The 144,179-nt window shown below is 33.3% G+C and overlaps 2 protein-coding genes across 4 annotated transcripts; both read left to right on the forward strand.

Annotated features, from left to right (window-relative positions):
• Window positions 1-6,226: 6,226 nt before the first annotated feature.
• Window positions 6,227-15,784, forward strand: Tbcb (tubulin-binding cofactor B). Of its 3 annotated transcripts, none has more exons than XM_076504107.1 (2): window positions 6,227-6,359; window positions 13,782-15,784. In XM_076504107.1, the coding sequence occupies exon 2, from the start codon at window positions 13,803-13,805 to the stop codon at window positions 14,535-14,537; it is 735 nt and encodes a 244-aa protein (XP_076360222.1). In that variant the 5' UTR covers window positions 6,227-6,359; window positions 13,782-13,802; the 3' UTR covers window positions 14,538-15,784. The 3 variants fall into 3 exon arrangements, with proteins under 3 accessions (XP_076360222.1, XP_076360220.1, XP_076360223.1); XM_076504105.1 differs by having other exon boundaries at window positions 6,282-6,432; XM_076504108.1 differs by lacking the exon at window positions 6,227-6,359 and adding an exon at window positions 6,472-6,607.
• An 8,678-nt stretch (window positions 15,785-24,462) lies between these two features.
• On the forward strand, window positions 24,463-93,099 carry LOC143252253 (uncharacterized). Its single transcript, XM_076504109.1, has 20 exons — window positions 24,463-25,292; window positions 28,806-29,084; window positions 31,547-31,778; window positions 35,359-35,792; window positions 38,664-38,822; window positions 42,245-42,358; window positions 43,768-44,141; window positions 51,599-51,694; window positions 58,447-58,655; window positions 59,613-59,729; window positions 60,364-60,628; window positions 64,955-65,177; window positions 67,181-67,300; window positions 69,206-69,382; window positions 69,843-69,929; window positions 70,068-70,151; window positions 70,809-70,904; window positions 76,289-76,340; window positions 89,052-89,161; window positions 92,637-93,099. The coding sequence occupies exons 1-20, from the start codon at window positions 24,915-24,917 to the stop codon at window positions 92,775-92,777; spliced, it is 3,747 nt and encodes a 1,248-aa protein (XP_076360224.1). The 5' UTR covers window positions 24,463-24,914; the 3' UTR covers window positions 92,778-93,099.
• Window positions 93,100-144,179: the final 51,080 nt, after the last annotated feature.

Here is a 144,179-nt window from a genome sequence, read left to right on the forward strand (position 1 = left end):
AATGGGAATAACTACAATGAATCCCCGACATTTCAGATCGTCCATCAAGATTTATAAAATGTGTTTTAAAAACAACTTTGAGCTGCGTATAATGCTAAAACTGGTAAGGTTAATAAAAATAATTATATTTTTCATTTATTTCATAATTACATGACAACTAAATTATTTTTTTAGAAAAATATTTATCCAAAGTTGACTGCACAGATGTTGATTTTTTCTCATTATACAATTTCCTTTACCTAGCGATCGCTTTTTCCAAATTTCTGCAAACTTCCATGCTTCTTTCCATGTTAAAATCGACAATTAAAAAAAAAACTCGGCGGCTTCAACAAGTTTAAATCCTTCTTCAAGTTCTTTTACAGTAATTTCTTTGGCCATAGTTTCAGCTGTTTTACCCTGTTTGTCTTCAGCTTCTTCAAATGCACGTTGCTCATCGAGTTGAAGAAAATCACTGAAGAATACAAAGTGGTATTCGCTTTTGGTTATAAGCTTCAATCCAAAGATGAAGTAGTCGTTCCATTTAGGTCATTAATGGACTTCTGTTTCGAGTAACTTGCATGCTTAGAGAAACTGATGCAACTTTACCTTATTGTTTATATTCATGCCTCTTACTTAAAATTGTGCGTACCGTTAACTGAGTAGCTCAGATCGTGTCCGATTTTCACATTGCTGGAACCGTCTTTATGTTGTTTAATAACTTCAAGTTTTTCTTCTAAAGAAATTGCTTTGCTTTTCCTTTTAATATTACTGTCAGATTCTTTTCCACGTTTTGTTTTATCCATATTTAATAGGAGGTATAATTTTAAATAAAGCAGGCAAGATTATACAGCATGTCAGAAACACATTGATATCACGTTGGAGTCCCAGGGTAACTGAGCACACATTGAGTCTGACTGTCATTTGCGCATATTTTATTTAGGACCGTTCACACAACCTACTTGTAACTCGAGTTTTCTATGCACACACCAAGACAAAAAGCAAAATCGACTAACAAAAGTAAATATATCCTACGAATTAAAAAATCACAAAATCATATACTGCTGCATACCATATATTCCCGACATCAACAGAAAAATAACCAACATTTGGCAAAAACTAGTAACAAAATATAATATTCCAGTTAATACTAAATTTATTCAAACACCAGGCACAAAACTGAGGTCTATACTATGTAAAAAATACACTGACAAACACCACACCAACATTATTTATAAAATACAATGTGATAACTGCCACGACTTCTATATTGGAAAAACAAGTAAAAAAATGAAAACCAGATTCAAAAAACACAAAAAAGTCACTTTCACACGTTTTCGAACACTGCAAGTCAAATAAACACAACATAACCATAGAAAACACTCAAATACTAAATAAAGAAACAAACATGAATGCAAAATTAAAGAAGCCTTACTTATACAACAACTCAAGCCCAAAATAAACCAATACATAGGAACACCTTTATACCTCTATTAATAAATATAATCAAACATCTAAGCGCGCCCTCTACATTCCGACACTCAGTTACACAACCTCCTTTAAACATGTGGTCAGCTGTCGGTCAGTTACCTTTTTCTTTCTTTGTGAACCTGACGATGACCGAAGAAGGTCGAAATGTTCGTTGTTCGCTCCTCTACAAAAAAAATTCTCGATCCAAACCAGCCGTTTTTACATAGATATAGGATTACATTTTCAGAGTTTACCGTAACATGACTTTCTCGTGAAATGTTCTCTTCAAAATTTGACAGACAATACGTAACAAATACGAAATAAGTCTGAATTACCCATTTTTTCTTTCTAGAATGACTGCAGATTATAACTCAAAATTTCCTTTGTTTATTGTGAATAGTTTACGGCTTGTAATATTTTATATCTTTTTGTCACTTAAAGTTATTGTTTTACTAGTCTTTTGAACCGTCGATCACTAAAACACTCGGCGAGTTTTCAGCCCAGTCTACCGTATTTAATTATATAATTCGTGGGCTTGCATTCGTTGGGTGTCAGTCCTTGGAAAAATGTAAGCTTAGAACATTTATAGTCGTGATTTTGATACACTAAACGTTTTTGGACGTACTTTAAAATGTACCAAAGAACACAGTATAATAATAAGTAACAATATCTCATAACTATAATGATTTAACTAGCTTTCTAACTATCGCATAAAATCCATTAGATACTCCCTCTGGCCTCCTGCTAGTACAGTGTTAAGTCTATTGATTTACAACGCTAAAATTAGGGGTTCGATTCCCTTCCGGGGGCTGAGCAGATAGCCAGATGTGGCTTTGCTATATGAAAAATACAAAACACATACTCCGTCTGAACAGTTTCACAGAAAGTTTCAAGCCACAGCAAAAGAAAAATAATTTATACACCATTCTTAGATTAAAACGTTTGTGTTTCTATTGGATATAAATTTGATGACGTAAAACATCAAAATTAATTACTGACTAATCTTGGAGTAGAGTATGTCACAGATAAACGTGACAAATTTATCTTACTTTCTTATTGGTATCAAAGTACGCATAGTAAGAAATATACAGAGATATCGATATACATATATTCATAGCTATACTGTATTGTTTTTTCATTAAACAATTTCAATATATTTTTGCCACAAAAAAGTGAAGGTGCTTGAATCTCAATTGTATTTATTACTGGTATTTGCAAAATTTTATGAATTTAGCGTTTCTAGATATATAAACCTATAATTCAGTTTGTTGCGTTCATATATGTCATGTATTAAAAATATCAAAGATGTTTCTTCTTTTCTTAGCTTTAAATCTCTTTCTAATATCTTGTGCACAGAAAAGGAAATTCAAATGCAGGAAATCATATGCTGTTTGTTGATCTTGGAAAAAAACGAACGACGAGCCCAAAGCTTTCCATTCAGAATCTGATGTCAGTAACTATCATGAAGCAAATGCTGTTATTTCGAATAAATCGACTGAACATGATTAAATGTCAAATAATGCTAATGCGAATGACAATCTCCTAACGTATTCTGTTACAGAAGAGCAAAGTGATATCTTCAGCCAAATGTAAACACTACTAGAGAAACACTTTCCAAAAATGTTCCTGAAAACCACAACAGCTCAGTGGCTTTGATATTGGTACCCTGATGCAGGGGCGTAGATTTTTTACACCCGATGAGGGGGATGATTTTTGCAACCACTTATGTGGACTGTCAATTTGCATATTGGTATTTTATGATTACGTGAACCTGAAAGCTGTAAACATGCAGTCACAAAGTAATCTTGTTCCCACGATACTTGCATATATACTTAGGCCTACTGACTGATACTTACGAACTATCGCTTAGATCGAAAAGCTTAGAAGCACGCCTATATTAAAGATGTACATTTCATATCCACCCCATCCCACCTAGGATCTACGCCCCTGCCCTGATGAGAATGTATCACCTGAATTTTTGAGCTAGCTGTTAAAGCTTGGCGTCTACGACACCCTAAACATTTTCTTTTTCCAAGTTTTCTCCTCAACGGTTTACTGCAAAATGTAACGTAGCTTGCTAGTTTGTAGTAATTTTATGCAAGCTTTGTACTGTTTTTCCATGTCGATTTCTCGCCAAGACTCTAGCTTCTTCACTCTCTACAACTACAACTGCAAAACGCTGATTGCTAACGGCAGGCTGGAAGAAACTTTATATTAAGCTTTCGGTAGAAAAGCACGGAAAGCAGTTTTTTTTCTTAGCTTGATATGTTTTTCTTTCTTTTGATACTCTTGTTTTAATATTACCAAATTTAAGTTTTTATTTTTCTATGTATCTACACATTGATTTTCATACTGGATTGGAATCAGGACTACCATGGAACTTCTTTTGGTACTGCTGTGTTTGTTACTTCCCAGCAAGTCTAGTGAGCTCTGAACTGAGTGAAAGCATTGGAAAAAGCGAATATAATGTGGTTGAAATACTGTTGTTATACATTCTTCTAATTATAGAAAATTTGTAAGGGACTGAGTGTAGAATGTATAGTTACAAATATAAAAGCATAATATTAATGTATGACGACAAATAAGTTAATAAATAATGATCTGGTTGTATTTCATTTGAATTTTAATCAGAGTGAACCACTACTGAAATGTTTGTATGTTTTATAATTTTACGTAAAGCTATGACAAACAGTAATACTGTGTTTTTTCTATTTTTTAGTTAATATATATGTATATATATTAATTTCTTTACGTATTGAGTTTTTTTCATAATATTAACAGTTGATCAATGAAGTCACTAAGTTCCTCTCGTTCTTGTCACTCACAGAACTAGTCAATCAGTTAGGGTATCACATATATTTTTCATGGGCAAACAAATTATTGCTATAGTCGTACGACGGTGCATACTATATAGAAAGTAACAATGATATTTTTCATTGTCAAAACCGTTCGTGTTCCGGAGATACAACTTTCACTCTTTGTGTAATAAAAGTGACTGTCACTCACATGGGTGGATCTTCAACTCCTTACAAGAATTGCATTGTTGTTTTTCTTTTATAATGCCATGTGTTCTCAATATGGAACAAGATTGATAATAATAAGACGATTGAGATAAATCTACTTTGAGATATATTCAAATTAATACATAGATATCTCACAAATGAAAGTGTTAGAACACAATTTTATTTAAAATGTTTGGTTGTAGTTTATAAATGCTTTAACAAAGGGTGTCTTATTGTGTAATATGTTGCGTCCAGTCTCTTTCTTTGTTCCAGACTAAGTCGATGTAAAAAGGATTAAGATTTTTTACTTTGTAAAACATTTTCTAATGAACATCCAGTTACTCTACAGCTCCTATCCAAATAATAACAGGGAAATTAGTTAACCTGAGAATAACACAGAGATATACATAACCATCACATATATTCATCCACCTGATAGATCAGAGAACATATTTTTAATGTGGTATCGTCAGAGTAACCGGGTAAGCTTTGCATAATAAAAGAAGGTTTCAATATAAAATGTGTTATTAGAGTTAATCTGAATCTGCTGACCTCGATGGAGTTTAGAACAAAGGAAGAAACATGACTAATATAAGACACAATGAAATAATCGTTATTCAAAGTCACAAACACACAAACAAAACAAACAATCGCAGTCAAATGACTGTGATGTATTTATAATGCTTTAAGTCGAGAGAGCTCTTAGAAAGGAAGTAATAAGAAAATAGTATTGTTCCAAAATTCATAGAACATCGTATTATCCACTCGAAACAATAATTCTATTCAACTCAGGGTGCATGTGCTATTCATGAAACTGATAATCATTTCCATCAAGACATAAGAGAGATTTAACATGAAGCTATCACCTAACATTCCAGTGCAATAGATAGCTATCCGCTGCAATATATCATGTTCAACTTTAATATTTACTTAAAGAAAGTACCCATTTTAACCTAGACGAATAATTCAGTGTTATAGGTAACCAGGGCAAAAGAAACTTGGCTATCTCCTTAACAGACACTCTCTGTTAAAGCTACACACATTGTATGAACGAAAATTTTTATTTTCTATTTAATAAGAGAGGACAGAAAACACATAGGATACCTGCATACCACTCCATTAAAATTTTGTCTGATCGAATACTGGGGTTTGGCTCAATGATGTGAACAAGAAGATAGTTGAATAAGCTCATTTATTTCTAACAAAGTAACCCTCTGCTTGGACGCTCACACAGCCCGAAAGTGTGGAGCGTAATTGTGTGACGAGCCACAAATCCTCGTATGCCTTGAGCTGGGAGCCTGGCATGGCCGAGCGCGTAAGGCGTGCGACTCGTAATCCGAGGGTCGCGGGTTCGCGCCCGTGTCGCGCTAAACATACTCGCCCTCCCAGCCGTGGGGGCGTTATAATGTGACGGTCAATCCCACTATTCGTTGGTACAAGAGTAGCCCAAGAGTTGGCGGTGGGTGGTGATGAGTAGCTGCCTTCCCTCTAGTCTTACACTGCTAAATTAGGGACGGCTAGCACAGATAGCCCTCGAGTAGCTATGTGCGAAATTCCAAAAAAACAAAAACAAAACAAAACAAAGCCTTGGGCTGGTGTGTTTCACAACAAATTCCCCCCAAGTCATCAGTGTCACAAAATTGTTTGTTCTACTTGTGGTGTTAAAAGCCTTGGTTTATTACATGTAGAATCTCCTAGAATTCGTAATCTTCTAGACCATTGTTTTTTGTAGCCATTTTTAACTTTTGTTTATTTGTTTTTCTCATTATTTATTCACTTCAGTGATTACGTTCGTGATTAATGTATATGTTATTTCATTGTATAATAGATGGCGAACGTGTTCTAGTATGCACATTTCTGTTCCTAAATTCCGTTTTCCTGAGTTCGGGTAGGAGGTGATTGTCATTTGTTGTGAGTGAAATCGTTTAAAGTTTTCTTAGTTTAGCTCTGATAGCTATATACGTGGACTACATTTACTAACAGAGTAAGTTAAAACAACAATATTAAAAACGGTGTTATTTTAAGTTTTGATTCGTTTTCACGAGTTGAAAGGTATGACATTTAAAACTTGAATTCACAACTGAACTGTGCAGTACCGCAGTATATACTGAGTTAGTACAAAGTATCACTGCGTTTCGACTAATCGTTAGTCAGTGGAAGTGAGTGAGAACCTGAGATGTAATATTAAGTAGTTAAATTAAGACGTTTAAGGTGGTTATTCCTAGTAACCAAAATTTTACGCAGGGTAAAACTAAAATTCTGGCTTCTACTTTCAGACTTTGTTACTTTTTGCTTTTATTATGATTGTTATTCATTCGTGATTTGGAATCTGAACTTTGATTTGAGCTAGTTACGTTACTAATTTATATTAATTTAATATAAATTTAACTTTACCTGGTTAAATATTGGAATATTAATTTTATATAATATTGTTGGTTTTGGTTACATGTAGATCATAGATCAAGTCCATAGTTCAGTGATTTAGCTAGCATTAGAAATAATATAATTTGTAAAGTAATTGTAACACATTATTTTCATTACTTTAGTTAGATCAATTTAATATTCTAAATCCAGCTGTGATTAAATATAAATATTTTTTTAAAGTTTTAAAAACAATGTTATTTTTATTAAAATTTAGACCTGTATATGTAACGTTTATCTTAGAAGTTACAGTACTCAATTACCAAGAGTTAAAACAAAAGATTAAAATAATTTGCCATTAGACAGTTTAAACAGTTGGTGGTCTGAGAAATGAAGTTAAAATTTTATTAATGTTATTAAATCTTTCAAAGTCTAGTGTTCAGCAAATTATGTAAAAATAACTGGTATGTCAGAAAGTAAAAAGAATGGAGAAATTAATATTCTGTATTTAAATAGGCAATAAAAATTTAAAATATTAAATAATATATAAATAATATGCTGATAACATGAGAAGGTACTCCATACTTCCTTGCATGGAATCATTGGAAGTGTTGATCAAAAAATTTAAAACAAGTACTTATTAACCTAATTGTTAAAATATTGTTCAGTTGGTTCTGCTTAGTTTATTTTTTCAAATTAAATTTTTTCTTACAAAGCACTAACAAAATTATGTATATATTGTAATGCATTTGGTCAGTTACTTTTTTACTTGTTTTGTAGTGTTGGAAATTTTCCAATACTCTTTTCAATTGAAGATAAGATTTACATATGCATTGTTTGAACTATCTTTTATTATCATGAAGTTAACTGGTATAACATCACTCATTAAATTACATAATGTATAGCATAATTACATTTACCTGATGTTAAATCATAGTTCTTAGAATATTTGTGATATTTATGGTCTGAAGTCTTGAAATTGAATATTTATAGTTTTAATTTATTAGTAATGCGTAATGTTCAGTTGAAATTTTTATGTTACAGAATCCTATGAAATGTAATGAAATTCATTTGTTTTGTAAAGAAGTAAGCTTACAGGTTTGGTAAGCTTTAACATAAAGTTTGTAAATATATTGTGGTTATATATATATATATATATATATAACCACCCCACCTTTTTTAATGTTGTAAGGAAAATTATATTTAACTAGCTGCCTTCTCTCTAGTTTTGTACTACTAAATTGTGGATGGCTAGCACAAACAGCCCTTTTGTAGCTTTGTGCAAAATTCAAAACAAAACAAATCAATCTTGAAAATACTTCTAAAAATTTGCCAACACAATGTCTTAGTTTCTGTCTCTCTGTATTAAATTAACTAAAGCTTTTGGCCTGCATTTCATTCACAACATCTATAAACTGATTAGTAATTTTATGTGGAAAAAAAATAAAGTTGATGTATTTCTAATTGTTAATCAGAAGGTTCAGTGCTTTATTACCCTTAACTGGTTTGCTTAGAAACTTGGTATAATCAGCTTTATAATAAAATTCATTACTTATCACAAGCAGGTTCACGTTTCTACTTAAATGTTTGTTTTGGGTTTAAAACCTTCATGTTCTTTGTCATGGCAAGTTTCAAGTAATCGTACTGTTTTTAGAGCTACCCATTTAGTCTAAAAGTTAATTTGTGGAAAATCAGTTCTATTATTTTGTAAGTAGAAAGATTATTTTTAATTATTCGTGATGCCAGTGCATTAAATCTGTATGTGACATGTTCATTACATCATATCTGCATCCTGAGAATGGAGAAAAAGTTTTCCATGATAGGAAACAGAGGCAAAACAGGAAAATTGTGACCCCTATTACAAATATACATGCACACAGGATAAAAATTTTGCCAAGTTGGGATTACATACTGTGTAATAAAGTATTTCCAGTATCATATAAGGAAGAATTTCATTATAGTATGATGGATAAGAAGAGACTTGTTAGTTTTTAAGGCTGTCACATCTGCTTGAAAAAAATCTCAAATTCTACCTTTATCATTTAAATACTTATCAAGTCTTCCATTATACCCCCTGAAATAGTACTCTATCCACTATTTAAAAAAAAAAAAAACAGAACATTCTAAAGGCCAAATACACCGTTGGAAAAATAATAAAACTTTAACCTGAAGGTGACTCCTACCCTGCCAAGATTTGTGCTTTTGTCTTCTAGACCTGCTTCTCATTATTAAGTGCAGAGAAAAGTGATGCATCAACACTGATTTTCTTAACATTCTTAAAAATTCTATCAAATCATGTCTGACTCTTGATTTCTTAAGAGAGAAAACCTTCAAAACCTCATGTGACAACCTTTCTGTTTCAGTTATCGTAGTAGCTCTACTTTGAAATTTTTTAACAATCTGGTATTCTCCTTCAGATGAGAAGCTCAAGAATAACAATTACTCAAAATTATAGTTTAACCAGTGATATATACAGTGAAATGATAACTTCTGTGATCTTAACTTCAAAGTTTCTGTAAATACAATGAAAAATTCTAATTACCCTAACAGGGCTGCTTATATGGAGTATGAAACATAAATACTGAAATTTTTTATTCCATAATAGTATTAAGATTAAACATTTTAATTAGCAAAACTATATGATAATTACATAATTAAAGCATTTTATCCCCAAGTTCAACTACAAGTGTTAAGATTATTCCAATCAAAATTATAGTATAAATTATGATTACCAAATAATTATATTTATTTAATCAATTCACCAAATAGCATAAAGCTGCAGCATCATAAAAACTACCAGCACCCAAGATCGTAATATTACCAGCAAATTTAAGTAATTTATTGAATATTCCTTTATCTGTTTCACTTGTCTAAATAAAAAAAAAAATGTCTCATCACTGAGCCCTGAGGTACTCCACATGTAACATTAATCTAGTTTGATTGAGGTCTGTTATTTCAAACAACCTTCTACTTTCTACTATCCAGCAGGTTTTGGATCCATACAGATATTTTTTTTAAAATGTATCGAGGCTTTTATGTTTTGTTATCAAATGCTTTCTAAAACTCCAAGTGTATCAGAACTACACCTTTACCTTCACTAACATAAACACTAACCTTTTCAAAGAATGTCAAAGGTTAGTAAGGCAAGATTTTTCCCTTGGTTAAACTGTGTTTGCTATTCACCAGAATATTAAATTCTTAAACAATTTTGCAAAGAATATTTTGTCAGACTTTCAAAACATTTTCCACCACTGATGTAAGACAAATAGTCTTGCACTTTTTATCACCTCCTTTAAAAATAGAAGTATCATTAGCCAACTTTCCAACCTTTGGTACCTGCCCACTACTCAAAGACTTGCAAAACATGTTATCAAATGACATGTAAAATCATTAACATCCTTCAAAACCCTTGGAAAACTATTATCTAGTCAAAGAGCTTTATAATTCCAGCTTTTTCTAAATGTCAGCTCAGAATAAGGAATATTGGTTAAATCTTCATCAGCAAAAACTGAAGGAAAAGTGGAACTTAGTAATGCAGCCATGTCATAACCATCATAAATCCTTCTGTTAGCATCCGTATAAGGCCCTGTTAAAAATGATCTAAATATTTGGCTCACACTTAGTCCTTGTTGTCAGTTTTTTGCATTTTCAGCAAACTTGTCTTTCATATTATTTTATATTGCCATGTTCTTTATTTAACCAACTCTCTTGATCTATAATCTTCTAAGTCTCTTATCATAACAGTAAATTTTAAACTGATAGAAGATGTTTAAAATGTTAACACTTCAAGTAAGCTTTCCTGTTCTTACGTTCAGATTAAAACAGTTGCAGAACTTTATAACCCTCTTTGCACTCTTTCAAGTATATTGCCATATGCCTCACCAGAATCTTTTATAAATTCTAAGTTTTTAAAAATAGAAAACACTTTTGAGTTTTCCTAAACAGTAAAACATGATGCTGAACATTTTAAAGTTTTGTTTCCAGTGTCTGATATAAAAGACAGTTTAGTGTGGGTACTATTATTAATCAATATATTATGTAATTTGTTGATGCCAAGGCTAACAAATATTATGTTTGTAGTCCATTGATGTCAAGACTATGGAGATTTGTAGAAGACCTAAGTAATAGATGAATAAATAGCTATGACCAGAGAAGCAGGAAAAGAGTAAAATTAAAGTCACATGAAAGAGAAGTTTGGTTAGAAGAAAGTAAAAAAATGTAAAGTTAATTCATGTGGGAGTGAATGGTCTAATGTTTGATATGTTAGAGTTAGATTAATAGTTTGAAAGAGGTAAGTAGAACGAGCTGTCTGAACAAAGAATGTTTCAATCTAATAAAACCTGCCTGTGTGGACTTTGACAAGAGGGAGATGATTATTGAAAATACAACAATAAGGCAATTGTTGCAAATTCAGGATACAACTGCAGTAACTCTTGCTACAGTATAGTGAATCACAAATGGAGACTTTTGCAGTGAAAATAGAGAAAAGATAGCTTGGCTTGTCAACTAAATTCTAAACCAAATGAATTGGCTTAAGTGGACTTTTGAGAAGAAAACTATTTAGTGTTTAAAATACAACTGTGATCTTCATAGTATAAATAATTTTTTACATACATTTAACTTGTTTTGAATATATATACACACATGTATAATTTTTAAAAGCAAGTGAAGGTATATTCAGTTCTCAAATTTATTGCCAACACATAAAAGACACCTACCGTAGAAGGATCCTTAGCCCAACACAACCATATATTCACAATGCAACATATACAACTGAAAAGTAGTATACATACTCTAATTATGTACTGTATTTTTCAGACTATATATATTAAGTACATGATTTTACATTATTCAAAACAAAAAGAAAAACTTGTCCTTTACGTTATGGACCATTCTTTAAAACTTAAGAAAAGTATTCTCACTATAATAAGCTTTATCCAGCAATTTCGTATCTGTAAATTTAGAAATATGATTGTACAAGAAACTATTCAAGTCACTTACATAAATAATGAACTTTGGTTTGAGGAACCTCTGTTATCTAGTTCTTCCAGTTAGTAATTTATATATCATCATTAGTTGCTATCTGTCACTAATCTTTCTGTTCACTGCTCTTTGTTTTCACAAATTCCTTAACCATTCAATGTTTCACAACTTAATTTCTTTTGAAAAACTTTCATAGAGTCATGATGCATAGAGAACATGTTCTCTTTCAAAAATATGAAGCCCTATCATAAAATCCATGAAATGTAAGAAACCAACATTAAAAATTATAAAGTAAATGTTGATCCTCTAAACACTTTTATAAATATTCTCTCATCCACCTTCAAATTCACTGTTAAAAGTCGAGCCAATGTGGTTTTTGTTTATTGATTAATCTCTAGAGCATTTGTTGTTTTGTTCTTATAAGAATCATTTAAGCAGTCTTGTAGTCATTAGGAATTTTCCTGATGATAAAGAACTGAGAGATAATGCCTCCTCTAACTATTACTCAAGTCTAAAGGTTTTTAAATAAATCTTGCCAAGGTTAGAACTTGGGAATGCAATTAACTGGAAGTTTATCAAGGCCTATTCAAAACGGTCACTTCTACTTAAAATTTATGAAATAATTCCTCTCATCCAAAGAAATTGCTAGTCTTAGGGACCCTCTTCCTTCTGATCATTACTAATATACTAAATGTACAAGTAGTGACCTTTTTGTGTATTCTAATCTTTCTTTATAAGGCTCCTTTCAAAATATTTTAAAAAGGTAAAAAATCTATAAACTTTTGAAAGTTTTTTAACAGTTAACCTAAGCATGAAATTCCTTCAAGTCAAATTTGATATTCTGAGCCAAGAAATTAATAACCTTAAGTTTTATTGTTATTTAATAACTTTTTGTTTAATAATCCTTGACACCCTTAATTTAATAGCTGGATCTTATTATTAGCAATGTGTTTTTTTTTAACATATTACACATTTTTTCTATTTGGGAAAATGTTTTCATTTGGATCAAATGGTTGGTAGGAACATGTGCATTTTTTATTCCATTAAGAGTTATCTTCCAGTCTCTGTCTCAAGATATTGAGTAGTTTTGGGAAGTCAGCTTTTTTGCAATATGGAATATGTCTCTTATTAACTTTGCACAATTTTCTTAAAAACATCTCATCTCCTCATAATTTTGTGGTTTCTTTCCATTATGTATTATTCTTCCTAATTTATTAAGATTTGTCAGGTTATTGAAATTGTTCTGTGTTCTACTGAAAGATGTGCTTCAGGCATCATCTACTTAAAACATTTCTTCAGATAGTGTTTAAACTTGGTGGTGTTTGCCTGTGACCATTGTGAGTATTTTTAATTAAGTAGCTAAATAAAAAACTGTGTATAAAATGCATAAAATATAATATTCATGTTGTGTTTTTTATACATGAATTTTGGTAAATGATGCATTTTAAAGCATGTAATCATTTTTATTGATGTAGATTCATGTTAAAATATGTAAACATTGTTATTGAATGTAACAGTATTTTTGTTTACTGTTAGCATTCAGAGCCAAGTTTATTGGATTGGTTAATGTTGTATGGTATTAGATTGTACAATAATTATTAGTCACAACATTATGGACATTAGAATAATTTTTTTTACCTTTAGCAATCAGTGAATATAAAAGTAGTAGCATACATAAGAAAACAGTTTTAACAAAATAAATAGCAGTATTATAGAACTAGTTTACCATTCAACATTATGAGTTTCAACAAAATTCTGTAATTTAGTATTTTTTAAAGAAATACACTTGAAATACTGTATGAAGTTGTAATACACTTTTCACTCTTTGTAGAAGTATTCGTTGTATTCCAAGTTTCATGTTGATACTTTTTATACCAAACTTACTGAATACTTGCTTAGTTCTCTGGTACTTTTTCTGGGTCATATGTAAGAAACTTTTTTTTTTTTTTAAATCTGTACTTCAATGTTTATTTTCTCTTTCTCTAATAGGTAAATATAAAGGTTTGGAAAATGGCAAATGAGGGAGACCAAGCTTGGGTTAAAGTTTTTGTGTCCAGTAATGTTAGCTCATTTTTGTCAGAAAGACGTTTTCAGAAAGATCTTTCTATATCAGAAGTAAAAGGAAAGCTCGAGCTTTTAACAGGAGCTTCTGCTGCATCAATGAAGCTAGAACTTTATAACAAGGATAATGAACTTGTTGTTTCTCTTGACAATGATACAGCATCTTTGTCATCCTATCCCATTATTGATGGAATGAGAATTAATGTCATTGACAACTCTAGTACAGCTGGAGAATTTGAAGATACTAGTAAAGTGAAAAAGTTTGAATTGTCAAATGAGGAATATGCCCAACGAGCAGAATCACTTAGGGCTTTTAAGATGCGGAACAAGCTGGGACAATTTAATGAAGAAAATAGTTCTAAACTTCAGGATATAAAAGCTGAGAACGAGAAAAAAATTAAAGAAATGGTAGAAAATATTTCTGTTGGTAACCGGTGTGAAGTTCACCTTAGTGGCTATCCTGTTCGTAGAGGAATGGTGATGTTTGTTGGAGAAACTCATTTTAAACCAGGGTACTGGGTGGGAGTCAAATATGATGAACCCCTGGGAAAAAATGATGGAAGTGTCCAAGGAAAAAGATATTTTGAGTGTCCAGAAAATTATGGGGGATTTGTGCGACCCTTAGATGTTACTGTAGGAAATTTTCCAGAGGAAACATTAAATTTGGAAGATGATGAAATATAAAGACAAGATTTACACAATCATCTTTAATAATATAAATGCTCTGTAGTGTGTGGCTTGTTACAACTTAATAATTGTGAATTGTATTTCAAGATTCATCACAACTGATTGTCAGTTCAAAATAATTTTACAGCTATGCTTGTTTTCTAATGAGAATACACAAACTTTGTGATTTGTAATACCTTTTAAGAGTTTGGTTGCTATACGTATAAAAATATTGTTTTATGTTGATTAATAAGTTACTTATTTACTTTTTCATTTTTGTTTATTTTTTTTATTTAAATCAGTTAGAAACATGAAAACTAAAGATATTGATCCAGTATCATCATTGTTTTTTTTTAGGTTTTGAATTGACTAAAGATTTATTTGATTAGGATTGTTTGTAGCAACTGCAGGGGTTTAAATGTATTCAAATAATATAGTAACCCAGCAAGTATTAGCTTTATGATGTAGATATTCAATCAAAGCCAGCTGAGTAAATAACTAATTCTCTTGGAGTTTGAAGACTGCATTGATGCATTTAATAAAGAAAAATCCAACCCATAAAGTGTGGGTCAATCATTTGGGATCAAGAGTCACCAGCTTAATATTTAAATTCTCAAATAGAATTATGAGCACCCTGTTCACAACATTTATTTCTGACTGCTACTCCATGAGTTGTAATTTACTTGATATTTTTACATAGTACTTACCAGTTAATCTCAATACCTCTAAATATATGGATACATGGAAATGTCTTCATTTATAAGGATATTTAACAAATCTGTGAAAGGTTTTTTTTTTTATCACTGTTGAGTAAATGTTGCACATTGTTCAGTTTTATATTTTTAGGTGTTAAATAGACAACCTACTTTTGTTGGCCATACTAATAAAATATCTTAGATAAATAATTTTTTGTTTTCAAATGAAAATGTAAAACTATCAAATATTTCTTCTTTTTTTTTTTTTAAGTTTGTTATTATAACAAAACAAGATCCATGTAGTCATTATACTGAATAATTTGTATATTGGAGTTTTGTATATGAATATGCAAAATATTTGTCTTGTGTGTAAGCATTTATTTGTAACTATTAACTTTCCAATGGGATTTGCTTAAAATAGTGAATTAGCATGAACTTAAGAAGCTGTTTTACTTATTTTTGTGAGTGTATACAAAAAGTTAAATTACTAAACATTAAAAAAGCTTATTTCACTGTACAGTACTATTCTTGCTTCTAGAGAATAAAATACAGAATTTGTCTATTCCAAAAGTTTGTGTTTTCTTGTAGTGAAAAAAAAAGGTTAAACCAGAGTAATGTTTTATATGTGGCTTTTAATATTACCAGTGCTGGAAACAGGCATAAAATTAACCTAAATCATTCATTTGTTAATCCTTAAAACAGCAAGTTTTCTGTTTTTGGCTTGGCACAGTATGATGGTTAGTGATTGACTCTAGAGCTGGACAGTTAATGGAATTTGATAATCAAATAGTCTTAAGGCTCAGTAACTAATTACATTCAACTAAATTATTATTCTGACATGAAACTTTGGTAGTTGTAAGACTAGAAAATATTAATTTGAAACACAAATTGCAGTAAGTTGGTTATTTTTGTAAGTTGTGATGCTAACTGGTGAAACTGAACAAATTTGAATTAATCAAAACTAATAATTACAAGTCATAATAACAGTATTTTGATTCAATGGATAGTTGGAATAATTGAAAACAGTAATAATGGGGCACTATTTTCATGAAATTAATGAATTTAACAATTTTTGCTAAATCTGTTATTTCACATGATGATAATGGTTGCAACTGATATTCAAATGTAATCAATAGTATTACACTAGTTATCAAGTTTTACTTTTTGCCTATCACTTCAAAGTTAGGGATTGGTAGTGCAGCCTTGAAATAGCTTCATGCAAAGTTCAATAAACAAACTGTTAATCTTTGTTCAATTATTATCCTTTAAAGAGAAAAAAATCACTTAAACTTTGTTATAAATATACTGTTTGGTACAACAAAATCAATAATTTTACTTTTGTTACTAACATGAACTCTTTTTGATAGTTGTAGTTTGACTACATATAAAGTGATCAAAATTTCTAGAGTCCAAAGCATGACACCTAACTGATAAATAAAATAATGGGTTTCATTAACAATTTAAAATTTCTTTTCATAAAAAATGCATACTATATTATTATTATTATACTTTTCATTAGATATTTTGTTCAACAAATTAAAAGTGCATATTGGATACAAGCAACAGAAATTAATGACATTCATAAAAATACTGTCTGATTATATTCTGTAGTTATAATTAACGTAGATATGAGAATTATTCAACAAAACTGTTTAAAAATTTTGTTTAAGATATTGATGTAATTATAGTACATTTAAGTGAAATGTTACAGTAATAACTGTGTATAGATCAATATAAGATACAAAAATTTGAGACGTAACAGATTTGAAAATAAATTGTTAAAGGTGTTTTGGACATTCAGTGCATATCCTGAAGTAAACCAAACTAATTTCACTTTTTTTTTTGTCAATTATAACAATATTATTAAGTACTGAACACTAATATATGGCATTTCACTGATTTCATAGTTCAAAGGTCAATATCTGATGGTGTTTTACAAGACAATAAACAATCTAATTTTATATCATTATGTCAAATCCCTGTCATATAAAACATACTTGCCCTCTCAGCCATGGGGGTCATTATAATGTGATGGTCAATCCTACTATTCCCTGTTAAAAGAGTAGCCCAAGAGTTGGTGGTGGGTGATGATGACTAGCTACCTTCCCTCTAGTCTTAAACTGCTAAGTTAGGGACAGATAGCTCTTGTGTAGCTTTGCACGAAATTCAAAACAAAACAAAACCATATTATTATGTCTTCAATAAGCATGCAATTATGTATGTAGTTGAATGTTAATATGTGAAAATGAAGGATGATATACAAAGACAGGAGACATTTTATTTGTAGTAATAGCATGGTTGTGCTTAATGGTACTAATTATGATAATGCAGGATATTTGAGGTAATTTTATCCCAAAGCAGACCATTTTTGCATCCTTTAATGTTTTTGGAGGACAACAGGGCAGGCAGCTCAAAAACATGACTGTCCTGCTGAAATTGAGATATTTGGTCACTCTAGCCACATTTGAATACAATATCACTGTCTTCTGCCAGTCTAGATGTATTGCATTTGTGGAATAACATTTTAATAATGGTTATTTTATACAAAACATTTAAATTTTATGCTTATCACAATTAGACCAATTACAACAGTCTCAGAGTTACACAGAGTAATACCTTTTATGTTTAACTTCTGACACCAGTTGTTTTCTCACATTTCAATTTTATGATTCTTTTTGGTTCAGCAAAATCTGTACACACTATGTAAGGATAGTTTTGACATTCTAACTATTCTTTTTGTCATTTTATTCAAGTCACACACCTGCCTTACCTGTGGGAGGTGTGGCTGTGATGTTGAATGTTTTGCAACAATGTAGACTAATGTTTTCAGTAGCAGGTCAGGCAGTATCTCAAGGTTACAGCCTCCTGCACACTTGAGTGTAAACGACCACTCTGAATAATGCAATTGCTTTGGGTAAATCTAACATTACCTGTGAAAGAATTTTTCAAATCTAATACAAACAGCAGTCGATAATATAAAGCTGTACATGCACTGTTTTTACGTTATGCCCAAACTTATTTCATTCTAACAAACTCAAGTATTCAGAGAAACACAGCATTGTTTATGAATAATAATTTGGGAAATTTCCTATTTATAGACCAACTCCATCACTAAGGAAATTAGTTTAATCTGAATATACCACAGAGTAGATAAGAAAAACAAAATGTTAGTGCTATAACCAGAATATTACTGTGTAGTTTTTGCTGATGTATATTAACCCATACTCCTACTTCTGCGTTATACAGATTAAAAAAAAGCATTATGTTACCAGAAGTGGCATTTCTCATACGTCAAAGGAGCTATGACTAAGAAAGTCATTTTACGAAGGAAGATGTTTGTATGTGAGGTTTGTGTCTAGGAGAAGTCATCTCTTAGATATTGGATTATGAGATCCATGACTTCTATTGCATTGCAGCTGGCAATTCAAGAAGTAGGTCTGAAAAAGCTGTTTGTACTATTTTCCTGAAGATTAACTTTAGTAAGAGGGAAGCTTAGCAAACCAAAGATTGTCATGGTTGTGTGTGGCTTCTGGTGAGTGTCAGACGAATGTGAAGAGGTATGTGTAAGATTCTCAGACTTTCACAATCAGAGTAACCCAGTTTCACTTCTGGTTGAAGCCAAAAATATTGGAGAGAAATTGGGTGTGCAATTTGTTTGTTTTGAATTTCACACAAAGCTACACAAGGGCTATCTGCACTAGCCGTCCTTATTTAGCAGTGTCAGACTGGAGGGAAGGCAATCATCACTACCCACCACTAACTCTTGGGTTACTCTTTCACCAATAAATAGTGTAATTGGCCATTACATAATAAAACCCCCATGGCAGAAAAGGCAAGCGTGTTTTGTGTGATGGAGATTTGAACCTGCAACCCTCAGGTAAAGAGTCAAGCCCCCTAACCACCTGGTCATGCTGGGCTGTGCAGTTAGTGAATGACCAACAGGAACTATATCATTAGCAAACACCAAATTGTGAAGTAGGGGGATCATAGGTCAATGATTAGCCAGTGAGATTGGGATTATTAATGAACCTAGGGTCATGAGTAGGTTTGCTGGTGACTGCCATTGGTCTGACTCCTGTGGACCAGTGATCAATAACCCATATGAGAGTGGAAATCCCCAAGTATGCCTGTGAAATCAAAGACATCTTGGTCAGGTGATGGATGAGAAGTTATGAGGGAGAGATTTTGGAAATGATTGTGATACTTTGTAAGCAAGGCAAAACAGATAAACTTGCTGACATAAGAAGGTATAGCAAAGGAAGATTTAGTCACTTGAAACATTTCAGATAGGTTATTTAATAAATAAAATGGAAGTAATTGAAACGAGGAGAAAGCAAGTTTATGGTTACCAACTCGTCCACGCATCGTGCAGAAATTCTAGATTCAATACAGTTGCAGCAGATTAGTGTTTTGTTTGTTTGTTTTTGAATTTCTCCCAAAGGTACTCTAGGGCTCTCTGTGCTAGCCGTCCCTAATTTAGCAGTGTAAGACTAGAGGGAAGACAGCTAGTCATCACCACCCACCACCAACTCTTGGGCTACTCTTTTACCAACGAATAGTGGGATTGAACGTTACATTATAACGCCCCCACGGCTGAAAGGGTGAGCATGTTTAGCGTGACGGGGACGCGAACCCGCGACCCTCAGATTACGAGTCGCACGCCTTACCACGCTTGGCCATGCCGGGCCCAAGAGTTTGAACGTGGCAGAATTGTCGAGCTGCAAAAGCAAGGTCTCTCTCAACGTGCCATCGCTGGTGAGAATAGGCGTAGTAAAACTGCTGTTGCAAATTTCTCAAAAGACGCTGAGGGATACAGAACGAGAATTTCAAGTGGTCGGCCCAAAAAAATTTCGCCGGCATTGAGCAGGAGGATCCGACGGGTTGTCCAGCAAGACACCAGCCGATCGTCGAACCAGATTAAGGCCCTTACGGACGCAGAATGCAGCTCAAGAAAATAAGACGGCATCTGCGAGAGAAAGGCTTTAAAAACCGTAATCGTCTTCAATGGACACGCCTCCTTCCACACCACGAAACAGCTCGGTTAAACTTTGTTGAAGAGCACCAAACATGGAACGTAGAAAAGTGGAAGAAGGTTTTGTTCTCTGATGAGAAAAAATTTAACCTGGATAATCCAGATGGCTTCAAAGGTTACTGCAACAATAAGGATATCCCACCGGAGACATTTTCTACACGACATAGGAGGAGGTTCCATCATGATCTTGGGTGCATTCTCTATCCATGGAACAATGGAACTTCAGGTTATACAGGGGCGTCAAACAGCAGCTGGCTACATTGGCATGTTGGAGAGAGCATCCTTATTGATTGAAGGCCCTCGCTTGTGTGGAAATGACTGGATCTTTCAGCAGAACAACGCTACAATTCACAATGCCCGCGGGACTTTTTCATGGCGAATAACATGATTATTTTGGACCATCCAGCGTGTTCGCCCGAACTGAACCCCATTGAAAATGTTTGGGGATGGATGGCAAGGGAAGTCTATAGAAATGAACGTCAATTCCAAACAGTGCATGATTTTCGTGAATCCATCTTCACCACTTTGAATAACATTCCAGCCAACCTTCTGCAAACGCTTATATCGACCATGCCAAAGCGAATGTTTGAAGTTATTCGCAATGACGGCCGTGTAACTCACTACTGAGATCTCTTGTTGGGCATTTCCTGCCCTGTTTAGGACTTTTTTTTTGGTATGGTCTTAAGCTTATGACCAGTATTTAGGCTAATTTCATAGTGTTCACATTTTCCCTATTAAAGGCTAACAAGTTTTTTATTTTTGTTTTCCTTTTTCTTATTTTCATCTTTCGAAGTTCTACTCAAACATGTGGTTGAGTTTAACAACGCAAAATGCATATTTTGTCTTTATGTTCATTGGTTTTAAGATTTTGGCCAGCAGTGTATACTTGAATTATATTAATAAATTTTTGCAAATGATAAGATACTTTCAAATATAGCTTTAAAGATTAATGATTGACTGAAACGTCGTCCGTCAGCAGGCCGCTGCAAATTATTATAATTAATGACGTCAATAGTTTTCTTACTCCCCTTCCCCTCCATCCTACAGTTGAGATCAACTCTGAAATATCGCAAATATTATGGAATGTGATTATAAAACCTTCAGTGATTACTTGGCCGTCTCAAGTCAGAAAGAAAGAAGGAATAATTAGATTCTACAATCAGAATCGTATTAAGATTTTACTTCTGAGATAGCTGTTACTGATCTGCACCAACAGATAGTAACAATGGATGAATATGTTTCGCTGCTATTATTATAAATCAATGATTCAGCGTAAAGGCGGTGTCTATGTAGAGCGCTATTCCTTTTGCATTAATAAGCTCTGTACAAACTTCCACATATAAAATAAATGCACTTTATTTCAGAAGAGAGTACAATGTATTTTCGGACACGTAAAGTTACGAATTATAAATAATATTCAATTCCACCTACGAGCGAGAACTATAAACGGCAAAAAAGTATATCTACTGATAGTGCCTACTAATCACACATGAACAACTAAGATTTTCTTTTTGAAAACACCAGTACTTTAGAGCAATATAATTATGTAATTATTATTTCATGAGATTAATTATAAAAAAACACATTTACTTCTAATAATTGTGGTCGATATTAGTACTAGCGAAATATATCATAGAATACCAAAGACACACATAGTTTATACAATTTACTGACACCTTCAGTACTTGGTAAAATACAACACTATACTACATTTTAATGTCAACATAATGAGAGTTCATTGTAACTTTACAATATTCATGAAAAATGACCTAGAAATTTTAAAGCAAAATTTACATTATACAGACATCGAATATCAACTTACTAATCATTTCCCTGGACTTGCGCTAATAAACAAAGAAAAACACTTGCTATTAATTTGTTACAGGTCATATATAATTCAGTATTGGTGATGCTAGCCTTAAATGCAGTATATTTAATTATTTTGCATTATGATGGTTTCTTTGTACTTTTTGACCTCCAAAGACGAATTGGGAGCCTAAAACGGCCCAGGCAAATACTCAAAAATCAAGACGCTATGAATAGAGTAGGTTAGTCAGTAGCACTGGGACAGTATAACCAGGTTATCACCCCATTATCCAGTCGTTACCAACCCGCTAGGATTTTGTCTAGTGTCCAGGCGGCCCAATTCGCCCCTGGACTCAGCGCTATGTTTACAAACTAATAACGCTAAAATCGGGTTTCGTTAATCGTTATTTATAGTTGGCACACAGCATAGATAAGCACAGTATAATTTTGTGCTTAACTGCAAACAAACTGCTATTTTTCATTCAAAGAAAATTAGTAATTAAAATGCACTCCAGACAATCAAACTAATTTCAAAAATTTCATCAATACGAAAAAAAAAATGAAAGAGAATTAACAACTCTAATCCATTCAAAACATTTTATGTTAATATAAATTAAGAAACTGTAAATATTTGTTTCGACCCTTATGGCACAGCGACATGCCTACGGACTCCAGGTACTACCAACGAGTTTTCGATACCCGTGTCGGGCAGAGCACAGATAGCCCATTGTGTAGCTTTGTGCTTAATTCTAAATAAACAAAATATTTTTCTTCCATTGTGAAAAAATGCACTGGTTACATAAACACAAGCTGAGTTTTCAAATTAACATGGCCCGGCATGGACAAGTGGTTAAGGCACTCAATTCGTAATCCGAGGGTCGCAGGCTCGAATCCTGGTCGCACCAAAAATGCTCGCCCTTTCAGCCGTGGGGGCGTTATAATGTGACAGTCAATCCCACTATTTGTTGGTAAAAGAGTAGCGCAAGAATTGGCGGTAGATGGTGATGACTATCTGCCTTTCCTCTAGTCTTACACTGCTAAATTAGGGACGGCTAGCGCAGATAGCTGTCGTGTAGCTTTTTGCGAAGTTACAAAAACAAACAATAAAATCGGTCACCCTATAAATAAATATTGTTTATATTCATGAAAAGATTTTCTAGCTAACTTTTTGTTTCCACCTATTATCATGTATAAAGTTAAGCAATATATATATATTTATACTTCATAATATGTAATTTGAGGAGTTTTCTCTCAGTTGTTGATTGTTCTTCAGAAAACAGTACTGAACATCTATTAAGATTGTCCTTGCTTCGAGTAGCTTTGCACGAAATTCAAAACAAACCAAACAGGAGCGTAGACTTTTTACACCCGATAGGGGGGGGATGATTTCTGCAACCATTTATGTGAACTGTTCAATTTGCAAACTGAATCTCTGATTACGTGAACCTGAAAGCTGTAAACATGCAGTCACAGAGTAATCTTGTTGCCACGATACTTGCATGTATACTTAGTCCTACTTACTGATACTTACGAACTATCGCTTAGATCGAAAAGCTTAGAAGCACGCCTATATTAAAGATGTACATTTCGGCTACTGAAAAAGCCACGGCCCGGCATGACTAAGCGCGTTAAGGCGTGCGACTCGTAATTTGAGGGTCACGGGTTCGCATCCGCGTCGCGCCAAACATGCTCGCCCTCCCAGCCGTGGGGGCGTTATAATGTTACGATCAATACCACTATTTGTTGGTAAAAGAGTAGCCCAAGAGTTGGCGGTGGGTGGTGATGAGTAGCTGCCTTCCCTCTAGTCTTACACTGCTAAATTAGGGACGGCTAGCACAGATAGCCCTCGAGTAGCTTTGTGCGAAATTCCAAACAAACAAGATATAGCGTAGTTTAGTGGATTTATTATCATTCCCGCCTCCTTTTTCACACGTAAGCTATTAAATTTTGCTTTACAAATGAAAAGTTTGTTAAATAAAGTATCAACTTATTACAGAAACTGTAAAGACTCTGCAATCTTTGCCGCTAAAGGGTACAAAGCTGCGCAATGGACTATGTGTACTCTGCTAACCGCGGGTATCTAAACCTAATATTCAGCATTTTAAGGCTTTTCACTCACTACTGAGCCACGAAAAGGCTCTTTGAAGAATTAAGAAAATTTAATATAATATCAAATTTTTTATATGGAGTACAGGAGAGTATATAAAGTCTGAAATTAAAAAAAAAAAGTATAATATATAAAATACCTGCTGTAAAAGTATAATGCAGCTGTTATTTCATCTATCTTAAATAATTAAATGTTTGAAGTGACATATTTTAGTAGAAAACAAGAAGAACAAATCCTGATTAAATTTTTTGTCATTTGTCAAAATTATTTTTCAAATAAGGATATTTCTATATGTTTAGTCCTCTAGCTGTTACAAGAAGTTATGGCGGTGTTGTGCCTAATGTTAACATTAATTTTTTTGTAATCTTAATCGTAATTATAAGTTAGATTAATTTCAAGCTAAGTACTTTTTTTCAGATATTTTGAGAGTATGCAATATAATGAATTGCAAATTATTTACATCATGCCAGTACTATTTAATAATTTTGGCGTTTATTATGTACTGAGATCGGACCCTATGCCAAAGAATTAGGCCCAATATCATATTTTGAGATATTAGTTGTAGTAGGCAATTACAGTTACTCAGTGTTTCCCTGTTATTAAAATTTGTGAAAGGAACAAAGTGAAGTTAAGGTTAGATTTATCCATTCCTACAAGATATAGGTCTGAGAATAAATCTGAGCGAGTTGTTGGATATTTCCAGCAGTTTATTTTAAAGAAGTTGAATATTTTTATTAGTATACATATTTGATAAAATGTTTCAAAACTGGCAGAACTGGGGTCCAAACCAGCTTCCTATGGGAGGTGGTGGTGTTGGAGGATTTGTGCAAGGCCCAATGGCATCATCTGGTCATATTCAGGGAGGACCAGGTTTTCCTGGACAGTTTGGGTTACAACCAAACATGATGCAACAGCAATGGAATTGGCAAGGGCCTGGTCCAGCAGAACAGTGGGGTGGAATGGGTATGAACATGGGACCTGGAGCAGTACAAACTATGGCCATGCAAAATCAGAATCTCGGAGGCCCGATTACTGTAATGTCAACCTTGGCTGATCAAACAGTGGGTCCAGAGCCATTACCACCAGGTATTGATCAAAGAGAGCTGCCTTTGGATGAGACAAAGATGAATGGTGTAAGAACTATGATAATGTCATATTGTAATTACTTTGGGCCTTAATAATCTTCAGTTGAAGCTGATAATTAAAACTGGTAAAATTATTTCTCCAGGGAGGTTGCTTTATTTATTAACAAAAAGCCTTTTAAGAATATTAAGATCAAACATTATTCAGCATTTTATGAAGTAACAGAACTGTTTTGTTTCCTCTCATCTACTAGTGCATGCACTTGCTTTTGCCACTTTTATTGTTTTGTTTTGTTTTTTATGTTAAAACTTAGTAACAGTATTCATTTTTTTATGAAGCAACCAAAACCTAAAATTTACAAATTCATCATGATGATAAGTTAACTAAGCTTATTAAAATCATGTTAATTTCAGCACTAGTGGATCTAGAAGGGTTAAATTTTGTCAGAATTTGTAAGTTGTAAACTTAATAGCATTGATTAAAGATAGTTTAAATTTAACTTGCTTAGTGTTGAAGAAGATTGGAAATTGGAAATAAACAAATTGAAATGTAACTATGGCAACAAGGAGTTTGGAATAAGAGATGCATAATGGTTGTAAATATAAACAGCAGATTCAGGAATAAACTTAGTTGCAGTTATTGTAATGTTAGAAGTATAATATAAGAATGAAATGGATGAGTTCAAGACTAGCTTGAAATAGAAAACCAATATTATAATGGTGATTAAGAAACTGGTTTATGTTTGAAGAAAATTTATAATGGGAATTATTTCAATATTCCAAGTTCTAAGTTACTTAATAGTGATAAACCTTTCAAAAGAAGAGTGTCTGCTTATTGCTAAGATTGAAAACTTTAAAAAATGTTTGTCAGGAGCTTGAATATAAAAGGGTTATAGTTGGATGTTTCATGGTTGGAAAGTCTTTAATTGGCAGTTGTCTTTCTTTTGTCTAACCACCTTACAATCTTATTTAGCTAATATTTCTCTAACTCCTGATATGGTTTCCTTACCTAATAATTTTTGTGTGGCATGTTATTCAAACATTTTTGAAAATCTTAATACACCTAATCTACAGCCTCTTGTTCATATAATAAGTCCTTGGAAAAAAAAAACAGTTAGTAACTTAGAATTTCCTTTTGGTGAATCTATGTTTCCTTTGATTTTTGATGTATTTCATTAAATTGTCTTTTTATTTTTTTAAAGGTTTTTTGTAAGGTTTTGAAATTTTTGGTAATAAAGAAGTAATAATAATTAGTTTCTCATTTCCAGAGAACTTGCCAGTGTAATAAATAGGCATAACCAAAGTAACTCTTAAGTCCTTGGGCACATACTGAGAATGAAAGGCAGACAGACTTGCTCATCAGATGTTTGATCTCTAAATCTGAGGGAAATGCTTTGTCTAGACCTGAAGCATTTTCTGTTTTTAATCTCTCAACCCTTATACATACTGCCAAATGACTGTTATTTACATGACTCTGGGTAATCTCAGAATTTCATTAGAATATTCAGGGTCAGAAACATTGCTAACATTTTCTCTTGTGGAAGAAAACATTTAAAAAGTCAGCCATTCTGCATTCTTCAGCTAAAATATTATAAGCATTAAGGAATCTGTCCTCATTTTAAGATTTTATGTACCCTTACCATGAGAGTTTTTACTTTTAACATTATAAGCCAGATACTTTTTATAAGCTGTTTTGGTTTTCCTAATTTTTTTTTTTTTAAATCAAATCCCTAGCTTTCTTCATGTGTAGTTATGTAAATATTTCAACCTATTTGTCAGTTTAAACTTCTTAAACATTTGATTATTGTCCCAGATTTTTTAATTATGTTCTTAAGTCAGTTTAGTTTGATCTTCCCTGTTATTCATATTTTGACAGTGTGTTTATGTTGAATTAAAATCAATATGTTTTAAATTTTTTCCAGGTTTGTTTCACATAACATTTGAATTTGCAATTTACTGTTGATATATCTTGTTTCATAATCTCTAAATTTACTTTCTGAAAATTAGAGACTAAATTTTGATTTCTTTTTGTCTCATCTTATACCAAAACATCAAGCCTGATTATGCAATGATTACAATTTCCTAGTTGGTTAGGCTTGGAACAGCCAGTTAATTAGAGTGGCTGATTCACAGTCTGAGGGTTGCCAGTTTGAATTGCTGGCTCACTAAACATGCACAGCCCTGTAGCCATGGGGGTGTTATACTTTGATGGCAAATTCCACTATCCATTGGTAAAATAGTAGTTCAAGAGCTGTTGCTGGAAGCTGCATTCTCTCTAGTCTTTCACCATTAAATTAGGGATGGCTAGTGCAGATAGCCTTTTGGGCTTTTCTGGAAATTCAAAACAAACTAAACCAAGCTCTAATTGGTACTCACTTCAACTTGTACAACCGTATCATACTTAATGGTTAATAACAAACATATGATATTCCTTTCTTTCTAGAGTTAATTAACTATTTGGTATAAACTGTATGTCATAATATAGAATTTAAGGACAACAAAGGATTTGCTGGTCCCTCCAAGTTCATTCAGTAAACTAAACTTCTAAATTCATTGTAGTATTATATATCACATTCTATAATACTGTCCTCCTCATGATGCAATTGTCACCCGTGTGACTGTTGGTCAATCCCATTGACATACAAGGAAAGCTATAACATTGAGAAAACAATTGACCAATCACGGATTCATGGATTTTGTTGATAGTTCTAAGTTTCAACTCATATTTATGATAAAAAAACAACATTGATATCTGTTGCTGAAACACTAATCGTAATACATGGATAACAATATATGAACTATTAAAGGCCAAATTAGTAAGTTAATCTTGGCAATATAGCATCAGATGTAGTTAAAGGAGTATGATTCACATAGTAACTGTAAGGTTGTTTCTTATATATTAAATTTTATGCTGAAATGTTTTCTGACAAGCTTTTTACAATAGGAGGCTAAAGACAATAAAATAATGGAGCTAAAATGATTTCAAGAAACTATTATCACCAGTGTACACTGTCATTGATTTAAAACACTGTTCTAAGCATACTAATTATTTAGTGCATGCAGATTTTAGTTTTAGAAAAACATTTGTAGAATAAAATTAAGAAAGTTTATGTTTGAAAGTAATTGGTTGTTGTAACTTTTTCTTTGTTTAAAATAATGATTACAATAAATGCAACAAAAATTAAAAACTGAAGTGTTTAAAGAAGTGTATTTCTTAAAATACTAAATAGACTTCACACCAGTTATTCTCATGTTGACCATAAGTGGATATAATTCTATCAAAATTGTTCTTTTAACACAAGTTTTTGAAGTTGTTTCAAGAACTGAACTTTTAATTTAAGATGCAGTGAAAAGATATTTTAAGAAATATGTTAAAAGTGTGCATTATTTCAGTGTTAAAGGAGAAATGGTTTGGCACAAACATGTTGTACAATTCATTAAAATTTATTTTTATTAAACATGAACAGCTTCCTATTGTTTTGGTCAAGTAGCAGAAGAAATAAAAAAACTTATAATTGATTTTGATTGTACCTGAAAATATCTGTGATGTGTAATGTTTTTTAGCCTAATCCATTGGATGACATGGAAAGAGAAAGGTTACAGAGACTTCGTGTAGAAGCTGAAGCATGGCAAGCTCAGCCAATGTTGCAGACAACCAATAGTGGTTGGCCAAATCAAGTCAGTGGAGCTTGGCAACATGGGATGGTCCCTTGGCAACAGCAGGGAATGTGGCCTCAAGGAGGTATGTGGCCACAGAGAAACTTTTCACAGCAGCTAGGAACATGGCCATCTCAGCCCAGTCAAGGCTTGTGGTCTGCAGAAGCTATGCAGGAAGCCACGCAGGTGAGATTGTGTATCGTTGTATCATTTCTGTTTACTTGGGTTAATGTAGATTTCTTCTTAAGGAATTCATGTTCTTAGTTGACTGTTTCATACTCTTCATTTGATTTAATACTGGAAACTATATATTTATTCTTTACCTGCTCAGACTCTTTTTACACTTATTCATATTTTTATTTGTAAGACATTTTTGTGAAGGCTGCTCAGTAAAATCTCAGGGAATGAATGATGCTTAACTTTTGGTTAAAGTTGTATAATTTTATTTAATCAGCAGTTTTATGATCCATAATTTCAAATTGTTGGCTACATAATTTTACTCTTTTGTCATTTAGAAATCTGAACTTTGAAGCTTTAAGAAAGTTTTCTTAATCAAGCCATTTAAAAAAAAAAGACATTCACGCTGAGTAACTTGCACATTTTTTTACAAAATTAGTATAAATTTATACATACATGTTCAAAAAAGTTTGATTTTATTTTTATATGCATAATATTTACCACCTTTTTCATTATTTTGTTTATCTGTTAGACAAATGTCAATTTTTTTATGAGAAAATTTTACAATGTGCATTTTTACCTTAACCATAGAGTCCATGTATGTGATTACTTATTAGTGATATATTGTTTTCAAAATCTTAGGTCACAAAATCTGTAAAAGTAACTGTTGCAAGAAATTAATTTTGTATAGTAGTTACATTGATTAATGTTTTGAAGAAGTGACAACAATCATTATTTGTGATATATTAAACAGTGAATATGTACAGTGGCTTGAAAGAATAATGTTTAAATCATACAAATTAAAACATAGTTTACATTCTGTTTTATTACTATTAACATTTTCTTTAAGATAAAACAACCTCTTTATCTTTTAAATCTGTATAATCACCCTAGCCATTCTACACCTTACAGTTTCTTCCCTTGTGTTTTACAAATTATAAGCTGGTAAAAGGTATACCTGGCTCATAAATGTTGTTATTCCCCTCCTCCGATCTCAGGATCTTTTTCCCTCGTGACCAGAGGTATCCTTCAAATACTTTCAATGGTGTTTCTGTTATTCCCTCACACTGGCCTTCATTCTCAGTGTGGGATTCTAGCTAATTTTGTAAGTGGAATTAAGTTCTGTATTGGAAGCCATAATTTTTCTATACTAAAAATGTATTTCTGATGGATACTAACCTCCACTCACATTTCCCATCCTTTCTCCCACTCCTCTGATTCTCACATGTTCTCCCAATTTGGAAGTGAAAGTTTAGTAGAGGAGTGTGGAGGGAGTAACCATGAAGTCGTAATTGTGCTGTGATACTATTAATTTATGAATGAAACATGATGATTTGCATGAGAGACATGCTGGAATATACTAATTCTAATGAGGGGAGAGCACAAGGCTTATAGCATGCATAAAGAAAAAGCTTGCATGTAGTGGGCAGCACTGAACAAGAATAGTTAATCTTGTGCGAAAGGTAAGTATGTATTGAAAATACATTTTCAGTATTGGAAAATTATAATTGTTTTAGTTGTATAATAATGTCTTTGAGATACAAATTTTTGTGTTATGTAATATTTTATGATTTGCTATGCTGAGTGGTAGGAGTCAAAATTTAGAAATTACCACATGGAAAATTTCCAGCATTTAAGGTAGTTTATAATTTCATGAAATTGAAGCAATCAAAAGTCCTTACATCATTCCATTTGAACGTAGCTGAAATATTTTGCATGCTGTGTAAAGGAGATCCTCAAACCTTACTACACTTGGAGATGTTTTGCAAGATAAGTGACAGTGTAATTTACATAATTCCAGTGGATTAACAGCAAGCCTGTGAGCTTATAATGCTAAAAATGTGGTGGGCACAGCACAGATAGTTTGTTTAGTTGTGTGCTTAATAACAAAGTGGGCTATTTTACCAAATGTGAACTGGTGATTGGCTGTATAGTTAACTTCAAAGGTTGTAGTAAATCATTGAAATAGGGCCCTTGGAATGAAACACGAAGCATCCTTCAGAAGATGTGCTTTCCCTAAACTCTTAATACTAAAGTATACATAATTTAAAATGGCACTTGTGCAATATGTGTATATATATTATATATATTTATACATGCACACAATTAAAAGGAGTACAATGTTAAAATAATTGTGCGATACATAATTTATTAAAAGCAGGTAGCCCTTAAAATACTACATGTTTAGTTGTATGCTACCATCTTCAGAACACTGACACATAGTCTTTTTGGAGTAGTAAGTTATTTATTATGTCATTATTTTAGCATTGTACTCATTTTAATTGTATATAAATTATAAATATTTTGATGAATATATGACATTTTATAGAGATGCCAAAATGTTTGTGAAGATTTTGTAAATTAAAGTGGTATATTTAAATCAAAGAAAATTTTGTTGTACTTCTTTTTTTATTTCATGCTGTAGTTTTATAGTCAAGGCTTTAACATGATCTTTTGAATATATCTGATAGATTAATGTAGATGAAGAACTTAAACTTATGGAACTGGATCCAGAAGAACAAGAATTTGAAAGAGAGTTTTTAGAGTGGCAGCGTGAGTTTGAAAATTGGAAAGAGCAGAATAAAAACCATCCTGACAAAGAGGCGTTTGCACGTTATGAGGAACAGTGGCAAGAGTGGAAAAAGCAATTGTTAGAAAGGAGAGACCAGATGCGCCAAATGAAAGCACAAAAACTTGAAATTAGTAAGTGTAGAAAATGTAATGAAAATATCAGTTTAACAGTATTCTTGATTCCTTTTATATGTTTCTGGTACTAAAGAAATAGTATTTGAAAATAGTTTATTGCATTCTATACTTATTTTCATGTAATTTTCTTGTAGAAATAATACAACTATGATTTATCTCAACACATTTCTAAAATAACTATTACAAAAGTATTACATCACAAACTATGAACCCTGCTAACTTTTATTATTCTATGTATCATAAATAATTATTCAAACTGCATAATGAAAGTAGCATATTATACCTTCATCACATAAATCATCTTGTTCTAATCAGTGCATACAAAATATATAGTACAGTTGATTTCTTGCATAAAAAGACATCGTATTTTAATGATGCTGGTATTAAGTGTTTTTGTTTTCGATTACCATGAGTTGACATAGCTATAGCATAAATTATTCTGTTGATTTCTCAGCTGATTTCTGCTGATATCTATTATACTTTATACATACATTTTTACTGTGAAAGATCTTGTCTTAAACTGGTACTCATTGCAAATGAAAAATCATTATAAATCATTGTAAACTGGTACACACTTTAAGTGTAGTTGTTTTGTGTTCAGTAATTTTCAACCTGTTTCCTGTTATGATTAACCTATACTTGATTCTTGATAAGCTATTTATGGATCACTACATCACATTTCCATAGAAAATGCATCTTTATTAAGAGATGTACTTGTTTGGATGTGGAATGATAAGTGATTAAATATTAATTTGTGAAGATTTTGTTATAAGCAAAACCATCTGGACTTTCATTGTCCAAACTCGGGAAGTTTCACTGTACATACTTATTAAGTGTACTTGGTGTTAATTGTTTTTATTATTGCAAGGTGGAATTGACCATTTTGTCTAAACAATAGTTTTTGACTCCTCTGTTTGAAATAATTTTCTCAAAAGTTTGATTAAAATCCTTTGTTGTTTTTTAACGAATATTTATACATTTCTGATTTATCAAGGAAGTATGCCATTGAAAAACATTTCTATGTGTTTGCCAATGTTTTTTTTCATGAGTATTGTGTTGTTCGTTTAGACTCAAATGTAAAATAGTTTTTTCTTCAAACGGTTATTATTATTATTTATGCAATTCTGAGCACCTGAGTGTGTTTGCCTTATATTTAGTGGCTTATAATACTGATAATTTTGAAACTGTAATGTTACAAAAAATATTCTTGTTTGTTTTACCAGGCTTTCATGGTAGGCATTATTTTAGAGGGATGTGTATAATATACTTACAATCTCCTTTAAAGATCAATCTTTAAATTTGATTAATAAAATCCTATAAATCCCTATATTTTGTTTAAGCATCAAATTCTGATATAGGATTATATTGCAAGAATGTGCTAGACTATGATGTACCTACTTGAATAATGATTTATCTCTAACCAGGGGGCTTGATTCACATTATTGGTTTACCATGTTTAGTGACAGGTACTTTCCTGTGGTGACTATGAAAAGCCACATGGGCCAGTGGTTGGTAGATTTTGTTCTGTTTTTTTATTTGGGTGTGTTTTAAGTAATTGAATTTCTCTGAAATGCTAAGTTTACATTACAAATTTTGTAGTATGTTTAATTAGTCATTTTGGATCTTTCAAATAGATCCAGTATAATTTTATGCACAAACAAAACAAATATATAAATAAACTAAAATGACACCCAGACATGTGGTTTGTTCATAAGTGCTGTTAACTTCACATTAGATCTGTTTGTTCACCTCTGTAAATGGTTTGAATAACCAATTTCTCGGGAAACCAAAACTTACTTCTGAGATCATTTTATTTGTCTTATATTTGCATAGATAGAAAATAAATCTTTTCAGTGTTTTTTTTTAGTCAGTGACTCTACTATTCTGAAAGTTGAGCTCTATTAATAATTATTGAGACCAATTGCTGTGATGTCATAAATGAGTGACAAAAACAACTGGAGTAAAAAGACAACAATGATACAGAACAAATGTTGATTGAATAACCTGATGTGGATTAGTACGTTTTCAAGGATGATAGTTTCTCATCAAACATATGATGACAACAAAGAGTTGTAGTAATAAATACCTTGATACAAGAGGAAAATTAGTTAAAAGCAGTATGTGGATCATTACATGTATGAGGATGATAGTTTCTTATCAGATATAAACCTATACTTTATGATTTGCAGAAAATTATAAAGTGAATAAATTATTTATAGGGAAGGCTCAATAAAACATTGTAGAAATGGAAATTGGAACATATTTTATTACTAATTTTATATCTTTAAATCTGGCTTATTTTCCCTACTTTACCAAAACTGTAAGGTGCAAGTCTTTCCATTTATTCTGAAAGAAAACACACTAGTAATATTAAAAAAAAAGAAGTTAGAAAGAGCTTAAATGTAACGTAAGTCCACAGTTTGAATGTGTACCAGTGTGGAATTTGTAGCACTGAATATGTGCACTGGAAGGCAGCTAACCAGTGTATCTTGGTTATGTACAGGTACTGTTCTTGCTAAGCATGATTTTGCTTTCTCTTTTGTTTCAAATCAGCAAACTTTCTTATTCACATAACCTTGTAAACTCATGATTACAATGTATTTTTTTTTCAGTAAACAAGATTCCATTGTTTTTCAACTAACAAGCATCCTGTTAGACCTGTGTTAATGAAAATTTTGCCTGATTGAAATGCCTCATCAAAAATTGAAACTGCTAGTATAAAAACAACAGAAATGTAATATAAAAATATCATTGAAAGATATTACCCAAAAGAAAAGGAAACCAAAGGAATAATATGTTATGCACATGAATGGTTTTAGTGAGGCTGAATTGTAAGAGAACTGATCACGAGAATCAAAGAATACTTTAAAGGATTATACTGTTTTCATACATTTAAAATAAACCATACACTCCGTACTGGAAACCTTCTATGAACAAAAGTCCCATGACTCCTCTCTATCATTAATTGTTAAATCTTTTTATTGTCTTAAGTTTTTACCTAAGAATACCACAGTAAACAAACAACACCAGTTACATGGTGGCATCAAAGATTAATAAAATGTAAAAGTAAGATTATAAGCTGCTTTGGTTATGGCTTCAGCTCCTTTGTTAACTTGGTGCTATTGTGTGAAACTAAAATGGTAGTTTCACTAAATAACTTGTTTAAAAAAGTTGAGAACCCATTTTGTAATCAAGACAACTTGACATCTGTTTTGCTGAAGTGTTTAGTATTGAAACAGAAATAAATGTTTATTATTTTTGTATGCTTACATATGTCAAGCCAGTAGCTTGTTTTATACTTTTTATTTTAAATGATCGTGTAACAACATAAAAATTATTGCTGTATAGTCTTAAGTTTTTTTTATATTGAATTTAATAGTCTTTGCTAAAATCCATATATGTGTTAGTTTGAGAGTCGTAAAGAAGCCAAAGCCTAATATTTAAGTAATCTCTGAACATCAGATATTCCTTCACAATATAGAAAAATATTATGCTGCATGTTTATGAATTAAAATATTTTCTGTAAGTTTATCAATAACAATAATAAATTTTGAATGAAATTTCATCAAACAAACAGGTAAGGCAGAGAAAAATAAGCAAAAAAATGAAATAGAACAATCAACAACTGTCAAAGAGAAGAATCAAGGGACAAACACAGAACAGGAGAAAAGTGAAACGGCATCAACAGAGGCAAACTCAAAAGAAAAGAAACCACAGTCAGCTGATCATAAGACAGTGCTCCAGAGACAAATACAAGAAAAAATTGCACAATTAAAAAAAGAGGAGGAAGAATGGAAAAACAGAAAGTTGCTTGGACCATCACTGTCCAAATCACCTGGGGAATCAGAATCGGAAAAATCAAATGTGACCAGTGAGTCATCCAAGGACAAGAAAGGTTCTAGTAGAGAAAGGAGAGATGATATAGAAAAGAAAGAAAACCACAAATCAGACTCCTTACAAATTTCTAGTCAGTCCAATATTTCTTCAGAGAAAGACAGTGAAAAATTAAAAGTAAGTATATAATCACTCCCCTTATAATTCCAGTTTGATATATGTGCTTTCTTGGAAGAATTTGTGGTTCTAGAAACAATATAAATTGTTAATTAATTCAAGTTCTGAGGAGGGAAATCTCAGTTGAGTGGATAACACATTAGATTTCTATTAAAAAGGCCCAGGATTGAATTTCAGCCTGCACCAACACATAGAAATAGAATGTCTTCCTTAAATATGGCAGCAGATTAGAAACCAAAACATAGAATTATTTAATAATTAGTACCTAATTATAGAATGAAGTTACTGATTAATATAGACATAGTCTACTTAGATGACAAGTAAATTACAAATATAAAAAAAAACAGTATGAAATCTTACCACCAATAAGGCACAGTAGTTTATGATTTTCATTCATTATTTTATTTTGTTTTTGAAATTTTCTAGTATTATTTTACCCAAAATAATACATAATTTTTTAAATATATTATAAAAGAAATAAATTCATATTCTAGTCTTTTAACTAAATATCATATTTGTAACAAGAAACCATTTGGTCTTTTAAGAATGCCTCAAAACATCCACTCCCAAGAAAGGAAACTCAAAAATTGGTTTTATTATTATTATTCACCTCATAGTCTGTTGTAAAGTGTTTGCTTCCTCTATTGTTCATGGTAACTTATTCCATTCAAAAAATTAAATTGCCTAAATTGGAGCCTAGTCTGCTTCTTTGTAAATCTCAAGCTTGTGTCTTCTCGTTCTATTACCTTCGTAATTCAGAACAAAGAAAGCAGAGGTTTTTACTCTATTGATTGCTTGAAAATATATTAAGATATAAACTTTATCTTATAAGATAATTTGTTTTCATAGCTATTCAGTTTGCGTTATTTAAGAGTTGGCAATAGATGTTGACTGTCTTCCTTCTGGTGAAACTGGTTCAAAATTTTCAAAACAAAACTCTATAGTGTATTTTCTCTCGCTTGATACCTGTTTACTTTCTGATAGTTTTAGGACTTTTCCTGTAAAATATTGTTATAAACACTCAAAGATACAATAAAACTGTTTGAAGGTTAACTTCAGTTGATAAAAATGAAAGTAATAGCTCTGTCATTGAACTCATATTGTTTTCACTTAATAATTGTGTAAAATTAACAAAGCATTTAAAAATAATAAAGGTTTTATGTTTCAAATTTTTGAGTAGACTTCTGTTTAGTGATAGGTTTTTTAACTTTAGATTTTCAATGTAATTTTTTGTATGTTCAGTTGCTATTGTTAAAATTGATTTTTGTGCCTGATTTGATACTAAGATCTTTTGCATTTTTATTTTATTTGTTTATTTTTTTGAATTTCACACAAAGCTACATGAGGGCTATCTGTGCTAGCTGCCCTTAATTTAGTAGTGTAAGACTAGAGGGAAGGCAGCTAGTCATCACCACCAACTTTTGGGGCTACTCTTTTTCCAACAAATAGTGGGATTGACTGTCACATTATAATGCTCCCATGGCTGAAAGAGCGAGTATGTTTGGTGTGACAGGGATTCGAACCAGCAACCCTCAGATTACGAGTCAAATGCCTTAACCCACCTGGCTATGCCAGGCCTTGTGTTTTTATAGCTTTCATTATAAACTTTGCTTTCATTTGTTTTACAAAACAAAATTGCAAGTTTTAAAACTGAAGAACTTTTGCTTATAATAATAGAATTTTACGTTTTAGCTATGTAATAGATACTTACTCAGTAAAGAAATCTGGTCATTGTAAGTTATATAATTTTTTTTATTATTATTTACTTGAAACTTCACAATAGAATAAACCCTTTGGCATTTGTGATAAGATATGCATTTTTATAGTGACTGTTTACAATACTTTTTCTTAAGTTTTTTGTTGCCAAGTTGAATGTTTTATTCATGGCCTACAGTAGTGAATAAAACAACTAAATGCACCGAACTTAAAACAGTATAAGAAAATAATATTACTAACATAAAAAAATATTGTTAATTTACACTATATTCAGTCATTACATTTTATGAAATAACTTTAATATTTGATACATTTAAAATACTATTCCAAAACAACTGAATCTAATAAATTTAATGTTAGTATGACTTACCACATGTCAGAAATATAACTTGTCAGTAAAGCTTTGGATTTTTAATTTAAATTAATTTGGTATTCTTTCTCTTTATATGCTGTTCATAAGATTATAAGAAAAGTATTAGGATCCAGTTCAAAGTATTTTAATTCTGGTTTTCAAATATAACCAGACATTTCAATGACAGGTTAGAATCCTTAACAGTCACAGCACGTGAAATTCTTTTAGGCAGAATTATAGTGAATTAACATATAAGACTGTTTTTTGTTTCTTTTTTATTGGCTATACTTTTATGTGCCAGCAATACAAAGTGCAGGGCTCCTCATATTGGTAAAGTGATGACAGAGTTATGAGGTTTCATGCTGCAGCTAATATACAAATTTACCTTTATTTTAAGAAGCTTAGAAAATGAGCAAGGAAAGTTGGGTATACTTATCAAATATAAAAATGTTGTCACTGTTGTTTTATTTTGTGGACTTCCTTTAAAGAAAAAATAAATGTATTTTTTGTTTTTAGAAAGATATCTTAAGCAGCTTCAAAATATAATGGTTATTATTTTGAGCAGTTTTCTGTAACTAATTCCAGTAGTGATGTACAGTTAATGTTTTTATAAAAGTAGTAAAGAATAAATATCTTAAAGAGACAAAATTTTCTTTGATTTTATTTTTCCTCTTTGAGGAAATGCAGTAGTTTTGGATGAAAAGTACATTAAATAGTAATTGTGAAAGTTGTGGTGGTAGTTTGAGAAGTAGGTAAATGTTAATGCTATGATTTGGTCAAGTGGAAATTTGTATTATTATCAGGAGAGTAATTCTCAGAATGAGAAAAACTCAAAAGCAAGTGATGAAAATGTAAAAAATGCTGTTGAAGAATTGAAAGCTAAAGGTCAAGAAAACCACTTAAAGTCATTGGCAAACCTTAGAACAGCCAGTTCGCCTGAGAAAGAGATAACACAAAAAAAGGTAGGAGTTATTTATATAAATATTGATAACATGTGTGTCTGTGTCTGTTAATCCTTTAACTAAGTAAGTTTTGGGACAGAAATTTACCCTGTAGTGGGTACTTATTTTCTTCTTAATTATAATAATTGCCTTTGTGTAAAAATTGAGTTGATGTGGAGTGAAGCTTTATATAACTTGAATAATAATTAACCTGTTTGTGGTACACTCTGAACTTTAGTGCTTGGTAGAGACCAACACAGCAATCTGAACACCAGTACCACAATTCTTGCTCATTTATTTTATTTCAGGTATGAATTGAAGCAAATGTATTTTTAATAGTCTAGTCAACTTTGTTAATTTGGGTAAGTGTTTAGACTTTTGTGTTGAATACGTGTCACATTCCAAGATGAGTTTTTTAAACCTTTTGCTATTTTTTGCATACTTGAAAAGCATTGAACAAAGCAATATTGAGCGAGTCCCTGAGAATCTATAGAAAATATTTCTTCACCATTTTGAAGTTGTGAACATCTTTAGGCATTATTTTTTTCATTCTTCTCTTTCTCATCTTGGAATTATGTGTTGGATAATAATTCAGATTTGCACCTTCCATGTTTTTGTTTGCAGTCCAGTTCTTCTGATAGTTTGTGAGCTGTAAAACTTTTTATTTGGATCTTTCTTATTTCTGTCATGATTCATACTTAAAAATGTGATTTATTTTATAATTCTTCTATTTTAAAAACTCATCTTTTTATAATGAGTAGCAACAATTTCACTTCTTCAGTCAACTGTTTTCTACTTACCTCTATCAGGCATGGACTTGTGTACCAGTTATCCATTAAGTACAATACTCTTATTTAGTAGCTTGTGTACCAGTTCCAAGACAGTGCAATCAATTTTGGAATAAAATAGTTTCTCTCACATTTCTTCCTTTTTCAAAATATATACATAACATTATTCATACCATAATATGAGATATTCATATACTGTTATATGGACTTTTGGGATACAGACAGATCTGAATTTTTGCATATAGTAGTCCATGAATAGTTTCATTTTGTAAAATTTTTTACTTGCTGACTGCTCTTTCATTATTTATCAAGTGGAAGTATTTTAACAGTAAATAAAACTTGTTTTCAAGCATATCTTTGTAAAATAATGGTGTTCCAGTGTTGTAGTTTTTCCAGAAGTACATTTTGTTTTGTGGGTTACGATATCTTGCATGAGCAGTTGTTTTAGGAATGTTTTCATTTCTGCAGCACTTATATCAGTGAAACCCTTTATTCTGAACAAGGTTTTAAGACTGGGACTCTCTCAATAGATTACATTGTGTATAAGTATTTAATCAGATTGTTTCAAAAGAAGAACTTGAAGTGTTGAAGAAAATTTTTTTCATCCTTAACAGAAACCTGCATCCACTGTTGCCACAAAAGTCAAATGTAGTTTTCTTTCTATCTTTGAAAATTCAGCCACCATCAAAAGTTTTAGCCTCAATGTCAAAATTAGTTTCTTCTTTTCACTTGAAATCTTCAAATCAATTTCCAAGTCAGTCTGAGAGTTTTGAATAATTCTGTGTCTCACTTTTTTCACATTTCATTATATTTCACCATATTTGTTGGCACATAGAAAATGTATTTCAGGACAAACAATGAGTTCTATATGATATCTGGGTGGACAAGGGAACTAAGTGACCACAAAATCTTTATTAATATAAATGGCACAGCTGAAGTATTGAAACAGAAAGTAATGGAATGTTTATGTATGCTGTGCCCAATTAAAGGGTTATGGTCTCTCCTTTTATGTAGACAACAGCCAGAGAAAAAGTTATTTTGTTTAAAAAGAAAAACATTATTTTCAGCAAGTAGTTTTCTTGATGGGGTTTATCTTTTGTTTTTGTTATTTTTTCTACAAGCATTTGTATTGCTGTAATACAAGAGTTTTACTCTAAACCAAAAATAACTTCTACTCTTCAGGTCTGTTAACTTTTCATAACACAATAAATTAAAATCTCTATTTATATTAGTTTTATCTGATGTATTGAGTAGTGAAAGATAGTATCATTAAATCCTTAAAGATGAGTAATTCTTTACATATCAATTAATATAAATTTCTGTTTATAAAATATTGCTGATTGCTTAATTGCATTATAATGCTAAAACACAACAATCAATTTTAAATATTTTCATGAAAAACAAAAGCAGAAATTGCATTGTGGTAAAATGAATCTATAAGATGTGTCAGTTTACTGCTGTCAAGTTTTAAGAGTTACATCTGGTTAATATTTTCCAAATTTGTATAATGTATTATGTTACCACTGAGCTTCTAATTTTCAAAACAGTTGACATATATTAGGGACAATCTTTCTTACAAATTTCTAAACCAGTATGGTGAGTTAAATTGAAAACTTGGTGAATATTTTTAAGCTTGAGGTTTGTAAGCAAAGCATGAGTTTGTAGTTACATCTGTACTGGTTTCACTGTACTGTAGAAACATGTAAAACTGGTAACAGCAAGTCTGTGGCATTTGTTGGGTGGAAAGTAAATTTAAGTAAAAACTAAGTTTTATAGAAGGCAGGATTAGTGTTCTTGCTTGTACAGTTGATTTCTGTTTTTTGTTGTCATTTTTCAGTTTCTGCAGGCTTTTTTTCTCCTAAAACTTTCAAATGCAGCTTTTCTTTCTTTTTTCTGTCTTGTGTTATTTACATGGAAAATAACTGTTTTTACTTACATTTGTCCACAGCCTTTCAGTTCTTTAATTTATGTATATCGTTCACTTCAGAATCACTCTTGTAAGGCTTGTGTTATTTTCTCAAATCTGACTCTGTTTCTTTCCATTACATTAACCCAGAATTATATATTCTCCAAAACATTCCAGATCAGATTATTGTGAAATCTGTAAGCTTAGCTAATGACAGAGTAAGGAGCAAAGGTCACAATGTAACAGGTTTTCAGACTTAATACTGTGAAGGAAGTATCTATTAGGTTAGAAAGAGTGATTCTTGTTTTTTAATACAGATATTATTGCTCATAATTTATTTCTTCAATAAGACTTCATTTTTGTACTCGTTAAATTGTGATGAAGGCAATAAAGAATAATAATATTATGTTATTACATTGTTGCTCCTTGTTTAATTTCCAAGTTTGAAATATCACTGCATTAAATAATATAAGAATTTCTTTTACTAAGGAAGCAGATTATGCTAATATAATAATAGGTTGGCAAAGAACAATTTATAGATGTAAGGAAAAGTTTTATTGGTGATGTTTCAACAGTACATTAGTCTGTCTTCAGGTGTGATCAGTACTAAACAATACAACAATTATATATTGTTACAAAGATTTAGTATATTTCATCATTAACAACATTTTTCCTTGTGTTTATAAATTGCTCTTTGCCTACCTATTATAAAAAAAATTTAAAGAAAATTCTGATTTTTTTCTTATCAGCATGATGAAGATAAGTCAGGCAGGAAAGTTCTGGAAGAAAAGGATTCTTTTGGGAGAAGCGTGGAAATGAGAGAACGTATGAAGAGCAGAGGAAGAAATTTAAGACGTGGAGGGGTAATGTCTTTTTCTATTTCAAGTGTTCTTGACAGAGAAAAATTGAAGTCAGAAATATATTTTTTCCACGCTTTTTATCGTTTCTAAGTTACACTTCAAAGATATTATCTTCCACAAATATATTTATAGGCAGTGCCAAGTAAAACATTAATAGCTTTTAGTTTATACATTTACACATTTTTTTGTTGAAGTGAGGCCAGTTTTGCTCTTTGTTTTCCTTCAATTGAAATTTGTGATCTTTGGTTCCTAGGTGCTACATTTATAGAGCCTCTATAATACAGGTGTAATGTTTGAACTACTAATTTTCACTTTTTTAATTTAATTGTCATTGCCAGTATAATGCAAATTTAATTTCTTTATGTTATGAACAGTAATTAGTGTGCCTACTTATTTTTGTGATCTAATGTAAATAAATGCCAAATTTGGGGTCCTCTTTTGTGGAATCTCTATATAGAAGTGTTTTTGCAAAATACTGAACTTCCCTAAGGGGTTGGATCAAATGTAGTGTTGACATAAAATAAAAAACAGCCATGTTGAATGACATTGTTTTAAAAACATTCATAGTTTGTGTAGTTTGAGCCCCACCAGTGCACATAGGGTTAAACTGTATAAAATGTTTGGCATTCTAATACAACTTCACTGGAATTGTATAAAGAGTTCAAAAATGTCTTTTGAACATTAACAGTTTATTGTAAGTGGTTTAGGACTGTTTTATTTTAAACAAACATAAATAACTGATTTATATTTCATGTCTTGTGACCAACATTGCAACTATTTGTGTTTAATCAGTGCTAAAGGATCTCTGCTGAGTCCATTTAGTTGAACAATAATCTTATAATTATGCAACCTCAACAGGAATACATGTATATAAGTTAACTGGCATTGCCCACATAAAATGTGCTGATAATACTGTTTGTAATACCTTTCCGTATTTTTTATCTTATTCATCATTTTTATCTTTTTCATTGTTTTACAGTAGAACGTATAAATGATATGTTGTATGATATGTACCTTCTTCATTGCCATTACTTTTGTGAAGAAATTACTGTGTAACTTTAGTAAACAAAGTTGTTCTAAAATAATGGTTATTAATCATGTGAGGTGCACATTATTGTGATCAAAATTATCAAAACATTAGGTGCAAAAATCTCAAGTTGAAAATTAAACTCTAAACATTTTGTGCTTTTTTTTAAGTGTAAAGAACATTTGTGTTTAAATTTTACCATTGTGAAATATTATATTCAGTGAATGAATACATTTGATATTATAAAGTTACATATAAAACATCAGTGAAAGGTTTGAAAAGCTTATTTTCATATATATGTATGTCACAATGTTGAACTTCAGTGTCATTTGTATAAGAGATTTGTTATAGACATATTGTACATTGTTTTATCTATTTTTATTAGGAGGAAGATGATGATGAGAGAGATCCTGAAAAACAGTTGAGCCCAAGAAGAAATGAAAAACGAAGAAGTCGCTCACGTGAAAGAAGAAGAAGTCGCTCACGTTCTCGAGAAAGGGATCGTTATAGAGACTATCATAGATATTCTCGAGATCGCTCGAGAGATCGTCATAGACCTAGATCAAGAGAACGGTCACGTTCAAGAGAGCGAGATCGTTACAGAGAGCGGGAGCATTCGAGAGATAGGCCAAGACATCTCTCAAAAGAATCTGATCGATTTAGAGACAAACTAAGAGATCGTTCCAAAGAAAAAGACCGAGTATTGGAGGGAAAGCGAGAAGAAAATGGTGACAGATACAAAGAAGATCAAGATATGAGGTAAGATATTATTATGCACTGTTTTCTTCAACCTTTCAAAAATATATTTCTCATTAAAAGCATTAAAGAAATTGAATTCGGGCCTTATCTCATATTGTACCTTATAAAGGTAGGAAACCTATAAGAATGAAATTGAATTATGTTTAGTGAAGAACATTATTACTCTATCCTTCATCTTCTGTCATTATTGTTTGTGTGGAAGTAAACAATGGGAATTATTGCTTATATAACTGCTGAACATTATGTATAGGTGTAACATTTATTTGATTTGATGGTTGTAAAATGAATGGAGTTGATTATTTTGATATATATACTTGAAAGTAATGGAAAATTAAATATACATGAGTTATTAGTTTAAAATCAAACAAACACAAATAAGTCTTTTTTTTTTTTGTATGTATAAAATTGATGCCGAATTATTTAAAGCTGTTACTAAGAGAACATTCCTATGAAATTTAATATAGAATATACAACTTGTGAAAAAATTTTTATTGATACAGTTAAATTTAAAGTATTAGGTTTTATGTGTTCTAAAACCTTTTCTTGGTTAACAGTGCAACATTTGTGGGTTCTTCTTAATATAATTCGTATTTGGGACAGATATATTAGATGAGATATTGATGAAGTTGTTTCTAATGTGGTACTTTCCTCTCACAATATTATCTATTCTCATTCAGTTCTGTCCTCTATAAGCAAATTTTTCTTGTTTCTCATGCAAATCATCATGCATCAACTCTTAACCAATGGGAATAGGACATGCTAATGTTCTCCATCTACACTTTTCATATGACAGAGTTTGAGTTTCAATGTGCTCCTTTGTTTTTTTATTGCTGCATATTCAAATTTGTTTTACTTCAGAAGTGGATTATTTTTATCTTTGATTTCTTCAACTCAATATAATTTTTTTAATCACTTCATTGAATCACCTTTTTTTACTACACTTGTGCCTAGTATAACATTTCTGTACTATGAATTCGCGAGTTTGTGTTACCAACCTGTGGGTTATGGGCCTAAAGTGCGGGCAACTCGATTACAAATTTATTTGCTTATATTCTTTGCAAGATTGAATGTTACATGACCCATCCTTTTTTCCCATCCTTCTCCATGACTTCCACAAACAATTCTGATCCTTCACTGGTTGACGACAAATTTGTACGTCTTTTTTCATCCAGAATTTACCAATAATTACTATTCAAATCTTGTGGTGTCTCTTAGGCCTAATTCAGTTGTCACAGAATAACCTCTCAGGTTTGTGATGTTTTCTCCGTGCCATTTTTATTGACTTAATTCTTACTTATTACTTTTAAGTTGCCGTTCCCCTGATAGTCAGGTTCATGCTGATCATTTGGCCTCGCTGTTATATGGGAGAAGTAGGCTTAGGAGGCTCCCCACCCATGGCTCTCACCTTACAAGTATTGTAGCCATTTGACTCTGTCAGATCATTAGTAGCCTCCTTCTCCCCTCCCCAGATTGTGGCTTTTCAATTCTTCTTTCCCTATTTCCTTCCCTCCTGCTTGTGATCTTGTGACTGACCAGCATTTATCAGAAGATTTTTGGTAATTATTCTGACATTGAGTATTGAGATCTGTTCTTATCCTTCCTAGAGTAATTGCTCCTGCCTTTTTGTTGTCCCCAAGATAGCTGGAATTTGGCAGCTAGTAATCAGTTATTATTACTTTACCCTCTTCATATCAATATCCACATTTCCCTTGGAGTCCTTCTTTCTCATATATAGGTATTTTCTTCTGGGTTGTGGATATCATTTATGGATGTCTCCTATGCTTGCTTCATATGATGATATCTCTTCTTTTTCATCCATTTTTTTTTTATCCCTTTCAGGTTGGTTAATCAATTTTAGGCCTTTCCTTCAGACATGCTCTGACATGTTGCATGTTTGGTTTGAATTATCCAGGCTTTTTCACATCATTTTTATCTTCAGGTACTGTGATTTCATTATTATGAGGCTGGCTGGCTTCTTCTGGGCCCTTCTGAAGTTGATTCAACTACGTTTACCTAGAAGTTACTTTCTGTGGCAGATTGGATGGGTTGATTGGTCAACATCCAGATATCCTTACTGTATTGTCAAATTGGAGTTGTTGTTTTTTCAACTTAAATATTTGTTGAGCTCTGCCTTCTTCATAACTTGGCTTAATGGGATATTATTTCAACACACTCTCAGGGCTCAGCCACCTACTTCTTGTGAGGTTCTGTTGCTTTTGGAGATTTGGTCTTCCATGACATCAGTGGTCCCCCTCGATCATGCTTATTTATGATTCCTTCAGAGGGCACTTCACAAACCAAAGAACCTTGACCAGGATCCTCTTTCAATTCCCATTTCTATTTCTCCTTCCCTACGATATTACATTGGTGGCTGAACAACAAACTTACGTTGGTGGGTGTGCCACTTCCTTCCCCATGTCTGGATCTACGTCATTTCTTGGACGTTTTCTTTCAGGTATTTGTCAATATCAGTTAACCTTTGGACCAGTAGTCTGTGGCCTTTGCACTTTGTACATAGCTCTTTTTGAACTTCTGTTCATATGTTGGGTGATACATCATTTCCTTCTGACATGGTGTGAAACTGATTGCTTTGGCCAATTCTGCAGTAGTTACACATATCATCCAGCATGGAGGCAAACAATCCAGAGATCTATGTTTTGCTCACTGGGTCTCTTCTACTTGCGTTATGCATATCACATTTACCATATTGTATTACATGTCCTGTGACAGTGCTTTCCATCTTGTCATGGATTAACTTTCACACCCTGACCAAATATATCCCACTGAGTGGGCATTAGATACCCTTGTTTTCAAGGTTCTTTGTCATCACTGGGGCACTCCACATGTGAATGCTTTTGCTTTAGGCCTATCCATCGAGTTCCCTGTATGATTTTTCACAAGAAACAGGTTCGAACCTTTCAGAGAGTATGGCTGTAGTGTTCTGTTGATGTTGATGTGACATGGCTTCCACAGGAGTTAAGCTGTCTCCTTGCTGGATGACATTTGTTTCTGAGACAGTGTTTACACAGCCACTGGAGTTGAGCTGTCATCTTACAGGTGGATGTAGCCTCCTTATATCTCTTACACACACACACACACACACTGAAGTTGAGCCATCACCTTCCTGGTTGGTGTAATCTCCTAATATTTACACAAACACGAGAGTTGAGCCTTCATTTTACAGGGTGATATTCTTGTTTCATATTCTATAGGAATGTTGTTGCCTTCACTGTTGTAGGAGTTGATTACATGTGATAGACATCCTTTTGATACCAGATGAGGATGACAATTCCTGGATTGAGAGATCAGTGATAATTTTTATATATCTTGTAATTGGTGTGAGTCTTAACCCCTGTTTTTTGGGGTTTCAGGGGAAGAGAGAATGGTCCTCATCATATCATGGCATGAATATCAGTATCATGTGTGGAAGTTTTGGATGAACTTGATTTACCAATATTGATCTACTGTGCCCTAGCTACTTTGCACCTCACAGTTTTCACCATTGGGAATTACACACACTACAGGTGGGCAAAGAGTATACCTGGCTCAGAAGTGTTGTGGTCCTCCTCTTGTGATCTTCAGATCTATTTCTGTCATTATTAGGGGTATCCTTTGAACACTTTTGAGGTTACATTGTTTTTCCCTTGCACCATTCCCTCATTCTCCTCAATGTGGGATTCTGGCTAAGTTTTTTGAAGAGGAAAGTTATAGCTTTCCTATACTGAAAATGTATTTCCGATACTTGCGTCCCTTCACACTTCCCACTCTTTCTCCTCACAGTTCTCTGGTGCTGACATCTTCTGTCAACTTCAAAGTGATAGTTTAATAAAGGGGTGTAGAGGGAGCCACATGCAACACACGAGTGTGGTGATTTGTATCTGAGATGTGTTGGTATCTTTCAATTACAAAAAAAGGTTCGAATATACATGGTAGCACTAAACGAAAGTAGTTAGTGTTGTGAGAGGAGGTAATTACTTATCAGAAATACATTTTCAATATAGGAAAATTATAACTAACTTCTTTTCACATAAATAGCTATTCTTATCCAATGCTGCCCTCCTTCCATATGCAAACAATTTTTTATGCATGCCACAAGCCTTCTGCCTCCCCTCCATTGGAAATGACTCATTTCAATGTGTCTCCTATGCAAATCATCATGCAACAACCTTCCACTAATGGGAGTAATCACACACACACACATTACATGTGATTCCCTTTATTCAGTTATACTAGATTATCACTTCTTATCTGGCAGAAATCATATTCTAAAGTTTAGTTTGTGCTCTAGAAAACTTTTATTGGTTCTACCAACACAGTTGTATTTGATTATTCATTTTGAGTTATGATTTTCTGTCACCACTTTAAGAGGTTATATGTTCTATTAGCACTTTATATAGGCTTCAGGTCACAATACTTTGTGGGAAAAATTCCGCCTTTATTTTGGAAGATTGATCGCCCTATGAACTGACATTCTTTGGGCCTCACCTCAAGTATGGGGTCCCACACATTTGCAGTACTGATTACTGATTTTGAAAAAATAAGACATTTTACTTTTATTGTTAATATTATTAGCTCTCATTATTTGAGCTCCATAACATAAGTTTAATTTCATTGGTTAGTACCCATAGCCAAATTTAGGGTAACAATTAGTCTATGATTAATTTTAATATATTGTTTTTCTTTCCATTCGCTTAGTTTGTGTGGAACTCTTGAGCTGGGGTCCACATAAACTTATCCCAATATTGTACATAATTAGTGTTCAGTTAAGTATTTCTTTCATGGCTTAGTGATATTTTTGTCATGTATTGTTCAATTAGGTTTTTAAGTGTTCGCTTTTGGTTTATCAGTAGTTCTACTTCTGTGTTAATCAGTAATTAGGTTGAATATTTAGGTACTTGTTTATTTAACTGCACAATTTTTTACCATTAATTTCATTTTTTCTACTTTTTGACATTAATTTCATTTGTGTGGGCCCTAGGTGCTCTGGCTCACCCTACTTGCTACCAGTATCACTTGTCTTCCTCTTATAATGGTAGAACCTGTTTTAAAATGACCTAGATATGCTTATTTTCCTGCACCTTCTCATGGAGTTCATTTCAGGCCTCTACTGCAGAATTTGCCAGATTTTTCTAACATGTTTTCTTCCCTAACTCCATTTCTTTGTTACATTTCCCTTCCACCTTTACCCATTTTGTTTAGAATGTAATTTAATTAACCTTTTCCTCCTTGTACCCTTCTTCCCATGTTCACATCTAACCTGCACTTCCCTTTTACATACATCAGTTGGAGCTGCTTTGTCTCTTGAACATTGGGACTATATTTCATAAGTTCTCCCATTCTCTGCTTTGGGTAGCTGTTTCTTTCTTGTCACGGTACCATTATTTGCTTGTTGCTATCTTTCATTCTTTATGAGTCTGTGATTGTGATCTTTTTCTTATTGGATTCCACCCTGTTGTAAGTAGTGCCTGACCAGGTATTTTTTTACCTTTAAAATCTGCACAATCAAAACAAGTTGACTTGCTTACTATGTTCCATAGCTATGCAATGCACACTGTGACCAATGTTGACTTGAGTGTGTGGAATTGCTTCATAAATATGCCTGTTCTGGACCATACCATCAATGGACAACATGGAAAAAGCAGAAAGGGATCAACCCATCTCTGCCATGCTTTGTATTGAATATGTCAGTATGGTCTGTTTTTAAAAATAGGGTTTTGTGATCACCCTTTGCACTTTTTCAGGTGTTTGGGAGTCCTTAACACTTTCCAGTTCCAAGCTGCTAGAGTGGTAGACTATAGAGGCATCATTCTGGATGGTTTAATGAAATTGCGAATCAATGCAGAAATACCATTCGGTGTAGAATAGGGTGGTAGTGTTCTGCTAGTATAGATGAGGCAATATCCTTCACTTTAAACAATATGAAAACCCAAGGAGTCAGACATAAAATTGCAGTTTACCTCTTAGATAGGTATCCTTCATCCTGCCCACATGGGATGCTGATTTTCCAGTGACTGATGTTTGGATTTAGAGTAGAATTAATCAACATACGTCCTCACACATGTATTACGGATGTCTGGCTTCTTATCTCAATTATATTGTGAGTTGTGGTGGAGGTACTTGTGATTGTTGCAGTTGTTTTCTTCTTTTCTCCCTCAATGTATCTTATTCCAAGGATGTTATTGCAACTGAGCTGGTTCTGGTCAGTTTCATTGTTGAGAAAGTTGATTTCTCCAATGGAAAATATCTTTTTTAGTACCAGATGTTAGGTTTCCTGATTGATATATCATTGTCTATTCTTAACATATGCCCTGAGTTCAGGGGGTTTGAGATCACCTCTGACCTCTTTAGGTGAAGATAGTATGATCCTCTTCCTACCTCTGCACTGATGATGGTTCCCAGCAACATAGTTTTTGGATGTAGTTGACTTACTGAGTGTGGTCCATCTCACCCTAGCCACAATTCCAGTGTTTTTTTCCACACACTTGGACGTGCTCCTCTGTCTCCCCCCACATATATATGTACATACAACACACCTTTCTCCATTGGATGAAGAGTATATCAGGCTCACATCTGGTGTGGTCTACTACACCATATCTTTGGATCTGACTATCTTGTCTAAACATGTGTCCTTCGGATGCTCCTTTTCTTCCCTCTTACCACTCCCTTCACCTGTTCAGTGTGAGACTGAAGCTATTTGTGCATGAAGAGGTGATGTACTGCATCAGAAGTTATAACTTTCCTATACTTTAAATGCATTTCCAATAGGTATTTTCTTCCTCTCACACTTCCCATTCCTTTTTTTCTTCCCAATGAAAACTGTTGTTCCCTTTTTCTGACAAAACATGAAGTGATAGAGTGGTAAAATTGAATAGGTGGAGTCAGATGCATAAAGTATGTGGCAGTTTCATTGGTTGAGGGTTGTTGCATGATGATTTGCATGAGACACACATTGTAGTGAGTCATTTTCAATGGAGGGGAGACAGAAGGCTTGTGGAATGCGTAAATAAGTCTTTGTATATAGAGGGCAGTACTGTATGAGAATAGATGTTTATGTGAAAAGTGGGTGAATACCTAACAGAAATATATTTTCAGTATAGGAAAGTTATAATTTTTATTGCTCATTTATTACTTTACTTTGGTATCTATTCTGTGTGTATCTGTGTTAAAGGATTTCAGTAATTCAGGCTGTTTGATAGATCTTTCAAGTTGGTTGGGATGGAGTTCAGAGAGTTTTAAGATGTTTTGACCATAGATCAGTAACCTGCCCTGAAATTGGTTTTTAAGTTTGTGTCAGATATATGTATGTAAAACTCATTACAATGTTTTATTTTTGTGTATTATTTCATATATATCTGCTTATGAGAATGTAAGTAAAAAAACAAACAAACGTGTAAATACATTATTGTGTTATTGTATCAACCTATCAACTGCTAACTTAATATCATCCTTAATTTTAGAAGACTTTTACCATTTGGAATGGATGAACGTTTTGAGAAAGGTTATCCTAGTGGTGACCCTGAATTTTATATTAAAAGAAGTGAATATTTGGACAGGTAGGTATACAAAAGAAATTCTTTAAGTTAAATATTTGAAGAAGTGGCACTAACTGTGCTTTATGTACAAGGTTTGTTTGTGATTTTAACATCAAAAAATCTTGAAAAAACATTGAATTGAGCTTATTTATTATTAAGATTAAATGATAATAATATGTGTTGTATAGCATATATGCATGCATGAATGTGCAAGTGTAAATAATTTTATTTAAAGAACTTGAGACCAGTGAGGAATGGAACTCTGGCTGCTGTGATTTACATTTTGTGCACTGAATATCTTGAGATACTACTATGTGTATTTTAGTTCTGATATATAATCCCTCTTAATTTTTGATATTTTAGCACTTGCATTTGTTAATTTTGTATTTCATAAATTGAAAAAGTGAAGTACTCTCACTAATATCTTAACCAGTTTAAAAAAGTACTTCATGTTTGTTAAAAGTCTTCTTTTTGTGTATGCAGTAGCTGCATTATGCAAAAATTGAATTTTGTTGTGAAAGTTGTTTGAAGAAGTATCAAATGGAAAGAACTGGTTAGTTTTGCATATTGAGTTAAGTAGTCTTGTAATCAGGCATGTGACACAATGTTGCATTTGTGCAGCTCCTTGAAATCCTGGAAAGTCATTGAAAATGAGCTCAAAAAATTTTGAAAATGATTGTGTTGGAAATATTTTCCTCGAAAAGTCCTGAAATTTCAGTTTCAACATAAGAAATACCACATACCACATGAATTAATGAGATTAATTGAAATCATTAAACAAAAAAGTTCAGTTATAATCAAGTTTGAAAGTACTTCATATCAGTCTTTATGAATTTCATGTCTTGCAAATCCTGAGACTTTCCACTGGAAGGCATGTTTGATGTAGGAAAATACTAAGAAAAATCCAAATTTAATGTTGCATGGCAGAATTCATTGGTGTAGATGTTCAAGTTTCATCCCAGGAAAAATATTTGCAATTTATTTATATATTTTGAATTTACAAGTCTAAATGAACACTGTTCAATGTAAAAATAACAGTTAAAGAAAATCACAGTGTGTTAAACATTCTGGGTAATAATCATGAGAGGAAATAATAAAAAACTTTATGAAAGTTTTAGATCTATATGAATCTAATGTTATTTGTATATATATTTTAGGTTTAAATATTTTATATTATACTTTGGCTGACTAATTAACTGTAAGGAATTTTGGTAATTCAGAATATAAATATAAAGGCTTAAATATCCACTTAAGACAAATGTAGTGAATTATGTAATGATTTTGAACATGAAATATGTACTGAGGTACACATATTTTTTTCCAGATTCTTAACTTTTAATTTAAAATCATGTAAACTTAGCATCTTATGTCAAATTATAGAAATATATTTTGTATAGAACTTGCATATCACATGTTAAGCTTTCCAATACGATACCTACTTCCTCTCACAAGATTAGCTATTCTTATTCATTGCTACCCTCTGCGTGTAAGTGGTATCTTTATGCATGCCACAAACCTTGCACTCCCCTTCATTGGAATTAATATATTTCAACATGTCTCATGTAAATTATTATGCTTTATCCATCAACCAAACCTTCACTTCTCATTTAGCAGTGTTTGAGAATGGACATGGTTTGTTATTTATGTATTGGTGCATGTTTGACTTTGTTTCTTCATGAAATGATTAAACTTCATCTGATTTGATAAACCAGATCCTTTTTTTGTATTTATCAGTTAATTCACATCACTTTATTTCTAAACTCAAGTTTTCTGAAACTTTTCCATGCAGTGCATTATGAATTTTACCTTACCACTTCATGAGTTACAACAGCGACTAGCATTTTTAATGAGCCTCAGGCATGGGCAACCTAATGATGGATTTATCTGCTGTCGTGCTTCAGGAGGTTGAATGTCACAGTGTCCAACCTTTTTCTGCAGACTTTGCCATGACGTTTACTGAAACTGCTGAGTCTTTTCTGACTGACGAGGATTTTGTGTTTTCCTACTTCTAGAGTATGCCCTTCCATTAGACTCTCCTAGGTCTAATTCTGTTTTAGGTTTGTTCTTTCTCATACCTACTTCTTTTTCATCTTGTCCTCTATTTTACATGTACTATTTTCCCACCCTCGGATTTTCTCACTTCTGTAGTATTCAGGTTATTGCTGTTCTGTTAGCTTCACCTTTCCATGAGAAGTTTACTTATTGTGCCCCTGAAGGACTTCTGATCAATATACCCTTCTTTCCATAGGGTGAACTATACATTTTTTTTTATCACATATTGATGGGTTTTTTTTTTTTTACCTCTTTGGGGGAAGGAGCCCAAAATTATTTTTAGTCTTAAACATACCCTTAAGTGATACCTTTCTTTCTTACAATGGCTGTCATAGGATCTTCACAGATATTCTGAGGAGTTTTTGATGATACTCTTCACTTTAACTCGTAGTTCATCCTCAACATTGGCCTTATGTGTGTGATTTCTTTGTTGTTGGGACCTGCTAGTAAAGACTGAGTTTTGACTAAGTGTAATTTTACCCTCCTAATATCTCAGTGTGTTACATCTTCTTTTCTGAGGCTTCATGTATTTTCTCCAGTCTCTGACAATAGTGAGCTGCAAATTATGTCAGTCCAGTTGCAGTTTACCTTTACAATTTCTGTAACTTCTTTGCCTCTGTTGATACCTCCTGATTCTCCAAACCCTTCCCTGTTCCTTTCGTTATAGGTACTTCATTTAGTTGATTTCCTTGATGGAATACCATCTGTTGCCACCTGTATCAGGCCCATGTAAATTGCATTCTTCTTATTACATGTTGTGTGCTGGATACTTTTAATCTAATCACAAGTTGTCTTTTACGCTTGGTCCGAGTCTCTCCCATGGAGTGGTTATTGAATCTATTCATTTTCAGGGACTTCTGTCTTTGATGGAGTTCTACCCAGTTCATTGAATTAGCCATGAGTCTCAATATACAGTTTCCTCTCTTTTGGTTACTTGTACCTCATCTATAGGCTCTGGCAGTCAATGCTTTCAGTCAGGATTGGTTTCACACATATATTTATGTGTACTCTCCCATCCAGTTCCTTGTTAGGTTATTGTGATAGCATACCATTGATCAACACAACCTTGGTTTTGAGGCTCCAGTGTCTACTCCTTTTATCATGTGTCCCTCTTCCTCTGTTTCCCTCCCCTCTGTGCCAATCTTGATCCCCTGCTCAATATCCCAATCTCCCTGTCCTGTGTCTTCATGCCTGGTTTTTTTTGGATCTTGAAGAGTTGATATGGCTTCACACATACAGTTGCCTCTCTGTTAGCTCCTTCCATTGGTTCATTTTCCATGGAAGTGTACCAGTGCAGGTGAAAGAGATTTCCTGTTGACTTGTCCTCTGTGGCTTAGATGGTAGAATTTCTCACTTGACTCTTCAACCATGGTTCTTTGGACTCTCTCTTCCTTTCTAATTTCACTCTGCTAATCCATTCTTCCAAACTCAGAAGCATCCTCTTGTTCCAAAGTGGGTCCTTACTTTGCTTTTCCTTGTTCTGAATTTATATCCATTTGAACAATGTTCCTCATGCTCCTTGTTTCTTTTGTCCTTTACAACATATTTTTTTCTTCTCTTGGTTTGAAACATTCCCATTCTAATTTGTTTTCCATTAACATTTCACATACCCATTATCCCTCTACCTATCTTCTCCTTTCTTACCAATTCTGTGGCAGCATGGGAGAGTTGTTCATATTTTCTCCTATTTTCTGCTTTCTATCTCCCATCTTTTCCCTCATCTAGACCATATTGGTTCTGTGCCCAATCAGGGGCTCAGGTGTGATACTGCACATGCAGCTGCTCTCCAAAATATGTGTAACCATCTTCACATTTCATGACAACTTCTGCTTTCTGGTCCATTGAGCCTACTACTCTCTACCTTCTTCATCCCATACCTTATTCCTTGTTTTCTCCCATCCACTCTCTCTTATGTTTGCCTTTTCCTCTCTTCTTTGTTTTCTGTTGTTCCATGTTGGTTTGTGGGCCATACCCATTATGTTTGCCTCTCACTATCCTCATCATTTTGCACTTTTATCCACTTCGGGGTTTTGTCTTGTGGCTGTGCTCCAGAATTCAGTGCAACTTTAACTGATAAGTTTTGTTCAATTCCCTATTTTTCAGGGGCATTCTTTCTTCCCTTTTATCACTTTGATCCTGCTTTGTAACAAGTGATATCTGGCCAGGTATTCATTAATTTCAAATCTGCAATGTAAGCCATGTAGACTAACTCTCTATGGTCCACAGCTCCATGCTCACCGTAGATATGGGGTGTTCCACAAGATCACTAGAAAGTTATCTGCCTTATTATAATTGCTTCATAAACATGTCTGTACTGAACTGTAACACCCATGGACTGCATGGGTAAAGCAGAATTGGATAGCTCCTCATCCCTGCCATGCCTTCAGTATGGTCTGCTTTTCAAACTAGGGTTTCATTGTCACCCATTGCACTGTCTTCAGATTCTTCAACATATTCTTTCCCTCCTCTTTTAAGTAGAGTGTGAGAGTCCTTACTGTGTTCCATTTCTAAGCTGCTAGGGTTGTTGACCATGGAGGTACCCTCCTCAATGGGTCCACTAAAAAATTGATGATAACCATTTATTTGAGAGTAGGGCAATGGTTTTCTGCTGATATGGATGAAACATGGCCTCCACGAGAGTTAATCCATCCCTTGACTGATAGATGTGACCTCACAAAGCTATTTACACAATCACAGGAATTTGTCCATCATCTTACTCAGTGATGTGGTCTCCTTATACCATTTACAGTACATTTGAGTTGATCCATTGCATTATTAGTAGTTGTTATCTCTGTTTACACATTCCATAGCAATTGGAGTTAAACCATCACAATTGCAGTTCAGTCCTTTTGATTGGGAGCTCTCACACTACCTTTGTGTGAATGCTGGTTCTCATATTGAGGTGTTGGATTCAAGTGAACTAATTAATACAAGTCCTTGCATAAGCTGATTCCATCTTCTTAATGGTGGATAGCCTGTTCCAGATTGTTGTAGGGTGTTGATCTTTGTGTACTGCCCAGTAATCAGAGTGGTTCTTAATCTCAATTACTGAGATTTAGATGAAAATGGTATGATCCTCTTCCTATCCTCACATGGATGTTGGTACCCAATAGAGGAAGTTTTGGATGTAGTTGACTTGCTGAGTATGGTCTGATGCATTTTAGCCACTCTACATCTTGTGATTTCCATCATTGCATTTTATGAATTATACACACAGGAGAAGAGTATACCTGGCTCAGAAGTAGTATGGTTCCTTTTTTGATTTCCACATCACTTTCTCTCATGGTATACCTGGCTCAGAAGTAGTGTGGTTACTTTTTCTGATTTTCAGATCACTTTCTCTCATGGTAAAGAGTATCATCCAGATGCTTTTTGGGGTGCTTCCATTATTTCCTTGTACAGATCCTCCTCCTCTTCAGTCTGGAATTTTAGCTAATCTTGTAAGTTAAGTACCATATCAGAAGTTGTAATTTTCATGTATTGAAAATGTATTTCATATAGGTACTTACGTTCGTTCACACTCTTGACCCTTCCTCCTCATTTCTCAAGTGCTGACACTGTCTACCAAACTTCAAAGTGAAGGTTCAGTAGGAGAGTTTAGAGGGAGTTGCATGTTTCATGTGAGCAAGCTATGATGGTTTTGGTTGATGGATGACACATGATGATTTGGATGAGGGACAAGTTGGAATCTTCCACCCAAATGGGGATGGGTAGGAAGGCTTGTGGTATCTGTAAAGAAAAGTTTGCATATACAGGGCAGCACTGACCAAGAGTAGTTAATTTTGTGAGATGTGATGAGTACCTATCAGAAATACATTTTCAGCATAGGAAAATTATGATTTATGAAAGTTCCCTTATGGGGGTTTATTCTTTATTGCAAATCAGTGAAAAAATTCTAATCTTGATGAATATTTATTTTTTACTATTTCTAAGTAAGCAGAATTAAATATGTTTGAACCACCCAGTGTTGTGTTAGAATTTTATGATTGTGTGTGGGTGAAACTATAAGGATATTTTAAGTTTTATCATTTTGGAAGAACTGAATTGATTATTTAAAGAAATTACTTTTTTATGAATGAGTTTTTCTAATTTTAAAGATACTGTACTTGATTTTCAATATAAAGAAACCTAGAACCTTGTCTGAAAGTATTGTATTAATTCCTAGATACATTTAAACAGAAAATTAGGTATTATTAGTAGTAAAATAATACGAACAACAACAATAAGTTTCTTTTAGCACTTTGAATTTACTTATATAATTATTTTTAAAAATATTTATTGAGGTTAATAATGTCTAATTTTAACTTTTTCATAAGAATTGTTATGGTAGATATTGTATAACTGATTATTATTGGTAAAAGTGCTGATTAGATAATTGCTGTTTTCAAATTTTTCTAGATATGTTTATCAGGGGGAATTAACTGACCTCTTATTTAAATTTTATATTTACAACTTCATGCTTGATTCTGTTTGTGAGTAAAACTTTATCTTTTTGAATATTTCTTTTATATAAAATCCATAAAAAATATTAAATTGCTTAAAGCTTAAAACTTTATTTTACTTTCATTGATATTTATTGGCTTTTTTATGTTTAAAATAGCTGAAATTTTACTTCCTAAGCATTTATTATGATAAATGTAGTTTGATGATGAGTTTGTAAGAGAAATAATATAAAGAAAAAAAGTTTGTGTATTCTTTTAATGTGTACTCTTGTTCTTTAGGTACAAGTATGAAGAATTTAATCGTTTTCCATGGTTTAGAGAGGAAAATCGTTTTTATTCTCGTGATGGAATAGATACGTCTTCTAGACTTCCTGCACCTTCTCTTCCTATAGGCATGTTTCTCAATATGAAAACAATAGAATATGGACATCAGCGTGCAGCTACTGTGGTGGGAGAAGACTTTGCAGAGAAATTTGGATCCATTAGAGGTTGATCACCTTTTGTGTAACATATATTTGTGTGTTTGTTTCATTGATAAGGAAGCTGTGGTGGTAATTGTACCTTGCATTTACCTTGGTTCAAGGATATCAGTATGTTTTTAACTAGTTGTAGTTAAACATATCATACTTGTTTTAGGTGACATAATATTAATCAGATGTATAATGGAATTAATACTATCCTTGGTCTTAAGAACTATAATGTATGTTTTATATATCTAAGAGATTTTTATTACAACTCATAAATGACAAATTTAGGAACTGTAGAGTTAAATAATGTTTTCTCTGATTAATCATATCACAAGTGTCGTGAATCTCTTGAGTATCATGTCTATATCAAATTTAGTTGAAATTTGTTAAAATGTAATTTTTAATTAATATCAACATTTTTGCTCAAAAATATTTTAGAAGTGATATAGTAAAATATATATATAAAAATAATATCATACAAGTTGAAACTGTTTGGATATATTGAATGAAACTTTCTAATGAATGATGAAAATTGAAATTCTGAGAAGCACTATTTTTAATGTTTCCAAAATGGTGTCTCATTATGAAATTGAGGAAGTTTTTTACAGCATAAAAAACTTAAAAATACTAAATCAAATTATGAAACCAGAAATTAGATAATATTTAGTTTTCTGCAACTTAATTAAATATTTCCATTCTGAGAAGGAAAAGTTTAGGGGCTATCATTATCACCTTTTTTGTTTCTGGAAAGGGTTTAACTTTTTGCTAAGCAGGTATGAGTAATAAGTTGGTCTCTGCCTTGTAGCTAGTATGTTAAAATTATGTGCATGGACACCAACATTTTCAAAACATAATTCATTTTGTTGATGTATACTGACAGTTATTTTAAAAGTATGCTTGATTTTATTAGCTATGAAACTGATATTTTACTAACTAAGCATATAGTTTAGCTTACTGTGTGCATTTCTACCTGAACAGCTTCTTCCATTGGTCAGTCTTCAGTCTTTGGAAAAGTGGAGTCTTTTGACTATGGTCACCAACATACACCAACTCCAGTTAAATCTGAACCAACAACCTCAAGTGAACATATATTAGGCCAGTGTTTTAAATTTTCTGATACATTTTTTATAAGTACAATTTAGAACTTGCTTTTATACAGGGCTCTTAGAGATACTGTAAAAACTTTGGATGACTTGATACAGACTTTTTTTTTTTCCATTAAGGCCTGAAAAACCTAAAAAATATACATTTTACTACTGTCATAGCTCAAAAAGTTTATATTCAAGATATCAAATATATTAAAAGAGAAGTTAAAGACGTCTGATGCACTGTACACATAGAGAGATATTCATACCCTCATAAGTTGTGTTTTTATGAATAATTGCTTAAGCTTTAAGAAAAGAACTCTGTGTGATTCACAGCTGGTTAATTCCTGTACCTCTAGAATATCTAGGTAAAGCAACCTGTAATGTAATTTGGAAAGTTATATGAATAAAGCAACAATTTAAAAATGTTTGCAAGACTGTCGTGCTCAAGGTTGAGTAGATAAGCTTTAGGAAAAGTATATGAATATTAATAGATACTACTTAGAATAAAGGATAAATTATTGTGAATAACTGTTAAGGTTTGGTCAACGTCTCGAAAAAAACTCTTAAGATTGCCATAGGAATATAGTTAACATTCTTACATATTTTTCTAATGTTAGTGTGTTACTAATTCTGCATTACAGGAATGAGAATGCAACAGAAAGATTGGAGTCCACATAAAAATTTAAATACTAACAGAGAACTCTCGAAGTTGCCACAGGTATCTGCAGAACAGAGTATTCCTGGATTAGATATAAAAAACCTAAGTCATGAATCTCCAACAGCAGTATTTAGAGATGACAGCAGGGGACATTCAAATATCAAAACCTGGAATTCATCAACCAGAGTTCAAGAGGAAGAGAAGCCAACTGTTTTGGAACTTGAGAAATCTGTTCCATCTAATAAGAGGTAATGTATCTTAATTTTTAACTTTCAAGTAGATGTTTTCTTGGACTAATGAATAACTAAAGTTCTTTCAGTCAATATATAATTACTAATGTCAAAATGTGACTTGTCATAGGTGTTTCTGTGGAAGTTGTGTGCTTCACGTATGTGTTTCCACTTTTCTGATTCAGTTTTTTATCACTCTATGCTGTAATTTGTATTTTTAAAGCTTAGATTTTTCTGTGCAGTTTTTTAATCTTGCTGTTGTTTTTAAGTCATTTATTTATTGCATTTTTTAATACATTCTTTGACTTGAAGTTGCAAAGTTGACTGATTGATGAACAAGCCTTGTGAAGTATATTTATTATATTATCAAGTTTTCTTTATTAAATTCAGCTCTCTTGCAATGTAAATTTATATGTTCTATCTGTATCTTTATACATATGTAGCTGTATGTGCGACTTGCTTTATGGTGGTTTTCAAGATATTTATTATCTTATATTTAATCTTTAGTTTTTTCCAACTGATAGTTATCAAAGGTTTTATGTTGTCATAAACAGTGTTGAGTGTTTAGTCATATTTCTTCTTGTTCATGCCTCGTGTTTTAGTGAGATATTGTGCAAACTGAGCAACATTTATCATGTGATTTGTGTTATCTGTATTTCTCACATGTTTAACTGTAGTGAATCCATGTTGTATCCATAAGTTATTTAAGCATGAAATAGGTTTCTTCCCTTTTATGTTTGTCATTAGTAAATAGCATGTAGATATCTTAAATATAGTTTTGTGTGTATATGTATTATTGTTGGCTGGGTTTAAATGCTTAAGGAAACTAATTTTGATAATTTGCATAGTTTTATGTACAAAAACTATTATGAAGGATAAATTAGAATTTTAAATTGAGGAACTAGTATCATGATAATCATACTGTTTAGTATTATTTTATAAAGTTGATAAAACTAAACTTGTGGATTGATATTATTTGCTGACATTGTGCTCATGACCTGTGTAATTAAACTCACATTTTGTTCAAACAAAGGAGTACTAAAAGTATTAATTACTAAACTTTCATATATTATGTTATATGTACTTCCAACTAGCAAAATTAAATGACAGATGGCTACGATACAACTGTCTCTCAATTCTGATGAATTTTCTTGTTGGTTATTAAATACTACCCAGAGAAGATAATTTTGGAAGCAAATTGTATAATAATAAGTTATATAATTTAGGAATCATCAGGAACACTGATGTGTTGTTACAAAATTGTGTGAGAGAGAGTAGAAGGTAGAAATTTTTATTTACAATGAGAAAAGTTAAGCAGATGTGTTACAAGTTGAATTAACGTAGTAGTCACTGGTGTAGTGAGTAAGAATCACTTATTTTTACAACTGCTAATGTTTACTCACAATTCAAAGATGTTGCAATGATTTTTTACTTTTGTGTACATCAATGATAGAAGAAGTAAATGTAGATTTTTCTTGAGGAAGAAAAAAACATGTTTTTGAAATGGTTATTCCACATCTTTTTCATTGCAATATTGTAAGTTCAAAACACATAGTTTTTGTAAACTTTAAAAGGTTTGAATAACAAGGTAGAATTTTCTTGATTCATTTCATTTATCACAAAATGAGTTCATCTTTTTGATAGTTGTAAAAAAAAAGTTTCTTAAAGAAGAAAGTATGTGTGCTTACATTTGTTTTATTTTTCATGAAACCAAATTTGCATTCACACAGACACACACAAAATCAGTGATTTACATAAAAATATCTACTTCATATACAAGTGATCCTTTTTTGTTTTATATTTTTTAGTTTGTTGTTGACAGATCTACTTTACAAAAGTTTGATATAATGGGTAGTTGGCAATAAACAATATTGTTAAAAACAGCATAATTTTTAACTGTCTTCTCAACTGTTGTTGTGCAGTCATAGATTGTCAGTTAAATCTACACTCTTTTCATATCATTATTTAATTTCATTCATTAGAATTGTGTTTTAATATGAGCTGCTAGTTCTTATAGTAATAAGGCAGTCTAATTGAGATGTGATTTGATTTGAAATCATTTTACCTTGTCATTATACTGAAATCAAGAATTTTTACTTATTGAAAGCACTTTGAACTTTGTACTAGCATTACTAGGGTTAGGCAATTAATTATTATAATGGAGTACATTGATCAGTGTCTCACGAAATAACTGATTATGTGAAATCACAATTAAATTTATTAATTTATTTATTTATTATAATGGAGTACATTGATCAGTGTCTCATGAAATAACTGATTATGTGAAATCACAATTAAATTTATTAATTTATTTATTAATTATTATAATGGAGTACATTGATCAGTGTCTCACAAAATAACTGATTATGTGAAATCACAATTAAATTTATTAGTGTCATGAAAATAATCAACCAGTTATTATTAATTTTTCTCATTACACAGGCCTATGATGATTTTATTGTTTTGAAATTTTTACATGTTCTACACTGTAAACTAGATTCAAAAATTATATCCTTTTTTCTCTGTCACATTCACATTTTTCACAAAATATTACGTTGTTTCACATAAGTGAATTATTTTCACTGAAATTGTCACTTTTTTTTTTTGCTTAAAGTGTTGACAACCACTGGCTATAGATTTCTGTAGACCAAACACAACGTGGAAGTCATATCAATTGTTCTAGAACCCAAACATAACAAACATAGTGATAAAAAATGTTCATTTTGGTAAATGAAATAATAATAATTTGATATAACCAAGAAATTTTTTCTTTCTAGTTTGTAAAAAAAACCATTACATGATTAAAAAAAAATAATTAGTATTATTTTTCAAAGTCCATGTAGCTGAATTATGGAAATCCATTATTAAAATCTAAACAACTTTTATTTAGTTTAGATTCAGTCCTGTGTTAATAGTGTTATAAGTTTTATTTTTGTCATCTTATATGAGTAATTGGTTAGTTTGATGCAATCCTTAATGTTTATGAGAGTTAATCAGTTAGCAGATTCTACTAACTGCATAGTTATTTGTTGCAAACAATTTATTCAGGACTGGAATTTATTGTAAATCCTTCTACAGTATTTGTAGACTGAACAAGCAAACAGAATTGAAGAAGTATTGGCTGCCCTTACATGCAAAAATCCTTTGAATATCCTTCTTTTTAATGATGCTCTTTCCCATTAAACCCTGCATGGAAAGGTGGTTAAGGCGCTCAACTCGTAATCTGAGGGTCACAGATTTGAATCCCCATCACACAAAACATACTCACCTTTCTAGCTCTGGGGGCATTATGGTGTGATGGTCAATCCCACTATTTCTTGGTAAAAGAGTTGGCAATGGGTGGTGATGACTAGCTGCCTTTCCTCTAGTCTTGCACTGCTAAGTTAGGGACAGATAGCCCTTGTGTAGCTTTGTGCAAAATTCAAAAACACACAAATAAACAGTTCCATTAACTATTGTTCTTAATTTTTAAAATTAGAATTGGCCAGCCAGTTTTCATGTGTCAGTAATTAAAGAGTGACTTCAAGCTATAGTAATGATACAAGTAGCATTTTAATTTTGTCCTCAGAACAGGCTGAAGTGATTAAAGAATTTCTTGATGACGAGAAACCCGTTAGAATTTAAAATGTATCTCAGAATGGCTGGTATGGGTATTAATGCTCTTACTGATAAGGAGAGAATGTTTTGACCTTCCTAGATCATCTTCAGGTTAACCTAGGTTAAATTTAGAACAATAACAGTATATTTGTTTTTTTAATTAGAACATTTCATCAGAATAGAATTAAAACAACAAATAAACATGTTTTAATTCTCATTATTTTCTTTTCCCAACACTAAAAGATGCAGACTCTCTGTGGGGAATAGGATTTGTTTAACCAGTTGTGGTATGCTGTGTATTAAAGTCTTTTAAGTTATAAGAAGTAAGGTGGGTGAGATCTTAAGAAACAATTGAAAATGTGCTAATTAACCATTTTGTTTCAAGGCTTTGCTTACCTGTTGTGACGGTTATAGGTCACTGTTAGACATTACAGTAAAGTAGTGATAGACAGAAATGTTTTTGTACAAATGAGAAGCTAGTATTATTAATATATATATACACACATTTTTATTTAGTTTTTCAGTCATAAGTGACACCAGCATATGTTCAACGTAAAAGAAATAGTTGTAAGTGCTGTGAAGTACTGCGTTTAGTGTATATGTGTACAACTTGTTTGTGAAAAATCTAATAGCCATGGGGAGATGTTTTGACCCAGAAAATGTTATTGACCAAAGAAGTTTATACATGAAAACCTGTGAGAAAAGAAATATGTATTAAAAAAATTGTTGTAATTTTTTTTTCCATAGAATTAAGGAAAATTTTACATTTCCGGCATATGGACCAGAAAGTGTCAAATTTGATGAAAACCTCATTTCTAAAACAACTCCTCCTGTGGAGAAGAAAACAGAAACTGTAAGGATAGAAGATTTATTAAGTCCACCTGGTAGACTTCAGAGACCAAAACACATAGTTATTATTCTTAGAGGACCTCCAGGCTCTGGAAAAACCTATGTAGCTAAGTTAATTAAGGTAAATTTAAGAATAATAGCAGAACAATTGTTTTAAAATATAATTTTTTTAATTTAAATGTAATTCAGTAAAACAATACTTTTTTTTCAAGATCATTTTTTAGGAACAAAAGAAATAAAGTAATTTGAGACCTGATTATTTGTCACTTAATACTGTTATTATTAAACTTTGTCTCACTGGGTGTTGTCATTTGTTGTTTAATGGTAGAGTTTTATTTATTTTATATCTTATAATAGCTGAATGTTTATATTACAGGTTTATAGGTTGATACTTTAACATATTTTTCTTTTTCAAAAGAAAGATTACACCCGAGAGATACACCTGTGGAGTGATAACACTACAAACAGAGGTTTTAATACACATGGTATATAGCATTTTGCTTGACAAGTAACACTGAAAAACTTTAGTATTTATATTAAATTATACATAAATCAATTTATATTGGCAAAAGAAATTATCTTTTGATAGAATGGTACTGACTACATACCTGGACTCAATTCTACAAGAAGAAAATAAATTTGGATTTGTAACACAATTTAAGGTGATAAGAATTATAAAGGTATGAAGTGTACTACTTCAGTTTATCTGGACATCAGTTTTAATGAAATATTGTTTTCTTAGTTATATTCCTGTTAATTTTTTATAAATAATAGGAAGAATTAAATTGTGTAAGAAAAATTCATCAGTGTTGATGAAAAACACTTGTTAAATGTTCAGAATATGTTTTAAGCTCATATTTTAATGCATTAATTGCTAATAAATACTTTTTTACAGCTGTAAATAGGCAGTTTCTTGGCTCCATTAACCTTGTGTCTTACAGTATCACTTTACACAGTAGATGTTGTTATATTTGTACTGTTTAGCCTGGTTGCTTAAATAGATATGATTGGCTTTGGTAACCAGTCAAAATTGGTAGCAAATTAAAAATAATTACTATTACAGATCAAAACTGTTTTTTTTTAAATTTAATTTTAAAAAATTTTGGTAAAAGATTATTGATTTCCTTAAAATGAGAACACTTTACACCTGATGAAACTCTGCCTAAACAATCTATCAACAAATACTTTACACCTGCTTCATTTTAAGCTCATATTGAAAGCTTATACAGAAGAGATAGTGATACAGCAGGTTGCATGTTCAAAGTGAATACCATGATTTCTTGCAGAATAAAAACAAACTTGTATTTATTATTATGTTTGTATTGCTGAGGTCAAAAGCTTTAGTAATATCTTAATTTTTAGATCCGTGTTCATTTAAGTTAGAATCTCATTATAAAATCAACATTATGCCTAGAAGGTTTCTAGGTAAGTCTGTTATTTCTCATAAGTGTAGGTACTTATGATTTTCTTATTAAAGTGTAAAGTAATGATCTTGTGTATTAACTGAATGTCTGTATTGAAGAAGAAATGTTGAATATAAATTTGAATTTATTGTGTTTACCAGTTTGTAATATGATAAATTTTTACTAAAGTATAGTTTGTTGTACTCAAAGAATCAGATGTATTACAAGATGTGTCCATGAATTGACATTAATCTTACTCATATTCTGACAAGTGAAGAATAAAAATGCTTTTGGTCATCACACAGTTTTATAACCTTTAGAATCTTTGAAATACATATCTTTAGGCTTTTTTCAGTATTTTTGTATATTGCATCTGGTATTCACTCATCTTCCACAAACAGTATTTCAGCAGTGTAGATGCAAAATCAGGTGTATATCAGGTTAGATATACTTTCTACTAATAGTGCTTGCTGGTATGTCATGATATGATTTTTGTATGAAACAGGTATTATTGTTATTAGATTGTAACGAGGTCAACATTTGTTTATTTATAAAAATAGAAAAATCTGTCACTGCAGTTATACTGTTTCCAAACTTTAAAATGTTTGTTGTGTTTGAACTTTTTTTTGTGGAATATTAATTAATAATATTGTCTTTAAAAACTTTTTGTTTCTAAATAAAAGAAATCAACAATAATTGATTACTTCCTATTGGCTTTTAGGATAAAGAGATTGAGAATGGGGGCTCAGCCCCAAGGATTCTTTGTCTAGATGACTATTTTATGGTTGAAACAGAGAAGCTTGTCAAAGATCCAGATACTGGAAAGCGCATTAGAAAAAAGGTTGGTGTTTAAAAAAGTTATTAGAAGAGAGGAAAAAGCAAGATACAAATTAATTAAAAGAGGATTGAGAAATTTATTTTTATTATAAGATAATTTTGTGTGATATTATACAGTGAGTATTTCATTTGAATGTGAATATTACTATATAGACTTTTGTGAACAAATGCTAGATAAGTACAAAAAGAATTGAGAGTACTAACTTCCAGTATGTTTTTATTTATACATGTTACACTTTTTATAGGAAGATGTGCAGTGTGGTTAGTTTTTACTGTTAAATGGGTACTTGTTTGTAATAATGAATGATATATATATATCATTTGTTCACAAAAGTCTATATAGTAATATTCACATTCAAATGAAATACCTACTGTATAATATCACATAAAATATAACATTATCTTACAATAATATACATATATTATTCATTATTACAAACAAATACCCATTTAACAGTAAAAACTAACCACACTGCATATATATAATATGCTTGCATTTGTCTGTCCAGAACTTTTCTAGCAAATGTTTTAATCAGATTCTACAAACTCATATCATTAGAAAGGTGTTTGTCTGACAAGTCAGGATTGGGTGATTGCTTTTCAGTTCAGAACAACCTTACTTATTTTTTGCTTATTCAAAATTTTCAATGCAATGAGTATGTTACATCATATCATTATCACATAATGACTCACTTTTATTTCCATATTACTTTTTTTATTTGTAAAGTATTCCTCACAAACAGCAGTTACCTATATGTAATTTCATTAAAAATATAAAAACATTACATTAAATACAATTTCTGTGGTCTTTCTGGACTTACTTAGGTCTAAAATATGCATGCACAGTTTATTCAAAGCCATAAACTGAATGCTTATAACTGTTTTGTACCCTGTATCTTATTATAAATACCATTACTTTATTATTTTCTTGTATGTACACGTACATTTTATTAAATAAAGTTATGACTGTTTGAGTTTTTTGTTTGACCATGTAAATTTTTTTCATCTAACACAATGTCTACAAGTAAGTGTAACTTAAATGTTGTGCATGAAAATGATAGAATAAGGAAAATTCAACCAAAGGGCATGGAAACTACTGCAAATGGTTTGCAGGTTGCAGCTTATGTATACTATTACCTGTGTCTCATACCAACTCTACTGTGTAGACAAAAAGCTTAGAATCTGAAGTAACACTTTTGGAGCATGAGTCAGGACTTAGTTATTGACTCGCGAATGTAATAGCACATTTCTAATTTAACAGGCTTGTTTATGCCTGAAGACAAGTCTCCACTGTCTTTAAGGTATAGCAGTTTATCCTGGATATTTAAGGCTAATGTTTAAATTAATAAGCCAAATCTTTGTATTCTGAGGTGAATTTGAAGTGTTTGTGTGTATATATACAGAATAGAAATTATGATGTTTTCTTATTTTTCTGCTTGTTTTGTATAAAATCTAATGTAGAATGGCTGAGCATTCACAGGAGAGTTTTATACAAATAAATAGATAGAAAGAGGCCTCAGATTTAATTTTCCCCAATTTCTTCCCACTGTTAGCTGTTGGTAATTGGTTGAATATATTTGTTTCGAAGCTTCTCAGAAGATTATTGAGGTGAAGGTTCTTTCAAAATTTGCTCAAAACCATTGAATAAATACTTTTAAATTACATGTTTATTGAGTGTAGGAGAGAGTAAATACAAACTGAAATAATAGTCAAACCAGTATTGTCCTCTGAATTCTGTAACATCATTTTATTTTGGTTAATACTATTTTTAGAACTTGCTCAGTTTTTGAAAGTTCTTTGTTGCCTGTAAGGTTAGTGATCATCAAAAGCTGGTTCTTGGATTAGATATAAATCTATAATTTTTACTCTGCTCTATTTGTATTTAAAATAATTCTTTATTTATCAACAGGAATTTGAATATGACTATGAGCCAGAAATGGAAGAAGCATATAGTTTAAGTTTACTTAAATCTTTCAAAAAAACAGTAGATGACAGATTTTTCCCTGTCATCATAGTAGATGCTGTTAATAGCAGAGTGAAGCAGTTTGAAAATTATTGGACCTATGCTAAACAGAAAGGCTTTCAGGTATCTAGTTTTGTAAATAATAACAAAAGGTGGGTGTGAAAAAAATATGGCTGTTTTGTCATAAAATATCATAATATTCATATTTCTTTAGATGATAGAAATAAGAGAGTTATGTTTTATTAAAATGCTAAAACTGTTAGCTGCTGTGCATGAAAAACAAAGCAAACTGTTTTTGTTATGAATATTAGATAGATTATATAAGGGGTGGAGATCTTTGTGTAAAAATCAGTCATATAAAACATCCAAATTATGAATAATGATAATTACATAATACTCGTGTCTAATTGTTTAAAGATGTGTAATTTGATTAATCATGAAATAATCACTAGAGAAAGAAATATAAATTTTGTAAGTTATTTTTTGGTTCTGACACACAATTATTTATACCTCAGTGGTTGTGATATTATATAACATTTATATAATTCATTGGTTTGGAATTAATTTGTATTTTAATATACAGGTGTATGTAGCAGAGATGGAGTGCATGGATCCCAGTATATGCCATAAAAGAAACATTCATAAACGATCTCAAGAAGATATTCAAAAGGTATGTTTGTACAATGTACACAAAAGTAACATGATCTGTATAAATCATATTTTGTGGCACACAGTGTTTCAATCTTTGCATTAAAAAAAGTATGTTATACATTGGACTTCAATAAATGTGTCATGGTTGTCATGATAGATGGTTAACCACTGGGAACCAACACCTACCAACTATATTGTTGTTGACATCCGATCATTGCTTCAAGATGCTGCTATTACTGAGGTATGTTCATGTACTGTATTTTCTGTGATTTTTATTACTTAGAACAAATCGTATGAAGATTTATTCAAGGGTAGTAAAATTCTGATAAGTTTTCATAGAAAGTCATCTTATCCACTTTGGTCTTGTCAGTAAGCTTCTTAAACCATGCGTTATTGTCTAGATTGTGATTACTGTCATTTACAGGGTATTTCTGGCAGTTAAGTTTATCATTATCATAAAAAACCATTTTAATGAGCTTCACAAATCAGGGATATTCATCTAGTTGTTATTGCAAATTAATAAACTTCAAAAACATGCATCTGTCTTGTCCAGTTAACAAGGAAAATACCCAAGCATTTTCAGATTGCATTGTAGGAATAACCATGTTTTCAAGCAGTTTCACCGAGATATCTTGAGTGTGTTGTTGGATAATGTCATAGCGATATTCAAGCTATGTACCTAATTCTAATTACAGTTATACAGGTATCCTGGTCCTTCTTTGCAGGGTGTGTCATAGTAATATCCTCTTTATTTCCCTAACTGTTAACATGAATTACTAACTTTAGTCAAACCAATATCAAAAGGTGCTCCATGCATATTTCAAGCTATAACCTTAAAATATTGTGTTATTTATTTAATCAAAACGTAACATATAATAACCTTAGCTTGTTTTTGCAGGTTGAAATGGAAGACTTTGTACCAGAAGAAGAGAATACTAAAAGTGAGAACAAGCAAAGAAGTGATGATGAAGATGAAGATGAGGAAGACTTGCCCGTAAGTAGTTTTACAGACCTTTATGTAAAATGAAAATGTAGGATTTTCTATAGAAAAATTTTTAACATATGTTACATTTAATGTAAAATTAGTATTTTTAGATCTTTAAAAACCATTCTATTTCAGACTTGTTTTTTTTTTTTTGTTGTTGGTTTGAGTAATTTAATATTACATTATTTAATGAAATAAATGAAGTTAAATTTTACAGCCATTTTTCTAATAATAACAAAATGTAAATTAGAGTATTTGATTCTGCTCTCATGTAATGAAATAAAGAAATGGAAAACATTCTGACTCTGTCTAGTTGTTATGTTTATAAAGTGGAGTTCTCAACAGTTTGATAGTTTATTTTGTTAGTAAGTCATCAATCCAACATTGAAAGGCTTTCACATTGCTTTTGATTGGCATATTTTGTTTGTTATTCATTTACAGTTAAGTATCTTTTCATTAACTGTCATTGATATTAATGCAAACTGTGACCAGCCAAATTAGGTTAGAGTTAACCACAGGTTTTAAAAAGTTTGCTTGAGTGGTTCACAGAAAGCTTATTTACAGTAAACTTTTAAACATGCATCATTCTCCAGATACCAAATAATCATACAAAATCATGTATCAGATTTTAAGTTGCTGTACACATAAAAGGATTAATTATCTTGATCTAATACATTGTATACATTTTCAACTAAACTAAATATTTGTTTATCATGTTAATTATAAAACATTTGTCAAACTATCACTTAACAAGGTTACATTGAACAGTATGGTACACTGAAGTATTATTCTTGTAAGAGTTTGAAATATAAAAACACAACAGAGTGTAATTGAAAATTGTATTTTAATAAATATTTATTTGTTGAACAGATGACAATTTTTGAAAGTCACTAATTTTGGCTAATTGGTAGACACCCACTATAAATTCAGCTTTTTTCCCTAGTGTATGTAACATGGCTTTTAGTGACTTGCTTATTTCTACTGCACACACTGCAAAGCTTATTTTGTGTTGTGTATCTGTAATATGTTCAGATTACTACTGGAAAATAAAGTGTGAGCCTTGATCACTTGTATATTCTGATCATTTTCTAAAATTGTACAAATAATTGCTAAGACTAAAAGTCTTACAATTTGAAAGCTTGGAAATAGAGTCAATAATTTCTTTACCTTGAATAATGTGATGTCTCACTGAGGAACTGGCAAACTTCTAGGGTTGAATTTGGAAGTTTTTTATTGTCTTGGAAGACTTCATGTTCTGTTTGATGCATGTGTTCTTTTGATAATTCAGCTGATTTATTCTTAGACAACCAGATTCAAATGTAGCTACAGATAGTGAGCTGTATTCTCAATAAATAAATAAATAGATACACCATCTTCAATGTGTGCCAATCACAGGTGGTATTTATTGGCCATTTAACAGCACCATGACATGGTATTATGATCTTTTGTAACTTCGGATGCAATTTATGGTTAATAGTTATAATTAAATTTAGGTTTGTATATGGCTTTTCTCAGCAGGAACTTTGTATTATTTGTTTTATGCAATAAACAGAAAGCATTGAATATAAATTGTTGACATTTTGTTAAACTCATCCTTTATTACAAAGACATACATTTGTTAATCACAACTATCAGCTCCAGTTAGAAGCATCTTGGGGTCAATTCTGACAATATCTGAAAACTCTTTAAAGAAAAGCCATCTCAGAAAGTTAAGGAAAAAAAGAATATATTACAATTCAGAAAAAAAAAAGTGTTTATATTTTAAATACACATTTTCCAGTAATAACTTTCCCATAAATAAGGCTTTACAGTTCATAAGTTTTTCTAGATACCTGTAAAAAACGTACTGTAAAAACAACATAAATTAACTATTTAGGATACAGTAGCTTTATATTAATTTTTTGTAATTCATTTTGCAGCTTCATTTGTAAATTATAGTTATTTTGAGTGCATAAGGGATCCATTAGACACATCATGTTATTTTAACAGGTTTTGTTTTAAGGTTTTATAGAATAAAGTTAAAAATTAGCATACTAGAAACTGGTTATGTATTGCTGGTGTACATATAAAGTTGATCTAAGTGCAGTTAATGTCGTGTGATTTGCTTGTAAGTGATTTAATACATCTTCAAGAGCACCATTATTCCAAATGTAAAATATTCAGGAAAGACTAAATAAACTAACCCACTAGTGTCCTGTGTAATTAGGTCATTTGTACATACTGTGAAGTGTAGAAAATAAATAGACCTGTAAGTTAAATATCTCACTCATTAATTGAAAAGAAACAAGCATTGTGACATTATACATTTTTGTTAAGCTTTCATTTCCTTCATTCTACCTACATTTACTTTGTTTTACTAGTTTTAAAACTTCTAATACATATGAGGTTAATGTATAGACATACATTAATATGTAGTTGTAAAGTTTACTTCAAGTCTTGTTCACAGTTAAATTTTTTTTTTATGAAAATAAAAATATGTTCTCATCTCAGTTTAAGCATAATACGCAGCTGAGGTTTCGATATATAATACAGAGACATCAGTTTCTTTATTAATTATTGTAAGGTGGTTGGCACGTTTTTCAGTGTATTTTGACAAATAGAAGCTGCCATCATGTTTTATAGTGATGATGAAAAACATTATTTAATACAATTTCAGTTCAAAGTGATTTCATATGACTTGCATAATACACTTGAAGATGAAACATTGATGAGTTTTTATAGGGTTTTTCTTTATTGTGTAAAGTTAAGTAAACATTTTCCTACTTTTCTTATACTATGAAAAAACAGTGACAACAATAGCAGCTGTTTATGTTACTAGCTAACAGTAGTTTTCATAATGTATCCAACTACTCTGTAAAAAAAATCATACATGTATCAATTTTTTTTTAAATTCATCTTTCACTTGCTTTCTTCTTCACGGAAGTTGTAGTTCTTTAATCCTAATATCATTCTATGTATATCAGAATTAAGAACATATGTTAACTGAACTGTTAGCTCTGTCTTTTCAATAGGCCCAGCTAAACTATTCCAATATTTCAGAAACTGAAAATTCGAGTTGTCACTACAAGAACCTTTTTCATAATGTTCACTTATGTTTATTAACATGGCTGATATTTTACTTGTTTAATTAATCAGGATATTTTATTTATATTACCTTGTGAATTATTTAGATAAAATTTGATGATAGGATGAGGAAAAAAAAATAAGTTTGGATTTTTTTTTAAATTTCCAGTTTAAAAATGCAAGATTCTTCCATTATCTGTAAACACCATAGAAGATATAAACAAAGCTATTAGGCCTACCTTTATTAAAGAAAAAGGTTGGGGCTAATTAAATAATTTGATTAATTTGTTTTGTTTAAGTGCATTTTTTTTATTATGTTTATGGTAAAGGAAAAAGTAACTAGTCAATAGTACAGAATATAAAGAGTACATTCTTTACGCACGTCTAAAATTAATACTTGTGAAGAGGTGTTGAGTGTTATTCGTTTTAATGACCAAAATAAATATTTTGATACTTCATAATAAAAAGGTAATAAAGATATTATTATATAGACATGTATCATGTACCCTTATTTGTGAGTACTCAATCATATGTTCGTCACAAACTAATTTTTAAGTGCTGGACATTTTCAAATTATTTCTAAACATTGATGAGACCTCCTTAGACAATAACACCTTAGTTTTATTAATCTACTGTTTCTGAACTTATTACTTTTTGTACGAACTCCGGTTTGAACTCCACATCTATCTTGCTAAAATAATTTATTAAGAACAGTTCATCTCATTACGAAACAGGTGAGAAGAAGGTAAGTGTATATATTATTTGTATTTTAGTATTCAAACTGTGTCTGCTCCAAATGTTCTGAGAAACGTGCAATGCTGAAATAGAAAAACTTACTCTTTGGTGTCTTAAGATGCCACTGTAACATTACTGGAAAAAGTCATAAATGAAATTGTAACACAATGTGTTATGTTTTATAAACACACAAGTCTTGAATAATTTTAGGGACATGAAGAATAACACAAATAATTGACTTTTTTCTGGACATTAAATTCTTCATTGTGTTTACATTTTGAATTTATTGTACTTTCTCTGAATACTTTGTCATATTGTAGGGTAGTGAAGTTTAATGAAGAAGTGAATGCCCTGAGGCTTGCTGTGTATTTGTTAATTCTCAGGAAAATATGTACAATCTGCATTTTCTTTGTGTTTTTTGTGCTAACCCTAAAGTCGTGTATTTTTTTATGTTAGTATTTCGTATAACATTTGTCACAAAATTATATCGGTGTACACAGTAAAACGGTAGCGTTCACTGGAAAAGATTTTTTTTGAAAATAAAATGAAACAAAAGACCTTATCGTATCCATCGTCGGTCAGGATACATGCATGAACCAACTACACTTTACAAACCATAGTTGATTTGTACATAATATGTGAAAGTGACTGGATAAAAAGTAAAGCAATAACTGATATCCATCACATAAATTCAGTGCAAGGACTATAATATACTTAATAAAATGATTTCAAACGTTAATATGATTGGCAAATTGTTGCAATTAACTTGTAAAAAAGGCATAAAAGAAAGGATAGTATAAACAAATCTGTATAACATTATTGTACCTACCGCTTTACAGTAACTACACCAGTTTCCAATTTAAAAAAATCGATAGACTTGTCACGTCTTTGATTTCAACCCACTCCTCTGGTTAAGACTTTTCTGTGAATATTATAATTAATTTTTAAGTCACTAACAAGAAATCATCCAACTCTGACGGTTCCATAAGATATTAAAATCACGAACCAGTAATCTTGATGGTCTCTAGCGCCTTCAAAAATCCTTAAATCACAATACAAAACCTCGTAGCGATAGCGCTTCGAGAATATTTTAAAATCGCGAAAAAAAATACCTCGCTCGTTTTAAAGACTTACCCTTTGAAATTGCAATGGTTCAGAGATTTCATTTATGACTTTATCTACATTTTATCCTAGCTGTTTTACTTTTCTGTCAACATTTCATTCTTACTCTAAGCGCTAATAATTTAATGTTTGCAAATTACGTTTCCTTTCTCTAGTGTATGATTCTAGTAGTAAACTGAGGTAATTTTAAGTTTTATGACGTGCTTTAACTCGACTACACTTTAAAAGGTTGTTTTATCATCTCTCATAAACCTTTGATGTCGAAAACTCGTTAGTTTTAAAAAATTAAAAATTTTAATGTAGTGAATATTACTGTTTTTCGAAAATCGTTAGGCCTAGGTGTGCTTTTACTACTATTAATAATTAATTTTTCAGAATACTCTTAAGTTTTTGTTAGATTTAAGCGTTAAACTAAGACTTGTACTTAACGTGTTTTGAGACAGTTTTAAACAATTTTTTGGGTTTTAATACAGGTTCACGTCCCAAGCCGCTGGGAAAAAATGGAATCTACTGAAGAAAAGCTGGGTAAGATATTAAATAATACTTTTAAGGAAGTGAAAAAGAAATTTGAGTATTTTTTTAAGTATGTCTTAGATTTAGGTTCGCAACTTTTATGTAATTAATTATTGATTATGGTGATTAAACGATGATCCCCTGTATAGTTTCACTTTAAATAAAAAATAAATTAGTCGGCCGTTTTGGATTTCATTCCAGTGAACTTTTGTTGTTGTTGTTTCGTATGTAATTCATTATATTGAATATGTATGTGTTAATATAAACTCAGTTAATATACTTGTAATTAGCTGTATGTTTTACATCTTACGTAAGACTTAATTAAAGAATGTAATGAAACGCAATTTTGACAGGTTTAAATTAAAGCAACATTTAGATTAGTCCTAAGCCTAAGTTTTCCTTTACCAGTTTGTTTGTGATGTCAATTATTATTTATTTGCTGTGGATAAATTATACTGTGGCTTATTATTTGTTAATATTTTCTAGGTAAGGATTGTCGTGTATAAAAAGTTTAATAAATAATGGTGGTAACTTTTTTAAAACTCGTATGCTTGCTTGTATTTATTTATTAAATAAGTAGAAAGTATTGTAGTTTTAAGAATGACAATGATAAAAATAATTTCGTGAATGTCGGGTAATATCTGTTAAAGTATAGTGAAATACTTGCTATAAGTATTTTTTTATACGTTAGCACCGATAATGTGTGTTAAAAAGCCACGCATTCCGTTGTGTTCTTTATATACATCAATATTTTACCAGACGTTCGGTGTTTAGTGTTTTATTTTGTTACACAAATGTATGTTTTAGGTGATATGATTCAGCTTAGAAACACGTGATCTTATTAATAAATTCAGGTTTCATCTTATTTACAACATTGTTCACAAATAAGTAGTAAAACTATATTTTGTGTACAATTCAATGCTTTTCAGTGTATAATTTTAATAAGCTTTAGGAGAAATTCTATATTGCTTTAAGTGTATTGATTTTACAGAACATTAGATCCAATGTGAGTTAATGGTTGGCGGTCGGGATTGTTAATTCGGGATTCATGGTTTGCGTCCCGTTGCAGCTGGTTTTGGTTGTTATTAATGATGTTATATTGATTATTAAATATCGAAATAGGGTTGATTGCGACGTTCGTTTGTTTCAAAACGTAGAATAGAAAACTGGACAGATTGGTATTGTATATGATTTATATAAATTTTTATGCTGAATGTTAAAAAAAATCATGAAAGTCGCAAATGCTGCCGTGTGTTATGGAATCACCATAGTGCCGTGAGTATCATTAAGTGTTAATATAGCACTTCTCCTAAATAATGTGAAAAATTAGAATACAGTTATAAATTTCGTAGTGACATAATCTGGTTTGGTTTTATTGATATTGTTTACCTTACAATGAGGAAACAATACAAATTGTCGTTTTTTGTTACAGTGAAAGCTAAACTCTGTTCGTTCTTACAACCGGCTAGTTTCTTAAAGACAGTTACCATCACCAGTGTTGTGTTACAGTGTTGTGTTGTATTAGCTAGTCAAATGTAACTGATAACAAATAGTTTATCTTTCGTTGTTCCTAAAAATGTCGGTTTGTGTTTATTACGCTTAATGCATTAACGCAACGTGCCTGAAAATAAATTGTAATGTATAATGATGCTAGGTGTAGATTTATCTTTCTGAAACTTGTATTTTTATTTAGGGAATATTACAAATATAGCAGTTGTGGATTTTTATTTTATGGCACAGATTAAGGTAGAAAAGGGTTTTAAAAACAACCAGTACATTTAAGACTGTTGTCTTGAAAATTGCAAAATAATTATCATACATGATGTTTCAAAGTTTGTTATTTCACTCTATTGCTGACAGGTGGCGATATTGTTTTATCTTAAATGACGTACTTTTTTTTTTAATGACCATCTCGTGTAATTGACTTTAATTACACAGTCTGTACTTAATTAATCAGTTTCGTCAAAAATAATGGTTATTATCTGTTATGTTTTTTAATCAGTTCTCTCAAAAAATGGCGGTGCTCCGTGTTGTTTGAACATTTAATTAAATATCTTTATCTAATTCGAGTGAAACATCGACTGAAAGTGTAAACTGTATGTTGGGAGTAATTCGTACCAGTACTTGTTTCATTAATTTAAGTAGCGTGAGAATGAAAGAGATAGGTCATTTAAAAATGTTCCTGTTATAATCAGACAGTTTTCGTGAATTTGCTTTTTTTTTAAATCATAAACATCAGGTTATAGAGGGTTATATTGCATATTTAGAAGAGGAGAGTTCGTAAGAGCCAAAAGTGGATTTATTTTGGCCCTGAAGATTTTAAGAGTAATATACACGAGTCTCATAGAATATTATTGTTGTTTTTATAAAGTTCGGTGTTTAAAAGTAACGGATGAGTAAGTCGTGAAGTATCGTTTTTTTCACCCCCTTTAATATCTACATGGGTGGACTCAACAGATAACCCAATGTGGCTTTGCGATAAGAAAAAACATACACACACACACACACCCGTTTAATACCGACATTAACAATACTAATATGGTGGGATATTATTTTGCAACTATTTTAACGTTGAGAAATATAATTTCAACTGATAGTATTTCTCCCTGATAAAAGAAATGTTACTTTTTCACGATTCTTAGGTACGAATACTACCATTGTTTTAATAGTTATTTCAAACATTCTGACCTGTATATTGGATTGGAACACGGCCAAAAATTTAGCGTTATATATACTATTATGTAATTTACATTTCAACTTTGGTGTAGGTTCAAGTTTGCCGTGCCTTTTTTAATTTCACTATTCTGAGCATTCCAGGTGGGCTCAGCTGTGAAAATCGAATTTCGATACTCGTGGTTGGCAGATAACAGAGAGATTGTGTCGCTTTATGCTTAACAAATAAACGGAAAGAAAACACATTATAAGGGGACATCGTCCGTAGGTACTAGAAATTTGGTTTGTGTTTGAGTTCTTTGCGTGTGTTTGAAAGATGGATCGTAATGTCTGAGTTTTGGCCATGTCATTCGATTGATCATTGTAATTTCAATATTAATAATAGAATTAAGTTATTTAGACCAGTTTTTATAGCTTTGTGTTTAAATACATCTGCATAAAGTTTATGAGAGTTGTGAATTTTCATGAACGATTTACGTAATACAAGAAATTCGCGAAAAATGTTATACCTTCCAAATGATGCATGTGATGATTTGAAAGCTAATCTTGCTACGTCATCAGAAAGTGTGAATTATGACGCGAAATGCAGTACGAACAAAAAATTTCTATCTGTAGGTACTGTGTAATATTCAACGAGTTGTTGCTTTCAGAAAGATTTAGAACTCTTGAAATGAAAATGAAATAGTAAATAATGCACTCGCACATTTTTCGTTCTTGAAGGATGTGTGGAATATTTTCTGATGGACTTCCGGTGTTGTTATAACAAGAAATAGATGTATGGTTTATGGTAGTTGTAATTATCCCTGTTTGAATAACATCTTTATAGTAACAGTTGAAGCTGTACTCATCAGCAGACTGGTTTCCTGCCAGACAAACATATTTTAATATGACTGGAGTAAAAACAGGAAACATTTAGACTAAATAAACACTAAGTCTGGTAGGCATTAATTTTGTGGTCTCATAATTGTGTTACTGGTTGATTGCAGGCAGACTTTCATCTAGCCTTTGAAACTAAAATAAATAAATACCAATGTTGCGAGGCTGTTTATATGTCCGAACCTGGTGGGACAAAGCCAGCTGTATTGGTTTACTTTAGCACGAGATGCTGTAGCTGTGGAACAACAGTGAATCTTGAGAGTCTTTGTATATAAGGAATTTTTTTACTAGCAAGTTCTGTGAAACATATTGTTTGTTCAGGTTCATAATATTTTCATGTTTTGTTGTTATATATTAATCTTTATGTGTATATAATTTGTCTCTAGCGCAGCTTCCATTTCAATGTGAGTTACACTTGATTGAAAACGTTTTGTTTTGGTTTAAATTAACATTATGTGATAAATGAAGTATTTCCTGATACGTGAATGAATTACTAAGAAGTGTAGTAGCGTTCAAAATCCAGACATGTTTATTAGCCAAAGTACTGTATGATTTATCCAAGGGGCCTTTAGAACACTTGTAAGTGTAGTTAATAGGGAAATAATAGTCTTGGATAAATCATTCAGTAGTCGGTATGCTGGCAAATCGAGGTTTTCTTGTAATTGTGACTATACGAGTTTATAATAGTTTTCCATTTGTGTGTTTGGGTTTATGTATGTGCGTACAAGACTTTCACGAAATACGTTTGGTCAGATACGGAAAGGGGGAGGCATGTAGAAGCTAAGCTTTGCTAGCTGGCACAGATATATAAAAACGTACAAGACTTTCATACGTTTGGTCAGATACGGAAAGGGGGAGGCATGTAGAAGCTAAGCTTTGCTAGCTGGCACAGATACATAAAAACGTACAAGACTTTCATACGTTTGGTCAGATACGGAAAGGGGGAGGCATGTAGAAGCTAAGCTTTGCTAGCTGGCACAGATACATAAAAACGTACAAGACTTTCATACGTTTGGTCAGATACGGAAAGGGGGAGGCATGTAGAAGCTAAGCTTTGCTAGCTGGCACAGATACATAAAAACGTACAAGCAACATTTTTTTTTTTGAAAGAACTGTCATAGGTGGTGTTTCAGTGTAGCCTTGAACCCATGTTTACTTATCATGTGATACCACTATAAATTCATTCAAAAGTGGTCCCCCGCTGGTACAGCGATAAGTCTACAGATTGTCAACGCTAAAATTAAGGGTTTGATTCCCCTCAGTGGACTCTTCAGTTAGCCCATATGTCTTTTCTAAAAGAAACACACATTCAGAAGTGTAAGTTTGATGTCATTCGTTCACTCATTAAAGTTGTTACTGTTACGCAACATTAACGCTTGTGTTAAAAACAAAATTAACGTCAGGTGATACACTCCACTGTGGATGTTACTGTCATCCGGAGTTTGTTGAATTCGATAGCGGAAGTACTGAACACTTAGCGTTGATAATACTGGCTTCTTAGGATGAAGTAAAAACAGTCTAGGTTTGTGGGATTCTTCAACAGACCACCAATACCAATATCCAAATGTGTTCCAGCCTTAGTGTGAAACAGTCAGTTCTGTTTGTTATTTTTGAGAAGTGAGTTAATACCTAAGATGTATTTTTTAATACATATTTATCAGAGTGTACACTTGTGTTCGTCTTGTATTTCTAGTGACTTAATGTGGTATTTCATTAAAATTACCTCTGATTAAATGTTTTTATATAACTCCAACTTCATAAAAAAAAACAACTGGTATTGGACATAGCCAGATACTTATGACTATGAGGAATAAACCAGAACAAGTGAATGCTTATTGCAGTAAACATTGACAGGAGATAAAATGATAATCATTTTTCCTACAAAATATTTTGGGTTGGCAGTAATTTATTTTAAATGCCAGAGACATTAGTTCTCCTTGATTCAAAATGGACGACAATAAGTCTACTTGAATTTGTTTGAATGAAATCGCGTGTCAATTAAAGGAAATGATGATGACCTCTTTTTTAACATCATCCAACTCAGAAAAGCATGAAAATAAACCAAGATTTTTTACTTATAAAATAAAAATGTATACAACAGACAGTTCAAAATTTGAATAAAATTTTGGTATTTGTTATTGTAACTTAATGGCAGTACTTTATTATGCAGTTGCAAACTATACTATTAAATCAGAAATCTTTGAATTTGATTTTTCATAGCACACAGGTTTGAAATGTAACATTGTTTTAACTAGAACTGAACTGTTTGTGGTCTTCATCCAGTATGATTCTGGAAGACTGAAATGGAATTTTGTTTATTATTATTAAAGCTCGATTTTTTGCGGTATTAACCCAGTGTTGTCCTGAAAGATGCATAGATATACTTAGAGATTTTTTTTTTACTAGCTAACTGCTCCTCGAATGTAGTGATTTAATTTTAGTATTATTGAGCTAACCACTGATATTTTCAATTTGTTAAGATTATATATAGAAATCTTATAATTTCTTTATGAACGGTGAATCGTACTTTGGATACTTATATTACACAATTTAAGTAATTTGAGGTTATGCAGTGCATTTCTCTATACCCTGAGAAATTTCTCCAACATTCGAATTACTCCTTTTCCTTATTGTAATCAGTGTTAGGGCTCAGCATGTCCATGTGGGTTAAGGCGTTCGAACCGTAATCTGAAGGTCGCGGGTTCGAATCCCTGTCGCACCAAAGATGCTTGCCCTTTCGGCCGTGGGGCAGTTATAATGTGACGGTCAATCCTACTATTCGTTGATAGAAGAGTAGCTTAAGAGTGAGTGGTGATGACTAGCTGCCTTCCCTCTAGAGTCTTACACTGCTAAATTAGGGACCGCTAGCGCAGATATCCCTCGTGTAGCTTTGCGCAAAATAAAAATAAAAATTAGTATCAGTGTGATTTGTATGTAAATCTAACTAGAATTAGCGCAAGGGAGATTCGATATTCAAACAGTGAATGAAGAAGATTTAAACGTTATCTCTGTGAGGAAGAAAAAGACACCAATAACGAAAAAAAAAAAAGATTGTGAAAGTTTATTGATCTTGTGAAGTAACATCACATGTCTAACTGTGTAGAGATGTCAAAGTGTGATTATGAGACGAGTGTTAATCATGGCATCAGAGTTGAGGTAGCAGAAGCTCTAGTGTTGTGTAAATTACGTTTAACGTTTCGAATTTTATAAATAATTTAAAACGGCCTGCTTCAACATCGTTACTGAAAGATACCGTTTGCACACGTTTGGGGCAAGCTAGAAGGATAGGGAGAGACAGGAAGTTAGTTGTTGTACATTTTAAGAATATTTAAATTTGATTTGTGTCTGGTACCGGCTGTATGAACAGAGCAACCCTGACCGCGTGTTATTGGCTAATCGAGTTATAGCAATTGCTTTGGTTTATGATGACGTAGGATAATTTATTGACGCTGAGTTAAAGTCGATTCGTAGCCAAAGCACGTGCTGTTTTCATTTCTACAAAAAGTAATGTTAATTTAAATTTAATATTTGCTTGAAATATGTTACGGGTGCAAACAGGATGGATTAGTCACAGCTATTAAAATTCCACATTAATATTTCATCAAGAAACTTTTAAGCCTACTTACTGTAAACAGCGAGTTAAGAATAAAAACATTAAAAAGGTTTTAAATCGTACTAGTTTGTTTTTTGTGTATTTTTACGAAGAAAAAGTCGTGAAATTAAACATCTTAAAACCCAGTTTGCGTTATTTTGTGACATTTTTTTACGTTGATTGTCAAGGAATGTCTCAGTTTCTTGTTGCTCGCCGCCCTTGATGTTTGTTTCTTCAGGTGTGGCACATTAATCTTCAGCTTAGTTTTATTTGTCTGAGTAAACTGCAGTGCCTTGTGGTTATTGTTTGTGCATCCAAAGTGTATCTGCTGTATACAGATCATAGAAGAATGTTTATGGCATTAGTAAACTTTACTGAATATGTTGAATGCAGGCAGAAAAGAGCCTTAACAATTTTGTTTGCGATTGGTATTGTTTTGCCTTTGAAGTTCATTATTTGTTTGAAGGACAATTTCGTTAAAATCATGGTTAAGATGGTTCGCACGTGACTCGCCGTGCATTTAACAAGTGTAACGAAAGATCTAGTAACTTAGTGATACATTGAAATTTTATTTTCAGCCAAGTTGATATTTCAAATGAAAAAGGTTATCGTGTTATTTCACTCGAGAAAGAAACGGAAAAGATTGGCTTTTATTTTCATCTCTGGAGTGATGACAACTGAGAGTTGATTTATTCCTCTGAGCACGTGATTTTCCCCGCGGTAGATTTTGGCGTTTACTTACATAAACGTTTAAGTTAAAAGGATCGTGTTACAGTGTTAAAGAACCTCTCTGAGGCCCTGGACTAGCTATAAATATAGATTAATATTATTTATTCGTTCGGGTAGATTTCATCTCAACGAACTCGATGTAGTGACAGGTTGTTATAGTTTTTGATATCACATAGTTGATTGACCTCTCCTGGTGTCCAGTTTCATATCAGAGCCCTCGGTGTTACAGGGGTTTCTTTAATTCAGGCGGTACTTTTGTGAGTTCCCGAATAGAGCGCTTTTGTAAAATTTTCTATTTGATTGTATTTTTGTTAATGTATACTTTTGAGGCAGCCCCCTATTACATTATTCATTGGGCTGTGGCTTCCGTTGTTCATTATGCTTTACTAATGTCGGCCTGACAGAAAGAGCCGCTCGTTGAATCAGTTATTGCTGTTGTTTAAATGTACTTCATAATAATATAAATCAAACCATTGTGACTCGAGAGGCTGCAGTGCTTTGAAAAAAAAAAAAAGTAGTGTTCTTATAAACCGAGAACGTTTTGCTGTAGTGACACTACTAAACTTGAGAATTCCGTTTATAAGGAAGTTAATTTCCTCAAAACAACAATTAGTTGTGTGTTTTGCGTTGGTGGAGCTTATTACGTATACATCCAAAACTCTCATATCTGAAGCTATCTCACCCATCATCACCAAACATAACTAATATTTTTACAACCAGTCAGCTGAGCAATGAAATAACACAATTGAAATAAATTTCAACAAAAATATATGTTTTTCATTTAACAAATTCATAAAAGGAGCAAGTTTCAAATATTGAACAAATGAATACAAACTAATAAACAATTTGTATTTTTCAGTGAAAATATCGTGAGTTTTGCAACAGAAAATCAAGGTACTTTCATTGATAACTGTGCTTAGAAAGAAATATTTCAGTAAACTTTTCTCTGTGATGTAATACTCTGACGATAACTGTTTTAAACACATTTCCAAAATAATAACTGTTTTCATGGATGGTGAACATTTCTGCAAGTTTTGATAAAGCTGTTCACAAAATTCAGTCTCGGTAAAAATTAAGTATATTGTAGTATGGGCCCGGCATGGCCGGGTGGTTAAGGCACTCGACACGTAATCCGAGGGTCGCTGGTTCGAATCCCCGTCACACCAAACATGATCGCCCTTTCAACCGTGGGGGCGTTATAAGTTACGATCAATCCCACTATTCGTTGGAAAAAGAGTAGCCCAACAGTTGGCGGTGGGTGGTGATTACTAGCTCCCTTCCCTCTAGTCTTACACTGCGAAATTTGGAACGGTGAGTGCAGATAGCCCTCGTGTAGCTTTGCACGAAATTCAAAATAAACCAAACCAATTATAGTATGAATACCGAAACGTTGTGACTACCGTAAATAATGCATCATAATGACGTAGTGGTTGAGATAATAAACCATTACTTTTTTGTGTTTGATTATTTGTGCGAGTACACGTGTAAAGTTGGTTAATGTATTTAAATCGTTTTAACATGTTTTTATCTCAATACTCGGAAAACAAATTACAGAGGGAGTGTAGAACGGCATTAATACGTGAACTCTAGTTAGTTCCTCAAAATGGAAGTCGCGGCCCCACTGAAGGCCATGAAGCTTTTTCTGAGGGGGTTGCTGAAAATGCGCGGAAAACAGAGATGCTGAAGTAATTTTAATTCTGAATATACAATAAACTGATAAATATTGTATTGAATTAATTAAATGATACACTACGTCGAAAGGAGGTGTTATTGTTTTTGCCACTGCACTGTTTTTCAGTCACCAGTGTAGTGGTGAGGAACATTTTAAAATCAGAATTTAAGGCATTTTTTTTATAGGGCCTTAGACTAAAACAGTTTGGAAACTACTCTCTAGCATAAGATTAAGAAAGGTTTGTTTACTAACCGGAGTTTCTGTATAAATAGTTCTTTGTATGCGATAACCTTGTTCATTTGTACATATTGCAAAATACTTCGAATTGTTCCTCTGTGAAGAAAAAAAAACAAACGGTTAGAACACAAAAATGAGGTGTCGTATACACATAAACGTCATGAAAATGATAATAAAATCACATGTGATATATAACTTTTCTTTATGTATCTATTCCTTTGTATTGCTTTGTGCAAGAATAACAAATGCCCAGTTAAAATAAATGGCGTAGTTTTGATTTACTGGTTTCTTTACTCTGGTGTATAGTCGTGTAAAACAGTTTTATACCAAGGAACATCGGATAAACTTGTCACACCGCCGAAATGGCGTTTTGTTCGTCATGAGGGACATTTCCAGTAGCCAAAACTGGTGTTTAAAGTGTATTCGAAGTGAAATAAAACTAGCAAATAATTTCACAAATTAATTAAACCACATATAAAGATGCTATCGACACGCTGCAACGATTGCAGTACGTACTAGGTATCTGTATTTTGTAATATTCCTTTTTAATTGGAAGGTGAGGTGTTATCATTTTACCCCAGAAATTTGATACGGGTGACGTCGTCTATAAGATTACTTGGTGTGGGTACATCTGGGGTCTCCCGTATTTGTTTTCGCGGACATGACAGTCAAAACTTCCATCGAAAACTAATTACGGTTACGGCATCACTTGATTCTTTAAGTGTGATAACCGTGCCGGATTCTAGAGGGCATTCGAAATGAAAGCCAGTTTAGTGTGAGAAGGCGCGGTTTATCACCAAGCTCACCGTACAAAGGCTAGGATTGGGTGGCAGCAAGTGAAACTAAATCTTAAGGTCAGAAGTAAAGTTTCTCTTGGAGCCCTTAGATCTGTCACTCTGGTGGCTGTAAACGTAACTTTCATCCTAGCACAAAGCCTTAATTGTTATGATAGATTTGTATAGCTATAATAACGATTATATGATCTCTTATTGACTCGAGCCGTGGCTCAAAACTCTTGGAAGAGGTTAGGAACATTGCTTTGACTAAATTGACGTATTACGTTCGTCCTAATCACGATCTCCAAACGGGAAGAATGTTAATATGTCGCCCTTTATTCCCCAGGTTCTGTTTATTGATTTAGTGTAAACACAGAAATCACTTCATTGAAGTTAAGGTTTTTTAGGCTGTGGTAAGAATGGTCGTTTATAAGAAGCCCAAGTTATCGTAAACACTATTTGCTCTGTCTGTGTGTTGTGTGTGTGTGTGCAGCTCTCTCCTCAGAGGGCGATACAAGTGAATTACAAACGCATGGCGAAACTTAAGCTTTCGTCAACAGCCTTTTCCGTTTCGTTTTTCTTCTGCAGATTTGGATTGTTCTTTGTGTATCGACACTTGAAACTTGGATGTTTTTCATTACTTACTGTATTATCAAACACTATACAGTAATTATTTATCTCTGAAAAAGATCACACACATCTCACTATTGAAGATTTGCGCAGATAGGTCCAACAGGAATTTGTATACTAAACGAAGTACGCTGTATTTTTCAGTGAAACGCTCTGAGTGTGATTAAATACATTGATGAGACCGTATTTGTTGAGTTGATTTAGTTGACACGCATACTTTCTGGAGTTTGCTGAGAAATGTTTATTTTAATCATATTAGTACTAATGTGTAGTTATTGTTGTTTGTTTTTTTTACGCTGAATCCATGTCCTAGTTAACTTACCATAATTTACTCATTTTGAGGCAATTCCTGCGTACAGGCCCTAACCTTCTGTGGATATCATATTTTTATTGTTTTTTATTTATACAAGCCTCTATTCTCAATCGTCATTAGGTCTTCAAGAGACAGTAAATGTTTATTTAATTCAAGAACGTCACCAGTAAAACTATTATAGCACATGAGTTATGAGCCATCCTAAAAGTCTGTAGCAAGTGATCGATTAGTCTTTCAGATAACGCAGTTTAATTGTAAACAGTAACATGCACGTAATTATTTTAATCACTTGATAGACGTTCCAGAATCTTCAGAATTCCGTCATTAGCTAGTGACCTCAAAAAGTACATAATGCTAATTATACCGATAAGTAATATACTCTATAACAAATTATATTATACAGTTTGAAAACAAGAGGGATGGGTAGGTGGGTGTATATACGTACACATATTAAGTTATGTTGTTTCGGTAGGACAGCGGTCAGTCTATACCAGCTCAGAATGCTAAACTCAAGAATTCGATTTCCCGCAGTGGAAACACCAAATGCTGTGTCGGTCTAAAATAAACAATCAAACTGTGTAATGAATGTCATTTTTTAAAAATAGTATATGACATTTTTGGTGAAATTACGTTTATCGAATGTTTAAAATAATTGAGTTTGTATTATTATTTGTTGGAAGTGCACTGCAGACACAGGTTACCAGAATATAACTTTCAGATATTGTAGAAAGATTCATTTCCTGCTTGTATTGATGTGGTATAGAGCTGAAATGATCTTGGAATGATTGTTGTCCTGTTTAACAATGTTTTAAAATATAATGGGATTGAATTCGGTGAGAAATCTGCTTACTTTTTAGTTGTTGTTTTTTTAAATATATTTCTATCCGGATATAAAAATTAACTCTACACCGTCGTCAGAACTTCTCAATCTCAGCACACGAAGACTATTACCATGAATGAACGTAGTGGATTACAGACAGGTTTGTTTAATCTACGTGGTTTATCGAGGAAATTTCAAAGTGCGTTAGTGCTAGTTAAGGTAGTATCCAATCCGTACTGTCAGACATTCTTACAGAAATCGGTAAGTGGAAACGTTCCAACAGTGGTAGTATTTCAAACTGGATGTTTGACATTATATACATATATATAGAGAGATTATTCTTAGTATCTCAGGTATGTAACTGAAGGAATTTTGTTACAAAAACCACGCTCTTGTTAATTTCAGATCGATTGGATGGTCTTCGCGTGGGGAAGAAGAAACACTCGTCTTTGGAAGAATATCTTCAACTCCCTGATGACTACGAACAACGGGAATCGCGCCCTGGACAGAAACGGGTGCGTGTCATTATGTTGTCATTCAGTATCGTATCATTCAACAAGTAAATTGTTAGGGCTTACTGCAAACAGGAAGTGGTAAGAATTTTTATAATACCATCACTTTGTGCACCAGAGGTTGGCGCGTGCTGCGCCGTCGTGGAACACCGTTTATTGGAAGCATCGAACATGAGAGATGAACCACGCAGTCGGACAGCGTGTTCTCAAAGACCGTGTACGTGTTTGTCATAAATATAGATGGAAATATTATGGTAGCACACTAAGAGAAAACTAGTTATAAATTACCCAACATGTTGTAATTTTGATACAAAACTTGTGTATTTGTAACGTTTCAGATACTTGTTCAATACACGTGGGTGAAGTGGACAACAGCTGGTTAGTTAGCGTACCGCAAGTCTTGAAAATCTAGTCCACAGAAGTAGCACAGACAGAAAAGGACAACGTTCTGTAAGATTTTTGTCCGAAGAAAGAAAGATCTTTCGAAACGTTATATTCTATCCGTTCAGCCTCTCGACTGTAAGTTTGAAAGCTTATAACACTGAAAACCGCGTTTCGATACCTATGATGGGCACAACACATGTAGCTTATTGTGCAATTTTCTGGTTAGACGAACAAACAAGACCATTTGTGCTACTCCTGTAGATTAGTCCTCCAGGACTTACTTCATTAATTTACTGTTTGCTGGCCAGTTTGCTGTCCAGTTTGCCCTCATCTGTTCACGAATGTTCATCTTTAAGCCATCCGTAAAAGAATTTCCGATTCCTATTAACATCTGATTGCCTTTGGTTGTGATAATTTATTGAAGGCTTAATTTCACTGTACCTCAAATATTTTGTTCTTACCAGAAACGCTAAGATAGGAATAAGTATTAAAAATTAGGAGAAAACAGCTCATTTCATTTTATATGTATAAATCTTTTCATTTTTTTAAAAATTTAATATAATTAATTTTTACAATGTCCAAAAATTGGGTCGAAATTATTTTTCATTGGAGAGAATGTACGTATAAACTATCCAATTAAACAAGTCCAGTAATCCTGAAACTAAACAGAAAGTTAATTTTGTTCTCAAACTCCTGTTTGTTTGTTTTCAAAAATTACCGTATACAACGTTTTGTTTTTACTTGAAATTAAACAATCTTTGTACATGGGATACCAGTAATGCATAATTTACAACTATACAAAAGACACAACAAAGAAACATACCATAGAATTTTCTTAACAACGAAGGAAAATATTTAGAATAAGAAGACCAGGTATCTGATTTGTTGTTTTTTTTCAAACTCATATTGTAATCACTACGAACAATGGATGATATGTGATCTTTTTCACGTGTTTATTGGGCAAATTTTCATAATTTACTCAACAATATTGTCCACATAATCTGGTATGACCTATTATGAAAACACAAAATCTAATGTGTGCGATTAAAACTTGTCGGAGTCAAGACTAAAGAACAAGCAGGTAAGCCTTTACTAGTTCATATGATAAAGTGATAGATATATTTAAGTGTTTGAATTACTTTTAAGTAGTGTAAGTTTAGGTATCTGAGCTGGTGTGTAGAGGTAAGTACACTTAGTTTATAATTGGTTGTGTGTAAATGTGTATCCCTTTTTTCAGAATAGCATAACCAGTCTGTGCTACACAATATACAGCAGCCAAACAAACTTCAAGCATTTTCGACATTAGATGCAAAAGAGCTTATAGTCGAGAAGTAAAAATATCAATTCTCGTCAGATTTTCCATCCTCTTACTCCTGTGTTTCTTTAGTTATTTTCCTTCCATTTTAATACAGTGTATCTGCCCTACTCTAGTATTATTGATATTTCTTTTTATACATCACATGGTACACTGTTGGTCACTTAGTTCTTCAGGTATGAGAAATGTGAATTTTGTGACATGCATTCCTCTTCGCCCTAATTTCTTTATTACTAATGAATAAAAGATGATACTTCTAATAGGTTTAATTTTTTCCTTTGTGTTAACGCGAGGCCGTTGTATCATATTTTTCTCCTTTTATAGGTTTCCAAAAATCAGCAGAACGTAAAACAACAACAGTTGGGACGTTTTCAAAATAACGTTACGATTTGTTACATATCATACAATGTTCGGTAAATTGGGTGTACTTTATCAGTGTTCAGTGTAGCCAGTGTAATACATCTCAGAGGATCATTAATTGGTTGATGTGAAATCGACTCTGAACATGTTACAATCGTGGAAGTGTTTGTCTTTCATAATCTTACATCATCGTCAAGTATAATACTGACGCACTTCTGTTTGTGAACGTTTTCATCTTGAAAAGTCAGTAAAAACGACTTGTTTTATCGTTTTCTTTGACGATTTTTTAAATTTCTCATATCTTTGTCTTGTCATGAGAGAGTTATAGACAAGGATTAGTGTTCCAGATATAAACGTGCGAAAAATATATCCGTAAACCCCTCGTAAATCCGCTAGTTGTCCCCCCCCATTAAAAAAAACACGAACAACAACAGAGCTGGTAAACACGCATGGTGTGATACCATGGATAAAGCATAATGTGTATGAAAAAATAGTCGAATTCAGAAGAAAGTTATGTCTAAATCGTGGTCAATAAGTCCAGTGTGATCTTATTAACATCCCCATATGGTCAACCACAGCCTTTACTGTATGTACTTTAAAGTGTTTTTTTATGTCTCTGCCTCTTTTTTTTATGAACCAATATTTATAGAACACTTTCGAGGATATATAAAAATATGTATTTTTTGTTTGGTGATTTGAAGGGATTTTTTTTACCTAGAAATTACCTTGGTTGAAGTTTAATATGTATCGATGTCATACCGATGGTTCTTGTGTGTGTGTGTGTCTCAATTGATTCTTTGGAGAAATTCATTTGAGCACTGAAGATATGCTATCAGATTTTTAACACTCGTAACTTACATGTACTTAAGCCCACTACTGGAAGATGTTAATTGTGTTTCATACGTATACAATACCGTTAGGATTAGGTGCTATGAAACTACATTTTCTGTTAACAGCCATAGAACTGCTACATTCGTTCTCGTAAAGTGAAAACAGCTCGAGGTCTCAACGATTTTAGTGACTTATTATCGCTGGAATTGTTGCATTTGTATTTCTATAGTAGCTTAAATCGCAAATCATGACTTTTCTCACTCTGTCACAACCCCACACCCCTTCTCTTAAGTCGGCATGCATTTCAGCGTTTCTTGTATTGAACGGACAGGTGCGTCTCGCGACTAGCTGTTACAGTCATCCATCTCCATGGATACCGATGCAAACGATCGACGCGACCAAGGATGTAACAGAAGATGCAACGAGGCACGACAAGGAGGTAATAGTGTCGTGTATGACTGGTTATTCTATAAAAACAACAACAAAAATCTACTTTTATTTTATTTGTTGTATGACAGTTCCACCGTGTAATTATAGTTATAGACTTAATTATATATTTCTTTTGTGTGTGTGCTTTATATAAATTAGGTTCGATGGGCAGATATTGAAGAAAGAAAAACGCAGGAACGGATGAGAGCCATTGGCTTTGTTGTGGGTCAGACTGACTGGCAGAAGATGACAGATCCTTCCCATGCAGAGAGGGCGCTCACTCGAACTAAGTATATTTAGGATATAACAGGTATATTCGATCGTCTGTTTTTATGGAGAAGTAATTTTTCCCGCTATTAAATAATTAAACACGTTTTAAAAATCAATGGTAAGGATTTTTATGATGAAAATTTTACCTTTTGTTGCGACGACCGAGTTTCGATTTCCAGTTGGATCATCCGATATCTTTTACCAGATATACACACCGTTTCGTTGAATTTCATCGACTGTTTTGTTTCGTTTCGTTTCGTTAAACTGTGTTGTTTTTTGAATGTACTTCTGTGTATTTTCTATTACGTGGAGAACAACTGTACAAAAATAAAATCGAACATTTATTTGTGAACTCATTTTCAGTATTCATCCAAGCCAGTTTTAATACAGTTCAGTTCCGATTTTGAATAATTAAACCTACTGCCGTGTGGAAAAGGAAGCTGGCCAAAGACAAAGTTGAAAACACCAATAATACTGTATGGTAACACTAATGTAAAATTATAAACTTTGTTTTAAGAGTCAGTTATATGAACATTATTCATGAAAAATTGGAAAATGAATATTTTTGTCTTCATAAAAATAGTTTTCATATGATAAGAAGGTATGAGATGTATAACAACTGTGTAATTTAATGTTCCATACTCTTGCACAACACGAACAGCTTTGTGTTTAACAGTAAACCAAATGGCGCAGCATGGCTAGGTAACCGGTTAAGGCATTCGACTCGCAATCTGAGGATCGCGGGTTCGAATCCCTGTCACATTAAACGTGCTTGGCCTTTCAGCCGTGGGAGCGTTATAAAGATCGGTCAGTTCCACTTCGTTGGTAAAAGAGTAGCCCAAGAGTTAGCGGTGGGTGGTGGTGGCTAGCTGCTTTTCTTCTAGTATTACACTGCTAAATTAGGGACGGCGAGCGCAGATAACCCTCGTGTAGCTTTGCACGAAATTAAAAAACAAACAATAAAACCAATATTTGTTATGTTGTAGGTGGCGTCTGTTGCCAAAAAGAAACTAAAACTATATAAATCGTTTTGTTATATTTTTAAGTTAAGTACATAACACCAGAAGAAAAAAATATTTGCGAAATGTACAAGTTGAGTAAAAATATACTTTATATGAACAAAATAAATGTTAAGTTTGTTTAAAGTATCCAGGTTCAGAAAACATGAAAGTTGTGCTTTTTTTAAGAATCGTAACTTTTTGTTTTATTACCTGTGTCATCGTTGTGTTTGTTTGCGTGTGTGTTTATTTTACTCTTGAAAATAGGCCCGGCATAGCCAGGTGGGTTAAGGCGTTCAACTCGTAATCCGAGGGTCGCGCGTTATAATGTTACGGTCAATCCCACTATTCGTTGGTAAAAGAGTACCCCATGAGTTGGCGATGGGTGGTGATGAATAGCTGCCTTCCTTCTGCTCTAACACTGCTAAACTAGGGACGGCTAGCCCTCATGTAGCTTTGCGCGAAATTAAAAAAATAAAACAAAAAACACCAGCAACTCTTGAAAATAATAAACACATAAATCATAATATAAATACATTTTCGGAGAAAACGTTTGTAAATAAATAAAAAAAAAAGTTTATAAAAGGTTAATCGACTCAAACTAAAATCAGTTAATAACACAGGCTTGCGATAGTTTTGTCATCTTAAAATTTTTACCTATTCTCAGTAATTCCTGTACGCTGAATCCGAAAATGGTCACCGTTTTTCTTCACCACATACACATTTTTCACAAAACGGCATGTGTTTTTACGTTAGTGAATCATTTTCTTTGAAATCGGGTCCCATTTTATTAATTTTAAAGTGTTGACAGTCACTCGCTGTATACATCTTTAGACCAATTGCTAAGTGAGAGTCATGTTGATCGGTCTAGAACCCAAACATGATGATAAAAAGTGTTCAGTATGGTAAACAAAATAATAATTTAATCTGAGTAAGAGTTTTATTCTTCTCTATTCGAAAAATATCCTTACATGATAGTAAAAATATTATTTTCGAAATCTTCATAGCTGAAATGTGGAAATTCGTTTTAAAAATCAAAACAACTTTTACAGTGTTTAAGTTTATAGGCCTACGGAATTAGCGTTTGTGTCGAGGTGTGATGCAGTCCTTACCAAGCCTCGTGGTAAATAAAACTTCTAACTGTATATACATATAAACGAATTTAAACATTTGTGCAGAATTAGTTCGATAATAAATTATTTCAAAATCCTTTTGTAGCCAGGGACGTCTTTTTATTATTTTATATTTTTGAATAAAGTTTGTATTCAGTTTCGTGCGTCCTTATCAAGAGACTTACTGACGACTGAAGAAATATCCGTCCAAGTGGAGAATTTTGTTAAAATGTTATGATAACTTGTATTTGTGAATAGTCTTTCAAGTTTTTTAAAAACGTAATACAATTGGAGATGAATGGGTACACTTACCAGAGATAGAAGTGGTTTATATATATATACACACACATTTTAGTTAGATAACGCTCTCCGACTTCTAGCTTAAGTCGTGTAGTGTAGGGGGTTGTAAGTACATTGTTCTCTTGGTAGTTTAAATGTTTCGAGTGTGCACATGTTATAACGAAGTTTTACAGTAGTAACCAGTTCGAGTGTTTATTTTTATTTTTTTGTTGATAAAATCGAAGTGAAAAATAAGTTTATAAAACCTTTAAGTTTTTAGAACTAGTAATATGTCAAGAAATAAATAGTGTTTACTGTGAGTGATTCAGACAGTTCGGTATTATAAAAATATTCTATTTTAGTGTATATAGTAGTTATTGAGTAGCTAAACTTTGAACCAAGGTAATGCGTTACTTCAGCATCGTATATGCTGTTAAATATCGGTAGAATCGTTAAGTCTAGTATTACCATATGTAACATACAACCTGTATCAAAACTTCGTTTAAATATAACCACTAAAGATACTATACTTAACATTAAAATTGTCCTGTACAAAGGTTAATAAATCTAACACGCACCACAACTTCCAAATGTATTAAATAATAAAACTAAAAAGACAAGTCCTCATAAATAATAAGGGTATTGATGTTTGTAACGTTTTCCTAAATACTATACTTAATGAACGTTAGTATTCTACTGTATAGTACAGGGATTTCAGGTAAAAGGCATCAGTGTTGCTACAAGTACACAAGATTAGGGGTTATTTTAGCATTTGGAGCTGATGTTTTTGTCATATGTTTCGAGTGAGAGAGTTTTTGAACCTGATAGTTTCGTGTGCTTCCAACGATATTATTATTGAAGCTGATGTTTTCGTGGTATGTTTCCAGTGAGAGTATTATTACTGTCACCAATATGTTTACAAATAACCAACATTGTTAAAACCGTATAATTGTTGCTACACTCTGACCTCACTATAAATACCTAACGCTTTTAACACTTGTAAAGGTACTGAGTGACCGTAAACGACCCATCCTAGTTATTTAGTGGTAATCTATTAATACAAATTACGTCCTCACATTTTCAAGCCGGCACGACAATAAAAATACAGTTACACAATGGAGTTGTCTTTCTTTTACATATGTTCAAGCTTTTCTTGCATGATCTGAGTATCCAAGTCTAATCAATCACAACCAAACATGCTCGTCCTTTCAGCCGCGCTGGCGTTACAATGTTACGGTCATTCCCACTATTCGTTGGTAAAAGAGTAGCCTAAAAATTGTCGGTGATTGGTGATGACTAAGTGCCTTCCCTCTAGTCTTACACTGCTAAATTAGGGACGGCTATCATAGATAGCCCTCGTGTAGCTGTGCTCGAAAATTCAAAACAAACAATCACACCTGCCGAGTTTTACAATTCATATGTTAATTTTGTTATTTTTTCACCTTTGTGTACTCGTCGATTAGATAATGATTCTAGAAAGGATGATATTTTCAACTGAAATAATACCGAAACTGATCAACGTTTCACTAGTTTTGAATCTCATGCAAATTTCGAAAAGATTATGAAAAAACATGGTAGTGTTGCACACACACAAACGTTATTATAAGAAAAAATTATTTGTTTAATTTTTGTAGCGAAGATGTTTCTCGAATGTCATTATAAGGTTCTGGACAGAATGCCCAGATAGAAGTCTATTAGGCTTGTCCCGTTTTGGGACGGATAGCGTCTACTACTATTTCAGGCCCTTTTGTAATGAAAAGAATATAGATACAAGTCTGGTATGGACAACACAACTCTTTATGGTAGTTTGGTTGTTGAAAAGTACTTTACTAGCAATCACTTGTGGATTAGTCCCTTACCTTAATTTGATAGCGCATTTGCCTGTTGTGGAAGAGGTCTATGGTTCGACTTGTACGCGAAAATATAACACAACAACTTGTCTGTAGAACTTAGGTACACGTATTCACCATATTCTTGAAATGTTTTATAAAGCAGCAAAATAAATACGGGAAGCAGAGGAAAACACCACCGTTTCTCTTGTGACTTCTCACTGAATGCTGGGTAGTGAGAATGGATTCCATTAAAAGTTACATAATGACAAGAACCACTAATAATGAAATGATACTCTTTCAAGTCGGGCCCTGTTTGGTGTTACTACAGTCCTAATTAAACACATTTAGTGGAGAATCTACCACCTCATACTTACTCGTACAAGTATCTTTGACAACTCTTGAAATAAGCTTTTATCATTCCAGGTAGACTTAAACGTATCTAGTAGTATGTAATCTTTACCCATGTTTACGACCTTCGTAAATTCGGTTTACAGCGATACTCGCAGTGGGCGAACTTCAGATAGACAACAACAAAAAATGAATCTGTATAAAACGTTTAGAAAAAACCTTAATGTGCCCACACAAAAAATGTATTTCACACTACTTAAGAAATGATAGTGTATGTTAACATTGATATAATCACCCTAGTTTTTGTATTTCTTTATGTCACTTAATTCATGATCTGAGGATCGCTGGTTTTATTCCTCATCACACCAAACATGTTTGCCCTTTCAGCCTGGGAGTATTGTATAATTACGGTCAATCCCACTATTTGTGGGTAAAATAGTTGGCGGTGGGTGATAATGACTAGCTGCCTTCCCTCTAGTCTTACACTGCTATATTAGAGACGGCTAGTGCAGATAGCTCTCGTGTAGCTTTTGCGCGAAATGCAGAAAACAAACATAGATCTTCATGTCGGACCCAAAGGCCATGCCAATGCTCTACTGATTAACAAGTGTTAATCCACTAGTAAGATACTTTTCAACAACTTTAAGTGTTATGTTATTTCCGTCTTGCAAATAAGGCCTATATTGTGCCTTGGGATAATGAGACGAGTGCTGTTCGAGCTACACTTTTTCTTGTTTCAATCTGCATTTCTGGACTCCTACAGTCTGCATATCTCTGAAATGTTGCTGTCTGTTTGCATAACTTGTAAATCGTTGCAATAATTGGTTGGTGTTGTAAACAAACTCATTGTATTATATTTGTTTTTTGTCATCAGCTAGTCGTCGATTTTATTGAGGGGAATGCACCAGGACAATTCACCTCTGCTTGATTATTATCATATCAATGAAACTATCCAATGTGGACTTTAATAAATTATCTGGTGCATGCCTCCTTAAAAATGGCGCCGTAAACAACTGCTTGTGTCTTTTGATTGTCTCCGTGAGAGGAATTCAAAAGTTATGGTGTGAAAGGTTTAGGATTGTTGTCTTTTAGTGGAAAACGTTGTTACAGTTATAATAACATTAGAATAACAGTTCCTTATCTTTTTATAGTACCTTATTCCAGACTACAGTGGTAAGCACCAGGCATCTCAGATTGTAAGGTCTTCCCAAAGTGCCATTATGACAGTCTGCTGAAACCAGTATTCTTAGAAGAGATTTCGCTAATGAATGATATTGTTAGCTATCACTAAAACTGCGTCATGGAAAGCAATAGAAGTATACTTGAATCTGTTTATTTAAGTCAGTTTAAAATACCCTGAAGCATTTCTTTAGCTATTGTGACGATTTTTTTTCATTTTTCACAGTATTGCTAAAAACTAAAATGCTTGATATCCGTAAGGAGTTTATAGAAAATAGTGAGATCGAACTATCTGAGGATTCCAAGTTACTTTAGCTTTCCATGGAAGTTTAGTAATTATAATTTCAGATAATTACCAAAACTCCAGCAGGAAAATGTAAGCATTTAAACAATAGTTTAGAACCGTGTTAGAATACGTGTAAGAGCAAGTTTTTTATAAGTCTTAGAAAACATTACAACAAAAAATTAAAAAAACTATAAGGGTACTGTAAAGTGAAGGCCCTATTCCAAAAAATATTGTGTGTTTTACTTCTTTCGATATTCAATGCCAAATATGCGCGAAGCAGTCCCTTATTCTCCAAAATGTAAGACTAGATACCAATATCTTTCTATCTCGGTTCACCTTTATTATGATATTTCCCTCTTGACTAAAATTATGATTATTCTTTATCGGGATTTAGGGACTAAGACCAGGAAGGCTCGGCATAGCCAGGTGGTTAAGGAACTCGACTCGTCATTCGAGGGTTACAGGTTCCAATTTCCATCACACATAGTATTCATCGCAGGGTCACGGGTTCGCATCCCCGTCTCGCCAAACATGGTCGCCCTTTCAGACATAGAGACGTTATACTGTTACGGTCAATCCTACTATTCGTTGGTAAAAGAGTAGCTCTAGAGTTGGCGGTGGATGGTGATGACTAGCTTCCTTCCTTGCTAAATTAGGGATGGCTAGCGAAGAAAACCCTCATGTAGCTTTGCGCGAAACTCAAAACAAACAATAAAACTTGGAAATATAATAAGTTAATCCATGATTCAAAAGCCCACCTCTCAACAGGGTTAAAACTCCCCACACTCCTACATTAACGTTTCCATAGTGATTACAAGCAATGCAATGTTTCTTTAGTATATTTAAACTATTTTAATTATGTTTTGGTATTATAGGTAGTAGATTAAATAAACTGAAATGCGTAATTATCTACGTATTTAGAAGTAATGGGGAAATTAGGAATTTACATGGCTTTTAATGAACGTACTTTAACAGCGTTTATTAAATCATATAGATAAAGTCTCTTCTAGATTCATATTTACATTGTTAGAATGGTTAAATCATATTATTACATACACACCAAATATTGAAATCGTATTTCAAATCCATAATTGAAAATAATGTCAAAAGTCACCTTAAATAGCTGAGAAAATTTTTTGCTCTTTTAGAATAATCTGTCGAATTGCACAGTAACTTTATTGCGTTATATTTGTCGTAAACCAAAATTATTCAGCTTATTGTATTTTAAAATACAATTTTATTTGGTCCTTTATGGTTATATTAAGAAAGAGTGAATAATAGCATTGTGATCTCATTGTGTTCAGAGGTGGATTAAGAAGTCCAAAACACTTGCGTGTGTGTTTTCTCATACCAAAACTATATCGGGCTATCTGCTGTGTCGTCCGAGGGGAATTTAACCCTGATTTTAGCGTTGTAACTCCGAACACTTGTCGCTGCCCCAGCGGGGGACTTGAAACACACTGCATCTGACACTTTTGATTAATCTTTTATTATTCTATTCATCGGAAAGAGTTGAAGGAACTTCGATAACAGTGGTTGCATATCAACCTATTTTGTAATGTTAACATAAATACTTGTTTCACTGTTTAATAAAAATCATAACTGCGGATAAAAGGAGTTGACCGACACTTTTACCCCAACGTATCTATTTCCGTTTCGACCTACCTAAGCTCACTGGTGACGAGTTGCAGCGGCACGAGACCATTTAGTAAAATGTTAATCAAAAATCAAGCTAAGGTCAACAGTAAAAGCTGAGTGGTTGAGTGACTAATCGATGCTTTCGACTGAAAGTGCCATGATGAGATCAATCGATGTCGAGTCGTTCGTTTATATCTTGTTATATATAAAGCTAAGCAATGGATTGTTATCTGTCTACCATGAGTTTCTAAACACGAATTTCGGTGACAAACCTTCAGCCTTACAACCGTGAGTTACCAGAGGAGGGATTGATTTCGGATCGATAGAGATTTTCATACCTCCAAAACTAGAAGGGCACTGCAAACAGATGTGTGTTTGTGTAGTAATCAGACTGTTGTTAATAATGCTGAATTGTATTTATGGAGCTTAGTTGTAGTTGCTCCTTATTCACCGAGTGCTTAACATGGCCCTGAATATGCCCGCCATTGATGCTTTTCTTTCATTGGTAATGATCGAAACTATTTGTATTAGCTAAGCTACGAGTTTAAAAGACCTTCTCTTGATTGCATGATTCACATATGCTTTCGTGTACCGATCAAGCTCATCCTGTTAATTCAAAGCTAACCCTAGGAGTTATTCTCAAAAATAAACTCCATTAGGACATCTGCAAGTGATTCTTAAGCGTACGTTTTTATTTTAGCTTGTGAGCATGGTTATTAACACTTTCACTCACGCCGTTCTTGGGACCCCAAAGATGGCTAAGAACACAAAATCCGATGCTGCATTGGGATTTAGCGACCATGAAAACCTACTCCGAGACACCTGTTACATTTAAGCGACCTTTCGGACACGTTTTATTCTTCTTTGGTCAGGTGCTACCACATATAGATAAGGTAAGCCTTGTAGTTCACCTGGTAAATTTAGTCTTATTAGCTCCAAAAGTCACACAACAAATAACTGACCTGTTGTTACCGAAAGATATTTTCGGTTTTTCCCTGTTTATGTTGCGTAATAGTTGCATGCAGTATACAGATTTTGCAACAAATTAAATATGGGAAAAACTGAACAATGTTAATAGAATGATATCCATAATATTGAAAATTGTATTGACGGAAACGTCATAGCTAAGAAATTCCTTGGTTGTCGTTGTTAATGTTTTGTAACAGGGGTGGAAACCTCATAATCGAGGAATAAGCAAAATAAAGTGTTGATTGATGTAAAACTAAGAGAGTGTTTGAATCATTAAAACATAAAACAGAAACATTAAATATCTTACTGATATGCTATCAGTTGAATCCTTTTCCATATTTCCGGTTGAAATGTTTAGAAACGTGAAAAAGGAACTGGTACATAAATGTAAAAATTACTAAAATAATTATGTTTTATTTTCTATATAGAAGCTGACATTTTATTCTGTTTCAAGTTATAGGTACTCTTGTTTCGAGTATCACAGAAGACGTAATGCGTGTACATCTTACAAGAGTAAGCTTAAGCTTAAATATACATCTACGTAGTTGATATTTAATTATAACACTAAATTATCAGCAACTATATATGTTCAGAGTTTTATTGAAATTACTCAATTGTTAAATTCAGTTTTTATTAATTCAGGTAAATAATTTTGTTTCTGCATGAAAAGTAAAATTTAGAAGTCCTAGTTTTAAGTAAGTGATAAAATACTTGAAAATGGTATTAAACCTCCGTTCTTCAGAAAATATAATTCACTTTAGTAAAATAAAGTTAATGTACAACCAAATATATTCAGCTTTACAAAATATGAAATTATGGGTAATGCCACTTGTCAAATACATGATTGTACCTTAAAAAATACCACGTATCTTTTGACTCGAAGTAAACGTTGTGAGAACTTGAATGTAGTACATAGCTTTTCATGGACAAAGTTCTTGATCTATAAATATCTTTTTCCAGATTTGATTCAGGGTTGGGGATTTAAAACAGTTTTTTTACTCATTATAAAATACTAGTGTATTCTTAAATAAAATCGAGGCAATTTTTACTATAGCCGTAATGGTAACGTTGGAAATTTATGAGAGATGGTCGACGACAAACTTGTTATTTAAATAAAAATGTCGATAATTATTTATACATTGAAAGACTTGGCATTATCATGACATTAGTTTAAATGATCTTTCCTTTTCCAGCATTGCTAACTGTAGGCCGTGATAATTAGGGTAACAATAAAACGTTAAAAAAAAAAAGCGTTTAATCTTCCCTCCCCAAAATAATAATAGAGGGCGTTGATGGTGGAAGCCTCGTTTTGTCGGTGGGTGGACGTCTTTTCTTCAAAAGTAAAGACAGGGTTATTTTGTAAGGAACTGTTTGTTTTTATTATAAGCTTGAAAATTTTGTACATGTAGTGACTGTCTGAATTTCGAACTACATACATTAATTACTTTGATTACAAAAGGTTTGGTGCCCCTCCTAGTGGCTCAATGGTAAATATGAAAGTTTATATTGCTAAAAATGGGTTTTAATACCCGTGGTATGTACTGCACAGATAGCCTATTGTGTAGCTTTTACCTTAATAAACAAAATATTTCTTGCATCGTGTCAATTGCATTTTTCTTGTTACTACTTACAACTAAAAATTATAGTACTGTGAATAGTTGCGAAGAATGCTAAGTTTTATGTATCATTTACTATTTCAAACCTAAAGAATTTGTTTCTTAGTAACGGCAATTTATAAATAAACCATTACATTTTGAAAACGGTCTGGTTTTTAAGTACTACTTGTAGATATTTTGGGCTGAAAGCCTGAAATAATATTGAATAACATACTGCTGTCTGCTGTAATGTAAGTTGGAGTACTGTGAAGAGGATGGGATGTAAGTATATAAACCAAGTTATGTTTCAGGCAACTTCAATCTTGGACGGGGGGTTACATATAATATCTTGATTTCTAGACGAAAAGAGTAATCCTTATACATTACTGCAAATAAATGAAGCATGGCGATTTGTATAACATTTCATTCAGTTCAGTATAAAACTTGTCATGTCTAAATACGCCACAAAAATTAATTCTGAAGTAAAAAATAAAACGAAACAGGGGTACATGTACTTCTTATTTTGGAAAAATATAAATGTTGTTATTAAACTTGAAATATGTGCCAAAATATTTTCATGTTGATAATACTTCAATAAAGTCTCAGTTCTAAAGTCTTCGATTTTGTTTAATGCAGAACATATTATATAAAGATTGCCATTTAGCATTTCAAGCTCGTTAGGCTAATTAGAGTAGTTTATAATTTTCAATGCCAACCCTTAACTGTTGACAGTATACTAACAGCACCCCTTTTAATTAGTAAAACTACTTACGACTGGTATGTTTTAAGATTAATGTCTTAAACATCGCCATGTAACTAAGCGTATGTAACCTCCTGACCTCTGGTGACAGTTTCAAACAAAACTTCATAACGTGCTCTGACGCTTATTTCTTAATTACCTGACGGATTCACTATCACTAGCCGGCTGTTGACAAACAACCTGTCTAAACAGTTTCTTAATCACAGAGGTCAGCTTGCGCTTAATTAGTTGGTCACTCTGGGTTAGACCTAGGACGTAAACGGCAAGCAATATCAAGCAGGCTGACTGACCTCAGATGAGTTTGCTTTACCCCATGAGATATCATCAGTGAATCGTGTGGAAGAAGTTAAAAAGAAGCGATAAGGCTAGTTTGATAAACAATGATGCGTGTTAATGTCAATACTTGTGTGCGAGGCCACTCCAGAAGCATGGCGTCGAGCACGTTGCCTGATGTTGGCGCGTGCCGAAAAGACAATAATCACGTGATGTTTTGGCATATGTTCATAAACCAAGAAGTCGTGATTTTTTTTTTCAGGGTTATGTGTGTGTATATATATATATATTTAGTGGAAACAAGTTGAACAATACAATATCATTCAAGTGTTAGTTAAATCCGGCATTCAATTCATACTACAAATCACTGAAAATAAACATTTCTAACAAACTATTTGTGTAAGTGAAAAAGCGATAGTTGAGAAGAAAGTCGTGGATTAGAGCTTGAACCTAGGACCTGTAACTACTAGGGTAATGCCCTGTCTGTCTTAGCTACCCATGAGTCCAAGTTTCCTCTTTTTCCTTCGCACATAAATTTTTTCAACTGAGAATATTTTGTGTTATTTTGGTCGAGCAAATAGTGAATTGATTTACTACCGCCCAACCAAATCATAGGAACCAAACTAGACTCCTATACCTGTGTGTGTGTGTGTTTACTATTATTATATGTAAATTATATTATGACTCAATAAAGGTAAAATTTTCTAACGAGTATTATTTTAAGCGAAAAAGCCGAGAAATGAAAATAAAGTACGCGAATGGGTTTGAAATCAGGTCCTTTGGTTAACAGGGCTACCTCAAATGAGTTATCCAAGAGTACAAGCACACTCACTCCCTATTTCTGTGTGTGCCTGGTAAGGCCAGGTGGTTAAGGCACTTGACTTGGAATACGAGAGTCGCTGGTTCGAATCCCCGTGACACCAAACATACTCGCCCTTTCAGCTGTGCGGGCGTTATAATGTGACACTCAATCCCACTATTCGTTGGTAAAAGAGTAGCCCAGAAGTTGATGACTAGCTGCCTTACCTCTAGTTTTACACTGCTAAATTAGGGACGGCTAGCTCAGGTTATTACGAAGGTAATAAAATTTTTAAGTAAAAAATTATCTTGCACCTATTACACTGCACAACAAAGTTTTTGCTTCTTGAACACTGTTGGGTGTTTCTTGTAGATTTTTGGCTGCTGATCACAAAATTTACATTCAAATTTGCCCATCACGTACCGTTTCATCGAAATCTTCAGTTTCACCAGGACATTGCTACAATGGAAAAACTATATCAGGGCAACTGGAATCCGTCAATGCTTGCTGACTACTGTTGGGCACTGCAACGTGATGCACCGGACATTGAATACAAACGAAAATCAGGAGCAAAACACTTTAATTATGTTGAACTTAATAGCGTATTAGAAACATAAACGCAATTAAATACGTTATTGCCGGTAAACAGTTAACTGTCTATTTCTCAGAGTTCCTACGTGATGAAGCAAAACCAGAACTATATTTGTGCATACCCAACAGGAACCTGTCACAATCAGCAAAAACTTTTCAGATAAATTGTTGTGCGGTGTTACTTATTTGTTTATTTTGTTGTTGTGTCAAAAGTCTTAGTCTGTTTTCAAAACTCTTATTAAACTTTGAAATATTTAACAAAGCTAATACTGTTCAACTGCTGTGTTAATTTTTCATCCTTGTGGAATTTATTTATCAAGAAATATACACACGTGATATGATCTCAATATTTAGCAAATATATTTTTCAAAACGCACACAATGGCAAAGGAATTTCAGAATAGTTTAAATAAAATTGATTTTGAAAATCAAAAAATTTCCGTGTTTGAGGCTGTTAACAACTTCGAAAATATTATGTCTTCTGTAACTGTATTTCTGACCAGAAAGACCATTAATTATCACCGCAGTAAATAATCATTTCATCTGCTTGTGTAAAAAATATCCATGGCTACCAGTGATTAAAGAGCTAACATTCATAACGAGTTGGATCAAATGCTGATGAAATTCTTTACAAAAAAAATGGAAAAAAGTAAAAGGCAGATCTGATAAAGGCGCGTGGAACTCAACAACATGGGTAAAGGTTATCAGTGGCAAGCAGCTTGCCAATTTGACCGCTTGTTTAACTAACAACGCCCTCTGTAATTGGTAATAAAACAGAGAAGTGGTGACAAATACTGACCGTTCCGTGGTGACGACCTGTTAACACGTTAATAATACAATTAAGTAATTGGCGGGTCTTATGATGTTAGGGCTTTTTTAATTTTCATCCCGAAAGGGAACGATCAGTTAAAGAATGAGTTCACTATAAAATTGTTTTAGATCGAACATTTTTATGAATTTTCAGTGTAAAATTATTTTAGATCTGACATGTTAATTATCTCTCTTTGTTTTATTGAAAGAAGGATATGTTTTAAGAAGAACTTAACTGTTTGATTTGTGAATATTATTGTAGGAAATTGAAATTGTCATGATTACATTAAATCAATTGTTTGTGTTACAAATCATTATTCACGTTAATAATATTGTTACACAATCATCGATTTTGTAATGTTTCTTTTCTTCTTCTCTCTTGGAATATGCCGTTTTCTTAACTCCTTAAAACTCGTATGTCTATGTTTTAATATGAAGTTTATCAGTGATAGCATTCGATCACGCGATCCATAGTTTGTAAATTGAACATCCTGACTATAACGAATATTAGCTTATATAGATATGTATATATTTGCCCCCATTGGAACAGCGGCGTGTCTACGGACTCACACTGTTAGAAACCGGGTTTCGATACCCATGGTGGGCAGCGCACAGATTGTGTAGCTTTGTACCTAATAACAAACAAATTCCGAAAAAGTAAATATTTACTTCTGTTCGAATATTCGCTATGTATTAAGGCCCAGCATAGCCAGGTGGTTAGGGAGCTTAACTCGCAATCTGAGAGTCGCGGGTTCGAATTCCCCTCCTACAAAACATGCTTGTCCTTTCATCTGTAGGAGCGTCATAATGTGACTGTCAATCCTCCTATTCGTTGGTAAAAAGTAGCCCAAGAGCTTGCGGTGGGTGGTGATAATTAGCTGTCCTCCCTGTAGTCGGTCACTGCTAAATTATGGATAGCTAACGCTGATAATCTTCGTGTATCTTTGCGTGAAATGCAAAACAAACTTATAGGACATCTCTCCGTGCAATCTGAGCTCACACAATATTTAATATCCATTCTTCATACTTGATGAATATCTAAGAACCGAAAACATTCATTTGAAATGGAGGATTTATGTTTATTCTCTAAATAAAAATGAGTTTCTCCAGAAGGTTGCATCACCGTAACACTGTGGATTTGCTTAGATAACAATTGTATTCATTTTTAATGCTTTATTATGGTTATTTGGTAATTGGGCGAAAGTGTCAGTAATGTGAATTTTTTGAATGTTTTGTACATTGCTGCCGAAGATACGTTATGAGAAAAACGGTCAAAACCTTCTATACGATCATGAAGGAGTAATCAAAAAATTGACGGTGTGTGGTTTTGAATAGCTGACTTCCCTCTACTTTGACATGACATGGCCAGCTGATTAGGGTAAGGGTTCGAATTTCTCTTACACCAAACATGCTCGCCCTTTCAGCTGTGAGGACGTTATAAATTTAGGTCAGTTCCACTACTTGTTGGTAAAAAGAAAAGAGTAGCCTAAGAGTTGGCGGTTAGTGGTGATGTCTAACATGCTCGCCCTTTCAGCTGTGAGGACGTTATAAATTTAGGTCAGTTCCACTACTTGTTGGTAAAAAAAAGAGTAGCCTAAGAGTTGGCGGTTAGTGGTGATGTCTAACTGCCTTTCCTTGTATTATGGAGGGTTTTAAAAATTATTAGTATGCATGATGGTAAGATTAATATTTTTATGAGTTGCCCTTGTGAATTTATAAGGCGTAAGAACGTTTTAATTACTATTCAAGACAAGACTTATAATGGTAAAGTATCGAAATTCAGTTGAGAAGCCTATGTCCATATCTTTCATTACTTGATTAGAGTCAAACATCGTATGCCCCTCTTGTCTCATTACTTTATTTGAGTTAAAAAGTCTGTGTCCCTATTGTCTCTTTGTATGATTTCGGTTAAGAAGCCTATGTCCTTTATGTCTCATTATTTGATTTGAGCCGAGAAACTATGTTCCTCTTGTCTCATTTAATTGTTTGAGCTTGGTGGGTTTTTGTGAAAGCTAATTTGTTTTTACAGCTATCTAAGTGTACTTCTATCTAATTTGAGAATATCAAACAGTTAGTACGTTTTAAGCAAATTTTAAATTTGTTGGACGTTAATGGTTAAACTACAGTTTTTATATGTTACAGCAACAGTTTTTCCATAGACATATACATATTCCTTCAGGGCAGCAGGGAACCTAAAAATTCAATACCTAGAATTTGTTGTAGGGAAGGAAAACTCAGTTTCACTGTATTTTAAGACTCAACACCGATGCCCTTTTGAGTGCTTTTGACTTGACACGGTCCTTGGCTTTTATAATCAAACATTTATTGTGAGTATTAGCTTAATGACTTGTATGTAGGATCGAGGAGTGATGAAACTAATTATATTTTGTTCTCTCAGCTGTGGACACATCATAAAGTTGACAGTCAATCCGATTTTCGATTTCAAAAACTGGACAAAGACATAGTGGCGTGGAGTTCTGTTAGCTACATTCCCTCTGATCTAAGACTCAAAATTAAGGATAGCTATTCGTGAATCATGTTGGGTCTCTGACTCGGGTGTTTTTGTGCGTAAGGTACCGTTAGGGTTAAAGCCCTTAGTAGCAAAGTCGTACGCTAGAAACGGGATTTAGATACCTGTGGTAGACACAGCATTGTTTAGCTTTGTACTTAATTTCAACCAACCAAACGTCAGATTGAAAAAAATCAGTTCGAAATAAATACACAAAATGTATTATAACATTTTGTAAATGGAGCATTTTAAATCGCTTAAATATCCAAAGTTTGGTTTTAGTTAATTCAGCCAGTTGAAAAACAAACAAATAATGTTTTGTTTTTTTAAATTCGGATGAAGCCAGTATCCAAAACCAATTTGTTTACAGTAGTCTGTACAAGTTGTTCTTTTTTTGTAACTTGTTTTAGGCCCGGCATGGTCAGGTGGGTTAAGGCGTTCGACTCGTAATCCGAGGGTCGCGGGTTCGAATACCCGTCACAAAAGACATGCTCGCCCTTTCAGCCGTGGGGCGTTATAATGTGACGATCAACTCCACTATTCTTTGGTAAAAGAGTAGCCCAAGAATTGGCGGTGGGTGGTGTTGACTAACTGCCTCTCCTCTAGTCTTACACTGCAAAATTAGGGACGGCTAGCGCAGATAGCCCTTGTGTAGCTTTGCGCGAAATTCAAAAACAAAAAAACAAACAAGTAACTTGTTTTCTAATTTTTGGGCATATAGACAGTCATGTATTTGTTGAGGTCCTTTACGACTTTTTATTTTTTCTCGAACTACGAGCATACTCTAGTTTATCGTCTAGCAAGATTTTAATCAACTATCGTTAAAAAATAACTGTTATTATTTCAGAGTAAAACCTAATATCAGCAGCAATGTTACAACTGGTAACAGGACGCATATTTTCATAAGTTCCATCTAGTTTCATATTGTCACTGACAAAATATGTTAATATCGAATTTGTTTGTTTGTTTTTTTTGGAATTTTGCACAAAGCTACTCGAGGGCTATCTGTGCTAGCCGTCCCTAATTTAGCAGTGTAAGACTAGAGGGAAGGCAGCTAGTCATCACCACCCATCGCCAACTCTTGGGCTACTCTTTTACCAACGAAAAGTGGGATTGACCGTCACATTATAACGCCCCCACGGCTGGGAGGGCGAGCATGTTTAGCGCGACGCGGTTAATATCGAAATAGAAATAGAAAACGTTTTAAAGTGAGCGATAGTTAATATGCAAATTAAAAGTGTTTACCAAAGGAATGAAGGGTGAGTAGGTAATACGTTTGAAATGTTATTAGCATTACACATCAAATAGTGTAATTTCATATGTTCATACAATATTATAATATTACACTGGTCGTACATGTATGTACAACGTTAACTGGGACCGGCTAGTGCAGATAGCCATCGTGTAGCTTTGCGCGAAATTCAAACATCATTATTAATAACACTTACATTAAAATGATTTGTTTTTTGATATTCATGACATCGTTTAGAACTTATGGAACAAATGAGTGTTATATATTTGCACAAGGGTCTTAGTGTAGTCTTACAGAATATGTTTAAAATGGTTGCCTTCATGTTGAGGTTTTAATACTGTTGTAAACTTCCACCTGTGCACAGATCAGTAGAGAAATGTCTTTTTCTCAATTGTGACTTAGACGTTACGTGACTGTGAACCTGTATTTCTGTCCATTACTAGTTTCTTTAAAAAAATAAAAAAACATGAATTGCTATATGGTATTAATTGTGTAAAACTTTACCACTACTTGCGTATTAAATTGGAGTTACGTTGAACACCGTTCAAATTAGTCTCAGCATTCCTAGACCTATCAGTATACACTGCTGGCCAAAATCTTAAGGCCAATGAACATAAAGAAAAAATATGCATTTTGCGTTGTTAGACTCAACCACTTATTTGAGCAGAACTTCGAAAGATGAAAATAAGAAAAAGGGGAAAAAAAAACTTTCTCAGCATTTAATAGAGAAAATGTGAACACTATGAAATTAGCCAAAATACTAGCTGGTCAAAAGTTTAAGACCATACCAAAAAGAAGCCCTAAACAGAGTAGGAAATGCCCAACAAGAGGTCTCAGTAGTGAGTTGCACGGCCGTCATTGCGAATAACTGCAAACATTCGCTTTGGCATGGTCGATATATGCGTTTGCAGAAGGCTGGTTGGAATGTTATTCCAAGTGGTGAAGATGGCTTCACGAAGATCATGCACTGTTTGGAATTGACGTCCATTTCTATAGACTTTCCTTGCCATCCACCTCCAAACATTTTCAATGGGGTTCAGTACGGGCGAACACGCTGGATGGTCCAAAAAATCACGTTATTCGTCATGAAAAAGTCCTTTGTCCCGCGGGCATTCTGGATTGCAGCGTTATCCTGCTGAAAGAGCCAGTCATTTCCACACAAGCGAGGGCCTTCAGTCAATAAGGATGGTCTCTCCAACATGTCAGTGTAGCCGGCTGCTGTTTGACACCTCTGTATAACCTGAAGCTCCATTGTTCCATGGAAGGAGAAAGCACCCCAGATCATGATGGAACCTCCTCCACTATGTCGTGTAGAAAATGTCTTCAATGGGATATCCTTATCGTTCCAGTAACGTTGGAAGCCATCTGGACCATCCAGGTTAAAGTTTTCTCATCAGAGAACAAAACTTTCATCCACTTCTCTACGTCTCATGTTTAGTGGTTGTCAGCGAAGTTTAACCGAGCTGTTTCGTGGTGTGGAAGTAGGTGTGGCCTTTAAAGACGTTCACGGTTTTTAAAACCTTTCTCTCGTAGATGCCGTCTTATTGTTCTTAAGCTGCATTCTGCGTCCGTGAGGACCTTAATCTGGTTCGACGATCGGCTGGTGTCTTGCTGGACAACCCGTCGGATCCTCCTTCTCAATTCCGGCGAAATTTTCTTGGGCCGACCACTTGAAATTTTCAGGGTCTTTTAAGAAATTTGCAACAGCAGTTTTACTACGCCTATTCTCACCAGCAGTGGCACGTTGATAGAGACCTTGCTTTTGCAGCTTGACAGTTCTGTCACGTTCAAACTCTGTCAATCTTTTAGCCTTTGCTATGTTTTTACCCAATGTAACACAGGAGATGTCAGTGGGAGATGTTGACAACGCTACTGCTTGAACACAAATGACTGAATTTCGTTACGTGTTTACCGATTAACGCTTTGTTTCAATGTGGTCTTAAACTTTTGACCAGCTAGTACTTAGGCTAATTTCATAGTGTTCACATTTTCCCTATTAAATGCTAAAAACGTTTTTTGTTTTTATTTTCGATTTTTTTTTGTCATCTTTCAAAGATATACTCAAATAAATGGTTGAGTCTAACAATGCAGAATGCATATTTTTTTTTATATGTTCATTGGCCTTAAGATTTTGGCCAGCAGTGTATTTCACATTATGATAAATGATGATACTCTGAGGTAAGAAGCAGCACCTGTCAACGCCATTCAATTGGAAAAATGACCAAATGTGATTCAGGTTCAAACGTGTGATATGAGTTTCTTGCGAGCTTCCCATAAGGTTCCTCTTCCCCACAATACCTGAAAGAAAGAATTGAATTATGCATATTACGCAAGACTAGGAGATGTAGTGTTTGGTAAAACAGACCTCGAGACTTTTGCAAAGACGTCGATCACGGTCGATGTAAACTGTGCCCATTGTGTTTAAGACTACTATATTTGTCAGTACATTAGAAAACTTGTTAACCCACTAGAAGATAAGTACCACACATTATCTTTAACTTTTGCTTGCCGGAATACATCACTATTCTAGACTGGTCTTAGTGTGTTTGTTAAAGCATCTACGTGTACTGGTATGTTACAATGGAATTGTAATGTCATACGTGAGTTTTTACTATATTGAACAAGGTTTAAAAAAAAAAAAGATAAATTTTAGTGCTTGGTGTAACCCTGAAGAAGGGCTATTGTTGAACAGAAGTTGAAAGTAGTAGGTTGTTCAAAATAGACCCCGTATGGGACTGCTTTGAGTTTGCGGTATTTAAGTTAAACAGAAAAAAACAAACAAATACGTCAATACTAAAAGTATTTTCAAAAGTATAGAAGGTCTCATTGATTTCCATACTTAAATATCTTAATAAAGGTTATACACCTAAAAATAGATTCAGGATCGTATGTTGGTACCAAAACACTTTCATGGGTTGAGGGTACCATAGATTACATACAGCAATTGAAAACTAATCACATATGTGATATTAGAACTGTGACATGACAAAATCACTGTTACAAAATTGTATGTCAATTACAAACTTTCAGTTCAGTGAGAAATCAGATGTATTATGGTCAGTCATTTGACACGAAATGGAAATCATTGGTTATTCAACCTATATTACGTGTGTTGTCTTAGTCAGTTTTTCTTACTTGTGGTTATGAAGTGAATCATAATTTAGTGTTTCAAATTATGAACTATTATTAAACCTAAAAAAAACATCTGGATGTTTAAATTATTTAGAGAGCTACTGGACAAATACAAACAATAGGCTGTTGTGAATTGGCTACACGTTTCTTAAAGTATCGTTAGTAAGAAATGGAACTGTTTCCCATCCAGTGTTACAATGTAATTGCTTTGCCACCTGGTTAAGACAGACCGTCATTCATAACACAAGCAGACCACCATAACCTGTTGATTCTGGTTGGCTTTATCTGAAGAATACTTACTCTGAGACTGAATCAGGTGCACACAGCTGAATGTGATTTTAATTATCAAAAAGGCGGTTGTATTGGAAACCAATCAATCATAGCAAATTATTGTGAATTGAATGCAGACGTCTTAAAAGTGCTATTAGCGGTATGTAGAAATGTTCTAAATAATGGTTCAGTAACATTATCATTCACAACTCATGCAGACTCCTGCTGTATGTCGATTCTGGCTCACCAGTAGCTAGAAAGAGATTTTACAAGGCTAACTTTGTACGTATATCACCTAATGAGGTTCTATTTCACTCGGAGCGAACATCAAAACAGTTTACTAGTGATGGTGCCAATAATATATACAATTATAGATGAAGCAATATTAGTTTTACAGGAGAGTTATATTTCACCCTTTAGCCAAATAAAAAGTATATGTCCAATTCAAGAAAATATAGTATTAGATCCAATTTCATTTTCGTATATGAATGCGATACATTTGATGGAGCTGGATATTTGGTGTTGGTAGAAATAATCATTGGTGGACATATCGAACTCTGCATCTGGTTGAATGATATTAATAATACCACATTTTATAGGGACCAAATTCAATGCTTAAAGGAAGCTAGCTCCCTTGTCAATGTCTCATACCATCGCGTACCGTATTCAATCAAAATTCATCATTGTTTTTCCAAGTCATTGCCCACGCTTGACCTTAAACGTGCAAGTTTAAAGTATATTGAGCTACAGCCAACATTATCTGTATTGTAGCTTTTCCTGCTTATGTTTACTTGGCCGATAACTTGACTTACCAATTTTGTTACAAATCAGCACTAGATTAGGGTAATGTCATCATTGGTGTCTAGTCTTGATACATATGAAATGCTTCTTTGAATATCCATCCCCTGAATATCATAATCACTTGGTGCCTTGTTCAAACACAGTCACCATTTCAGCCGTAATCTCTCTCTCTGAAGTCATGAGGTAGTGGTCGGGCGCGTATTTAAACCTAAATGTCTAGTCAGCTGAAAAATAAAGGAGGCCCAGCCAATTTTAGCTGATCTTTAAATCCGCCTATGACAGTGATCTCTGACCAGTATAGATAACATCTTCTTTACAAATGTTGGTAAATCCTTTAGTTTGTCACTATTAATTAAGATTATTTATCCTTCTATAAGGAAAAAAATTAGTTCTTGGTCTGTGCGGATATATTCATATTTATTGCTCATACACTCTTCCACTGTTGGGGAGTTAGGTCTTTGAAACCAGTGTGGTTCCAATAACTTTATTAATCAAAATGTCTTCTTGACTCAACCAACCTTAGGTGCAGTTTTTCATGTTAGCTTATTCAAGCACCATAGTATTGAACTTTAGAAAATAGTTGTATTTGTCACTGGGTAAAAGAATGTTGGAGTTTCTCCATTACTGATTCCTAGTCACTTCACTGCTTCTTGTTGAGGTACTTCGCTGAGCATTGTTCTATTGGGGCTTAGTAGGAGACATTGAGTGATTTATCTCAGTCTACAGACATTTCATGGTGACTCCTGGAGAAAAGTTTCAACAACCAATACAGGTTCCACATAATATAAATGTACTTATGTTTGACATATTGCTCGTGAAGCTTTCAGTGGACAAACCATCCTTTTCACATTTTTAGATGGCTACACTTAATACAGAACACGTCTATTATCTGACACACAACATAACCCACACATCTGGACTGCTAATTATCATTTTGCCTCCTACTGAGTGACAGCCAGCATGTCAGCATTCCTCTTCTAGCACTTCCATTTTATTTATAGGTGGACTGGATCTGGAAGTTGGTCTCTTTCTATAGTTCAAATGCATGGCTTTGTTTATTTGTCAGTTTTTATACCTGGTGGATTGATTACCCACTCAGTGCCATAATCACGGCTCCCAGACACACCATGAAATACAACCTGCCAAGAAATCCTTATTACTGGTATTTTGCCAGATAATTATACATTGGAATGCTTGTCACAGTACATGTGTATGTAAGAGCATTCTACATCTAGTAAGTAGCTTTTCTGCAGGTTTAGATTCATAAACCGTGACCATTATGCATGCATAGGATTCCTAACAAGATATTCTTTAGTTTTAATATGTTACAAAGACATTTACTCTGTTCTATTTGGTGTTAAAGAAATGAGACATGGGAAGCTACTTCTACAATAACAAGAATTTTGAGTAATTGATTACTGGTATGAAGTGAATAATGTGTGAGAAAAACAGCGACTAGAGAGTACTATTTCCCAATAAAAATACAAATGAAGTAACACAGTCAACACTCTTAAAAACCAGAATAATCTGTGATTATAGATCTGTTCAGTTCTTTGCTTACTTCATTCGCTGTTTCTAGCTCTCGATGAAGAGACTGGATTAATCTGTTTTTGAAGACAATATTTCTTTTTCAATGAATAAACTAAGCTTCAGTTATCTTATATCCCTCTCTCCCTGAAAACTGAATTATAAGAAAAGTACAGTTAAAGTGAGTACAAAGGAAAAAGTCTGTTTCTAACTGATATCCTCGTATTTGGTTTGGATGAGTCAGAAACCAATTTAAAAAAATTGCAGAAAGTTTTATCAGTGATTGAAAAATGTCGAACTGGTAAAGTGGTCGAGGACTTGGGTTTAACGCAGTTTATATCATTTGCTTGAAAAATGTCCGTAACGTAGGATAAACAGCATACAGAAAAGTAATATTTTTGAGGCTATATGTGAACGGCACCTTAAGGATTATATGAGCGAAACAGTGAAATACCTCACGCTAAAGCATACCCATCCCTAGTATAGAGCTGCTAATCAGAGGGAGGATAAGCGGTTATCAATACTTGATATACACTACATGACCAAAAGTATGTAGACATCTCTTCTAATAGTGGGTTCGGTTATTTCAGCCACATCTATTGCTAACAGGTGCATAAAATCAAGTGTACAGTCATGCAATCTCCATAGACAAACATTGGCAGTAGAATTGGTCGTACTGAAGAGCTCAGTGACTTTCAACGTTCCATTGTCATAGGATGCCACCTTTCCAACAAGTCAGTTCGTCAAAGTTCTGCTCTGCTACAGCTATCCCGGTCAACTGTAAATGCTGTTATTGTGAAGTGGAAACGTCTAGGAGCAACAACAGCTCAGCCACGAAGCGGTAGGCCACACAAGCTCACAGAACGGGACTGTCGAGTGCTGAAGCGCGTAGCGTGTAAAAATCGTCTGTCCACAGTTGCAACACTCACTACCAAGTTCCAAACCGCCTATGGAAGCAACGTCAGCACAAGAACTGTTCGTCAGGAGCTTCATGAAATGAGTTTCCATGTCCGAGCAGCGGAACACAAGCCTAAGATCACCATGCGCAAATCCAAGCGTCAGCTGGACTGGTGTAAAGCACACTGCCATTTGACTATGGAGCGTTCTCTGGAATGATGAATCACGCTTCACTATCTGACAGTCTGATGGACGAATCTGGGTTTGGCGGATACCAGGAGAACGTTACCTGCTTGAATGCATAGTGCCAACTGTAAAGTTTTATGGAGGAGAAATAATGGTCTGGGGCTGTTTCTCATGTTTTAGGCTAGGCTCTTTAGTTCCAGTAAAGGGAAATCTTAATGCATACAATGACATTCTAGCATTCTTGTATGCTTCCAACTTTGTGGCAACAGTTTAGGGAAGACCTTTTTTGTTTCAGCGTGCCAATGCCCCCGTGCACAAAACGAGGTCCATAAATGGATATAGGTTGCCGAGGTTGGTGTGGAAGAACTTGACTGGCCTGCACAAATTCCTGATCTCAACCCCATCGAAGACCTTTGGGATGAATTGGAACGTCGACCGCAAGCCAGGCCTTCTTGCCCGACTCCACTAATGCTCTTGTGGCTGAATAGGAGCAAATACCCGTTACAAAATCTAGTGAAAAGCCTTCCCAGAAGAGTAGGGGCTGTTATATCAGCAAAGGGGGGACCAACTCCATATTAATGCCCATGGTTTTGGAATGATATGTTCAACAAGCTCATATGGATGTGATGGTCGGGTGTCCACATACTTTTGGTCATGTACTGTATATGTGTAGCAAGTCTGACTGTTATAGCTATAAATGTCGTCACCCAAAATGTACAGCAGTAACTTTTACGACATATTGCGACTCGGACCTTGAATTTACGAAGTTATCTCAGTGTTATGGCGGTGTCTTAAATAATTCTTTGCATGCTATGAGTGCTCTATCATAGGTATTTATATTAATAAGTAAAGTAGATCAATCTATGCACTTAGGTGTGAAATTTAAAATGTTTTATTTGAAACAAATATTATAATAGCTAGTGATAATCCATTTATGCGTGCTATAATCATTTACCTAAACCAATCTTTATACAAATTTTAACAAATATAAGGACTCTTAGTTTTATATTTCCTTGAATGGAACCTCAAATGGTATACAGGTTAGTTCAAGCATATCATTTTATATTTTTATTCCTCTTGGCTAGTGTACCCTAGTTTGTTGAATCCGTAATTTTCGAATTATCTCTTAAAGGCGATCCTGATGACAGGTTAAATAACCTTCCTAGTGTAATATGCCCAAATCTCACACTTTGAAACCTGTTACTGAATAAAAACGATATTTTATTTTTCGAATGCGTTTATTTAATGTTATACTGCTAATACCAGTTGTAAAGTTTGGAGTGAAGTCAGCACTAAAACACGTAAAAAAGCGAAAATGGAAATGGTTAATCCCTTTGATGCGAATGAGTCGAAAGCAACTATTGGCAAGAGGAGCAGGTAATTTACGATTGAAGATAACCAGAGACAGAGGAAAAGCTGATTCGATGGTGTCAGAAGAATCTGCTGAAAGCATGAGACTATCAACTACTAAAACTTCATATTTTACCATGGTAAGACGTTCGAATCTACCATGACGCTACTATAATTTTGTATTGATAGATAAGAGCAAAGGCAGCTAGCCAACACTACTCACTGCCAACTCCTGAACTACTTTTATCAACGAATAGTGGGATTGATCATTACATTATAACGCTACCACTGCTAAAAGAACGAACATCTTTGGTGTGACGATGACTAGCTGCTTTCCCTCTAGTGTTACGCTGCTTTCCCTCCGCTAATACAGTGGTAAGTCTACAGATTTACAACGCTAAAATCAGAGGTTCGCTTCCCCTCGATGGGCTCAGCAGATAGCCCAATGTGGCTTTGCTATAAGAAAACACACACTTACACTACTTAATTAGGGACGGCTAGCGCAGATAGCCCTTGTGTAGCTTTGTGCGAAATTAAAAAACAAACAAACTTATTTTCATCAACGAAACGAAGGTAGCATAAAATATAAAAGTAAAAGAATATAATTGCTTGAGGTAATTTTTGAAATGTTAAGACTTTAGCGCTTGAATTGCAGTACTGTTTTTCATATCAGACAAACTAAAAGCAGAACTCATAAAAGGATATACAGATTAACAACTAGAGCTGGGGTCACTGAAGTGCGATATACATAACAAGTCTTTTATTCCAAGTGACATGGCCAGAAAGAACTTTCTTTCTTGGTATTCACTAACCCTAAACTCAAGAGGATACTTTAAGAAATAAGGGGTGAATGGGCTGTTATACCGAGATAAACTTTAAAGCCTGGTTCATATGGAGTTTTGTATTACACGGACACTTGATGATTATAGAGCTTACAGTTTGATCATGTTACACTATAATTCTTTGACAGAGAAGAAATAAAACAGAGGGCGCTACAAAAACGCCATATTTTGAATCGGAGCTTTAATTTTTTCAACAGAAATATAAAAATAGTTAAAAATAAGCAGTAGTTGTAGTTAATAGATGGGGTATGAAACTGGTTGTGTAAAGTTTCACCTATAAAGCAACACAAGTGAAGACTACACATAAGCTAACTATGTTTTTGTAAGAAGGGGAGAAGTTTACCTTAAAACGGGAGCAGGTTGGCTCTGTTATACAGCTCTGGATTTCGCAGCTGGAAGTGCACGTTCGAAACCATGTGATACCCAAATATTTCTCGCATGTGGAGCCCTGTGTGCATTATGAAAATAATTATCAATCTCTTAGCGTGAGGGTGTTTCCGATTGGCTGTTTTCTCTCTGGTTTAAAGTTAGGGTTGAGGCAACCAGCGTATATAGTTAGTTTGCCATGAATACAACTGAATCTTTGTGCGAAAGATACCACATAAATTTGAAATATTTTATTTAAATGCTAAGCATACTTGAAAGCAATAATAAGTGGAAGTAATGATAATTTAAGATACACTAGTGGTCTTGTCTTATTCTTTTCACATATTTTGTTGCCTAAATATGATAGAATAATTAGTAAAAATACAAAGTCAATGATAATGATTTTAGCATGGCATCATGAACTGTGGACGAATATGATTTAGCATATTATGGACATGCTAATTACGCTGTGTTGAAATAAATTGTAACTTCTGATAACTGATCAGGAGAACATTTTGAAAACTAAAACCAACAATAAAAAACACTTCCACTATTTTTATGTTAAAGCTGATGCCGCTAGTAGAAATGATGTAATATTTATTTAACTTCAATGTTCATTTCCTCTCTTTCATGTTTGTTTGTATGTGTGTGTGAGAGAGATATCAAATTCTCTAAGCTTACAGAGGGAGATATTTTAACATAACGAGCTGAGAGCTGCAGTAGCTTTCTCCAGAAAGTATACGATGTGTTACATCAAAAAGTAGCACGGGTTAATTAATGAGCATTTATTCAATGAAATGCGACGTGATGTCACGCTAGTACAAGACACTTACAGGGTTCAACATGGAAAAATGGTTAAACGACATGACTCGTTAAAACGATGTAATAACTGAGCTGCTGGCATAGTTATCTCTTGCAAACTCTCAGTTAAAGAAACATGGGGTCTAATGTTATTCTAAATAATTTGAAAAATTACTCGTAGTCATTAGAATATAAGCAAACCATCTGTACTACTCATCGCAACTAGAAATTCAAGGAAGTTTCATTACCAAAACAACGTCGGTGACTGAATGACACAAGAAAGGGTTGTTGTTGTTTTTATGTCCTTTCGTTTAATTAAGTTACTTATTCTTCCGTTGCTTCAATTTTATCCCAATAAGAGAAATGGGTCAATTAGCGCCCTTGGCACTATCCAAACGAAATTCCGTCAAAGATTGAATGTAATGCTAATATAATCAGCATAATTAATTAAACTACAGAAGACTTGAAGCAACTTAGCAAACACAGGGGTGCAATTTATAGCCTGCTTTGCACAACTGGTCTGACATAGTCGACACTGTGGGGAATTAAAAATGAGATAGATTAAGAGAGTGTTATTCCGAAGTGTTCCAGTGTGTCGTGGTTACGCCCTTGAGTACAGGCGTCAACCAAGTATGTTTAAACACGAAACATTAAGGAATAGAAAAATACGATCAATCATCATGAAAAAATAAACGTGAAGAAATAATTAACTCACACGGAGCGTCAAATAAAAAAAAATACTTTAAGTTATTACTTTACTAATTTTATAACAGAAGCAATCGCAATTAATAAACACTTGATAATACGGTATTTTTTATGGCCAACATTACATTCGAGTTTAAATATATAGAGGTGTTTTCTAAGCTGTTCGGTTTTTGGACTTATACGACTGGTGGTTATACGATTTACTAATTTTATAAACGGCTCGGCATGACCAGGTAGTTTAAGACACTCGACTCGTAACTTGAGGGTCACGGGTTCCAATCCTCGTCTCATCAAACATGCTCGTCCCTTTTTGGCCGTGGGGACGTTATAATGTGACGGTCAGACCCACTGTTCGTTGGTATATGAGTAGCCCAAGAGGTGGCGGTGGGTGGTGATGACTAGCTGCCTTTCCTCTAGTCTTACACTGCTAAATTTTGGACGGCTAGCGCAGATAGCCCTCATGTACTTTTGCGCGAAATTCAAACTAAACCAATTTTATAAACAAAATTGGGTATATTTATACAGGATTATTAGTGTAAATTGCATATTTGAGGAAAATTTAGAATCTACGAGTTTTAACCCGTGTTCAAGTAGTTTTTGGAGACCTACCTTTTTAAAGATACTCAAAAACTACAAAAGACAACTATTGTTAATAATTCGTGAGGCGTGAAATCGTTTTCCCTGGTATTGTCTTTCTTCGTCATACCTCGTGATGTAACTTGTAATTTTTATACAATCCTTCGACATGGTGGACTTCAATTTATAACGTCAGAATATTTCTGTTATTGTAGCTTCTAATTTGCTAGCTATTTAAATTTTACTTTTAAATTACGAATTCGTCAGTTAATTTAGAACTGATTTAATTCTTAAACGAAATCTCACTGTTCAGTTTCCATTAGAACCATTCCCTTTCTTTTACCATAAACATTCCACCGAATATTGCACAATTAATAAACAAAATGTTTATCATAATGATAAGGTGTATTTTAGTACTATTACTAAATAGTTTATACTTTTTAACAATTCCACGGTGACATAACGAGGGTTATGGGTTCGAATCCTCGTCACACCAAACATGCTCGCCCTTTCAGCCGTGAGGTCGTTGTAATGTAACGGTCAATCCCACTATTCGTTGGTAAAAGAGTAGCCCAAGAGTTGGCGGTGGGTGGTGATGACTAGCGGCGTTCGTCTTATATTGCTAAATTAGGGACGGCCAGCACAGATAGCCCTCGTGTAGCTTTGCGCGAAATTCCAAAACAAACAATTCCACACGGATGTACACGAGGTTTATCTGCATATAACAGTTCTTAACATTGAACAGACAGAGTAGAGGGAAGACATTCATGAACAACAAACACCCACCAACAAAGATTAATCGTCATTCATATAATGCACTCACAGTCCAGTTTTGATGACAACAAGTCAAGAACCCTGATGTTACAATTCGAGCACACTAACATCTTGACCATGACCGAGCCTTTACTACCTTCGCGTGTCTTTCAACATTTATTGTTATGGTTGATACATGTGTACAAGGCACACTTCGTCGCCACGACATCATTAACAGATTGTGTTCTTTCGCTGAACAAAAGTATCAAAACCGTTAGTTCAAGAGAAAGCCAAGCTGTGCGAGTAAATTCACAATATAAACAAGAGGGTCGCGTATCGTCATCAGAACATTAATGTTCGTATTATTTCACATGAAAACTGAAGAAAAATAGGATATAATCACACATGTTAGTGAAAAAGCATATAAAAATCCGCTGATACATATAGCCTCCCGCTAGTACAGAGGTATGTCCACAGATTTACAACGCTAAAATCAGGGGTTTTATTCCCCTCGGTGGGCTCCGCAGATAGCTTGATATGGCTTCGCTGTAAGAAAAACACACTGATACATATAAGTTTTCAACAAGCGGTGTTATAAACTCTGGGAACAGGAGTAGCTGAGGTATGGTTTATTTTTTCTTTTCCTTGTTCCAGTTGCTTTTTAACGACTCGTAGAATTCGAGAAAAGCTCGCTAAATGTTGATATATAATTATTTCTGATAGTTACGTATTTTATCACTATCATCATGCGCTTAGTAAACAATTCTTGGGACTGTTGGTAACGGATGAAACGCAAACGAATTCTGGGCTTACTAAGTATTTGATAAGTGCCACTGAAGATTACTTTAATACCAATCAACATGCATAAAAGTAAGGTGGTGTAGCTATTTGTAAACAACAACTGTGCTCTGTACAGTACGGTGAATGAATAACGTGTCGGAAAACAATGTGCACTTTCTTTGCTTTTCACGAAGTAGTTTGCTTGTCTATCGAGCAAGCTAATGTCATTTACAAGTTCCACGTGCCTATACAATGTACATACAACGCTATAACATATATACATACTTGTACCATACAAAGAGCCATTTTCTTAGCTTCCTGACAAAGATTATTTGTTTTTTAAATTTCTCGCAAAGCCGTCCCTAATTTAGCAGTGTAAGCCTAGAGGGAAAACAGCTAGTCATCAACACCCAATAGTGGGATTAGCCGTCACATTATAACGCCCCCACGGCTGAAAGGGGGAGTATGTTTGGTGTGAAGGGGATTCGAACCCGCGACCCTCAGATTACAAATCGAGTGCTTTAGCCACCTGGACACGCCGGGCCTCAGAAGAATCGAACCATGATGTTTAGAAGTCCTCAAGCTTACCGTCTAGCTACCGGGAACAACAATGTAACAAATTAAAACATATCCACAACTCTGTCAATGAATTCAAAATGAACTATTTTCTGAACTGTTTGGTGGTTAGGGCACTTGTTTTGTAATGTGAAGGTTGTAGGTTCTAATCCCTTCCTTGAAGGTGCTCGCCCTTTTAATAATAATATTATGGCGTTATAATATCACGGTCAATCCCACTATTCGTTTGCGAAGAAAAGCCCCAGACTTAACGGTGGGTGGTGTAGACTAACTGCTTTCCCTCTGGTCTATCATTTCGAAATTATGAACGATCAGCACAGGTAACTCTCGCTCGACTAGCTTGTGCGGGATTCAGAACAAACCAACAAAAATCATTCGAATTGCTTTAATAAAGCTTTTAAAACCCCTCATATTGAAACAAAACTGAATAAGTAAAATAGCTTCCAAATAAAAACAAAATCATAGAAGTGACAACAAAAGCAACTAATTTCTAACACCATTTGAAAACTACCTTAACATTATAATACTAAACCCCACATTTCATAAATTGCTTATTTACGAAACTTTACGTTATTTTTCCAATTAATAAAATGTAATAAAATCACGATGTCTGTGGTTTAAAAATGTACACGATCGAAAAAACTTACATCTACAAAAACAGCCAAAAAACAAGTTGGAATAACAAGTTCAGACGCATAAAGATGTGGTATTAAAAGAAAGCCACATTATATGGAAAGATGCAATGAAAAAAGTGGGTAAGTTAAACAAAAAAAACTGTTTCCTTTTTATATTTGTATTGCCTCTTGATGCATCATCAATGTTGTGTTCGTTCAGATTCGATTCTAACATATTAATGCCGATACTTCTGCACTGTCTATATCTGGCAGAACAAGGCCAAGCTTCCGGCAGCTGCAGTGCATTGTGCTACAGCCTATTTTGTAGTTACATCTGATGGCTCTGACCAGTATATTAGAGGTTACGTCCATATTTACATTAGTCTTATATTACTATTTCTTCATTTACTTTCCATACCCAATTCTCTGAACGTATAGTGTAAGCTGTTGCCTTCTATTGTTGAGTCTCGTGGTATAGTTGGATGCTATGACAACCGCTAGATGTTGGAAGCATGGTTTGAGACTGCGCGCAAGTTGAACTGGTGGCTATCTTTTGACAGTAACACGATAGTCTTAGGAAACAATTTCTAGCCTGGGTTGCCGTTGCACAAGGCAAACAAGAGCGATTTCTCCTGCTGCGACTGTGTTATCTTTGGTGGTATCTTGCTGGTTAAACACTTGTAGCTGGAAGTGATAATCCACTGACAATGAGCTCTTTCACTTATACTTCCCAATACCAGAAAACCAAACTTTATAAAAACAAAAATATTATTTGAAAGTGTTGATATCGTCGAATTAAGCAACATGATCTTGTGATCTGTAGCATTTCAAATAAAAAAAACTGTGTATGCCAAAAATAACATTGTGCCACTATATACGCGACTGAAGGATGCGACCCCAGACAGATCATCAGTAGACGCTACAACCTGACAATCCTGCGTATAGACAGAGACAGTCGTTCAGGATAACATATGAAATTAGAAACGAAACAGAAGAAAAAATGTTGAATGAAATAGTAAAGCTCGAGATGCAATAGCATAAGAGTTAAGCCTAAGACAAAGAAAATAAATGGACTACGTAAAGCGAAGCAAGGACAATCTTCATAAATGTTCAGTAGTGTTTTCTGAAGAACAATCAATAACTAAATGAAAACTCCTTAAATAACATTTTACAAATTACAAATATATATATATATTGCTTAACTTTATACATGGTAATAAGAATCTCTTTAGGTTGAAACAGAAAGTTAACTAGAGAATCTTTTAATGAATAAAAACATTTATTTATAGGGTGATCGATTTTATTATTTGTTTGTTTTTGGAATTTTGCGCAAAGCTACACGAGGGTTATCTGCGCTAGCCGTCCCTAATTTAGCAGTGTAAGACTAGAGGGAAGGTAGTTAGTCATTACCACCTACCGCCAACTCGTGGGCTACTCTTTTACTAACGAATAGTGGGATTGACCGTAACATTACAGCGCCCCCAAGGCTGAAAGGATGATTATGTTCGGTGCGACGGGGATTCGAACCCGCGACCCTCACATTACGAGTCGAACGCCTTAACCCACCCGGCCATGTCGGGCCGACCGATTTTAATTATCTACGCAATAATTTTCAGTTGTAACTTTTTATGTATCAAATTTTGCTCTATTTCTGAACGACCATCGCAATTTCCAACAAAATGACTTGAAGTTTTGCAAGGAAGCTCTTAGCCATTCACATGGCATAAACGAAGGAAACATGTTTCGAAAGTCATGAGAGGGTCTCCAAAATAAGGGATCAAAGAGGGCGAGCTTGGATTGGACGTTAAAGACATTTCCGTGGGTTTCAGGGCTCTCTCTACAGGTTTACATGAACAATGACTTGGGAGTATAAATACAGTTTATAAGTAGTATATATATATATTTATATTTTCGAACTTTCTTATTGATGCGTCCATACGGGTTCTTGGAATTACATGAAAATTCAATCAAACATCTGAAGGATGCGCCAAATGTTTTATATAATTTTTGTTTTCCGTTAAAATAATTATCTTGATTAGTACTTTACTTCTTTAACTGAAAATAAAGAAGAATAAACGTCATTTATTTGCATAATGATATTTTTTCCTCTAGTCAAATGGCTGTTTAATACTATTCCACTAAAACATTTATCGTGTAAAATACTATCGTACGTATGTGTATAATTTGTTTTTGTGCCTATTTGTTTTTATAAATAATAAAATCCGTAAAAAATAACGTTTTTAGTTTTCTTCAGCAAGAGTTGGCAAGTTGTCACATTAAAGAATCGTTTATCAATGAAATATCATATGTCGTGGTTGAAAAAACAGAAAAAGAGAAAAAAACTTGATGGGGTATAAGAAATATTGAGGTTTTAGTTTTATTATCATAATATGGCCAAAACATTATCCAGAAGAGATACTAATTGAGCATATTAAAACCTGCTTTAAATACTGTGGTATACAGTGTTATGAGCAAAATCTTAGCGATAATATACTGTGTCTAAGTTTGTCTGCATTTAAGAGCACGCCTGTTTCGTTTTAAAACAGCTATAAGAAGGTCCCTCTGGCTTTTATCACTATTCAAATTGAAAGGTTTATTATTGCAACAATCACGGCAAGGTAATGAAGGTCTGATGGTTTCTCAGACAAGAACGAATCGTCAGTTTGTGTTAAGCAAATAAATGAAACGTGGGCTGTGTGGTATTAACGAGTGAAATGGGCTGACGTTTAAAAGAGTTGGAAGCCCTATAATTCTTCAATGTGTCTATGTGAGTGCTCTTTTGGAGCCATTGGTTGCTTCATTTAGGAACAGTGGGGTCTAGCCTGCTGTCAATTAGACTTGAGGACACAAATATTTAGATGGAGAATCCCAATGACCATGTTGAACTAATAAACATCGATTCGCAACACAACGCAGATCCAAAGCCTTCAGGGAGGCCTCCCGCGCAGTCGACCACGAGGCGTTGATGGCGAACGCGCGAAATGATACAACCCATACACGTGGTCGCTCGTGCGTCTTTACGCTTAATACAGCTGGTGATGTTTTGTTTTTTTCTCTCCTTTTTTATAGTTGATGAGTTGTTTAGAAATTCCCTACATCTTAACAAAGGTCGGAATGGCAGAGTGAACGTGTCGTTCAGCAACAATATTTTTACTCTGGTTTTTTCTTTTTTTCGTAGTTTATCCGAATTAAACTACTCACGTGAGCTATAGTTTTTCGCCCTCTCTTCGCTTGAAATAAGACTGAAATTTAGCTGCTAAAATATTGACCACTTTACGTGTTCTGTTTTTTTACAGTCTCTTGTAATCGAAACATAAATATTATAACCCATTTTATTCTCATATAGATAACGACTTGTTTACAAAAATATATAAAATATTATTCTTAAACATACAAATAACTGTGTAGTTTGTATACCAAACTTGTCAGGTTTGGCTTGTGTCTACATTTTTCACTTATGTGCTCATGGAATTTTGTTCTTAAAATGTGTGGTTTGATTTATGGATTATAATAATTTTTATGAGGATTTGGATTAAATATTAAGAGAAGAGAATGTTTTCTGATTAGCTATCTCTTCGTCAGTGGGATACGATAGCATGTTCTTATAAGAATCCACGATATTATGGTTTCAGGTTTGTAAACATATATCTCATATGCAACTATTCTCATTAAAAATGCTTATATTTCCATATAATCTTCCATCAACCATGATATTTAAAGTGCCAATTTCCGTTTATATAACAACCTTATATTTTTATATAATCTTCCATCAACCAGGATACTTAAAGTACACATTTCTGTTTATAGTATCGTATTTTTCTATAAGCATTCATCATAGAAATGTTTAAAATACTAGTTTCTGTTTAACACATTGTACTTTTGTACAATAAACCACGAAGACAAATGAAAACAGAAACACAAAAACTTGTAAGCCTATCAAACCGTTCTCCATGATACATTATCTGAGCAAAACTCGATAATTGGAAGATGTTTTATGATTCTTGGTTTGAGATTAAGATAAATCTCTGATGCAACGTTTCGGTTTTATGATAACAAAACCAACAAAACACGTGTATTTCGCTAACAACTAAACTTTTGACACTATCTTTTTTATGATAAGTAGTTTTTGTTTTTTGTTTGTTTGTTTTGTTTTGAATTTCGCACAAAGCTACTCGAGGGCTATCTGTACTAGCCGTCCCTAATTTAACAGTGTAAGACTAGATGGAAGGCAGCTAGTCATCACGCCAACTCTTGGACTACTCTTTTATCAACGAATAGTGGGATTGACCGTCACATTATAACGCCCCCACGGCTGAAAGGGCGAAAATGTTTGGCGCGACGGAGATTCGAACCCTCGACCCTCAAGTTACGAGTTGCTCGCCTTAACACGCTTGGCCATTGATAAGTAGTTACAAATTAAAATAAATTTATCAAGGGATTGATAATTAATGCATAACAGAAAACAAACGTATCACTGAAGAAAATAATGAGTACATGAAATTAGAAGTTTATGATATATTCTTCCAGCACCTTGTGACAATGTGGAAGATAATATATTTTATTCTTGAGTACAAATATGTTTTAACACGCGTATGTCATCTTCGCTTTTTCGGATAAAACATTTTTACTTACAGATGGCGCTGTTTGTAGCGCCGACATATTTCTGGAAGCTAGTAGTGAAACGACGCTACAATTTAAAATACATAACAATTGCAAGTAATGTCATTCCATTTTCCATTAATGCAAAGCACTACTCGCTACATTTTAATAGAAAATATAAATCACGATCATTTATATATTGTATATAATTATATTTTGTGTGATTATATAGTTTTGTATATATATATATATAAATAACTATTATATACAATATTATATGTATTGTTTCGTACTTTAAACAATTATAAAATTGGACAAATAATAACAGTCGTAATTTATTCGAATATTGGAGAGTCATTATTATTGTATATTAGCTCATTTATAGTTATTACTGTCATCATATTCATTTCGTTTCGGCTCGGCATGGCCAGGTGGTTAAGGCATTCGACTTGTAATCCGAAGGTCGTGGGTTCGAATCTTAATCACACCAAACATGCTCGCTCTTTCAGCCGTGGGGGCGTTATAATGTAACGGTCAATCCCACTATTCTTTGGTAATAGAGTAGCCTAAGAGTTGGCGGTGGGTGGTGATGACTAGCTGCCTTCCCTCATTTCTCTTTTAACATTGTGTTTCTCAAGTACCATCATTCAATGTATCGAAAGCTGTGTGGTTATTAGATATTTTTCTCTCATCATTCGCGGATACTGATAGACTGTTCTGAGAAGTCTGTATTATGTAACTATAGTAACCAAATATCACCAATTTACCAATAAATCTGTGTTTTTCAGTCTTATAGTGTCCATTGACAAAAACATTATTATGAAACATGTCAGTAGCGACAGTGCCGATATATTTATAAATATGTAGCGACAAAAGTAGCGCCGCCTGTAATTTTCTTGCGGTAGCGGTAACGATAGCTGCACTCCATTGAACAGGTGGCGCGCAAAGCTGTGCTTACACGTATTTATTTGCGCTAATAGAATGAAATTGTAATTACACCACGTGCCTTTTATTTATTAATACACTCCTTGCTTTTTCTTTTACTTGGAAGGCACGAGAGCTATCTACGCTAGCTGTCCCTAATTTAGCAGTGTGAGACTAAAGGGAAGGCAGCTAATTATCACCACCCACCGTCAACTCTTTTACCAACGAATAGTAGGATTGACCATCACATTATATATTATTATAACGCCCCCACGGCTGAAAGGGCGAGCATGTTTGGTGTGATAGGGATTCGAACCCGCAACCCTCGGATTAGGAGTCGAATGCCTTAATCACATGGCCATGCTGGACTACTTGGATAAAATGCACTAAAATCTCCATTTATTGCTGAGAGCAACCATGTCTTTACGATAACTACCTTTTCCTAGACTGAACGAAAGAAAGAAATATATATTATTGAAATATTACGAACAGTTTCTCTTTCTAGTCTCCATAAACACAGTATCAAAATATATTTCAATTTTGAATGTTAAATTAACACTCCTACGAAACGTGGGGCCTAATAGGCCCCAGAGCAACTTGAAAGGTTATTAATATTAAGCTAATAAATTTGTATTTAAATGAAATTGCCATTTCATTTGATTCATTTCATCAATATTTCATGCTATACTATCAGTAGACAGACAAGTGCAATATTAGATTTTACTTTTGTTGCTAAGCCACATGAGATAAAAGCCATTGTTGAATTGCATTGTTCCCAAAATTAATTTTTCTGATTTTTCTTTATATTATTTCATAAATACGCCATGAATTTATTTCATGAATGATCTTAATTTTGATTGGTTTAAATAAGATTTTACCAACATTTTAATTGCCTCGGTTATACTCTACTGTCTAGTTGTTGGTCAAGGTTGATTTCGCAAATTTGATTATTTCAGTTGGTTATGAAATGTGATATTAGAGTATACTATTGGGCTGGTGTGGTAATATTTACCTCGTCAGTTTGATGAGCCATACACTTGTTAGGGCCTGGCATGGCCGAGCGCGTAAGGCGTGCGACTCGTAATCCGAGGGTTGCGGGTTCGCGCCTGCGTCAAGCTAAACATGATCGCCCTCCCAGCCGTAGGGGTGTATATTGTGACGGTCAATCCCACTATTCGTTGGTAAAAGAGTAGCCCAAGAGTTGGCGGTGGGTGGTGATGACTAGCTGCCTTCCCTCTAGTCTTACACTGCTACATTAGGGACGGCTAGCACAGATAGCCCTCGAGTAGCTTTGTGCGAAATTCCAAAACAAACATACACTTGTTAGTATTTATAATAAGCAGTTTATGTCCTCGTGTCGCTCTCGTTTTCTAGTAATGGTTTACAGTTTATATCATTCTTCAGCGGGTATAATACCACTCATATTGTTGTCAGGCTAACTATGGTGTTTTTGTTTAAATATTAATAGATATGTTGATTTATTAGAAAGTTTTTTTTCTTTATCTTTTTTTAATTTTTAACAATTCAATGATTTAAAAGCAAAATAATTTAATTCAGAAATTATTTAGATTTAAAACATTTTTTTATTTCATAGGCCTAAGATAAGTTTTTGCACACTACATCTTTAGTATTAATTGCAAAACAAATAGTATTTTAGGCTGTCGTATCGCATCGTGATAAGTTAAATAACATTTTTATTTATATTTTTTCTATCGTTTAACGAACATCTCAGTTTCTGACATTAAGTTGTAAAAAATCAAAACTAAAGTTACCAAGGATTTCAATGAAGTAGTGTTTCTACTAAGCCTTATGATAAGTTTATGTATTAGGCCTAATGCCTAAATTAGAATAAAAATAGATCTATTATTACTAACATAGAGTCAGATTATATTTAGTTACATGTGAAGAAGTGTGAACGCATTAGCTGATTTACGAAATAAACCCATCTCCCTTCATTAAAACTGACATGTCATTATTATGTTCTGAATTATAGTGTACAACCCCTTTTCCTATAATTTGATTAGTTAATTCATAGCAGTATTTTCAACACCCGTCATTTCTGACAGTGTATACACCAATATATTGTATGAAACAATGTTTTAGTGTTAGCAAACATTGGTTATACAATGAATATTTTGTATAAAAACTGTTTTTCTGTTAGCAAATGTTGTCTACGCAACAATATGCTATGTGACAACGTTTTACTGAAACAAGCGTTTCTTACACAATAATTTATTGTATAAAATAGAGCAAAAACCCGTTTTACATATAAAAAACATTAGGCTATATATGTTTAATATTTATTTTAGGCCAGTTGTAAAGGCATACTCGTTACGAATGAAAGGGAATTAAAATAATGCATGTAAGTTTCAGATTTATAGGTAGTATTCCATTTGTGATTAAATGGAACTTTGTAGACTTGAATTTTTTGTATATGGTTAACACTTGAAACTAATTGTTTCAAGGTAAATCTTCACAATTGCAGAATTGAAGAAAACAAAGAAAATTGTATGTTTTACGAATATTCCATTTATTACTGCTGTAATTTTACAGACGAGGTATCGGATTATACAATAAATAAATAATAAAGTTAAAACATGATAAGGCATCATCTATGTGTTCTGATATTATACAAGGAATTGTATTTCGTCGTAATTTAGGTGTTTAGTTTGCTTCCTTAAGATTTTTGTTTGTTTTATTGTTTGTAGCTAAGCACAATGCTACACAGTGACTTATTGATGCTATACCAAACACAGATATCAAAACCCGGTTTCTTACAACTGAACCCAAAATGAGCCAAATCTCAATACTTGTCTTTATCATTAAACATATATATATATACTTATGCACGAATTTAAATACAATAAATATTTATTTTACAGACAAATTAATTAAAAACAATGACTCATTCATTTTTAAAACATACCAGTCTGTCTGTTTTATGTTGTTTTTTTCGTATAACTGTCTTCTATACTTATTTGTTTTTTGAGTACCCTAAGAACTTAGCGTAGTATTTATAGCTTGACTTTCTAAATCTGTATAACAAATACAATATACCCATAAGAAGGCGAGGCGATGACAGAGCAAGTTTCATTTAATAGCTGAAGAAATGTTTGATAAGTTCGCCAGTTCAAGTTTGCATAATCCCAATTTTATGTTTCCCATGAACACTAGAGGTATGACCCTTTAGTGTAGCTCAGGTCATGCTATATGTTACCCACTATTCCGCCTCGTAGGACATGCAACGATGAAGTCATAAAGTCTTGGAGACTTTGTTGTTGTTTTTTGTCATTAACTTGAAGAAAATAAAGATGGGGACACCTTATAAATAACTGCGTGTACGTGACAAGATTAAACAGTAAAGGTCAAAGAGCACATCATGGATTCATCCATTCCTGTTGTTCAATGGTGAACAACAGTCTCTTTAACAAGATCAGGTTTTCTTTCAAGACGTATAAGATTTAGACTTGAAACAAGACCTGCGTGGGTGGTCATTATATTTCTATAGGATTTTATTATCTCAACAGTTCCCCTCATGTCATGACAACATTTTATTGATGTCAGTTTCCTCTGGTGAATAGCATCTTCGATTTTTGTTCCTTTGCTCGTTTTAATTCAGTGTCTAATTTATGATTTTCTTATTTTTCTTCCTATGACAGGACATCCGCTTTATTTAAAAGCTTTCCTTTGGTTGTTTAGAATAATATTTCTACTTTTCCTTCCTTTCTTCACGTTTATTTTTATTTTTGTACACAAAAGTAATTTTCTTAAAGCTATGACCAGCACTTAAGACCAGCTGATAAGATGTGATAACATTCAGAATATATTTGTAATTTTATTTTAATATTTTAAATATTTATGTTGAGGAGTATATTCCTCAGTTTATCGCCGAGTAAAACAAGTACTAGCTTCCTGTACGAAACACATCAGAACTGACAAGACCAAGTTCAGTTTTTAGATAGATGGTACAGATGCCGAGAGTTTGAAGACATGAGGCAACAAATATCTCCATTTGTATCCATCTTGTGTAAAAATATTAGATTGCTCGGTCTTTAGTATCTTTTAAATTATCAAAATAGTAAAACATGTAAAGATGAAACTTTAACCCCAAACACATTTTTTCATTATTTTACTAGGATATTTCGTAACTACCTTGTAGTCATTGAGTTTCTCTTTCTAAACATTTAGAATTTTTACAAAAGCAGTGTTTTGGAAGAGAAGAAATTCCTCCCCCGCTGTCGTTGGCGTAAGCCTAATAAATCCATTAATTTTGTTTATTTCAATGTCTTAATTATCAGCGTCACAATTAGGGTTAGTATTCTGCTTATACACTTGCGATAAAGAAAAAGAGAGACAAAAATTGATTTTGCAGTATATTTTTGTAATGCTTTATTGAGAAAGACACGGGTTTGTCTTGTGACATGACTCCAAGTTTCAAAGTTGGCGAGTCCTGTTCGAATCGTGCGATATAACAAAATATCCCTCCCCACTTTAAGTTGTAGATGCGTTATAAGAGGAACAATCAATCTCTTATACAAGCCTTGAAATAAGTTTCGATTTCCATATTGTTGGAAATGGATTATTTCGTACAAGCGCCAATGACGTCATTAAATTTGATTTTTACGGTTATGTACAACATTTCTGGAATTTTACCGATGTTACAATAGTCACAGTTATTTATAAAACATTTAGAAATATTCTATTTTTGCTGTATTTACAATTATGTGGGAATGTTTTGAAATGTTTCGTTCTTTTAAAATACAAATTTTTCTTCCATTACAAAAATAATCTTTGATTTCGAAAAATGAGTTTTGCTGAAAGGTTGGTGTAGTATTTCATTCATGAATCCTCTTGTCATTATTGGCTAAGATTTTAAGGTTATTAGTGGGATATCAGTCTTCTGTATTATGCTCTTCGGCGTTTATGGTTATCTCACAATTGTATCTTAGTCACTGAAACACAAAGTAACCTGTAGGAACGAAATTAATTTTGCTAGTTTAAACTTTTCGTGAATAACTGTAACCAAACAATGTTCAATTCTGTATGCTTTAAATGATTCTGATATTTGAAAAAAAGATTTGTCTCTGGACAAACTGTTTTGGTTGATAAATTTTCTCAATAGCTTAATCATGTTTGACAGAAGAGTTCAGAGTTTTGTGTCCAAATAGGCTTACTTCCCTCCACTATCTGCAATATCGTTTTCTAATGCTTTGGTGAGAGTCATGAATTTGCTAATTCTAATCCAGGATAATCCATAATTTATGTATTTGAACAAAAAAAGTATTAGAACAAACTTAAAGAAATAAACAAGTATACAGAATTTCAGAAAGTTTCACCGTTACTGAAAAATAAATAAATGAAACGTAAGTCTCAACACAACAGTACGAGACTTAACATGTATATTGACTTGGGATAATTTGAAATATGGAGAAACCTTGGTAAACATTTTGTCTCAAAATGGATTAGACGTGGCCCGTCGTTAGCATTCCCGAATTGTGAATTCAATGGTTCACGTCCCGTTGCTGCAAAACTGCTCTTTACATGCGTTATAAATGTGAGAATCATATTTCATTATTCGGTGCGACAAGAGCAGTTCACTAGTTACGGTTGGTGCTGTTGACCATCTACATTCTCTCTGGCCTATCAATTGAAACTGAAGGATAGCTATATCTATATATACACATAAATCTTGTGTAACTTTGTGCGAAGATTCTAAATAACAAAAACAACCAATAAACAATGAAAACGAGAGTACCTGGCTGTCGATTGATACATTTATTTAATAAGTACGTTTTTGATTTATTTAGTCTTCTGAGTATTTTATATCGTGGACCTTATCATGACCATGATTCATTTTCAACTCTAATGACCAGTTTGCCACACAAAACTGTAATACTAGACGAAATTAATTTTGATGCTAACAAACCGATTTCACTAAAGAAGTTTTAAACTGTAATTACAACGTTTTGTTTCTATTCAGAAGCTACTTGGAAAAATTAAAACAAGTGTTCTTTCCGTATACGATCGAATTCGAAATCGCTCATCCGGTTATTATTTCGAAGTAACAATTAAAATTTCAATAAACATTCCATTTTGAGGCTTGACAAGTAATAAGTCGTATCTACGTTGAGGGCGTGGCCAGGATGTTCAGAATGAAGGCTGTATCTTCTGATATATATGAGAGGTGACAATGCTGATATTCATCACAAAGGAGGAAAAGAGAGGTGGAGTAGGAGGTGGAAACCATATCGGTATCCTGTTGTGTGAGGTTCTCAACGTCTTAGAGGAAGCGAGTGTCTTTGTAATCTTTTGTTGACCTTTATATTCTCCTTCAATACACGTCTCCGAATTCCTGGGCTGCGACTGTGGGAGATTTTTCACGTCAGAATACAAACCGAGAGTTTCGGATGATATACTGTGATTGCCCCCTAGTGTCTTAAAACACACACTACGGACTTCCCCTACACTCTCAGCCGGACAAGTTGTTCGGATCGGGAGGTGGGTGGAAAAATTGGCTGCAGTAACTTTGTCTAAGTGGTAAAAAAAAGGACACATGAAAGTAATTTTAAAGCTTTTATGTACTGTTTGCAATAGATGGAGTGTGATTATATAGCTTTACACAGCTTGTAAGTAACATTGTTAAGCAAAGTTGTATCAAAAACTCTCACTGCCCTCTTAAAAATTCTAAGAAAACTACGGGATGTTCAAACATGGAAGTTAGTCTTAACGAACAGTGTAGTCAGCTTGACGTAAAAACGGCGTCTGCAAGATTTAACCCTCACTCTACCCTAAGTCAATAATTTAACATTTTTATAGCCCACCCACTGCGGCCCAAATTAAATCATCATACCACTGCTGATTTCTCCATTAAAGCATACCCAGATAATAAATGTTGGAAAGATATTGATTAGCAGAATGAAATAATCATATTTTATCATTTACCTAGCGCTGTTCTATCGCTAAGCGAGACTTTACATGTTAACGCCGATTTTTACTTTGTTTTCTTGCAACTGTCTTTGTCGAAACCACTTGTGCCTGGTTAATACACAACTCCGAAATTTTGGCAAGTCGGCGAGTTAAGGATTACCTGGAAACTAGATTTAGTTAAGATAATGGACATTAATATAAAGGCGTTCTACCTGCTTTCCATGTTTCGAAGTTCTAGGAACAGCTGCAAGCTAATAGTCACGTTTTGCAGAGGTGTGGAGGTAATATTTCATTTAACTTTACTCTTGCTCCAAGAACAACTGCTGTTTAGAATTTTAGAATTATCATACTCGTGATAGGACCATTCACAGTTACTTACGGATGTTAACGCGATCTTTTGGTTGTCTCTAATATTAATTAATTTTTTTATCTGGTTATTAGTTCGACCAAGAGAAAGCGAGCAATTTTCGACATCATTACTGATATACAACTATCATGGAAGACATTAGAAAAGTAAGGTTGTCGCGGAAATAACTACAATAAAATACTAAATAAACATGCCAAAGAAAAGAGTTACCACGAGAATCGCCACAACATATAATATTATGACGAAAAAAAAAAAGCGGTTGGTTACCCAGAAAGCTGTATACTAGTCACCACAGAAAATAATTATTATGTGAGTTGATGAAAATCAAAGGGGGAAATAATGCATTAGGAAGATCATCCAGTTTCTGATTCAACATAAATAATTATTAAAAGTCAGCTCAGAGAGTGATGCATCAGGAAGATCATCCAGTTTCTGATTCAACATAAATAATTATTAAAATTCAGCTCAGAGAGTGATGCATCAGGACGATCATCCAGTTTCTGAAGAGTGATGCTTCAGGAAGATCATCCAGTTTCTGATTCAACATAAATAACTATTAAAAGTCAGCTCAGAGAGTGATGCTTCAGGAAGATCATCCAGTTTCTGATTCAACATAAATAACTATTAAAAGTCAGCTCAGAGAGTGATGCTTCAGGAAGATCATCCAGTTTTGATTCAACATAAATAATTATTAAAAGTTACTTCGGGGAGCAATGCATCAGGAAAATCATCCAATATCTCATACTGGCTCATTATGTATTTCTAGCAAAAACAGTGTATAATAGCATTTCAATATTATTTTGGTTTTTTGTTGTACCCTAATCATTTTAAATACAAGAGGTTTGTGCAACCGCTATATCAAGAAGTTTGACAGTAAATTTTATATGTGGCTAAAAGTTGAAATCCTACTTCAATGAATCGAAATAGATTGTGCACAATTCAGCAATGAAAACACGCAGTTATTTATTAAATACGATAAAGAAGTTCAAATCACCTGTAACTGTTCATAGCATCTGAAGAGAGATCAGGATGATATTTGAATATCTGTAAAGACTATAAGAAAGTTAGCCACGAGATAAAAACTAATAGGGGAATCTTTTTCAGAGCGCATGTGTTATTTACGTCACTGTCAGTTCACAAGTAAAATAGGGAAGATATATTTTTGAGGCATCACATAACTCGCCAATGGTCAAGATGGCTGTCCATCGCATTCCATTACAGATTTCTACAGCAATAGCAGTTTAGCTAAGATTCACACAAAGACACATACGTGTGAAAAATTTAGAAAATTTTCGGATTAACGCGAAACGTTAATTAATGTAAAGTTGTTTGTTTGTTTTTGAATTTTGCACAAAGCTACTCGAGGGCTATTTGTGCTAGCCGTCCCTAATTTAGGAGTGTAAGACCAGAGGGAAGGCAGCTAGTCATCACCACCCACTTCTTTTACCAACGAATAGTGGGATTGACCGTAACATTATAACGTCCCTACGGCTGAAAGGGCGAGCATGTTTGGCGCGACCGGGAGGCGAACCCGCGACCCTCAGATTAGGTTTGTTTGTTTTGGAATATCGCACAAAGCAACTTGAGGGCTATCTGTGCTAGCCGTCCCTAATTTAGCAGTGTAAGACTAGAGGGAAGGCAGCTAGTCATCACCACCCACCGCCAACTCTTGGGCTACTCTTTTACCAACGAATAGTGGGATTGACCGTAACATTATAACGCCCCCACGGCGGAAAGGGCGAGCATGTTTGGCGCAACTCGGGCGCGAACCCGCGATCCTCAGATTACGAAGCGCACGCCTTAACGCGCTAGGCCATGCCGGGGCTCATGTAAAGTATAAATTAAAGAAGATGGCATTCTTTAATCCCACTCACTCATTGTCAGACTTTCCCAGACTCCTATATTATAACATACAAAGTTTTAGTTTGAACACTATCTATATCAGTCTTTTATGAGACGACAAGCGATGGTATTCAGGTTCATTGATATCTATCAGAGGGTTAAAAGTATCCATAAGAACGTAGGTTAGAGAAAGGTAGTGTAGAAAATAAATCGAACACGGTCAATAAAGGTAAAAGAAACGAACACCAGTGATCAATAATTAAAAAAATGTCTTTATTAAAATGATATCTGTGTTCGTAACTAAACTGGCTGGCTCCTCATTTTTTGTTGGCTTGATGAGCGAGAGGACAGCAAAAGAAAGAGGCGAGAAACCATGTTATATTTGATTGTGTACTGCTCGTATTCTACTCAAAAATGTTACCAGACAAAGAAAATTTGCAATACTGTATTGAAATCAGTGCTTGAAAATTAATTTACCCACGTGGTTTGTTGTCGAAGGTTCTTGAAAAGTTGAGCTGTAACAATTGAGAAGTAAATTATAGTTCCGTACCACATTTACAGGTTTTTAAGGGTTGTCAGTATTGTTTTTTTGCCTTCCTTGTATATTTTTTGAGAAGCATGTGGTTTACCAGAGTTTGGGGTAATAAAAGAGAAGGGATTTTCTTCATAGCTGTAAAAATGTGAGTGAAAAATGGCGATATGACCACCTCCCATCTCTCACACCTATGATTGACTTCATTTGGCTTCTGTAATAAGAAAGACAACATAAACATATTTACACCTCTGTCCTCAGTCCGAATCCCATAATTCCTCAGATTTCGTATTTTAACTTGCAGTTTACATACAGTTCCTAGCTATACCAACTCAATTCTTAAAGGGTTTTCTGCATTACCTGTTTTGGATATTATAAATATCTTCTAAGTACCATCAAGTAAAGGTATGCTAGATATTAGTACTAGTTATAGAAAACGAAATTAGTAGCTGTTTCGGCTGTGACATCCTGATGTCTGAATTTTAGTATAACAGAACCTTACCCTACTTTACGTGTTTCTTGTGATATGTATTAACGGCGGTGTGCAACAAGTAAGACGTCGTGAAGGTCAACAACGGTAAGGTCACACCACAAGGGGCGGCACAGAGAAGAAGATAAAATACAGCGCCATTTATCACTTGCAGATACTAATTGTTTTAGAAAATGCTCTTTCTCTAATGTTTATACAATAATCACATAAAACACGTCTTCTCTGTTTGTCGGAAAGAATGTCATTTAATATTATTAGGTTTTGATTAAGGATTTATCACATAGTATCACGTATAAAAGTTAATTATGTTGGTTTTTAAACGAATTTTATTTTCTCGAAGAAGAATAGTGAACTATTTGAAAGCGTTCGAGTTTTGAGTCTCTTTTGAAAATCAACACAATTAACTTTACGTTGAATGATACGACCATCTTTTATAATACGATTCATAGGACTTCTTCAATCAATATACAAACTTGTACTTGAACAGGTTAATCTGTAATTTTAGATTCATATTAAGTTTTGTGATGAAACAATTCTTACTACTGTGGTATCTAATGCCAAACCTAGAGAGTTATTGTTTCTTTCAGATTAGAAACTGTGGTAAGACATTAGAAATAAGCTGGTGATAATTTTGTTATTATAATTATTTTCTGGTTTGATAAAGCAAATATCCTATTAATCCTCATGTGTCAAAGGGATGCGCAAATAAACCTTTAAACCTATTAAATGCTAGATGACAATTAAAAAGAAAAACTATTCATTGCTCTTACTTCCTGTACCAGAGAATAACTGAATTCAATACCTGCCATGTTATTGTAACAGGAACACTTCAAAATTTATCACGGCCAGCGCCGATAGCCCTCCAGTAGCTGGAAGGTCTTTAGCAGTACAAACAGTGAATAATAAAAATTATTTTTGTATAACATATTTGTAAAACTATACTTGTAATGATTGTATTTAATTAACCTTTAGTGAAAATGCCTTTGCATTATTTCAAGAATTTTTGCAAATATTTTGATGGAAGCTAGACGTAATTTCTGTTGTCATAAACACATTGTAATCGTGCTGTTTTTGTGTTCGCGTTTGAGTAAGGCCGATTTCATTATATTATTTGTAAAAATTTAGTTTCGCTCAAAATAAGAAGTCTGAGGACTTTTAACGCTAAATATCGGGTTTCGTTACTTGTGGTTGGCAGAGCACTGTTGGTCCATTATACAGTTTTATGCTTAACAAATAATGAATATATAATAAATATTTACAGTTTGATACTTTAAATATATATATTTATTTGATTTTCATTAAACGCACCGTAATAAGAGTTATCTGTGTGTAGTCTCCCATCAATTTTGAGCCGCTAGACAACAGAGTTAAGAGTGGTTAACCACCAATTCTTGAAATACTCTTATTTGATAAAATCGTTAAGTTTGACTGTTACTGTTATAACACATCCATAGCCTAAATGTACGGAGTACAGTATCTTGCAACAACCGAATGTCAGCCATAAAGCTTTGGAGCTTTTGGATTAGCATTCAAGGCATGCAAGTCACTGAGGCTACGAGTGCCTTACACACCTGGACATGCCGGGCCTCCTAAAAGTTTGTAGCTTCTGTGTTTGTTCTTCAACAGTAAAAGTCATGCTGATATATGAGATATTAGAATATATTAGTATCAAATGAAAGTGAACAACATATCACAAACCAAAGATTCAAATTATTTAATATCAGCATTGAAAACGCGCAGAATAAAACAAATTACAAAGAAAACTTACATCAGCACAAGAAGTACAAATTTCGAGGAAGATGATTGTAGATATATCATTCAAAATGCGTTGAAAATATCCCTACATATGGTTAGCTTCCAAGTTGCAGAAGATAAACTCTTAGCGAGTAACGGAAGCTTGGGTGCTTAAGCTGACAAGGCTGATCTTATATTCACAGCTCGCGGCTGGTTGTGGGCATAATAATAACCTCTTAACACTCAATAAAAAGCTAAAATGTTAAAAACAACAACATAGATTTTAAACCTTACTCTATCATTTAAACCAAACAAGGTACTCAGATAATAAAGGACTGAAGTCTCATATCACATGAGGGAAGACTCTTTTTATATTAGATTAGATTCTAATAGACTTCCTACGATATTGTCATTGGAATCAAGTTTACTCCAAAGACATTTTATACTAAGGAGACCCTCGTTATTTATTTAGTCTATCTAATATAATATGTTGATTCTTTGTACATTATACACTTTATAAAATAGGTTTCTCAGTCGCCTTTTTGGGTTCTTTATAATGAGATGGTAACAAATCTACCGATTATTATAATAGTTATAATAATTTACTGAGTTTTTTTTTTCAATATTTTAACGATTGGGCCGGATGCGTGATTAGCGTGCTGAGCTACGTATCGGAGAATATCGGAGATAGCTCATTGTGCTTAATACAAAACAACAACCTAAGCGTTATACATTCTTTATTGGTGGACATGATTTTTAAAATATTTGCCGTTAGACGACCGATGGCACTATGGTTATCGAATATTCCACTGGCGTCCACATTTTTATTGCTTTTCACACTCCCGTCACACCAAAAATGCTCGCCCTTTCAGACGTGAGGACATTATAATGTGATGATCAATCCAACTATTCGTTGGTAAAAGAGTAGCCCAAGAGTTGGCGATGGGTGGTGATGACTAGCTGCCTTTCCTCTAGTCTTACACTGCTAAATTAGGGACGGCTAGCGCAGATAGCCCTCGTGTAGCTTTGCGCGAAATTCAAAACAAACCAAACTAGTCCATACATTACTGAATCATGCACCAAGTTTACCGAACTGTTTTCCTATCTTAACAGTTGTGGCTAATCTTTATTTCATCAATCAACTTCAGTGTCCATGTCTCAGAACTTGAATTGATTTACTGAAGTCTAGAAGTTATAGACAATGATGGGAAAACGATTAACGCTACCTCATTATAACGTTAAAAAACATAGTTTATAAAGCAACTCCGCTAATTTTAACAGCACCAACAACGACCAAAAAAAAATTATTAAAACTGTTCCGATGTTTAGAGAGACATTAGTTTTCTTCATTCTTGGAAATATCAAAAGTGGATAAACATCAGCAGTTTTAAAATATCACGTGACAACCCGACAAATTAATGGCTTTAAAGAAAGAGGGAATGTTCCACCATACTTATGATAACAAAACTGTGAAAAAATGTAGAATATAAGCTAGGTATATGGCAAAGTCAGTTGTCACGATTTAGTTTAGTTGCGATGTTACTAATAAGCCACTACTTAAGTAAATTTAGTGTTTTTTGGTTGAAGTTCAATCAATCATCTTGAATCCTTCTGAGATGTCATTGGTCGTTCACATCTTATAACATGAATAAAGATGGAAAAATGTTCCACTGGAGCTGAGTTCAATATGTTATTATGCTCATTAGCATAATGATGTGGGTGAGGCTTCAGGGCCCCATTGTTTTGAATATTCTTTTTTTCAAATAAAAATTAATACTTTTTTTTAGTAAATATCCAATAACCAGTACATGTAATTTTCCAAAATCAGAGTTTATAGTTATGTAAAGTATACCTTAAGTACATGCATTTAAAGTGTTTAGAATTGAGGTTCCTCTGCTATAGTTTCACAAATTCATATATAGCTAATGTTTATGGCCCATTTTTTGTGTTCTGAGAGTCAAAGTTCCTGCTGGCGATTTGTTTAGATGGTGTATATAGCAGAACATGGAAGGAATCTGGTATATTGCCCTATCCTGCACTAGAATATCATTGGAATATTTAAGAAGAGGACGATATTTCCCAGTACTCTGAATGGTTTAAAAGCAGTCCTTGTACTGAAAGCTTTAAATACTCTATGGATCCTATTTAAGATGCATCTGAGATAAGGATTAGCAAGAGACTTACTCTCACTTTCAGTCCTCTCATTTTATTTTTAGCAGGACTGTTACGGATTCTGTTTTTACCTGAACATTTAAAAAGTTCTAAGAATATCTAGTTATCAATAAGTAGCTGTAACTTTCATCTCTTCTATGCAGCTATTTATTTTGCTAGAAAGTTAACTAATAGTGTACCAACTACTGCTGTGTTGTGTGCTTTGGGTTGTACGGGTTGAATTGCGTGTATAGTTTCGTAATAAGGATTAAAGGCTGAAGTGCGTGTACAGGTTCATAATAATGGTTGAAGGCTGAAGTGCATGTGTAGGTTTGTAATAAGAGTTAAAGGTTGAATTGTATGTATAGGTTCGTAATAAGGGTTGAAGGTTCAAATGCGTGAAAAGGTTCGTAATAAGTTTCAGTAGTCAACACTCAAGAAATGTTAACATAGTTCACAAT

The sequence above is a fragment of the Tachypleus tridentatus genome, chromosome 6 (genome assembly GCF_004210375.1).
Source record: "Tachypleus tridentatus isolate NWPU-2018 chromosome 6, ASM421037v1, whole genome shotgun sequence".
NCBI lineage: Eukaryota > Metazoa > Arthropoda > Merostomata > Xiphosura > Limulidae > Tachypleus > Tachypleus tridentatus.

Coding starts and splice junctions, on each gene's coding strand:
- Tbcb (XM_076504107.1), top strand. CDS start 13,803: ATGGCAAATGAGGGAGACCAAGCTTGGGTTAAAGTTTTTGTGTCCAGT.
- LOC143252253 (XM_076504109.1), top strand. CDS start 24,915: ATGTTTCAAAACTGGCAGAACTGGGGTCCAAACCAGCTTCCTATGGGA. Junction 69,930..70,067: donor CTCAAGAAGATATTCAAAAG/GTATGTTTGTAC, acceptor TTGTCATGATAG/ATGGTTAACCACTGGGAACC. Junction 70,905..76,288: donor AAGATGAGGAAGACTTGCCC/GTAAGTAGTTTT, acceptor GTTTTAATACAG/GTTCACGTCCCAAGCCGCTG.